Source organism: Thunnus thynnus, chromosome 11, assembly GCF_963924715.1.
Source record: "Thunnus thynnus chromosome 11, fThuThy2.1, whole genome shotgun sequence".
In the NCBI taxonomy this organism is placed as follows: domain Eukaryota; kingdom Metazoa; phylum Chordata; class Actinopteri; order Scombriformes; family Scombridae; genus Thunnus; species Thunnus thynnus.
The window spans coordinates 24167871-24312049 of NC_089527.1; the positions used below are offsets into that span (position 1 = coordinate 24167871).

The 144179-nt window shown below is 41.1% G+C and overlaps 6 protein-coding genes across 21 annotated transcripts in view; 3 read left to right on the top strand and 3 right to left on the bottom strand.

Moving 5' to 3' along the window:
• Positions 1 to 18595: 18595 nt before the first annotated feature.
• Positions 18596 to 67983, bottom strand: LOC137192940 (LIM domain only protein 7-like). Of its 10 annotated transcripts, none has more exons than XM_067604023.1 (32): positions 67711 to 67982; positions 67297 to 67392; positions 59620 to 59690; positions 57034 to 57103; positions 52043 to 52149; positions 44283 to 44313; positions 43008 to 43121; positions 41801 to 42014; positions 40762 to 41011; positions 36195 to 36224; positions 35190 to 35304; positions 34154 to 34296; positions 32884 to 33568; positions 32137 to 32397; positions 31560 to 31674; positions 30310 to 30471; positions 28986 to 29170; positions 28813 to 28876; positions 28437 to 28493; positions 28069 to 28110; positions 26667 to 26692; positions 25987 to 26094; positions 24841 to 24927; positions 23996 to 24330; positions 23735 to 23791; positions 22572 to 22621; positions 22245 to 22400; positions 21580 to 21760; positions 20969 to 21292; positions 20000 to 20108; positions 19413 to 19515; positions 18596 to 19323 (listed from the first exon to the last, which is right to left on the bottom strand). In XM_067604023.1, the coding sequence occupies exons 2-32, from the start codon at positions 67363 to 67365 to the stop codon at positions 19301 to 19303; spliced, it is 4344 nt and encodes a 1447-aa protein (XP_067460124.1). In that variant the 5' UTR covers positions 67366 to 67392; positions 67711 to 67982; the 3' UTR covers positions 18596 to 19300. The 10 variants fall into 10 exon arrangements, with proteins under 10 accessions (XP_067460124.1, XP_067460123.1, XP_067460129.1 ...); XM_067604022.1 differs by having other exon boundaries at positions 67607 to 67982; XM_067604028.1 differs by having other exon boundaries at positions 28986 to 29086; positions 67607 to 67981.
• LOC137192942 (LIM domain only protein 7-like) lies at positions 36915 to 38834 on the bottom strand. Its single transcript, XM_067604033.1, has one exon. The coding sequence runs from the start codon at positions 38494 to 38496 to the stop codon at positions 37582 to 37584; it is 915 nt and encodes a 304-aa protein (XP_067460134.1). The 5' UTR covers positions 38497 to 38834; the 3' UTR covers positions 36915 to 37581.
• Positions 67984 to 69995: 2012 nt separating the features above from the next.
• uchl3 (ubiquitin carboxyl-terminal esterase L3 (ubiquitin thiolesterase)) lies at positions 69996 to 74757 on the bottom strand. The gene is made up of 9 exons (XM_067604034.1): positions 74604 to 74757; positions 74412 to 74423; positions 73314 to 73442; positions 72976 to 73132; positions 71666 to 71751; positions 71353 to 71400; positions 71160 to 71235; positions 70895 to 70953; positions 69996 to 70793 (listed from the first exon to the last, which is right to left on the bottom strand). The coding sequence occupies exons 1-9, from the start codon at positions 74643 to 74645 to the stop codon at positions 70704 to 70706; spliced, it is 699 nt and encodes a 232-aa protein (XP_067460135.1). The 5' UTR covers positions 74646 to 74757; the 3' UTR covers positions 69996 to 70703.
• Positions 74758 to 80163: 5406 nt separating this feature from the next.
• On the top strand, positions 80164 to 83059 carry commd6 (COMM domain containing 6). Of its 2 annotated transcripts, none has more exons than XM_067604042.1 (7): positions 80164 to 80267; positions 81030 to 81088; positions 81537 to 81602; positions 81692 to 81768; positions 81923 to 82091; positions 82169 to 82321; positions 82415 to 83059. In XM_067604042.1, the coding sequence occupies exons 1-7, from the start codon at positions 80240 to 80242 to the stop codon at positions 82463 to 82465; spliced, it is 603 nt and encodes a 200-aa protein (XP_067460143.1). In that variant the 5' UTR covers positions 80164 to 80239; the 3' UTR covers positions 82466 to 83059. The 2 variants fall into 2 exon arrangements, with proteins under 2 accessions (XP_067460143.1, XP_067460142.1); XM_067604041.1 differs by lacking the exon at positions 80164 to 80267 and adding an exon at positions 80404 to 80547.
• An 838-nt stretch (positions 83060 to 83897) lies between these two features.
• Positions 83898 to 114834, top strand: tbc1d4 (TBC1 domain family, member 4). Of its 6 annotated transcripts, none has more exons than XM_067604035.1 (23): positions 83898 to 85007; positions 90482 to 90610; positions 90712 to 90949; positions 91318 to 91562; positions 92674 to 92763; positions 93386 to 93490; positions 93643 to 93775; positions 93909 to 94000; positions 94183 to 94293; positions 95535 to 95657; positions 96218 to 96277; positions 98156 to 98373; positions 98858 to 99010; positions 102499 to 102656; positions 104230 to 104433; positions 106269 to 106430; positions 106609 to 106767; positions 107013 to 107113; positions 107228 to 107371; positions 108846 to 109005; positions 109174 to 109343; positions 110235 to 110411; positions 111172 to 114834. In XM_067604035.1, the coding sequence occupies exons 1-23, from the start codon at positions 84609 to 84611 to the stop codon at positions 111400 to 111402; spliced, it is 3762 nt and encodes a 1253-aa protein (XP_067460136.1). In that variant the 5' UTR covers positions 83898 to 84608; the 3' UTR covers positions 111403 to 114834. The 6 variants fall into 6 exon arrangements, with proteins under 6 accessions (XP_067460136.1, XP_067460137.1, XP_067460138.1 ...); XM_067604036.1 differs by having other exon boundaries at positions 98159 to 98373; XM_067604037.1 differs by lacking the exon at positions 98858 to 99010 and having other exon boundaries at positions 83900 to 85007.
• A 27188-nt stretch (positions 114835 to 142022) lies between these two features.
• The window catches only part of klf12b (Kruppel like factor 12b), a 45519-nt gene continuing 43362 nt past the window's right edge, over positions 142023 to 144179 (top strand). Inside the window, exon 1 of the mRNA XM_067604601.1 lies at positions 142023 to 142178. Coding sequence (XP_067460702.1) covers positions 142085 to 142178 — 94 coding nt within the window. The 5' untranslated portion in view covers positions 142023 to 142084. The remainder of the gene's footprint in view (positions 142179 to 144179) is intronic.

The window sequence follows — 144179 nt, forward strand, 5'->3', positions numbered from 1 at the left end:
AAGACAAGTCATTTAGTAAAAAACTCTGTTGCGCCACATAAAATGACCCATTGCCAAGCCACAACTCCTTAGTTATTGTTGCTATGATAGACTACACGAGAAAAATAAGTAGGCCCTACTTGATTTCAGAAGTTGACAAAATTTTGTTAAAGCAGCCATTTTTAGCCAGCGACCCTTGATTTTACCGGCTGAAATGGCAGATTTTATCAGCTAATGTTGACATCAACTCAGTGAGTTAGCTTAGTTGAAAACTTAGCCATGCTTGCGGTTTCCACCTGCTTTTTTATGCTAAGCTAACTGTCTCCTGGCTGTAGCTCAACAGTTACTGCACAGAAGTGCGAGTGATATCTTCTCGGTTAACTTAAGAAAACATACAAGCATATTTCCCAAAAAGATGACCTATTCCTTTAAGACATGTTTAATAGGAGCTAAAACAAATCTAGAAAACCAAATCAAACAATCATAAAGAGATAAACTCTGATCAGGTAAGGATTTCTGTCAAATCTTCATACCATTCTCTTGTGATGTTCTCTGACTCACACATACTGTTTTACATTCATGGTATTGCAATTTTGTGTGTGTGTGTATCCACGAGTAGTGTGTGCCAGCTCAACCTGCTTTGATGCTGCAGCAGTCTCTGGTCAACCTCCTTTGTTGTTGTTTGTCTGGCACAGGAATGTGTATGATGCTCCTGGAGGAATATGTCCTCAGTCTGTGTCTCGGCACTGTTTAAATGCTGACAACAGCACAACTAAAGGAGACAGTTGGTGATTCAACCCAGAGTTTATGCTAGACTTTTTTTTGACGGCCATTATGGCTGCTAGTATTTCACAATTCCAACCATATAGAGCATCTACCAGACATTTGTTTTAAATAGCCATATAACAGCCTATATTTCAAAAGCAATAAACACAAAACACACACACTATGATCCAACAAATGTATTTTATTAAAAATAGTCAGCAAAATGAACTCTTCATAGACATTGTGAACTGAGCATGTAGGCTACAACAATAAAATAAAACAAATAGCCTCGCTATTGTTAATTTAATGCAGCCATGCGGGCAGCCTGCAGCTGCAGCTCTGCCACCACATCCACCTGTCGTGGTCTCTCCGAGCCCTCCTCTCACTGGGGAAAAGTTAAACCTCCCACTGATCAATTACATGTTATTTAACTGCGGAGCTCCGGGCTGGTCCGTTTGTTTCACTGTGCCAATGTTAGATGTAACATTACCTGAGAGAAAATGGTAAGACTTTTCAGCGTTGTATTAACTGCTGTTGAGCCAAAGTGCAGGGATGTTGGTGAGTGTGCACCGGCTTTTGAATCTCGTGGCCACGCTTAGTCACATGACCAAACACTCAGTGACTCTTTTAATGTCTTAACAGCGGAGACAAAACAAACTTTTGCACAATATAAGTTTATATTTAAGTTGTCTGGGCAACATCCTATAAGTCACACAATATTAGGCTATTTAATATGCTATTAATGAATTTATTTATTTGGCAATTGGCATATTTCCCATGACACATTTTGGCTGTTGATATTTTCATCTGCTGGGCAACTACACATGATACTGGCATAAAGCCTGGCATATGCCAGCTATCATAAACCCTGATTCAACCTAAATCAATATCCACTCGTGAACTTTGCTTTGCAGTTCAGCCCTTACAATTAATGCTTGTTTGAATTGGTGAGGAAGTTAATTGAATTTGCAGGGACCTAATTACCGGCCTCTGTTTCCAAGTGCAGTTCTCTCAGTGTTGCAAGCAATTTTGATCAGACGACCATATTAAAGTCATATTGCTAACTTATAATTATTGAGTTCCTATGTTTCTGAAAATGTTCTCCAGGCATGATCATGTTTTCTTAGCATTGTTGCTATAATTTTTTTGTCCTTTTTAAAAGTGTTAAGGGAATCTTTAAGTCATCTCATCTTTTCAAGTTTCTAATGCAAGGGCTTTTGTATTATGGAAGGGAAAAATTATTTTTCTTCTATTTGAACATATCTCTCAAGGTATCTTTTGGTAGTAACAGGAAATCGTTTCAACTGAAGAAACTCTTGATCCTTCATACATTCAGCTGTGAAATATTGATTAAGAACGGTGGAGTGATAAGTCACAGATATGACTTTGAAATGCAGAGGTGGGTTAAGATTCATTACAGTCACACATCTAGGACCAAATCCTGCTTCAGTGGCATGATTATCAGCAATGTGCAATGATATCTTGTGTTCTGCAGTCGACTTTTTAATTTTATCATGATGGAATATTCATGCTGATTTAAATTACAGGTATAATCAGAGCTGACTGGTACTTGGCTGTCAGATTGGCTCCCTCTCCTGTAATGCCATTAAGCAACAAGAACAATTATATAATTAAATTATGTAATGACCTAACAGTGCCAGCAAACAAGGAAAGCAATTGACGCTCTCATCAGTGACTAACAGCAGTTATAGTAAAGTTTGATAATATACAGCATATTGTTTACTGATTTACATAGCCTGTTTTATTCTCATATTGATGCAGTTTTCCTTGCAGCAAAATATTTTTGAAGATGAAATAAGAAAATCTTTTGTTGGCTGAAAAACATTCCAGCTTCAGGTGCAGCTGAGTAAAAGAGATCTCACTTGTGGGTCAAAGAGGGTTTATTCTGTCCTTTTATTTTATTCCCTCTTTTTCATTCTTAGCAGAGAACAGATGGGTCTGATCTGAGTTCTGATCTCCAAGGGTAGACTAAGCGCAGGACAGCAGGTTTTCCTATCGGCCTCCCACCAGGTTCATACAAGACTAAGTTGAGCAACCAACTTCACTCAGGGTGGGTCTTCTGTCTCATCCTGCACAGTAAGCCAGCTAAGCTCCCCCTACCTTGGCAGCCATTGACCCATGCAAGACATTCTGTTGGCAGGATGACGCCAGATGGGATAGCATATTAGTGGTATTGATTACTGATTAGATTGGAGAAGGTTTGTCAGGAAGAACAGAGGTGGTGTTATGGAAGAATTGCAGGCGATGACAGCTGTGCTCCAGCTGGTAAATAAGCAAATAGCTGCTTTGGCATGGCCTACTATTAAAAAAACCCCAACCCTCTTAAATCAATTAAATCTATATCCATACTGGAGGTCAACAGCTGCCACTCCTCAGTCAGGAAATCAGACTGGCTGGGAGAGATTATTAAAGGGCACAGGAGGATTAATCAGCACAAAAAAGAACGATGTGAGATGAAACAACATACAAAAACAACAATACACTATCCACTGATCCACCTTTAGCGTTCCTTGCTCTGCTATAAATGTTCACACATTTCTGATGGAGAATATTTACTGTTGCTACTTGGCTTAATGGCATAAATGTAAATCTACTGTAAATCTATCTATAAACTGTAAATTACATGACTTGTAGCACTTCGTACAACTTGAAGTGCTTTAAAGGAAAAGTATGGCATCACAGACTGCTTTGCTTTAGAAAGACATTTTTAAGCATTTAACTTCATGTCAAAGCATTCCCTCTTTATTTCTGTCACAGCACAGAGCTGCTCTGATGACATGTCGTTTGCAGCTGGATTCATATTTTCTGTTTTGGGTCCCCTACTACTGACACTCCTAAATTTATTATATTTTTGTCTACTGATTTCTGAAAGCAGGACTTGAAACTGAGCAATGTTTTTACTCTTTGGGAACTTTTTTGTGAACGAAACTTGCCCACAAATGGATGGGAATGTGGAGCCTTAGATGGCAATTTTGGGACCGTGGATTACGCTAACGATCAAATCTCACAAATGCACACCCACTCATGAACAGGTGATCATTTATGAGGTTGAAATGAGCAATTTGTGACAAGTTCAGGCAGTTAAGACAATTTGTTGAATCTGACTTGGAACACCTGTACGAGCAAACTTCACAGAAAGAAGTAAGAATTTTTAGAATAAGAATACGAAAATGTTCTTGCATGAGACCCAACTGGACTCCAACTGGATGTCTTGGATGGTATTTCATTGTCTCACCTTCACCAGTGCAGACCTGCAATGTTTTCAACACATGACTGTTTAAGGTCTGAATCTCTGCTAGGACTAAAGTCAGCAGCCGGTTAGCTTCACTGGAAATAGGGGGAGTCAGCTAGCCTGGCTCTGCCCAAAGGTAAGAAAATCACAGACTAGCACCTGTAAAAGCTCATTTTAAACACAATTATATCTTGTTTGTTTCAATCTGTAGAAAAACTGAAGTGGTTTTACAGGGGGTTTATGTGCTGGACTATGTCTTGGTTGGGTTTCTGACTTCCTGGATTCCTCACTAGTTGCCTGGCAACATCAAGACTTTGTTGTGTTTTTTGGATTAAGCAAACAAGATATAAAGTGTCACTAACATCTTAATTGTTTTGCCTTTGGACAGAGCTGGGCTAGCTGTTCCCCCCGTTCCAATTTTTATGCTAAAATAAGCTAACTGGCTATACTGGCTGTAGCCTTACTGCATTTCGAACGTATAGATACAGTATATGAGTGGAATTGATCTTCTCATCTAACTCTTGGCAATAAAATAAACAAAAAAATTCCCCAAAACATTCATGCTGGCATTTAAAATACAACAGAACCAAGCTTGGTGGAAATATAACACCACGTTACTTCCACCACCAGTGAGATCTGAAAGCCTGAAATAGCCAGTGTGATTCATATGGAGCCATAAAGAGCCAAAGCCCTTAGAAATCAATCAGTGGTTTAGAGGAACATGCTCAGACTAACATCCTCAAGTGGCTTGCATTACAATGAGAAGTGAGTGTTATCAAAAAACTGCCCAGCGTAGAGGTGTTGTTAATTAAGAAACAGGATTATTCCCCAAAATAATTTGAACAGAGCCATGAGAATGTCACACTACAGACTCTAATATCACAAGAAGAGAATTCAGTCATTGCTGGAAGATGTTTTGTTTGTCAGATGTAAGCTGAGGTTGAAATTATGAAGTAGATTGTGGAGAGACTGGGAGGATCTGGCAGAAAAACCTGTTAATATCTTACTAAAAATGGAAAATCAAAGAGGCTTCCTAGACGGAAACATTGCATCTATGGTAACCATGGCAACAATGGGGAGGCTATGAGGACTATAAAGATTTCATATGATGGTATTTAGTTTTGAAACCCCATAGATACATTTAATCATGAGCAGAAAATCAGAACCTTCATAGCACTGAATGTCAAAGAAAACCAATCAAACATTTCATAATGAAGAATGTGGCACATATGAGACAGATCATGCAGTATGTGGGATGTATGACATTTGCGGTTTCAGTATTTGTTGTAAATATATATATGGTATTTGTGTTATAACTGTCATGTATGTGTGCATAATTGTAGATTAGACTAGCTTTAGCTGTCTCTAAATAAGCAGGCATAGGACTTTTTCCTCTGGAGGTTTCTCAATTTTCTTTTTTATAATTAACCATGTAACTGAGTGTCTATTGGGAGTTGAGAGTATTAAATTGACAAATAGTGTGATGAAAAAAATATGTAAAGAAGACAATTATTACAACTATTGACTTATAAATTAATATAAAACAAAGATCAAAGATGCCACATAAATACATCTATATTGATCTCCACTTAAATTCCTATTTGTATAACTGAAAGAGATAAGACACACTGTACATAATGTACATAAATGTGCCATCTTTTCCAAATGGCTGCCACTGGTGCACTATATTCAGTAAAACCTTTAAGGATACAAGTGGAAGAAGTGAAATTTGCACTAGAGGAGCATTTATGTGTTCATTTAAGAACTCTAAAGGATCTAAAGGCTGCTCAGACTGACAGTGGTATTTCCACTTGGTATTTTTTCTCCACACAGTAATTGCACATGTAGGGTGCATGGCCAAGGCATGATCCACCCTGATCAAACCGCTTCATATCTTCTCTTCCTGAGGACATAAAGTATCAGCTCAGGAGAGCATGAAATTGAGTTTAGAGACAAATGGACCTAAGTGGTGTTTTCATGATAACCTACAGCAAACACCCAGGCCATTAGCAAGTTAACAAGCCAAACACTCTAATAAGCTCAGCTTTTCTCTTTGCTTTGTGTACAACTCTGGGGCACTTTCGGGGTTTAATGATGAACAGAGGCAATGGCTGGATTGCAAGCAGACAATAAAGGAGGAGGAGGATCAGCCAGGGGACAACTGGTGGTCTGGGTATATCACTTTGTTTCCCAACCGTGGAATTTGTAGTAAAGTTTATTAGACTCAAGCATACTGAGGGAACCTGGTAGAGAGGTTTGTATATTAATTAATGTCTGCATAGGGCTGAAACGATTCCTGGAGAAACTCGAGTAACTTGATTAATAAAACTCATCACTGCAAATTATCTGCATGGAAGCTTCGTTTAATCCATATAACTTTATACAGTGCACTGTGTTTCGCACAGATGATTATTACTGCAAACTGCCAGCTCTGCAAACCTAACTGACTGCTGCTGACTGATTGCTCGATGGTACCGTGAGTACTCAGTGTAATGTTATATATTGTAGATAATCACTGTTGCTGAAATGTGGATACAGACACTGCTATTTCAGTTTTGATTTCCTGTTTTGATTTGTTTTGTGGGCATCTGCAGTACAACCCAGAGCGGACTTTTGAGTTGTCCTTCTTTTATGTTTGTGAAACTGGATTGAAGTGAACCAGAGATGGTTCAGAAAGGAGACGACGCACTTAGAGTCATTTCCTGTATCTGTGTCATGCGTCCTGAGTCTATTCACTCCAATGGGAGAAGTGTATATGAGCAAAGATTATCAGTCTGTTTCACACCATAGTCACTGAAGTAAATATTGGACCCAATTTTTTTATCTTTTGAACACTCTGACACTAAAATGGCATTTTTCAGACAGACAAATCAGGAGAAAATGAACTTTGTTCGAGGCCTGTCCCTGTCTCAGCAACACACTCTTTCGAGATCTATCAACAGATAACTCTTCTCTCTGTCAGGGCAACCTTCATTTAATTCACGTGAAAATAAACCTGAATGCCACAGTAATCTATGTAGCTCTGTGTTTGTGTTGTTTGCGTACTTTGTTTATCATTTTGTTGTCATGAATTTCCATTTTACCCCTTGTCTTTCATTGTGGGGGGGTTTCTAAATGTTAACTATCCAGGCGCTATTGCTAACGTTAGCTCGGCCATGTATCTGCCTGCTTCCCGCCACATATAATCAACATAATGCAATTTAAATAAAGATTAAACACAACAAGGTTGATTATGTTGTGAATTTGCACCTTTTTTTAAATAGTTAAACTCCACTGGAGGCTGTGCTTGTAGCCTGGGTGCTGGCAGGTTGAATTTGCAGGGCTGAAAAGGTGAAGCTAGCCTGTTAGCATGGATAGAGCATGTTTGCATAAACTGATTTGGGATTGTGGGGAAAACAAAATGGACTCTTTACTGAGTGGATTGAACTCTGAGAATGTGGGACGAGTTACACACGCACACACACTTACACACACACACCAATATTGCTTTCTTTTTTGATTTAATATACCTATTGAAAACTGAATTGAGTCGTGGTCTATTTGTTTGTGCGGTGCTGGTTTTTGGTGACGTATATTTCATTGCTATTTGCTATTTGCTTTATTGTTTTGTATAGTTTGACTGAGCTATTTTCTTTCTATTTTATAATTATTATTTGTCACACGTGACTCTGACTGGCACCCCTCTTCATTTAAAAGTATCAAACCTGCTACAGTGTGACATGAAGAGGACGTGATTTGATGGCATGGATTGCAAAATTGAGGAAGAAAGAGTAAATAGCAAGGGGCGAAGAGAAGATACAGGCCAGAGAAAATGACAGAAAGTGTCCAAAGTTTGGGATCATTTCAAGCCGAAACAAAACAAAAAGTCTGTACAGTGTGTAAAACCAAACTAGCCTACAACCATAGCATGACGTCAATGCTTCAGCATCTCAGCAGAAAGCATCCAGTCCACAGAGCGAACACGACACCAAGTAACGTTAGCATTAGCATAGCATCTGATTACTTGATTAATCGATAGAATAATTGGTAGAATTTTTACTAAAATAACTGATAGCTTCAGCCCTATGTCTGCACTGATGTTTAATCAAGACAGCATGATCTCAGGGACATTAATTCGTCAGAGTATGGTTTACATTTGCACAGACTAATAAATTAGAACAGAGAGCAGAGAAATTACCTTTTCCCCTCTGGTGTAAAGGCTTTTATTTAGCTTTGCTTAAATTGTAATTGCAAGTTTAATGAGACTAAGGTTTTGTATTTGTATTGAATTACCAAGCATATAAGAGGGAAAGTTATTGGAATTTTATTCCCTATCTTCACGTGAATTCGAATGATGAGCATTCATCCAAAACAAACAAATTGCTGAGCAGTGATTTAGGAGCGAGGGCTCTGGAGGAATCCCTAAGGGGTGCCCTGTTCCAGCTCCGGCTCCAGCTTCATTCCCCCCGGGCCTGCAGTCAAGTATGAAGAAGATAGCAGCTGCTGTATTAACATCCTTTGCGCCTGGGACTTTGGGGCAAATGCCTTAGAAATATGAACTCCCCCATTTGCAGCTTTAAACTCCAAATAAAATCACTCAAAGTCTGACAGTAGAGAATCTGAAGAGTATGTTATATTAAATAAAAGAGTTGAGGTTCACGTCAAACCCTATAGGTGTACAGCATGCTGCTATTCACAAGGGGTGCAGCTGAGGTCAGTTCTTTGATATGTCAGACACTGTCTGCACTATTTCATCCAAAGTGTTCTCATCGATGTTCATTTCCATTCTCTGTACACTGAAAGCACAAAACCTTCTCCACAATGCTGCCGTCATGAAAATTAATATTTCGATATATTGACAATAGCTCAGCTCCTCTGTTGTAGCACGAACAAAACAAGAAGCTTACAGTGCAGGAAATGATGGGTTCTGGAAAGCTATTCACCATACTGTAATTACAGCTCTGCAAGGGAGATAATGATGTTGAATGGACCACAAACAAAAGACTGGACTGACAGCTTCATGTTCTAGTGATGCTTTTCAGATAAAATATTGCCCGCTTGCTGCCGTGGCAACAATAAAGTCCCATCTTGACTGGCCTGCCGCCTTTCAGGAGTCTGATCACTCCACAGGCTTGTGTTTCTTCATGGAGACACAAAGTTAGTGTGACAAGAAGTAAATTCAGCAAATCAGTGCAGACCTAGGCACAGGATGGGGAAGAATCTTTGCTTTTATCTATTGAATTCAGTTTTTGTTCAGTATGTTCAAAATTCCTTTCTCTCCTTTTGATTTTGGACAATAACAATAGAATAGAATAGAATAAAAAAGCCTTAATTGTCACTGTATCGTAGATACAATGACAATTAGGAGTGCTACTCTTGGTCTGTATATTAAAAACACAGTACAACATAGTCTCACAACCACACAACACAAGTCCTAAAATAAATATATACAAAATGGTAAAGTGTATCAATGAAAATAGATGTAGTATACACTGGAGTAATATGAAATATTGCACATAAATAGATGTGAATATTGCACAGTGAGTAAATATTGAGTTGTAGCACAAGGACAGTTTTCTTATTGCATGCTGGGTTGATTACTTTTTGATTGACTTTAGAGGGCAGGTGGCCTTCGGAAAGAAACTATTCATTAGTCTAGTGGTCCGTGTTTTGAATGACCTGTAGCACCTGCCAGAGTGCAACGGGTCAAACAGGTGGTGACCAGGGTGTGAACAGTCTTGTACAATGTTTGTGGTTCTGGAAAGGTAGCGTGTGTTGGCGATGTCCTCCAGAGAGCGAAGAGAGCAAATGACACATTGAGTATGGCAACTAATCATCAGTGCAAAAAAACTATAAGCACAAACTTGTCTAGAAAAACACAGCAAATCAGTAAATGCTACTTACTAGAAGTCATTTTTCCATGTTGTTCAAACATATGTTTTGAGAGCATCAATTTGTGTTGTGTCATGTGTTGTGTGTGTGTGCTGAGACTGAGATAAAAAAGCAGCTGCCTTGCATAGTCAAAGTCAAATCCTGACTTACTCTGCATGCTAGTGTAGGAGAGCACACAATTTATATGGTGTCTAAAACCGCACACACACATGGTTGAGACAACTCATCCACAGTATGTCAGGAAGCAGAGTCACCGTCAGGCACATAAAGTGCTGCTTTGTGTAAGTGACGTCTGCAGCTCTGAAAAGATGCACAGGCAAAAATATGCTTCAAACTGATGTGTCATCAGTCTGGTCTTTACACATAATCAAAGAAATGTTCCACACAAACCAGAACCATAAAAAAGAGCAAAAAACTTATTTCCGTCTCTGACATGGAACAACTTGATCATACTGATACAACTGTTATTCTGGTTTAAGAGCTTCTCAGGCCAGAGAAAGGAGAAAAACAATCAGAAATATCTTTTGCTTCAGGAGCAAATAAATCCATTGGACAACATTAACTTTCACTGACCAAAGCTGTCCGGATTCTGAGAGCAGATCTGTGAGAGTTGTTGAAAAAAGGTATCAAATTCACAATCGCAATTGAGACTTTTTCTTCTTAGGTTGAATGGGTGGCCAACTCCTCTCAATATCCTTTTATTATTTCAGTAAGAGACCCTGAGAGGCACATTGGAGTGAAGGTTCTGGTTGGATAAATGCTTGTGTGAATGAGTATGGCTACATGTTAAGGTGTGGTCATAATTTTTATATCTGTATGAAACGAGTTGGGTAATCGACCTTATAAAAACTGACCTACTGCATTATCTGGGCTTTCAAAACCTTGCAACCAAATAGTCTATTACACTGAACTCAACATTTGTCATTACATAATCTGCATAATAGACTGTTCTGCCTAAAGTGGTTGGAGTTCCACAGAAAATATCCTATTTTAGTACAAATAAAAGGAGGGATTAGAACAAAGCAGAGTCCAGAGCCTATTTTTTCACCTCAGATTGTGCATTTAATGTGACTGCCAGTTATCACTAGTTAGTCACAATCTTTTATAGGTTGTAAAGTACATATCCTTACATATGTATGTATAATACCTATATGTATACTCTTCAGCCCATATGGCTGCTCATAGAGAGAGACAGTGAGTAAGTGTGGAACAAAGCTGGGTCCTGGCATTAATACATCCAGTGGTGAATGAGCAGCACTCATGCACAGTCACAGACACTCTCCACATCTTCCTGCGGCACAAAGAGTGAGTGTGACACTATCCTGACAGAAATGAATTTAACAGCGCTCCTTCTTTTTTGTCAATTCTGATCCTCAGCGTACACACCCCGACACACTCACGCAGAAGAACCCACTCTCATTCCTACCTCATTTGCCCTCGCTCGCTGTATGTGACACGGAGGTTTGGTGGATCCTGAAGCTGCATACATAATTTTTCAACTAGAACGTGATCTTGCTATGTAACCGCAGCTCAATAACAACATTAAAATACTATAATTTTCCTTTTCCTGCAATCTAGCTTTAACATACAGACATTAAATTACTCACTAAGGGTTTCATTCCTGGTCATTCATTAGAACAACAATTTGTACTTCTAGCCTTATTAAAGGCTTGGAAAAACAAAACTGCAACATGTGCTTCAGTTGCTCTATTAATTGGAATAAAGCATGAAAAAATACTTAAGGAAATTCTGATACATTTTGATAATCAACACAGATTTATTTCAAGCCCCTACATATCTGTAGTCCATGCAGGTGTTTTCATTTATGTTGCCAGACTGTGAGGAAGCATACAAATTGACTTGATTGACATCTCCCTGATACTCTCCTTAGTACTCATCTGTTGAAGTGGGACAACTTATCCTGTTATCAGTGTTATGGGTCCATCGAGTTTTGTGACGTCACGTAAATCCAAGCATATCCACCCAGCTTCAACCTGATAAGAGGTCTTATCAGTCAGAGTAATATGTGAACACCTGTGAGGTTGTGCAGAGCCTTTAAAGGAATAGTTTGGCATTTTTTGAAATATGCTTATTGCTTTCTTGCTAAGAGTTAGATGATGACACTGAATCGCTAATAGCTGAAAGTTGAAGATAGGTTAAGAAGAAAGGTTAAGGAACATAATAGTTTTGAAATAGCCATATTGTTTGTATTAGAAATTTTTATTTTCTCTAAGTACACAAAAAAGGCAGGTCATATTATGCTACCCCAACCAAAGAACAATTCTGCAGATGTAATGTATAGAGCCATATCTCATTGGCACAGTTTGTCATGTTTTGTATCTCAAGAATCTACCAGGAAAAAAAAGGTTTTAAGAAGAAGCTAAGGAGGTTATTCTTAAAGACAGACCTGCAAAATAAATAAGCAAAATATATATTTTTTTCTTTGCAATGTTTAGATGAACTGAGACTGTTCCTGTTGTTTTGTTTTACCTGTCTACCCATTTAAATTGTTCGAATTTGATGTTTTGTATATGTATGGTCTTGATGTAATTCTATTAGTAATTAGTAATTAGTAATGTAGTGACTATATTGTTTACTGTGTAGTGTAAGTTCAACCATTAATTATATGTATTTTATTTGAATATGGACACCACTCTCATGTTTGTCAGCTTAATATGAAGCTACAGCCAGCAGCCTTTTAGTTACTTTGTAACAAGTTACAGTATTGTGACTACTTTTTCAGTAACGAGTAGTGTAAGAGACTACAATTTGAAATTCAGCAATTACAGTTAGTCATCCCAGTAACACTTTGACAGTTTGGAGGTCGACTTCTTTGCCATCTTACCAGTAGTTTGTGACTCCAGGTAACTCCAAAGTTGTCTCTGCATGTTGTGTCCTCTTGGCTGGTTTGGGCTGAAGTTAAGCTAGCTGTTGATGGTCAGTAAATACCTGCTTGTTGAACCACAACTTATTTTTCTACATGGGTTACACTTAACATGTAACATATGGGTGTAGAGGCTTTGAAGCTCTTTAAAGGACACCTGTGACAGAGCCGGGCTGAGTAATAAAAGTAACAAATGATGTAACTAAATATGTTTGCTGTTGAGTAATTAGTAAAGTAATGTAATTACTTTTTTAATGAGTAATATGGGTAGATGATTACATATTTCAAGTAATGCCTACCATACAGTTAAAGACTTTAAAAAGACTTTTAAAAGACTGAAGTCTGACACCCTCCCACATCTAGTTTTTAGTCACTGACGCAAACACTGGGGATCTTGCAGGGTCACCCTTTGCAAGACTACAACTAGATTCCTTTTGAGGTTACTTTCCCTCCTGCTCCTGGTGGAAATTTACAAGAAAAAAAACAGTTGAACAATGGAGCAAAAACAGAAGCAGCTTTTGGCCACAGTTGCCCTTGTTTATGCAGTGGTTTCTTCTGAAAAACCAGCCAAAAAGAAAATGAGAAGACACCGCAGAATGTGGACACTTCTCCACTCTATCGTCATACAAATGGGAGGACACGTCAAGGAGGCATTCTTGCTCACGCCACAACTCCACCAGTTTTTCCTCCTTTTCCACAGTCCAAGAGAACTGAGACTTGTTCATGTTCTTGCACCTCCCTCAAGTCCCTGCCATGTTTACTATCTACCCAGTTTTCTTCCCGTCTGGTGCTGGAGAGAGTGAACCTATTGGTTGTTGACAAAGTTCACGTCATTGCACTTCACTATTTGCATGAGCCAAGACTAAAAATAATTCCGATAATGTTAAACATGTTTGATTTTATCGGAACGTCAAGATGTGAATGACTTAAGACAGCTCGGACTGAGTTTTATGACCACCTTACACTAAACGATTAAGATAATGGGAGCGTGCCACAACTCTAGCAAAACTCTCATGATTTTATTCTGACATTGGAAATTTGTCTGTGACAGTGAAATTGCTTGAAAAGTTGTTTGGTGTAAGGCCTGCATAACTTACCCAACACTTTAAATTACCACATATCTCGCTTGTTGGTTGTCTGGCAACTGCTTTCATGCAAGAAATAGTCCAGCACATAACCCCCCCCTTTAAATCACAGTGTCTTTACACTTTACACAGATCAAACACAAAGCTTTCTATGACCAAACAAATGAGATGTAACGTGTTAGTTGCTAGAAGGCTGATTTTGTTACCTTTGGAAAGAGACACCCGTTTCCAGTCTTTATGTCAAGCTATGTTAAGTGGCTGCAGCTTCATATCCACTGTACAGATATGAGAGTGGTATTGAGCCTCTCATTTAACTCTTGACAAGAAGAAGAATAAGTGCATTTCCCAAAATGTGGAACTATTGCTTTGATACAGAGGTAATCCAGCATAAAACTGTCAAGACACATAACGACCCTTTGCTGAGCCATAACCCCATAGTTACTATTGATTGTAAGGCTTTCAATGTAGCACTGCATTTATGCAGTTTGCAATGGTAACAGTGTCAGATTTACAACTTGAAATTAATGGTAATTTAAAAAAAAGACTACTTAGAGGTGAGGTTGAATGCACAAAAGAGCTAGTTGGGGTGTAGAGTAGTGATATGGTTTTTGGTTGTGTCACTTGATATGTTTTACACTTGGTGTAAATGTTGTAAACAGCCAAAATGACAAATATACAATGACATAAAGTAGTAAGCAGTAAAAGACATTTCTACATCAGCTCATGGGTGTATGATGGGTGAGCTAGAGGTTGTGGGTGGCAGGTACAAACAGGATGTCCATGCCACCAGTCTGTCTTTGTACGTGCGCAGTGCAAACGTCAAAATGAATCTTCTGACATCAAATGAAGGGCAGATTTGAAAGTGTGTCATCTCCTCTTTTAAGTTTCCTTCTGATAAAATTCTAATTAACTTCCATCCTGGGTGACAAGTGATGACAAGGGGCTGGGAACAGAGACAGGGGTAATGGGAGTAAAAGATGAGGTTGTGCCAGTCTGTGTTGACGATCAGTATGATGTCCCTGTCAGTCTGAGAAAGACAAGTTTTGCAGTTCCCATCTGTGGACTCATACACCTTTCAAAGTCTAGCAGCATACCTGCTGGTGTAAAAAGTAAGTTCTACTTTGTTCAGTATGACTGAATTGGGCTGTAAGTGACATGCAACTAAATGTACCGCATCAGCTTCTGAAACACCTGTCTTGGTGTCGGGATAATGCTGGTACAGATGCAGCTCACTGTGAGGTAGTGTACTGCTTTGATGTTTTGCTCCATATAGAAAACGCGTGTGTGGAGTACAACATTTGGCACGTAGTTAACAATGACAGGACTCTCAACGAATTATTACTCTCCTCTGTTCATCTTCTCCTGATTGAAACACAAGAACACCAGATAAAGAGTGGGGAATGCTTAACTGAGAATCAGTATTCCAGCTCATTCTCAGCTATAGCACTGGGGCAGGATGAATTAATATGAGGACGGAAAACTTGGTCCCCTGTCACCCTAGGCATAATGCAGTCTCAAGCATATCAGGGTGTTCCAGCTGTGACCATGCAGTCTTATCATTTCAAATCCGTGTAACATTTCCTGCTCTCTTTTTCTGTTCCCTGCCAACTGAAAAAGCAAGTCCAATGCATCTCGTTGCCAGTGATATTTTTCCCTCCTCAGCCACTAAGTAGAGGAATGAAAATAAATCGGAGTGCTCTTTAAGGTCATGGAGCGAAATCAGATTTTCTTGTTCCTGATTGTAACATGGCTTCATGGCATCTTGCACACAGAAGAAAGAATATCTTTTTTTATACTTCCTTTCCCAGGGTTCACCCCTGCATTTGGATGAATAATTCTCTTGGTTGTTGGGCTGTCTCCCTGCACAGACACAGTTCTTTTGAAGAGAAAAGAAAGAGAAAAATGTCCTCCTTTGTCAAAAAAGTAACATGATTGGAAGAACATGACAGCGTTGCTCCCGATGAGTCATGTTTAACGATCATTCACAGAAAACTGACCCGATCTTGTGAATGTGTCACATTTACTCGGACTACTTTAAAGCTTCCAGTCATCAAATGAATCCTGTATTATTAAAAACAAAAAAACCCCCAAAACACCTCTGCACTAAGGTTGAATCTCTTTTGAATGAGTTTTACCCTTTTGTGAGTCAGGGATTAGAGTCAGCATTCGTAATGAGGACAAGTAGGGATCTGGGCTGATCATTTCCTCATTGAACAAAAGGTCACAGATCGATATCTCTATAGGCTACAAGTTTGAAAAAATGTTTTCATGTCTGCGGAAGAGAGGTGATTATGTGTTGATAATCAACAGTTGATAGCCACCTGTGCCACCCATGAAAGATAATTTACTGGTAAGTACTGCATGTAACTGAACACTTTTATGTAGCGTTTTCACTACAGGCAGCTCCAGCAGAAATGCTACTACTGAGTCTGATAACGTTGATCATGTTTGTGCCATGCTGTTCTCGCATGCATAAACATGACACCATGAGAGAGAGACATGTTTTTGCAGAAAGTGAACAGGCATCAATTTAAAGATTTACGTGTAGCTCAGAACTAATGAATTTTTAAAAAAAGATTGAACCATGAGAGCCCATAAGGTATGCATATGGATTACCTGCTCAGCAAAAAAATCCATACACCTTTTAATAGCCGCTATGGTACGGCCTTGCAAGATATTGGACATTTGCTATAATTTACATTCACACTACATTCAGCTTCACCCATTAACATTTTTCAAATTATTTCCAATAGCTGCAGATTTTTCATCGACCCAACACAGTCATTGTTTAGCCTGCAGAGCCAAAAGTAATGACAGCTTACATGAATACATTACAAGGTTGTATTTTAACTGTCATGTTATATGTCTCTATATCTATAAAACCATTCACATTTTCAATTATCGTCTAAACTGTATGCTGCCGTGAATGTAAAAGTAGCCTTGCAGATTCATCCTGGTGTGCTGGGAATGTACAGATTTACTTAAAGTCCATTTTCTTTAATCCCTGTAGTTAATTGAATTTAATGACAGAGCTTCAAGCTGTATGCATGCCGCCTGCAAGCCATGGCAACAGGTCTGCTGAGACGCTGTCAGCAATTACATGAGTAATTATAGCATCAGTTCAGGCTGCAGGTGAATAAGTGCCTGGTGGCTTTTCTTAAGTGTGAAAAGCATTCCCTCTAATAGCAGGAGGTGGTGCTTAGATGTCTTTAAAGCAAACGGGGACTAGATGGAGGTCAAGCAAGAGTCAAATATGTGTTCTTTTACTGAGAGATAGAATTTCATTAAGAAGGCAAGGACTGTCCAAGCATGACAGCCAAGCTAGTGATAATGCTCAAAGCCAAAATTTGGTGTCACTTATAATTTATTTACAAACGCATGAAATCTCATATTATGTAAAGCATTATGCTTTTTTTTTTTTACATTTTTATTTCTGTGGCTTAATTCCAAGGACACAGCACCTCCATTTCTCAAAATGTATATAATGTTAAATGACAAGCTCAGTAATGCAAGCAACAGCAGCTATCATTCATCTGCAGCTGGAAGATCATCTCAGTCTATCTTTCTAAAATTTTAGACCACAGTGCCCCCTTCTGGTGAGTCCAAGCTACAGCCTAGGGAAAAAAAAAACAAAATCTTCAAAATAGGACTGGGGTGGAAATGGAGCATTATTATTGGACTCAGTCATGTGTGTTGATTGTAAGGTGAAAAGTTCCCCACACAGGCCTGACTGGAAATCTCCAAAAAAAAAAAAAAAAAAAAAAAAGAGAAATCTTCTCCCAGTGGGAGAGCATTAAAATGAAGCTGACTGTGAACTGTTAGAGTTAGGAATTATTTTTTGATGGAGGGTAGAGCAGGCATATCTAAGCTTTTCCATCTGTGTTCCATCTTTTTACAGACTTCTGCTTCTGAGCAGCCAAGCATACTGTTTCTCCGTAAGCCCCAGCGTACACACACACACACACACAAGCCAATCGAGTCTCCACGTCAAAGCCTTCCACAAAGACTGGTTGCGGCCTTGGCTTTGAAGGAAAAAGATGGGATACTTATCCTGAACGGTTTTATATTTCTCAGCCACTCAACTCTGCTTGGCGCCATTCAGGTCGTGCTTGTTTTCTAAGCATTAGGATTAAAATCTCTCTCCCACGAGAGAGCCAAGAAAAATCTAAAAATGGAATCTAAGAATTTGAGATGTCTGCCTCCAGGGGCTGTTTGTGCTTCACCTCAAGAATACAGAGCCAATTTGTGCTCGGACCGACTTATTTCCATATATTGCTTCAATAGAGCTTATTTCCATTCGTGGAAAATGAGGACAATTTCTTACCTTGCTATTTAAATTCATTTGAGAGCTGCAAAATGAACAGGCAAGAGTGTATGAATATTCAATATATGTTTATGCAGATATCATTTCATGAAACAGGTAGAATGACAGAATATATTAAGAAAATAGCTTATCAAAGTGTAATCAAATGTAATGCATGCGCACTGAATGAAATATGCATGACAAATTGGCTTTGGAGAACACAAAGCAGGCAGGTCCTCTGAACTTTTGCACAAAAGCTCATTGAAATTCCTTTCAGTATGACTGTGGCGCTACAGAGAAATAGAGGGACCGACAGAGAGCGATGAGTATAATGATTCCTGATTACAGAGGCAGGGAATACCTTGCATCATATACTGGAATATCATTGCAAAGACTTATGCAATTTCACTGTAAAAAAAAAAAAAAAAAAAAAAAGTAAACAACAACACACAAGATGAGCATTTAGCCATTTTATTTACAAATGTTACTGTTTGCCTCAATTCCATTCCTTAATGATATATTCTTCACATGGAAACTTGCTTATGTGTACAATCTTCCATCTATAAGCGAAAACTCCAGACAAGTGATATCCAAGCAGACGTTTTTTTTTTTTTAAATACATTTTGAAAGACTACTAATGATCTTAATTTCTTCTCCCTCTTACAAACAAAAAGGCACATAGACATTATAAGAATACCTTGGACAACAAACGTGTTAATATTGCAAGACTTGCAGGAAAAGAAGCATGAATAAGAGGAGATGATCCTAGATACTTCTCCCAGTATCTCTAAAATCTGCCTCAGTGAAGGTCATTGGAAAGATCTGCCTCTGTAATAGTATAGGCAATTTAATGCTTGACTAGTTTCATGGCTAAAATATTGAAATCTCTGGTGCATGCAGAACCCTTACACTGTACAACTGTAATACTTAATATGATATAAACACATTAGAGAAAAACTTCCTTGCAAGCTTACCCTCTCAATCACACACTGTAAAAACAGAAATGATCAGCAAGTCAAACGGTTTTTTAAGAATCATAAATGGAAGTGTGTCCAAAGTTGGGAGTCCCAGCTATTTGCTATGGCTTCAATGTTCACTTCAATGTTCACGGGTTGTTGTCACAAGTAGTCTCTTCATCAATCTGCTGGAGTACAGTCACATCACATGGAGGTTGGCTGGCCAGCTAAAAGAAAACAAACAGTAACATTACATTACAAGAAAGCCAAAAAAAACAACACATCTGCATGCCGATCAGCTGGATCAAGAACTCACTTTTGAATCGCATGTAGCAGGAGTTACAGTAGAGCTGCTTGTGTCGTATTCTGACTTCAGCCCCGGCTTCTGATCCTCCAAGGTCAGACTTGCAGTCAATACACTGAAGGGTTTAAGAAAGGGAAAAGTTAAAGAGCTACTCAGCTGGTGAAAACAAACCCAAAAAGTGCCACAATAGTAGTAATGAGGATAGACAGAACGAAGGCCCTTGACTCTATGTAAAGAAAGAGAAAAATGAAGGGAGGACACAGACAAAGACTGGGTACAGTGGGGAGGATCATTGTTCAGATGCAGGAGACCACACTCAAGTGAAGACTAAAGTTCCAGGATGAATCAGCCAGAATTAAGGATGGTAGAAAGAAACAAAGTAAGGGGTTGATTAGTTTGGCTTGCAGGTTTTGGCACAAATAAAGATCTTGTTGGCATCACAGAAAATCTACTTTGCTGTAAAGGGATCAGGACCTTAAGATCCAATCTTATTTAGTGGGTTAGTGGTAAAAGAAAGAGTCTGGAATGATCTAGTTTAGTTGTTATTGGCCGAGGTGTTCTGCCGTTGTGCTCCGGGCCGACAGGAGCTGAACTCTCACCTTAAAACAGCCCAAATGATAACAGAGCCCAAGGGACTCGATGATCATGGCTGCTCCCTTTCCCAGCGGGGTGTCACAGAATGTACAGATTTTCTTGCCACTCACTGACCTGGATTGCAGAATGCACAGCTGTGATTTGAGAGCCAAGCACACATGCATGACGCATGTATGAATGCAAGCACACGCACACACACACACACACACACACACACACACTCACACAGACACATATTCACACCGGAATACACTAGGGTCAGGCTGATGTGGTTGTTTTTTACTGAAAACATCTGGCCAATATTGGCTTTTTAAAAGTATTTCCCTTGAATATGGGCCAATTATTGGAAATTTGTTTTATTTTTTATAATGATTGGTTGTCTATTGCTGAAATGACAGAAAATCTCTGATGACAATAGCTCCATACAAACATTATGTAAAATTTTTAATAATGTTTTTGCTCATACGTTTGTTGTGTTTTAATTGGTTTTAGTGTAGTTTTTTTTGCCTGATAAGAAAAAAATCTCAAGCAACAATGATTTATAACTTTGAAATTAAAAAAACAAAACAATGAACAACTGTCAGAAAATATGTGTTCCAGGCTGAGCCTTCACAACACATGAACCAAAAAAACACACACAAACTCAAAAAAATACTGTGTTAAGTGTAATTAAACAGGGAATCTGTATGAAAGTAAAACAGTGTGTAAAAGTGTAAAAGTATGAAAAAGTGTAACCTATTTGGCCGGGAATGAAGGGTGAATGGATGGAGCAAGTCACATAAAACACAAATATCATATGCAACAGCATAATAGAGTAACTTCCAAAGAATAACAAGTGAAAGAAACATTACCACTCCCAATCCAGAGTTATAGTTGACCACATCACCACCCTGACAATGATTGTTCCACCCAGTATACCAGTGAGGTGTCAGACGCAGCATGTTTGGCATGTTAAGCAGCGCTGTTAATTTTACCTGGTCTGCTGCTGAGGGCCACCAGCCTCAGATGTAGGCTCTGGAGAGGTGGTGGGTGAAATAGAGGAGGGTGAGAGGGAAGGCGACTGATGGGACCAGGGGGATGAGGGGGTTCCTGCCCTGCCTCGGAGGGAGCCCATGGAGTAGGAAGAGGGCAGAATGGCGGAGCTGGGCCGCCCACCTGACCCGCCACCATAAAAGGAAGTACTGCCGGAGAGGGCAGAGTGAGGCCGAGAGTAGTTTGGGATTTGAGAGTTGCTCCTGGGTGTCCATGATGAGCGCCAGGAGTTGTAGGATGTGTCCAAGTTGTCAAGAGACTCGCCTCTGCAAAGCCAACCCACGCCACACCTATGTTAGCTGGTTAGTTGAGGCATTTAAACTGTCTGGCTACCAGCTGTATCAGTTTTTGTATTAAATATTAATGGTACAACCAAATTTGCCAAGGCAAAGTCAGACTGGTAGCCAGATTAAAGTCACAGGATATTAGTGAGTCTATTAAGCCAACCACCATTGCATTAGTGAACCCTGCACCACCATCACACAACAGAGATGCGAGTCACCCTCTGTGTGACTTTGTCCTTTTGAGTATGTACGTTGGGAAGTACGTGTACCTGCGCATGTATGGCACGTTGGACTCCTTGTTGGTGGCAGGGTTGACGGCGCGCTGGCGGATCCAGCTGCTGTCCGTCAGCAGCGGAGTCTTCTTCTTCATCTCGTTTAGGATCTGCTGCCGCTCCAGCTCGGCCTGCGACACGGGCTGCTGACCCATCTCACCCACTCCACCACTCGGCGCTACACTCAGAGAGGAGAGATAAAAACGAAACATGCTGGGTGAAATGAAAAGTGTCTGGGATGTCATAAATAGATCACGACCGGCAACGGGCAGAGAAACTGGAAAAATGAGATAGAGAGAATGAGACTGTGATGATGTAGAAACAGTGTTTCACAAGTCGGGTTCGATTATGTCTTATTATCAGAAGGGTCTGCTGCAGCCTGTGATAAGAAAATTGTTCTAAACAAAAAGAAAAAGAAAAAGGTTCTTTCAGATGCAACCTGACACAAATCACACTGAAATCAATAAGTTAATAGTTTTTGCTGTATGTAATTTTCTGGTCAGCTGACTGATTGATTTAGCATTTGGCTGGTCAACTGTTAATCAAACAGCTTTAAGTTTTGATTTAATGAAATAATTGACTAATCAGTTGATTAAAGTGCTCATAATGAGCAGATTGACTTCGATTGAACGGAGAGGCGGAGCGTCAGGGGCAGAGCCCACCTCTCTCTGGTTGTCTGTATCTCATGGCATTGAGGATGTTTCTCCTCTCCATCTCCAGCTCTGATGTAGCTCTCTGACTCTGGGCGTGTTTGTCACGGATGCTCCTCTGCTCTTCCAGCAGCCAGTGAGCCATGCCCCCCGACTGCATATACCCACCTACAGTGGGGTAAGGGCCGCATATACGTGCATGCATACATGGGAGTCATTTATTAAAAAACATGATATAATATTTCTGGTTTGACACTTTATCACTATTGCATTCACAAAACAGTCAGCACTATCCTCTGTCTTAATTAAAGCTGACCTTATAATAACACCTAAACTGACCTTTCCTCTGAGGCTCTTCATCCAGCTGGGGAGATGATTTGGACTTTGCCCTGTCAAATGAACAAAACACATGTAAGTGCCTAATTAAAAAACAGACAGTAATCATGCTTGCAGTGTGTAGAATTTAGTGGCATCGAGCGGAACGGACTTGGCAGAAATGGAATATAATATTCATAAGTATGTTTTCATTGTGTGTATAATCCATTAAAAAATAAGAATTGTTGTGTTTTTGTTAGCTTAGAATGAGCCCTTTATATCTAGATAGGGAGCGGGTCTCCTTCCATGGAGCTTGCCATGTTGCACTGCCATGTTTCTACAGTAGCCCTGAACAGACAAACCAAACACTGGCTCTAGAGAGGTCTTTTCGTGTTTTTGTGAAATGCTTCGCACACGCTTGAAAGAGAGGGGTGAGGGGAGGGGTTGAATCTGCAACCTCACCACTAGATGCCACTAAATCCTACACACTGGTCCTTTAAAGTATCTCTTTTCATATATATCTAGATATTTTTTACAACCAAATATTCAAGTGAAAAGCATTTTGATACACCAAATACCGCACAGAGAAACCCTACTTTTTATGGTTATATTAAGAAAGTGCTGACTGCAGACCAGTCACAGGTAATTCCCATCTCAGTTGGAGACCTAACCCACTTGCTGGAGGACTTCCAATTTCATGACTGCTTATATAAAGGGATGTTGTTAGAACGATTCTGCTTAAATGGAGCCAGCAAGCATGTCAGATATACAGCAAAGATGGGCCAATACTGGGAAATGTGTTTAAAAAAATGACAAAAGACATGAAAAACATGATTTCCTGCTTCAAAGATTATCCTTCAGGGACAAAGGGTTCTTGTTTGTGCTAAAAAAACACAACGGGGCCGGTGTTTTGGCAGGGTTATTGTTTGTATTGCTTTGGCAGCTTTGGTCCAATTCTGGTGTTGCAAAGATTATTTATCTTTGCAAAGATTATTTATATTTAGGTGTTTTAAGTGTATTATTACTCATTAAAATAGGTAATGAGGCGAACTTATTGCATAAAAAGTATGTGATTTAGGTTTTATCAGTGCGATTAGCTGATAAGCTCTATGAAGAGAAGCATTTTCTTTGGAGTATGACTGCAGCTGCAGTTTGACAAACACATACACATTCTCTCCTGTACTAACCTGTCTGCAAAGGACAGTGCAGGCTGGACATTGGCAAAGGCATTGGAGCTACCAGCCCTTTAGTGAAGGGTAGTATGCAGAGAGAGAACGTTACAGCACAAAGATGGAGGACAAAGCACATGCAAACATGTTAGTTGGAGTTATGTTAATGCACAGACAGTAAAGCATGTTATGTTTTACACTTGAATGTGTTGTTATCAGCGTGAAGGACAGATGAGGACGTGAGTAAAGTTTTACAGGAGGATCACTGTCTCTACTGACCACTGCTGCCGCTCTCTGCGCTGCTGTTCTGCAGCTTCCTGTCGCCTCCTCTCCTCTTGCCTCTCCTCCTCTCTCCTCCTCTGCCATATCAGCTCTTCCTCCTCCCTCCTCCTCCTCTCCTCCTCCTCCTGCCTTTCTTTCCTCTTCCTCTCCTCCTGGAGATGCTGAAGCTCTCGCTCCTCCTCCTCCCTCCTCCTCTTCTCCTCTGCCTGCCTTTGGCGCTCTTGTTCCTCCTTTCTCTTTTTCTCTTCTTCTTCCCACGGAGGAGGAGTGGGCTGGCTGACGGGAGAGAGGGGCGAGAGTGGGCTGATGCTGTGGCTGTTCACATCCAGGCTCTGTGGTTGCCAGAGACAAGGAAGGTGAGAAAAGGGGAAGTTTTTCTAACACATGATGGCATTAAGTAATCTGACCTCCATTAACTTTGAGAAGGAACTTCAACAACAATGGAGCAACTCCTCTGAGGTTACAAACCAACAAGAGTTTTGAAATTCCACTCAGGGGAGTTTTTGTTGCAAAACTATGAGCTGGAAAGACATTACAGCAAGCTTAGCCTTGTTGTGTGATGTGTGTGTGAATGTTCACATGACCAGACAGACTTCTGCTCTCGCTTTCACTCTGAGTTATGTGAATTGAGCCTGTGTTTTAAAAGCCAGAAATACCAGTGCCTGGCCACATAATCGCTGAATAATTACAGCAATCTCAATCAACAACACTATCAAAGGTTTTTGGATACATTTAAACAATTTAGTGCTATGAGGCAGAACCTATTGTGCCATTTTAATACTCTCCAGCTGATGTTTCAGGTATTAGGCCATTATAAATTCAAAATAAAATACTTTTCTTACTTCTTGTTGGTCTCCACTCTTGGTAATCTCTTGCTGAGCCTTGAGCCACTCCTCCTGCAGTTTCTCCTGGTCGCGCTTGTATTTCTCCTGGATGAAAAGGTAGGTGGAGAGGTCAGAGGTCATCCCATTTAATGCACAGTCACCCCCGTCCCCAAAACCACACGAACAAAAAGGAAAAACAACCCAACAAAAAATCATACACATACATAGCTGTATCATTTTCAGATAATTTCAACTCAAAGCTCGCCTACATGTTATCTAACCATCCTGAAACCTAGAGAAGCTTGCCCTGGGCAGGAAGTCTCCCTGGCACATCATGAAATCAGGCCGTTTATCCAACAGGGAATAAGACTGGAGGAGTAACAAGCCTTCCCGGCTACATCAGCACTGTTCTTTGTACACCTTTGATCTTGATCCAGAAATACACCCTCAGAAAAATGTTTTGACAGAATACTACTACATTTAAGTTGGATACTTGATAGATGCTTTAAATTCCAGCTGTCTGAGCGCTGTCCTACCATAAGTTTTCTGCCAATTAGAGGCAGTCTCTACTGGATGTGAGGACATATTAGTCTATCACTTGAGTGCTCTGTGCTGCCTCTCATTGTCAGATGGGACAAGGAACAGATTTCCAGAAGGGTATTTAAGATCAAATGAATTGTGAGGTTGCTTCACATTTGGTATTTCCAGTTTTATTAATAAACTTCAGACTCTGTTGCCAGTTTGTTAGGTCACCTAGCTAAAACTAATGCAGTCTAATACAACAGCCCTGCAATAAATCGTACCTTTCCAGATGTTAATTTTTTATAATTCTTGTTGAAACTGTTTTAGAGAGCTGAAGTTTGAAGTTCAATCTTGACCTAAAAAACAGCAGTTGACCAACCAATCACCACAAGCTCCATTTAGTAGCTGTTCTGAAGCTTTTGATCATATCCACCATGCGCTTATCATAAATACATCATCATCCACCTTTTTACTCCAATTCAGTGAACACTGGAAAATTGACCTTGAAGGGTGATTTCACCTCATTAATTTCTCAACAGTTCTTTAGACTGTATTCGTTTTAGCTAGGTGTGCCTACTAAACTGGCAACTGAGTGTAAATTGTACCAAAACATTATAACTAAATGAATGCAACTTTATGTACCTGAAGGAGGCGCTCCTGCTCCTTCTGCCATTTCTCTTGTCTTCTGCGCTCCTCCTCTGGGTCCCAAGACCAGCGGCTGGAAGCCGGAGTGATTGAAGGGACAGGTATCTGAAGACAGAGAAGACAGACATGCAAGGTGAATGTACATGCTTGTACGTTCAGTCTTACAAACTGTTAAGGCAACAGCTAAAAACTTGAAGCAACAGCAGTTAGCTGCTGATGAGCAAAAAAACAACAAAAAACAAACAAAAAGCTTTGTTTTTTTAGAAGTAATGTTACTGTTATACTTGTAGGTAGTGACCTCTGTATGACATTCTTACTCACATTTGGTGTTGTCAAGTCACATCAATCTATGCAGCCCAAAATGACAGGTTGAGTGGTTTATACAACAAAACAACACCATTTATCATTAGGTTCTCGAGTATTTTACTTCTCCATTTTCAAAGATACATCAAAATGAAAGCCCCCGCAATTATGTCGAGTAATTGGGTGACTGAAAGGCTTAAGTAGCAGAGTAAACCTGTCTCTAAAGTGAACTACCAAAGAGGCCCGCGTGAGATACTTAATGATTGGTCTGGGCTTTGTAATAACTGTCGTAGCTGCTTTCAAATATGTTGGCATGCTAGAAGAGCAAACACCAAAGAGACAAAAGCTGCCCTTTATGTAATGCTACTACTTACATCTGGTGCTGCAGACTCTGATCCTCCTTGAAAAGAAAGAAAATCATCCAGTCAATACTTCTGGCATGCACAGGCAGAGCAATGGAACATAAATATACAAGTCAACCTTTAGGCCATATACCACAACAACACAAAGCTGACAGGCTTATTAAAGTTTCGACTTGATTTTTAAGTCAAGTACCAATTCATCATTCAACATGACATTTAAAACCACAACAGTAATTGATGTTTTCAACAAAGGTCAAATTTCACCCAATAGGACTTATTGATTCTCTCAATTCAAGATCACCCACTAATAGCCATTTACATTGGATGTCAGCCCAATAGTTCTGAATAGGAAAATCAATAAACAGATTGTGAGGACAGCAAGATCAATCAAACTGAAAAGAAAAAAACACACATCAGCAGCATGCATAAGATGCACACATGTACAGCACAGCCAGTCTGAAAGGCTAACAGACACTTCAACACATGCATGCCAGGAGAGCAACGAGAATGCTTTTAACAGCATGCGCAGCAAAGTGAAAAATGTAACCATGTGTTAAACCCGGACATCAAAAATACCACAAACACAACACAATTGAATGATTTGTATTTGTGGTTGTTATGCTGGTGGAGTATCTGACATGCTGTCCAAGCTTTGGAGCTGAAAATGTTGCTTTTATATACTTTTATTTCATTTTTCTTATTTCATGGGGGGTTTTCCTCACAAAAAGTACAATACGTTGTGAAATTTTGTGATTTTTGTGTTACAATAATAAAAGTAAAAGCATCTGTTTGGTTTGGAGGAAGGTTTGTGAAAAGACAATTCTGCCCTACAAAGTCAAAACGCAGTAGCAACATTTAACACAATTTGGTCAAAACTGAGTTAACACCAGAATATGACTTTCTGACATCTGTTTTACCATATAAAGATTATTATGCTGTAGATACTGTATGTGTAAATTAACTTTAAAAAAAAAAGTAACATTTTCAGGAACTACAAAAACGAGGTAAAAACCAAACCACAATGACTGTGATCCTGCTGTTTACGGATAGTTGGTGGGCAGGCAGTAAAAGTTAGCCTGCCCAACATCTTAGTCATTGAGTTTGTTAAACCACATGAATGAAGCAGTAGCTAAATCAAATCATGATGAGGGGGAAAAAAGTAAGAACAGATAAACTATCCTAGTTAAGACTGTCCAAACAGAGTGCAAGATCTGACTTTTTTTGTTTGTTGGGGAGGTTACAAATTATATAGCTGTTGAACTGTTTCTGCTGTTTGCCTTTGAAAGGCAGAATTCCTTAATGGGCTCCACATTGAACAATAATCTCCCTAGACTCTTGGTTTGAACAGCATGTCAGTTTCCCTAGTTGCACAAGGCAAAGGTGAGGACATCACTGCACACTCAACCCTGTTTACCACAGAGGTAGACCAGCGCACTGACACTGGACCCTGAGCAGCCTGAAGGAGGAAGGGGCACAGCAAAAGGGTTAAGCTCTGGCACCAGACAAGATCATCAAAAAATAAATAAATAAAGGATCAGCCCCAAAACAGAGCCATGGAGGAATCTTATTTCAATCCAGACAGCTCATTATCAATTGATAATAGGTTGCATTTCAATTGAACATGAGGGTGTGACAGACAAAAAAAAAAAAAAAACATGCAAAACTCCCTTGGAAATCTGAGGAATTCAGTAAGACAAAAGCACAGAGAACCCAGCCACCGAATTACACAGACGCCATCATTATTATTGAGAGCCCCACCCTGCTTCGATCAGTGCTTTTTACCTTGTTCAAAAAACTCTGACCTCCGTTTTAAGTTTTTCAAAGATATGGGTTCTGATTCTACATGAGAGATGAGAACAGGATAAAGTGAGGCACAACAGAGGAGAAAAACACGTTTTACCAGGGGAGATACCATCTTATACTTCTAACACATTACCATGAATTTCACATACATTATATGTTGCTTAAGCTCTGTCATAATCAAATGGTGCTGAAGGTGGTTTTGTTACATCATTGTGTTTTAAACACAGTAAATGTCCATTAATATTATTCATGTTGTTTCAGTCAAGAAAATTACACCACCTACTGGTATTAAGTACAGAAATAGTCATCAAGATCAATTTCATAACCTTTATTGATTGTGTACTCTGCTCTTTACCTTTGTTCCTCATGGTCACCGGCTCCTCACGGAAACCGCCATTAACTCCGTTTGAAGCCACATCCTGCAGGGAGACACGGCAGGGTGTGCATTCATTAAAAAGACATCAGGAACAATACAGAAATAAAAATGGATCAAACCTGAATCAACCTGAGTGATTCTGGGATACTTACGACAACTGGGTAGGCCGGGGCCTCTTTGGATGGTGGAACTTCTGTGGATGTGCGTGAGGTGAAATCCAGGCTGGAGTTGACAGCATTTGTGTCAGGGGGACCTAGAAGTATCGGATGATCCATACTGGTCAGATTGATGGTCTTATGGCTTTTAAATGGCAAGGAAGGTTGATCTCTGTCCCAGTCTGCACGCAGACAATGCAATAGCAAAAAATAGGATGTGTGTTTGCACTTAAAACCACTGTGCATGTGTGTATGTAATCATAGTATTGTATATGTGAAACCCAACATTTGACAAAGAATTGCCTATTTACATAGAGAACACTATAAAGCAGGGGACAAGGTTGCTGTTACGGTGTTATTATAGAAAGCAGCAGGGGGTGACAGAGAAACCACCTTCCCTTAGCCATGTAGCCTATTAAAGCTCCCACAAATCCACACAGTGTTTCAACAGGCTCACAACCACAGCTCTTCACTAAACTATTTTAACAAGTACTGCATGTTAGATCAAGTGAGCTACGCTGGGTGGTTTATTATTTTTGTAAGGTGATTCTGACGCCGTTGAAACAAATAAGCCTGTTATACTAACACTGTGAAAACAGCACAGTTGCACTCAGAGGAGCGTAGACCTGAGCTGGGTTAGTTCCTCCACAAGGAAAATACCACATGGATAGAAAGGAATGCTGACGAGACAGAAAAGGACAAAAAAAGGAGAAACTACTAGTAGAAATTACAGGAAAAGGAGGGATGAAAGAATATGCAAAAACAGGAAAAAGAAAAATGCACACAGAAAAAAAGTAGAAATTAAAACCACTGAGGTCAACACAATAACAGTCTCCACTCTTCAGAACAGAAACACAGTTACCGAGCTTTCACCATTTAGCTGTCATCATTCATGGATGATTTCACAATAGTTTACGGATCAATTTAAAGTGTCAGAGCTGTTTAGCAATGCAAGCAGGGTAAGCAGCACTGTCAGTCCAGGAATGCAACCCTTAAAGTGTCTCATTCCTTTTGTATCTCCTGCTCTCACGCAAACAAACACATATATCAGATCATGGTCTCTTTTGGGGACATAACATAGACTTACATTCATTTCCTACCCTAACCATAACAACTACTTACCTAACCCCAACCCTTACACTAACCTTAACCACTGACCCAAAAATCAGCTTTGTCCCAATTAGGGACACGGCTTTTGTCCCCAGTTGGACAAGCCGCCCAATTAACTGGTCCTAAGTCTGAAATTTGTCCCCAAAAGTAGCTTATGACACACACACACACACACACACACACACACACACACGCTGTCCAGATGACTCACTGTTCTTCCCATGACGGCGTATGTCCATGACCAGACTGCCCTCTTGCAGGGCCCCCTCCATGCCAGCCTTCCAGCCTGTGTAGCTCATTTCTGCCACCTGGTGCCCGTTCACCGTCAGCACCTCATCCCCAGCCTGAAGCTGGCACATCTCGGCTGGGCTGCCTGTATGAGGCAAAGGACGGGACATTAGCTGCAGAGAAGGTGTCTGATTCCACCATTACAGTGACTTCTTCCATTAATTGGAACAAAAAAAAACTTGCAATGAAGTGATTGTTTTAAACACTCCTCCAATTTAGCACTGCACTCCTATAAAAAAAGACAGAGATCAAAATCGATGCAGCAGAACCAGGGTTATTGTCTTTTATATTCCATGCATTCTTCTTCCTTATTAAAACCTGGCTCCTTCATTGCCTCAATGCCACTCGACTCAGTCGACCGCACAGTTTTGGGTGTGTTATGCTAGTAGCAGCTAATGTAGCCTCAAGCAGAGATGAGGAGTGGGCTACAGAGGTCTTCAGCCTGATAAACCAACTTCACTCAGCTCCGTCTGGAGCCACAAAAGGCTTTATGCAACTTTTTTTCACATATGCAGTAGTACTCCTTAAGACCTGTAAACAGACTTTGATGTGTAAAATCGATGGAGTTACCCTTTAAATTTTTTGACATGAACATTTCTAGTTTTTTTTTTTTATAAAGGCAGTCTATGTTTTTAATTAGTATCATTTAAAAAGGAACTGTATGCACATGTTTACAATATATTTTGGGTGACAAATACTGCTCATGTCTTGTTTGGTGTGTGTGTGTGTTACAAGTATTACTTATAAGTTATTATAATGCATGGGATACTGTAAAGTGGAGGTAGGGGAATCTCAGTAAAAAGAGAGGTTCAGGCCCAGCAGATCTGACCCAGATAAATGTTGTCCTACATACACAGGTCTGGCACTGCCACTGCAATGGACTGGAAAACCTGCTAACAACTAACCAGCAGTGTCAGACTGTAAAATATTTCATAGCATGTGTGCTGCTTTCTAACACTAAAGTACTGTATCTGTACACACATCAGTCAGCTTTTGACCATTGCCTGTTTGTTCTTTTTCCACTGGGCTTAACATTTGGGAATGTTAGTGTTTAAGGTTGCCAGTTTGGCTAACCTTCACACATTTTCAAATTTAGAGGATGAATAAAGCTCCACCCATACAATCCAAATCCCTTTCCTTGAAGGCATATCTCTGAAATTTCTCTGTTGTTACCTGGATAGATAGATGTGACGCGAACTCCAGTTGAATCCCAGGTCGCCTGAAAGCCAAAGTCTTTGCTGCTGTTGGGCTTCTGGTTTAGGCTGATCCGCATCTCACAGTAGCTCTCCTAGAAACCAAACATCAACACAGGTGAGTAGAGATGAACAACAGCTCCTCACATACACACGACAGAGTTTAATGTACAAATGGTGATGACTTTCCATCGCTCTGGAGAGGAGTCAGTGTGTTAGGTTGTGTCTGTGTGTTGGCAGGATTGCTTTTTGGAAACAAATCCTTGTATTAATCATTTATGGCTGTTGATTAAATGCCAACCTGTTGCTAAACTTCTCATTTTTGCTGTGAAGCAAACTGTTTTTTTTTTTTTTAGCAACTTTTACATAAGAAAAATCATTTATTTTTAAAAGATGCATCAGGGTTCACTGAGCACAAAGCTATAGTAAAAGTAGACTTGATTGTTTGGTCTTGGATAAAATTTGTTTAACAAATGCATGTATTATTTTTCAAAGCCTTCAATGCTGCCAACAGAAAAAGCTGATCTGTTTTTGTCAACAGTAGGTCATTTGAGTACCTGGCTGCTATCTTTGGCTGGAGCGGGACTGACTGGAGCTTCACTCTTGACCTCAGCTGGGACAGGTGACACATGCTGGGTTGAGGTGACACTTTTTGCTGTGGTCTCTTCTTGCTCCTCCTCATCCTCACTGCTGTTGGCTGAGCTGGACTGGGAGTGAGCCTCATCCTCAGAGGTCATGAACTGGTGATAGCGGCTCGGCACAGACGTCTTCTTAGAAACATCGACGCCGCCGTTGACACGCTTGTTAGAGTCATCCATCTATCCGGAAAAGAATGCAGAGAATGAGTCTTAAGATGAACTTTGATATCATTAAGATAATAATCTATTTTAACCTAAAAGACCTTAGAATAGGGAGGTTGAGGTCAATTGATGAATGTGTTGTCAACTTTAAGAATTCACCATCTTCCCTTGACAATCCCTAGATTACTCCCCTGAAATAATTAAACATGATGTACTTTCCCTTTACTACGACTGTAATGAATGTGAAGGAGGCTGAAAATAGTAGCTCTGCTAGATGAGTTAGCGTTATAAAAACACTAGCTTCATCCATTATTCACGCAGTAATCAGATCGGACTCTTGGGAAACTCTGATGTACTCAAAACAAATTCAACTGTACCTGATCAACGAGGCAAGGATTTCTAACTGTCAACAAACACGGTCTCCTCCTGCCCTCTACTGTCCTTCAGCCTCATGCCGTACACAGGTTTAGTTTGTATTTAGATGTAGAACGATCTAGTACTCACTGTAAAGGCCCGGGGAAGTGAGGTGATGCGGGTAGACTGGGTCCCGAAGGGCCTTGGCGTGACAACTGAGGTTAGACGTGCGCTATCCGATCTCTGGTAGCTCCTGGGGAGGGAGGCGGAAACCCGAGACACCCCGGGAGGCTTGGGTTCCATTGAGCTGTGCTGTGGTGGTTGTTTGTACAGGGAACCAAAGGAGGGGGCCTCCGCCTCAGTATGTGTGCCCGACAATGGGCGCCTTGGCTCCGGCACCTTTTGTATGGAGCGAAGAGAGGAGGCTGTGGTTGAGGTCTCCTCTGTCTTGGCTGTGCTGGTGGGTTCTGAGACAGGACTCCTCCGCATAGGAGGTGCAGCTGTTGGAGCCTGCAGGCTGTGGGGAGAGCTGCGGCTGATGGGAGTGATGGTGGTTGTGGTGTCACTCCTGGCAGAACTGTCCACAATGTCAGCTTCCCGTGAGATGGGAGGGGGGCTAGCGGCTCTGCCAGTAGCTGGGGAGGCAGCAGGGGGTTTGTCCTCTTTCAGAGAAGGCTCAGGGCGGTCAGAGAAATAGTGTGGAGTGTCAATAGTGTAGCTCCTGGCAGGAAGGGTTCGGGTACGAGGGGAAATGACAGGTGTCTCAAATACGTCTTCGTCGTTGTAAGAGAGAGACCCAAGACGACTGCCAATGCTGTTCACTCCTTTACTTTCTCTGTAGACAGGACAGAGGAGGAAAAGGGGGATGGGATAAAAAGGTAAATAGGAAAAAAGTGGACAGTGATGGGTAAAATAAAAAACAGCGATGGAAAGGGATGCAATTCAGGAAGATGAAGGGGACAAGTACAAAGAGGTGGTACCGAAGATGAAATGAGGGGGGTGAGAGTGAAAGGGAGGAGAGTAGAAAGAAGAGCACAGGTTGAAAAGAGGAGGGTAGAGAGAGGTGGGACAAAAAGGGGAGGCAGGTTGTAAGCCATGATTAGATTACACTTTCACACTGACTAAAGGCACAATTACAGAGAGTCTCCTCATTTACTCCTGTAATCCTGTAGTCTCTGTGTTTAATACCACAGAACTTCTCATGCATACATTTTGTTTCATTACCTTGTCATGAAAAGCAAAGGATCCCCCTCCGAGGGTAAAAAAATTGTGTAAAAGAGGAACAAATTCAGTGTTTGTTGCTTTTTAGTCAAGTACAAGATTACACATAAAAATAGAAATTGTATGGTACTAAATTTAACAGTCGGTGCCATTTATCTTATCTGAACTTCATCAAGACATCAGGTGTGTTTTCCCTTACCTCTCCTCTTGCATCTCCTTGAAGGTCTTGGACCTTCTGTTGCTGCCGCCGAATGTGATCTGTTCTATCTTCTCCCTTTCCTCTTTCTTCTTCACTATATCAGAGTTGACACTCCTGCGTCGGTTCTTCCACTTGCTCAAGTCCTGCAGTGAAAGCAAGACCAGATCACCTTGTGCATCATTTCATGACAATTCAAGTAAGATCTGGATAAAACTGCTTGGTTGTGTTGCATGGCTAACTGTTCAGTAGACAGGAGTGAAGTTGAGAAGGAGAAAGACAAAAAAAAAGAGAGAAAGGGCTACATTTGAAGGTGTTCTATTTGTGTGCTTTAGGCTCCTCCCGGCTCACCTCCCCCGTGTATTGGGGACTGTATGACCTAAATGCCGCTTTAAGACTCATTATTTTGCCATGACACCAATCAGACTGCAGATAGACATACCACCGTCACAGCCAATAATGTATACTGTATGTGAATACCTGTTTTGTTTATTTTCCTACCCAGGAATGAGCATATATGAGGGATCAACGGTGTTTAAAATTGGAGCATCACTTCCAGAAATAAGTTGCACCAAAGTTAAATTTTATATGAATTCAGTTCAAATATTTTCATCGGGGTCTTAGATATTACATCACAACATATCACAATCATTTTATTATTAGTATTTACAGTATGTGAAACTTCCTGCCACAAACACTCTGATTTGGAAATGAGGACAGTCCATAGCCAGAGGGCAGTGCTGCACCAATCAGTGTCTACGTCCATCTCTGGCTTCTATCTGAACAGCTCTCTTTTCACCCCATGGTCACAGACTGCAACCACACCACCTGCTCTCCTCCTGCCACTCTAATACCTCAGATCCTAAAGATCATATGCTCACCTTTCACCTCAACCTTATCTGTGCTGGGGAGTTATGTTCCCTGTAGAACATAACTACTTTCTGCCATCAGCTTGCCTTGATTCATATAACAAGAATAGTAGGAAACAAACAGATATCCTCCAGCATTCCTGTGCAGCACACATATCAGATATACTCACATCCTGCCATTTATCCTCACTCTCCTTGATCTGCTCACGATACTTCTGCAGCTCTTCGGTGTAAAATTGTCGGACGGCGGTGGGTTCAGCCAGAATATCGTTTGTTGATTTGCTCCTGTGGAGAGAAAGAGTAAACATGAGAAAACCTTAAAAAAAAAAAAGACTAGGGGGCATCATCAAGTTAGAGGTGGAGGGGATGCTCAGTTTGTATGTCCTGGCCGAAGCTTTAGGGTATAAAAAAAAGAAGGCAAAGGTTAAAAAAAAAATTGCACTCCAAGTACGCATGCACTGTTTCTTACCATTGTGTCAAATAAGCTGTAGAAAAAACATCATCCAATGTTCAAATTGTCAAATATATTCAAACTTGTATCACCCATCCATATATTTAGCACTGATGCTGACAATAAAACGGATTAAACACTTAACCTGTGACCGAGTGTTAGTTTGCAAACACAGCACACGAGTCTATCACAAAATAACAAACAAACAAAAAAAAAACTGGGGGGAAATTGAAGCTCAGTGGGTTAGTAACATATATCACAGCCCGCCCTGTCATGCAAAAAGAAAAAGTTATTCAAAGCTCACAGCCTTTGGAAAAATGCACTGTCTTTTTACTTACCTGTAAAGATTTACACACGTCTCATATTGCTATCAGTAGCATGAAGAGTGCTTATTGCTCAGTCATAACTCTCACTGGGACACGCTGCAGTTAAGGTAGATGACCCAGCGTATTGCTATTGTATGAATCTTTTCACTTTGTTATTTTGTCAATAGAGCTTTGTGAAGCAATGAACGCCCCCACCCCCCAACCCCCCCCCCCCCCACCCCTCCCACCCTCACCCTGAACTTGGCCCTGTGCCATACAATACACCATGTTGTGTGTCAGCATTTAGCAGCTAGAGAGTGAGAACAGCAGCACAAAAGCAGGAGGGCAGCGGGGAGCGACTGTAAGAGGCCAGAGCAAACGCAAACGTGCCACATTCCTGGGAGCCCGTATCAACTCACCCGTCGATACTCTCTCGCATTTGGCGCTGTCTAGGAAACCAGAGAGAACCACAGACAACAAAGTCACATTTCTGCAGATTGGCCTTGAATAGTGAGCCTGAGAGTGGTCCTGTTTAAGAGCCTGAGGCTGATTAGCGACTCTGAGACCTGCTCATCTCCAGGTGGTGAACTTCAAATGTATCTAAACCCAGCCAATACATGACTCTGCTGGTTTTTCCCTGTACCCTGAAGAGGATAGAGCTTAGGGTGTGTATACAGAAGGCTTACAGCACAGTATCACCTTTCCTTGCCCTGACAGTTGTCTGGGGAAGTGTGCAGACATGTATCTTTCTCTAAACAATGCTGCCTTTCTGGAGACTCCAGGATGATGTCACTGGCAACATGGCTTTACATATGGAAGTGAAGTAAATCCAGATGGCCTTGACTCAGGTTAAATGGCTGCTTTGTGTGTGCTTGTGTGTGTCTGTTCATGTGTAAACACTGCAGTACAGATTTGTGTTTGGGTTACTATGGAGTCCACACCAGTCGCATCTTCCTTCAGAGCTATGGGGAATTTCTATAGGCTTTCATGTCGTCTCTTTAATTGCACTTCTTGGTACTGTCAGCATGTTATATTTGGTTATTACTCAGGCTCGAACCTTTGCGTGCTCTCATGCTGCTGCACTTTGAGCCTTATATGTCAGTGTGAAGTTCTTTTTACTGAGAAAAACAACATTATACTCGGGTCAGATCCATGTCACTGTAGGTGCAAGGAAAGGTCAACAGTTGGCCAATTCAATGCATTACATCACAAGATAACATAGTCTCTTATTTCCTTTATTAAGCTTGAATATTTTTTTTCCATTCACAGGCAAACTCAGTCTGATGGGAAAATCAAAAAGAAAATGTAAAATGCAGAATTCAAGTCTGTTCAGTTCAGTTCTCATGATGTACCAATAATTCGGTCAGTGATGTAGGAGAATTTATGCTCTTTTGTTCACAAACCACACTTCAAAATACACAACAGCAATAGGTTTAATGTACAATCTGGTTGTTCATTCTAAATTTATATATATACCATATCGCCACTGTACAGAAAACCTAACTAAATGGCCCTATGACTTGATAGGACCTTTCATTTCAGTGAAACAAAAAACATTTAAAACAAGCTGAAGTTCAGAGTTGTTGCTGTAGCAGTGAATGCAGAAGGTTTAAATAAATAAAACTTCCATCTGTGACTGTTGTGGCCATCAGACGAATTCTTCTCACGCTGGGTAAACATGCAGTCTACACCACTTCAACATCAGACAGAATATCTCAAGATGGAAATGGCACAGAAAAAAATGAGAGACAAAAAATGTCTACAGAGTGATGAGAAGCTAACAGACACTGTCACAGCAATCTGTTTCTACAACTTCAGAGCGGCTAGCCTCTCCACCATTAGCCTCTTCTTATATCTTAGCTGACTGGCTTCCCTTATAGCCTGCCATTTCTGCAGGTCACCTTCACTACAGGAAGTTGGCACTGACGGAGTCATCTGATTGGCTGACGGGTCTCTCAGTGACCCCTGGTTATGATCAGAACAAACTCCAAGCTTCCGGACCAGCATGTCATCCGTTTTTGGACGTGTCTCCTTTTCAATCTGATTCTCTTTATTTGCCGCTGCTTCCTGTGTCAGAGGACATGGAGGGCACAGGAGTCTGGCCTTGAGATCAGGAGGCAGAGCCCAGGGCTCTGGGATGGGCATAGGGGCGTAGTTGTCAGGGGCACCTGAGAGGGGCCGTTGTTGCTGAGCCTGCTGGCTTTTCTCCTTACGATAGACCACATCGTCCTGCTCGATATCAGGGAAATCGCTCTCCTCGGTGCTGTCGTGGAGATGTTTCTGGGTGACGATATTGATTTGCGGCTCAGACGTGTAGATACGACGGTTAGGAGACAGGTGAGTCTTCATCATAGCCAGGTCCATGTTGGACTGGAAGGCCAGGGTGCGCCTGGCAAACATGTCATCATTCTCCAGGTCGGGAGAAATGCTTTCATAATCAAAGGTGTCTTGGGGCTCACGGGGGTCTTGGCGCCCAAGGAGGGACCACCTCTCACCTTTGACCAGTTTGGGACCGGAGGCGGGGTCCACTGGGGCAAACACCAGAGGGGGGGTCTCTAACAGAGGGGGCTGTATCTTGGGGAGATGTGGGGGAGTGAGTGGTTGGATATTAGGACTGCAGAGCCGGCAAAAGGAGAGAAAAGGACAGAAAGGTGATAAGTGCATGCATGTGAACTGGGTCAAAGAGAAAGAACAGGAAGGAGAGATACAACAAGCAGCCATATTGGTATTTGATTCAAACAAATACACTGCTATGAAATAAAACCGCACTACATAGCAACTAGTTGCTATAAAAAAATATAGTCTTCACTAGAATAGGCTGCAATAAAAATAAAAATAGAATAATGCTGAGACACAGCCTATTTTCCACTAAGGTCAGTGCAAGCAAACTGCTTTACGAAGCATGTTAGGGCAACTCCAGTAACTTGACAGTGTGTTTATCCTTAGTATAATAGAAAGCATCTCATCAGAAATTCAGCCTCAACAGGAGCCAATTATATTTCTCTAATAAATTTTGGATGTTCTAGAGTATTACTGCATCGTCACAATCATGCAGCTGTATCGACCTTTTTCCCACAACAAGGGTGGTGTGAGCCGAAGCCTCGTGTGTGTGCGAGTGAGAGGGAGAGGGGCCGGAGGGAGAGGGGGCAGAAGAGAGCCAAGGACTGATGTCATAGTCTGAATCATCTGAAGAAGAGCCCGACTTCTTACGGCTACAGCCGAGGACAGCAGGGTGGACGGAGGAAAAGGGGACAGAAGTAGAGAGAGGGTAAAGAGGGGGAATAATAGAAAGCAGTGGTAGGGAAAGAGAAAGAAACGTAAGTGGGAGAAATTGATAGTGTACAGAAAAATGCAGTGAATGATAGAACACCAAATTTTGGATCTTAGGACCTCAAAGGATAAACTGGCATGCATAATATTCAAGTATAGCAAAATCAAGTGTGGCAGGTAGAAAAGAGAGGAAAGATTGTGCAAGAAGCAGGGAATAAATTGAATCTATGTGATTGCTACTCTGTAAAACATAAATGATGTATTCCATCTGGATTTTAATGCCCTTACACACCTGAAGCCTTGCATCCTTTTGTACCATGGTCTCTTCTGAGAGCCCAGTTTGATCTTCTGTATGTGAATGTCTTCTTCGGGCGTCCAGAACTTGGGTAAGAACTTGTTATAAGATTCATTCCCAGCAGGCTGGGGTTTGATGCCCATCTTGCGGGTGTAGAGATCATCTTGGATGGGATCAGCATAGCCCACCTCATCATCATCCTCCTCAGAGTCACCGTATATCTCCCTGAACAGACTGTCGGTGGACACAGCTCGGCGGTGGTCCACCCTCACGGAGCCCTGCTGGGTGGGCTTCATTTCCCCACTGTTGATGCCGCTGCTGCTCAAGAGAGACAGCCAATCACACATGTCAGAAGCATTTTTCAGCAAGTACAGCACACCAGTCACGCAGAAAGGAGCATGTTCCTTGAGCACAGCAGCTCTCAAATGAGATGATGCAAGTATAGGCAAACCAATGCAAGCCAAAAACCAAACCTTAAAGGAGGCAAAAAAATTGATTTGAGGAGTCAGGTTGCCAACTCAAATCACTCCTCCAAACTCATTAAAATCAAAAGGGGCAAATAAAGACGTGCTGCAGCTAAAATACAAAACAATTCAAAGAGAAACCAACAAACTGTAGCAAATGCAAAGACGTCTGAGCACTGTTAGCAGGCAGCACACTACGACCAGAGATGTTGCTCATGGTTACAATTAACCATGCAAACTGAGAATAAGAGAAGCGGTCTAGTTTGCGCTCTCATCAGGCAGGCACATCAAAGTCACACGGTTCACGTTTCATGTTCTCTGACCTGAGGCAGGTCACCTTCTGTTGAGGGGCAACATTGGGGGTCATATTGACCTTAGGCCAGGGACCCCTTTGACCCCCAGCTGCCCTTCCCCCTGCCAGGGGACTGATGGGTATGGCAAAGTTGGTGGGGGGTGCTGGGGAGGGGCTGTGGAAGCGTCTGCTGGCCAGGTCATCCAGAACAAGATCAGGGTCCGGTCGGTCTGCATCCGAGTCACTGCCACTTTCATACTCGTAGGCCCACTGTAGATGAGCCGCAGGCAAGGCATTCTGGGATCCTTGACTGATGCCGTAGCAGTCAGAGGAAGGCCTTGTGTCACTGAGGTCGTCATTCCACAACACAGCAGAATGAAACACAACACCAGTACACACCAGCATCAACCATTCGCAGACATCACAACAGTATCACAAACATCGACAGCAATGGGAGAGGAGAGTGTTAAAAACAGCCACAATGTAGATTTCAGGTGTTTGACGCACAAACCAAGGATTGTAGTGTAAACCCAGCACTTCTGGATCACTTTTTGTAGCATTACTTTTAAGAGAGATGGAATAATGACTTCATTTATTGGGTGAGTTCAGAAACAGCATCTTCAAATAGATCAAAGTGTGTGCTGCTGTGTGTATTCTAACAGTACCTGGTGAGAGTGCCCTCCTCCTCTGTGTACATGGTGTTGGCCCAGCTGCGCCGGTTGTCCTCATTGCGCTCAGCCCGTTTCTTCCTTAGTGGAGCAGGCACATATCCTGAGGGTTTGTCTTTAGTGGGCAGGAACTGGTTAAACTGGGAGCTGACTTTGGGTGTGATGACTACAGACCGGCGGTAACTGAGCGAGTCCTTGTTCTCAGCCATCCTGAAGACAGAGTCTGCCTCAGTGTCACTGCAACAACCTGGAGCATGGAAGATGACAGGACAGGAGAGCAGGGAGGACAAACACATGTAAGACAGGTTATGGGGAATGAAAAAAGTGGGGAAAAGTGAGGGATAGAAGAAGCAAAGGACAGAGGTCCAATAAGGGGAATGAAGGAAGTTGCAAAAAGGCCAAATAAAGAGTGAAGAGGTCCAATGGGGGGGTTGTTATGTGTTCTGGCATGAGTTTGGAGGAGTAAAAGAGGGATGCAGGGGGTGGAGGCCTCCTCATTTACAAGCCGGTGTGGACGGCTGTGGAATGTCTCACTGTTCCTTCTAGGGGTGGGGAGTAGGGGGGAGTACTGACCAACACTTCCCTCTCTCAGAGCATACTACACTTCTGTCATGATACAAGTTTGCAGATGGGCTTTGGTGTTGATACGTCTCTCCCTCCTTTGAGACTTTGGTACGTTTTCACTCAAAATATTCACTTTCAAAAGCAAACCACTAGATGGCAATAGGTATTTGTTTTCACAAATGTGAGTCAATTTTCTGGCTCTGATGCAGCATATCTTCCCTGTTCACAAATATTTGAAGTTCTAGATGGATGAACTTGAACATAAATATTCATGAAACAGTTTGAGAGAGTCTGAACACTATTTCCATGGTTGAGGGGCAATCTCGAATAACACAAAAAACATGAATGAAAAATAAACATATGCTGTGGCCTCTTAAATATCATAAGGACAGCTTTAGCAGGATAAAAAGAAAAAGGAAAGAGGTTTGAGGTTTTGTCAGATGTACAAATGTGTATGATTTTCATCTCCTACCCTCACTGCTGCCTTTAAGAGTGGTGTCAGATGAGATGCTGTGGGGTCGGGAACCCAGTGAGTCCAAACTGTCCAGGGAGTCTTCTCTCCTGTGTCCGCCTCCTCCTCCTCCTCCTCTCAGTTGATTGAGCTCCTCTCGCTCTGAGTACCAGCTATCTCCAAAACCACTGTCTCTGACGTTGCTGCCCTTTTGACTGGACGATTCCTGGAGAGCCTTTCATACACACACACACACACACACAGAGTCAGATAATAGGGTGCCAATTACAATATTTAGCTCCACTGTGTGTGTGGTGCATGAGAGATCTCCCATGTAGAGTGTGAAGTCTGTACTGTCTGGCCTCTCATTCTTGCAGACTCCGTTACTGTAAACACATTCTTCTATACTGTCTATAAGGGGCAACGCATACTACAATTAAAATGAAAAAGCTCATTGTTTCCCATTCACTGCCATCACTGTTAGAACAAACAGCGCCATGATCCATGCAGCCTTGATGATTGTGTTTACTGCATGAAAAGAATGTCATTGCACATAAACACATAAGCAAGCCCCTGAACCGCTTTAAGCAGCATGGTTGCAAGCAAGCAAAAACTTGTCAGCCACTATAAAAGGAAAAGATTTTTAGATCTATAATCCACTGAATCCTACCAGACAATACAAGTCCACAAACTAAACCCAGCCTAACCCTGCGCCAATGAACTTGGATTATCATAGCTAAATGTACAAGGCATGCTGTAACCAACTGCTATTACTGAAAATCCCTGTAGTCAGTTGAATTATAGTGGCCTCGCACACCACTACAACCTATAAATCTGTGTGAAAGCAAAGTGCCAAATTCAACACTGGTCTGAGGAGGGGAAAAAACAGTCTTCTTCAAGGAAAGACGCAGCTATTTCCAAATGTAAACTATGTGAACTGTGTGTCATGTTGTAAACAAGATTAAAATAGCTGAGTCAAGGGATCAGGTCATTTATGACTTAACGTAGCTTTGGTTTTCGTGGGTGGCAGTCTTGAGCCCCCTCAGCCTATTGCAGTAATTTTTCCGCACATAGTCTACATACCAGGGAGGATACAGAAATGTACTGCGCAGCGGGCGTAAAAGAGGATTTCATTCATTCTATTTCTAGTTTCTGAAAGAAAGGTTTCACTTTTGTTTCATGTCATCATAGATAAGAAAATTCCACGTGTATCCTTATAGAGTCTTACCTTGTATAGCGCTGTGCCCAATAATCCCTCGAATGCCTTGAAATTCAAGTAAGGTCCATCATAGAAACGCTCACATTGAGCCCTTCTACCCAGCCAGTAAATGGTGATCAGCACCTTTGGAGAAGTAAACAAACAGCTTATTATACAAATCATACATGGCTATATGTGGAAATTAAACATTATTACCAGACAGGATACATCAGAACGGAGCTACACACTTACCCTTAGTGACTAATGTACAGTGCAGTGCTAAAGCAGGTGATTGTTATGATAGTTGTAGCCCTACTCTGACACGGGGTCATATCACCCGGTGCTATGCTCTTGTTTCCAGGCTCATCCAGAATACTCTGCTGCTGTTTGTGTGTGCACGATTAGGCTGGACAGGTAAATACACTGCACTAAAGCAAACAATCATCACTACATCAGCAAATGCTGGTCCCCTATCACACATGATACGGTTCCACTTGATATGTCAACTCTTTGGTTTTCATCCAAATTAGAAAAAAAGATTATTGTTGTCATATGCAGGAGGAAAAAAAGTGTATAATGATCAAATGTGATGAAGCTGTGATGAGAGATGCACTGTTTCCAGAGATGTTTTCACTTGCATCTGAAAATTAAAATCAAAATCTGTGACTTATAGCAAATATCCCCCCAAAAGAGCCACTTAAATATTTAAATCTCCTAATTTCATACCTCTAGGCTTGAAATATATCTCCAATTTAGTCAGGGATTAATGTTATGGTAAACTAATTCATTTTATCTTATATGTTTTGTCTGTCTTAATGTCTTGGGGCTGTGTTCTTACTTTAACATATTATCCCTTAGATTAACATATTACTCCTTAGATTGTTTTATAGATCTTTAAGTAAATAAAATCTAAAAACAAAACTTAAAAAATGAGTGTGGAAGCATCATGGTGATCTTGGGGACACATCTCTCGCCCTTCATTTCCTGTCACCTCTCTATTGTCTGCCAAGTATAAAGGCTAAAATGTCCCAAAAATGCTTAACACATAATATGAGTGCAAGCAATAAAGCACAATTTTGTTTTACCATCACTTAATTAGTTGTTGTACATTTACAAGTTAACTTAAATGTATTACATAAGATATAATAACAACTGTTTAAGGAACTATTGTGCTATAAATTAAGGGTTTCTATCTCCACTGATACCTGAACAGGACTTTTTCTTTCTTTAAGATGTATTATTGCTGGTTGACAAGCCAGCAAATCAAGTTCCCCAAAGAAACAGATCTTATACTTTTCCACTCACATTTTTCAGCCTCCTATGGGTCTCTTGATGCCTGTGAGGGAGAGAGCAGAAAAGATGTGTGGGTGGGTGTGTGTGAGAGAAAATGACAATAAAAGAACGGAGGGCATGGCTGTTGGGTGTCTGTGTTCGGCAGTGAAAGAGCTGGAAACTGAGAGCACAATCCAGGCTACTGCCAGCCCTTCACTCACCCTCACACAACAACACAAAGGCTGAGGGAAAAACAAACACATGTTTCTGAAAAAAATAAATAGAAGTAATTAATAGCAAGTCATAAATTATTTAGTTTAACAACTGTTACATGTGTGTGCCTCTTTTTACAGTAATTATAATCAGGCAACTGTAAAAATATTTAGGGGCACAAAAGTGGTTCTTGTTTCAAATAACGATAAAACTAATAACTGCTAATTTAACATCTGAACACCAAACAAGGCATCACTGTTAAAGCAACAAAGCTCCAAACAGCTCCCCAGGTTATACTGAGTTTCAGTCATATTTTTGGGGGTTTTGACAGTTAACTTGGCAGAAAGTAAATCACTTTCCAGGGAGAATGTCAGCTCATTCCTGTGAAGCCAAACAAAGCTCACAGTCTCAACTTGTAAGCGAAATACAACCTTTTTGTTATGTATGTTGTGTGCCTATGACTTAAGTTAACTGTAGTGACTATTTACAGAGGCCTATAAACAGTGATGAACAGCTACATTACATAACCATAACAGTGGCAGAGGAAGATATACAGTCTGCTTCACATCTCCTGTGCATGCTATACATTCCTGCTATCATGTGGTAATACAATAGCCCCACATGCCTCTCTACCCATGAGCACATGGGTTTTCTTACATCCCCTTCCCAGCATGCAATGAAACCGGTGCACCTGCTGAGAATGTGATGCACGTACACTGTAGCTGACTGCCTGTTAATAAAACATGCTCAGATTCCTTTAGGTTGCTTGGTTCAGAGGGAAGAAACAAAGACATAATTTCCATTTCTTTAAAAAAAAAAAAAAAATCATGGCCGCTACTTCGATGGGAGAAGTTATATGAAAAAGTTTCCAATACAGCTTTTAAATTATGGCGAGCAGATCGACTCTTTCACCAGTACGCGTCATCTCACACCAGGGGTTTTCAACGTGCTAATTCGCCAACAGTGGAAAAATGAAATGGACATTTAATCAATTTGGCACATTGCAAATTTACGAGCCCAATAAAAGAGGCGGGGGGAAAAAAAAGCTCTCTTTTGTGTGGCTTGGAACACAGTCTCAAAGTCTAAGATTATAGCAGTGGTAGCGTGGTCCAGAATAAAAAGGAGTTACCACCACAAGGCTCCTTGTAATGGTCATTTATAGAAAGTGGTAATAGCTGAACAGAAGAGAAGAGTTAAAAAAAAAAAAAAAGGGGGGGGATATTTTCAGGCCTCCAGAGCCTCAGGACTTTGCTGTAACCTGCTAGAATCAGCTGAGTGTTCATGTGATTGAGCACAATCATCGACAGAACGTCACTGGAGTCTGATACACAAAAGATCTGCGCAGACAGCCTTGGTTAAGAATAGCTTCTGTGAAGTAGTATTATCAGTTAAAACATTGGGGTTTTTGATATTGAATGTGCTGAAGGGATAAGGAAGCCATTTGTGTTTGTGTAGCTTGCACATATGCAAGTAATGAAGGCTGCCTGGATATTCTGAACACCACAATACTCTTAAATTTAACTAGAAATTAGTAGATGTGTCAAATAGCTGTCATCAGAGTAAAATGTAGTCTTTTTGTCTTGTGAAAATATTTTGTTTCCTGCCAGTTTTAAGTTTGTTCCTTATGGGTAAAATGCTTGTTTAGAAAGTGAAACAGGACACTTGAGGGTCCTTCAAACTGCTTAACCATGACAGACAATACAATACAGAGTGCTGTACAGTAGCTCAGCAGAGCTCTGACAGGAAACCCTCCAGCTTGATAAATTAACAGGATGTTCTCATTACTTCCACAAGCCAGTCATTTTTAAGCCATAAGCCTCAACCTCTGCATGCTTACTCTGACTTTCACAACACCAATCTCTTGCTGAGGTCAAGGGGTGACCTCAATCAATCTGCCGCCAGCTAGTGACATCCTTCTTCCTCCAACAGACTATTAGATACTAATCTAAACCATAATATATATAATACAGAGCTAAGTTTCTAATTGATATTCTTCTTCTTGTCTAATTTATATTGTTATATATTACATTCTATCTTGTCAAACTGAGATGGAAATGTATGAGACTTTTGTGCCGAACCTAAAAATAATTTCATTTGACTTGAAGGAGTTGGAGAGTGTGTTCTGCCAATACAAACCAGAGACAAAAAGACACACACACACACACACATAACTGAGGAAACATAAGCCATTATCCAAATGCTAGACAAATAATTTCTTATCATAAGCCAAAGTAAATGATCTTTCCCAGTCAAGTCAATCAGTTCTCTGTGGCCCTCTGGCTACAGCTGTAACCAAGAGAGAATCATACGTTTAAGCAAGATCTATAGCAAGACTAACAAAATCTACAAGTCAATGATGCTGCACACGGACCACATCCTGAGGTCTCAGTTTGTGTGCGGCAAGATCAAGCCAGCTCTGTCTTTAAGACAAAAACATTAAAAAGACAAACAAACCATTGCCCTGAATGAATAGGCATGTATGTATGATGGAAAGCATACCTCTTCAATGAAGATTACTTGCTCTGCTGCAATCAACAACACCACATGTAGCATCCTTCATCTATTCTCTTTCATTTTAGTAAAACACTTTGGACTTTAACACACACCCAGACCTCAGCAGCAGACAGGAGGGGAGTCTGAACAGAGGAGTCAGCTGTGGGTGAGACCGTGTCGGGCATCATTGTGTCATACTTATCAGACACACTGCAGCCTCTGTGAGCGAGGGAACAGGGTGAGGCTGGCATTTCTCTCTCCGCTTAACTACACAGCACAAATATGACCCTTGTGTTGGCCATTTACAGCTAGGGCTGGGTCCACGGTGTAGAAACTTTATTGGCCGTTCACCATCATCACTCGCTCGGTTTCACAATCTGCACACAGTTCACACAGCGCTGCGACAAGAAGTGACGGCGGTGCCACATATTAAATCTTGAAACCAGAGCGTGCCATGCCAGCTCAGTGAACCGCACCCGAAACACTAACACAAAGCCGCACGTCGCTTGTCTTGTTTGCATTTACGTATGAAACATTCAGACTCGTCATGGTGATTTTAAAACCAATAAAAATACACTACACACATGGCATGTGCTACATTGTGACAGAATCATATATTGTATGTTGCTGTTGAATAAATTCTGATAACAAGCTGTGCAGTCTGTCCAAATTTGTCTGGGAAACAACGCATTCCTTCAGGCAGTTCAAACATTTGGTTTGATCCACAGCCAGAGATGCTATTGCATAATCCAAATCATTTAATTACACCACACGGCCACTCCTTTTTATCTATTGCTTCGAAGGGGTCATTCACATTCTTCAAAGGACAATGAATTTTGATGTACACACCTATCCTATGCAGTTTCTTTCCTTTTTTGGTTTGGCGAGCAGTCAACCCTTGTCAATAATTTGCTTAATCCAACAGTGGCAACGAGTGAGACTTTGGACCGCACTCAGCGTGGGGTTTGTTCTGTCAGGAAGCTAACTGGGGGTCACAGAGAGAAGCTGGACTCAGACCTTGTTCTCCAATATCTGTATCAAACTTTTATTGTAGATCTGATATGCTAAACTTCTCTTAAATTCAATATGATATGCAATGGGTATGAGAGAGTATGATGCATCTTACACAGAGAAATAAGCTCAATAAGCGTGAGTGTTCCTCAGAAACTACAGTAAACCAGCACAGTGCATCATGGTGTAATGACTGTAATTTCCACCTTCTAAGCCAGATGTCCTGTTTGAGAGTTAGCTCTGTGACAAATAGCACTTGTTAAAACATTCGTAGAGGTCAAGTGTCAAGTAATCAGCTGACATTTTGAGTGTCATTAGGGAAAATCCGGCTTGTCTTTTCCTTTACAACAGCTCAGACTTTGACTTCATGCTGCTAAATTTCCAAATGTTAGCAAAGGGTCTACAGGAAGTGGCTGAAGTTAAATAGAGCAGTTTTAGTTGCCATGATTCATCTGCAACACTCTAATGCCCTCATTTCCTGGGCAGCTGTTCGAATCTGACAGAGCTGGTCCAAAGTAGTTGGTGAATCATAGTCTCCAATGATGAATCCGATTCGGTCTGGTCAGTATTACACCTCTGGGTGGAGAAATCTTCCAGAATATATCACCTCCTATCAGTCTGTATCTCTGTTACAACAATGTGTCATGATAATTTTGATACTAAATATATTTGTAACTGATAAACATCTTTTATCAGAAAGCAGGTTTCACAACATAAGGCAATAGAGCGACATGCACTCCAGATGGCGTTGAGGCCAATACTACAACGACTGCACAGCTCAAAGGTCAAAACAGAACCAATAATCTTTTATGGCTGTCATGACAACACAGACTAGCATAATATTAAACTGCGTTCTCAGCAGACACAGCCAATATCTGACGCCAACTTCCCGCCTAAAGAAGCACAAATGATCAATTTGTGGAATTTAGCATTTCCAAAGGAGGTGCAGGTCCACAAGACCCCTCAATCACAAGTCAGTGAAAGGTCACTGTTTTCAGTGTAGTAATGTTCAATCAGTTTTTAGGGCTGCAGCTATTTTTAATATCGATTAATTGTTTGATTATTTTCTCCATTAAACGATCCCTCATTTTATCCATGAAAAAACCAGAACACAGTAAAAAAAAAAAAAAAAAAAAAAGCCCACGTTTACATTTTCAAATTGTCTGTTTTATACAACCAACAGTCCAAAAACCAAAAATATTTAGTTTAATATCATAGGAAACTATAAAAACCAGCAAATATTCGAATTTGAGAAGTTGAAGATGTATATAAATGCCTGTGTTTTTAATCTGGATTGGGAGACATTAATATTTTATTAAAGCATAGTCACATACAATTGAAAAACTGCCAAAGGTAAATTTCCTCCTGTGGTGGTGTTAATTTTCTGTCAATTGATAAATCTTTTCAGCTCTATTTGAAATATGAATTAATGAATCACACTTTTGTTTTGTTGCTTTGTGTGTTGCACCTTAGTCATAAGATTAAAACTGAATAAAAATGATACAAATAAAATACATTAAAACATTGAAATATATGAAAGACATTTTAAAAAAAGGGACAAAAACAAATAACAGATTTTGCTAGGAAAACTTGTGAAAATCAGCATAGATCAGCACAAGGATAACAGCCATGTTGCTGTTAAAACAGAGAACAGGGAAGCTGAGCGTAGCACCTGTCAGACTGGGTTTAAGGGAGTGGAGGTTGGACGTACACCAGGGGCAAAGACAGCTGATAGAGACAACTTTCTCTCTCTCTCTCTCTCTGCTGTGCTCTCTGGCTCATTTGCATGTAGGCTTACTGTGAAATAAAACCATTGGTTACTTATCTGTAGCCTTGTTTGGGATGATCTTCTCATGTTACTATCGGTGTACCATCCATTCCACTCTCTCTGTTTGAGCAGCATCATTGTAGCATTTTTTAAATCTCATATAAATTCTTGACAAACAGCCAACAAATGTCATATTTGTAGAGGAAATTCCCTACGCACGATTCATCAAGACTGACTCATGTACAAAACACTGTAGCTAGAACAGCAGGAGCAGCTGCAGGTTCATCAGAAAATGAGAACCTGTCACTGTTTAGCAAGTTAGAGAGGGAGCAAACAAAGACAGTAAAACCACTTAAGTCCCTTCTCTGAATGAAAATATTGTTCTACAAGCCACATATGACATACAGTGACAAAACCACAACCTCAACCGCACTCAAACTTTCACATGCATGCACACATGTACACACACAAACACACACAGGTGTACCCTCATGATCAGATACCGTGGAGAATGCTGTGTAAAGGGACAACACGCTATTAAAAGCTCTTCTCCTGAGTCCTGATACCATTCCAATCTGTCCTGCTTGTAAAAGTGACCCCAAGGTCCTAAAAATAGGATCGTGAGCCCCCCCCCCCCCCATCTCCCTTCCAATCCCCCACACACATGCAGACATGGTGGCAAAGAGCTGAGCTATACCATACTGAACTGAGCACATTCAAAAGCAAAAAATGTTTGGCCAAAGGAAAAACACGAATTCAAAATGCAGTGAATGTTGCATTGCAAATGACATTTTTTACTACACAAAGTCCAGTTGATAATATGAGTTAGTTAGTGTAACTGCATTAACGTGGGTACAATCTGTCTACATTGTGCATCTCATTTTGAAAGTCATTTATCTCCAGTACCATGGGAAATAATTATGTCAGAGGGGAAATAACTGATAATACAAGGGTGATAGGGTCCATAAAGAAATGATGTCTATATTTATGATACTGGATCAAACATTGTGCGATTGATATTGCCGTATCTTAGGACAGCATATCTTCTGCTTTGGGCAGAGGTTGTGTCTTGATAATACACAGGCAGATTTGTTTATTTAGACTTCATATTGCAGTGTATGAACAGTACATCTATCTGTGTGTGTGTCTTTGTGACAACTGTGGTTTCAACATTGTTGTCAGTGTTGAAGGATGACTGACGGAGTCTTGGGTGGATCGTGAGAAAAATGTTCCTAGAGGTTGTGGCAACATGTAAAAGAACATCCAAACGGAGCTTAAATACAAGTGACAACACAAAGTGACAAACACTTGTCAGAATGAACAGGAGCATCGTTGGTTTGCAGCATTTGGAAAAAGCTTAATGACATCACTCTGCATTATTTTGCCACCTAAAGTGATGTCTTTGCTATTGAGTACCTATCTACTTCTAGTTTAACAGTCTGCAGGTTGCCACTGAGGCACTTTTCTTTGTGCTTGCACAGCAGAGTGTGTCACAGTGAACGGGCTGTGCCCTAAGCTGTGCCTTACCTCACTACCTCCTGGAGGCACACCTGTGTAAAAACTGAACAGGTTGTTCAACATACCGCATGGATCTCTGCCCAGCACGCAAATGACACAAGAGTAACTGTCTAAAAATGAAAAATACTAAAAACGCTGTGGCAGTATCTGGAAATTTTAGTCCTGCTCACCAACTTGTGCACAACCTAAGCTGAACTACTTCATATTATCAGAAAAACCCTTCTTTATGTACAACCTGCACCTGACAGTAATCAAGTACTTTTATGACTCTTTATTTTTACTGAAGTCATGCTTTGCTATACTTAAACTAGAAGAAAGTGAATTTTTCATTTCATTTCATTTTCCAATCAGATCAGAAATTCCAGACGTGCTGGCAAGCACATTCTTTGATCTACTGATGCGTGCGGTTTCATCAATAGTACCCTCCATCGTATTTTAAAGAAACACATAATGCAGTGCTTCAACAGGTGCTTACCAACCACAAGAATACATGGACACTGAAAATAGCGCTGACCCTTAACACCTCTGCAGTTAGCTCGAAACATGCCTCACATGAGGGAACATGTGCTCTGAAATACTGTTTAGTGTAATAGTGTTAAGTTACATTTAAAGGTTTACTGTGCATATTAACGGAGTCGTAAATAGAAGCTGAGAATCGATTCCATCATGGAAGAGTCAAACACACAAGCTGGTCTGCGGTTTACAGGAGAACTCTGGGAATGGCAAGGATGGGTATCAAAATGTTCCAGCAGTAATAACATTTTACAGTGCTCATAATATTAGGACTTACTTGACTGTAACTCTTGTGGATAAGTCCTGAAGGTCTCCTGGGTGAAAGAGCTGTGCTTCCTTTAGTCCAAGCTTCCCGCAGGCCTTGAGGAAGACGTTAAGGTTGTCCTGGACAAAGAACAAAACAGGGATGAGGGTTGTCCACCTTCAGAGAGGCAAAGAATAATCACTCAAGAATTCTCTGGCAGGGAACACAGCCTACAACTCATTGCTTCCAAAGTTCATATCACCAGAGAGCAGAGACGGACGGGGAGGAGCATGTGTGTAGCAAATAAGAAGTGACCCAGTGCAGAACACACACAAACACACATGCAGGGGGAAGAGGCTGCGTGACAGGAGCTGACTGACAGCAGCAGAGCTACCTGTGGGCCGGGTTAGGGTGGGGACAAAGCCAAAACCAGGAAGGATGACATCAGAGCTTTGCACAAGTCCCACCCAACCAACCGGCCATGCAAGTGCAAAACTGACACACACACACACACACACAAGCATATTGCGTAGTCCTTCTTCTCACACCCTGAAACTGTCCCCTCCCTCCTCTGCCAAGCCCTTCTCTCGAGAATACCTGTGGAATCTGTGGGGCGGCGGCGTATTTTGGAGACATTTGGTTGCTATGAAACATGAGGTTGGGTGACAGAAACCAACAAATATTTCCCTGAAGCAACTCAAGAGGACATGGGAGTGGAAGGACGGTTTCTCCTCCTATAATCGGTCAATCATTTTATGTTGCATAAAGTTTATGTGTATGCACAGATGTGTGAGTGTAATGCAAGGTAGTGAAAATATATTTCTCTATAAATATACACACATGTCATGCATTTCAAACAAATTTTAACCACGGAAGCGCCATTCCCTTTCTGTGGGTATGACGTTTCCAGTTGTAATCCCAAGTGTCTTGTTTGGAAGTCTGCACTTCCCATTGGGACGGCATTGCTTAAGAGGGTTTCATGTAATGACACATGGTTTCAACATGGGCAGGAATAATTATGGGATTGCTAGTTCTATATTTAAATGGCAAACATGCTTATTAGCAAATGGTGGGAGAGAGAGCTGACCTCTCAGTGCAGGCATCCCTCGCTAACAGCTTTGCTTGTCCCTCAGCAACACTTTGCTGGGTCCTACAGGTCACTATGGGCCCCTACAGGCCAAGGACCCCCCCCCCCCCCCCCATCCCCTTCATATGGAGGCACTGGGGTCACTGGTTATTCATTATAACACAGTAGAGATTTCTCTTCTCTTGCATTGTCGTTATAATAGACATGATAATGTCATTTTCCAGATGTATACAGGATAGGAACACAGGTTTGGAATAGTAAGTTGATCTCACATGTAAGACCTTATTCTCTCTCTCTCATGTAACATTGTTCACATGGGCATTTTTCCATGACACTAAAATTTATGGCGTTGTTTGTTGATGCGTACACACTGTACAGTCAGAGATAACAAAAGAATACATGACACATTGCCTTCCATCTCTCACCTCTGAATGTTGGCTGACAAGAGCACTGACAGTGATAACAGCAATAAAGTACGCTGCATGTTTGATATCATCTCTAGATTCTGTGAGCATACAAGCCATAAAATACAATTAAATGACGGGAACAACAGTCAGGACATTAAGTCAAATGAGCATTAAAACAGGTTTTACTTGCTGTAATCATTCCTCTTGTTCATACTGACTACATACTTTCAACGTTATTGATGGGGGGGACAAATTTCACAGTCCTCATTTGTAAAGATTTAACTGACAGACTGAAGATATTGACTTTATTTGACTAATTTTGCCTAATATTAAGCCTAATATTATCTTCAAATAAACTTTTAAATACATTTTTGCACAGAGGAAGGCTTGTGGATTTTGTCCCCCATCACTTACATTAAAAGCACATTATGAAGTGATCTTTTAATGGCCAGTATGAACAGGAGGAATGGTTATGGCAAGAAACACATTGTGTCAGTCCTCTTTTGGCCTCCTGACTATTGTTTTAAGAAGGATTTGAAAAAATGTGAACTTGTCCTTCATTGCTACAATGTAGATGAAAATCTCACAAAGGATTGTCCACTTTAAATCTTTCCCTTGTGAAGCAAAAACTCACGTTGAGCCACTGTTCTCAATGTAATCAAGGCATATGAGAGAGTGGGTACAAATATAAAAGCAGAATTAATATCACCTAGGTATGGATGTCACTTAACCTCAAAGAGCATAACTGACACACTAAAAGCACCCCGACAGCCAGTCAGTCCCAGAACATGCAGAGAAAATGATGCTGAAGGAATGTTATGCTGACTTGTGCCTGCACATAATCCCGCTAAATATGCTGTATCCATCCAGCAGCCCTTTAATCCTCTCATGCAGACTTGAGGACCCCAATTTAAGCGCTTCACACCAAGAAACGGAAAGATCGGACTCATAAGGTGTCTGATTTGTTATAACAGGACCTTCATCCGTGCTGGTCACACTGTGGTCACTCTTTTTTTTTTTTTTCTTCCACAGCATTATTTGTCTTAGATGGGCACACTCTGCAATTACCCTCAACTGACCTCTGGCAGTACAAAGCTATGGTTAAAATATCAGGCTACACATTTTTGAATCCTGTGACAATAAACCAAGAGGAGATGGAATACTTGAAATGTTGTCTCTCCTGAAACAGGCCCAATAAAAGACCCTCCTGTCCTCACCAGTCAGATCCAGTCATAACATGCACCCATACAAGACAAACAAAATACGGTCAAATGCCTGTCATTGCACAGACGGTTACACAGACATTTAGATAAGTAAAGACACCCTCAGGGCCATTAAAAATGTCTGTTTATCTCCTCCTATTGCTACCTCAATTCAAAAAGGAGTTGGTGTGTACAGGAACATCCAGCACCACGTTAATTACAGTGTATTTACGGTGGAGTCATCCTTAACTCCCTCTGGCCTCAGACCAGTGTGCCCCCGCTCATGAAGCTGGCTGCCCCACCCCACAACCACCAGCACTGGGTAAAAGCAGAACCGGACCCAAACTGGGGTGCCATGACCCAAACCCACAGCTCACTGAGTGCTCAACAACAGTCAGAAAAGTGTGCTGACATGGGAAACATTCCCTTGGACCCAAGTGAAACCAAAGAATAGGCCTGGGTCTGGAGCCAATGTTGCTAAATATTCCGCAAAACCAGATATTTCTGTTCTTTTCCCGTTTCCCTCCGTGGGCTTTTTATTCTGCCAGAGCTAGAGCCTGGTATCAATTTTGAGTGCTGAAAACTCTGATAGCAAAACTAAAACAACAGTTGTGACCATAATGGCAGAGCATTTTCATATTTGTGCGTTAATGAGGCGTGTTTGCAAAGAACCTTTCATTCAACGACGTCGAAAAGTCGTATCTGCATTACAAACAAACGGAAAGAGCACCAACAACATTCCTTTCATTCTCTGGCCATTGTATTTTATTTCCAAATGCCTTTTTGGACCTTAAGCATATTACAAAAACTGAATTCTTCCAGTTTTTTCTTCACTTACAACACTCAGTGGAAATGGATAGCATATATTAAGATAAACCCTATGCGAAAATTTCTCACCATGAGGAAAAAAATGGCTAAACATATACGTTTAATGCTTAAATGAATTGACAACTTCAGGAAACACAGCTAAATTCAAATTTCAAACATTCAATCCCAACACTTAAGGAACAGACGGGTTTCTATTTGTAGAAATGAGCGATGGAGGAATCTTAAGAAGAGTACTTGACTACTTTGAGAGGGAAGCTATTCTCACAGCACAGTGAGACTGAGTAATGTTTGTTTGGAGAGCTCTCCACTTTTCTCCATGTGGTTGGCAGCAACTGATAGCTGCGGGCCAACCAGGAGCTTTCGTATTCGCTGGAGAATTTATGATCAGGTGGTTTCAGGTTTGTGTCCAAGACTCGGAAATACCAGGCCAGCGCTACTGACTGAGGAGATACTTTACCTCGTTACCTCAGCAGGTGCCCAGCCAATTGTATGAGAAACTGCCCAAAACAAAGTGGCAGGCAATCTGATTTACGTCAAAACACAGATATGATGGTACAGTGTTTGGTAGGGCAAATACTATATTTACTGTTAACATCTAGTCTGAGTGCCAGTCTGTTTCTTCTACCGCTAACTTGTCATTGTCTAGCCAAAGTGTGTTACTCTGAGTGTTTCTCTGCCCACTGTCACACACTCAGATTCTCTGGGTTGGGGTTGGGGTTCTCTATAATTCTTCTCGGCAGCTGGACTCAATTACTCCCACAAGAGAGAGCTTTGTGAGGGATGGGTTTAAGGTAGGGTTTTCAACCCTCTACTTCCCGAGCACTTGTATGCAGACACTCCCAAAACATTTATTTCAGCTGAGCCACTGTGGCCCAAGAGACCTCTGCCACAACTGCTGAAATTTAAAGACACTGCCAGGCCTAAAAAGGTGCATTCTCAAGGAGCCACTGAACAAAATATTGAGAAACACTGACTCAATAACAGGTTATTACATAGAGCAATCTCTGACCCCTTCTGACCTCCCATCACTCAATCGAAAAACTAATTACCATACCAGCACAAAGACTTCTTGTCTTGTGTAAAGTTTTTGATTGAACACAGCCTCAAGCATGGCAGACATCATATTTAGGGTGCACTCAAATGCGGCTAGTGGCCTTTCAAGCAGCTCCACGTTCACTGAACTTATTAGCGTGGATGGATATGAGGAGCGACAAGTCACTGAGGCAAACACTTCTCTCTCATTGGAAGCCCTGCCTCAGACCTGTCACCAGCCAGCTCAGATGCTGCACCTCGCTCTGCTTCCTCTAACATCTTATCACGCACTCTCTACGACAGACGTTACCTGAACATGACCAAAAAAGGTAATGACAAAAGAGCGTGTGAAAGAAATTAGGATGAGCTGTTGAGGCTACGTGTGACAAATACATTGAATGTAAAGATGTCTTTTAAAGAAAATGTCCTACAATATGTCTTATATTTAGGCTGAATGAAAAGACTTACCAGTCCAGCAATAGGTGTGGGCAGCCTGTTAACCCTCTTGACAATACCAGGCTTGATCTTGTTGATCAGACTGCGAGGAAAAGAGAAACAGAGAACATCAGGGGAAAGGAGACGGTAAGTGAAAGCCCATGGTCATTGGCTAGACTGGTCTAACTAGCAAGGAAGGAACAAAAAGTGTTGCAAAGTCTTGCTGTTGTGTGTTTACGACTTTGCTTAATGGTGGCCACCTGGCTTCAGTTTAGTAAATGGCCAGTACTGCACCACGATGTAAACACGGCGGGTCCTTTGCTCCTAAAACATACCCTCAACTACTGACACAACCCCATACAAACCTTCAATCACCAAATATGATCCCAGAAAGATAGTAATGGTTTTAGATTGGAGATAATACATTATAATCTAAAGAGTTTTGAAATTATTCTTAAGCCTAAAAGGATTTAAAAAACAAACCATAATAATAAAAATGGTGACAATGTGATAGCAGCACAGTTTATGATGTATAAAAGATGCTCTGGTGATAAAAAATATTCAGCTCTTTTACTTAAAGTCCCCTTCCACTCAAAAATATGTTGTTTTTTTCTATTGGATGTTTGAGCTTCACTGTGAAGAATGATGTATATGCGGAGTTTTACACTTGAAGCCTGTTTACATTCATCTGCTGAAAGGGGAAAGTTTCTCTGTGCTCACCTTAAATCTGAGTTAAAGATGTATACCTGTGAGCATGATTTGTGACATCACAACTATTTTGGAGCCAATTGTGGTCCAGTTTGCAACTTACAAAAGTGTGATATGGAAACTTGAGGCCTCTAGCGCACATACAATGAGAATAGACAGCAAAGTAGGAGACATTTTGCAGAGGTTAAACTTTTGAAATGAACAATAATTGCATACTCATGCATTCTGGATCTTTCAATTGAGGGAGAAGGAGTGCATGTCCTTTTCAGAATTTATTACAAAGTAATTGAACATTTTTTTGTGGAAGGAACACACCAGACACCAATAATTATTCAAAGCAGAGTTTTATATGTCTTAAAACATGTCTGATGGGGATCTTTCAGTAGAAGTAGTGTAAAAATACTTTTTTACAAGTAAAAGTGTATTAAACATTACAGAAGTATTAGCAAAAACATTTACTTAAAGTATCAGCATCCATATCTAGAATGGCTCCTTTCAGAATGTTATATTATTATAAATGGTAGATAATTGGACTGTTATTACTGATACATAAATGTGTAAGCTGCATTTAATGTTGTAGCTGGTCAAAGTGGAGTCAATTTTAACTACCTCATATACTGTTCATTTACAGTATATCACAAAAATGAAACATATTTTCAAGTTGATCATATGTTTTGTATGTAGAATCTAACAAAGTAACAAAATGAGTGCAAATATCTCACCCTTTTCTTGTTTTGAGAAAAACAACAAATTAAAAGCTCAACATGAGACTAAATGACTTGTTAAGGTGGATGCAGTGTATCTTCTGCTCTCTCAGCAGACAGACTTGGGTGGATCAGGAAGTATTAGACCATGCATTGGCTGAAAGCACATGTGAAGGAAGAATGCAAATGGCATTTGGGCTCAAGTTTGTCATGCAGAAGTGAAACAATAGAAAGTTGTTATGATTACATCAGATAACACACTGTACGCTAAGTAGGATACAATAATGTGTGCGACCCACACTAAACATTCCTCTACGAGTGGTTATGATAACCACAACACAATGGGAAGGGAGGCTGAGTTTCAAGGTGAAAGCGATTTAATCTCCGTCTTCCTTTTCCTCATGCTGAGAAAACATGGACAGCCCTCTGAGTGAAAACGTCTCTGTTGTTCTCTGAGAGCGAGCAAATAGTGGAGTCAGGCTCAAATCAGCAACAACGAGGGGCTTCTTTTTTGAACTGATGCCAATAGAGGTTTGGAAGATTCTGCTTGGGCTGCTGGTAATTACAGCTTCCTGCTGATTCGTGCAAATCACATCACTGTGTCTATCAACCAGTTCTGCCCACATACACATGCATGAAGGGACATGATGCTAACCTTCTCACACACACACACACACGCATCCTGATCTCAGAAAAGCCACTATTCCACAACTCTTACTTAGAGCCATTGGTGAATAGATTTCTTCCTCTAACTCATCAAAACCCTTGATGTACCCAAGCTAATGAGAAAGCAGGGTGTCCCGGCTCTCCGATGTGGTTTAAGCTGGAGGCTTTCCATTCACTACACGACTCCTCACAGCTCTCATTTAAGTGAGGATGGCACTCTGCCCATCCACAGATCTTTAACATCTGTCCAACAGGCAGCGCAACTCCTCTTGAAATAGATCACACTTCATATTCTCAAACAAAACCACAGAGGGCAGATCTGATACTGGAAACATCAAATGACTATAATACAACCTCTGTTGTGCTGTCTTAAAACACTGGCTCACTTTATGTGGCAGACAAACAAACAGTGACCCAGCAGGGGGTCTGCCTGGGAAATATCAGTAACACTTACGTTGGAGCGCAGACCTGGAGGAGAGGAGAGGGCTTCCATGTGAATGAGTGGCTTAAGAGAGGTGCCTGAGAAAAGCAGAGTACTTACTCACACAGCAGAACGCCATTCTCCAGCGCTGATCGGAAGTCGTTACTCCCAAATCTTTTCTTGGTTACTGCCTGGAAAAAAAAAAAGAAAAAGGGATACAAAAACAGTGAGCAAAATAGCGAGAGGGGTTGGGTGAGGAGAGGAGGCAGGGGTATGTGCATGTGGGGTGGGGTGGTTGGAGAAGAAAGGTAGGATGTTGAGAACAGTAGGAGAGGAAGTCTGAGGTATTTCCTCCTGAGTTCCTACAGTGTCTCTGGAACAGAGTTGAGCACAGTTCTTCAGGTATTCCACGGGTGCTCTCGATCGGCTCAGTTTTTCTCACTTTAATGCTAAAAAGCTTCTGGTAAACAGGAGAGCTGAGCTAAAACTGTGCTGGAGCCAGGCTGCCCAAGCCGCAAGGCTATGGGAGCATCTGGAGCACTGGAGGAACACAGTGCTGTGTTATAGCCTCATGCCTTTCCCATGATCTCAAACCACTACTGCAGGAACACCAAGACCCATTATGCAGGAAAACATACACACACTTGCACTCATGCATGACGTGCAAGCTTACACACATACACATATACAGTACAAAGAAACACAAACAACAGCACATACCCACTTTAACATGCACAATTTGTACCACTTCATACATCCAATCTCTATTTCCTTTTAAATGTAACACTAGTATATTTTTTATGTTTTCTTGTGAACCTACAAGTTTGTTATGGGATATCAAATTCATGTCCATGGCCACTCCTTAACAGAGCTTCCTGTTCTGTTTTGTTGGAATGTTTCCACCTTGAACTACTTGACCAGTTTGTACCTAAACTATTAAATCCAACACAAATAGTTAAACTAAAAAGCATTGAGAGAGTGTATAATCTCAAGGCAGCATGACTCGCTATATTTGGTTATTTTATTTAAAAAAAAGAAATGTTTTCTGCATCTGGATGTGAAAGAAAATACATAACATTACAATCATGCATAGAAACATATACAAAAATGTTTGCAGGAATTCACGGTTAAATAGCGAAAATGTTAAAAAATGCCCTATCCGTCAATGTTTAGGAGTCTTGAAACATCCTGGATCTGGATCCACACCAAACACTAATCACTTGTTCTTTCGCCCATGGCCTGAGCCTCTAACATATTTCAAATCAGTTTTTGGGATATCCTGCTAAATCATTCCTTAACAGGCAAACAAACAGGGCTGAAAACTGAACCTCCTTGGCAGAGCTTACGTATGATTACAGTGGCAACCACACTGCAATCATATTTTGTGACAGAGTGAGTTCTATTATAGCTGCTGCGGGAGGTGGGGGGTTATTTTATTTTGCTCATTTTATTATAGAGTTTATTTATGGAGCAGACATGTTATGAAATATAAAAAGATTTGACGTAGCTCCACTAAGCTCACATACCGTGTTTGGATTTAGGTTTGGGTGGGAATTGATTGATTTAAATTAAAAACAGAGCAGATGACCACACATTCATTGTAATAATACAGTAAGGTGGGACAGCTGGAATTAACAAAAGCACATATATGCACACACACATTCACACAAAAAGCAAAACAAGTTGAACGGGTAACACCAACCAAGTCAGATGTGCCTTGTGTCAAAGCTTTTGTCCTTTTCCTTTCAGGGAAAAGCACGCAAGATGGGACAATTACTAGCATAGCTAAGTAAAGAGCAGGAGACAGCAGAGCAATTACACAGATTGACTGGAGGACACTACTATTATTTCCCAACAAAGCTGGTTACACCTCAGAACACACCCAGGATAACTTGAGATGCCTTCAAATACCCATCATTCCAAGAGAATTAGACCATATTGTAATTGATGAATATGAGTTTTGTCAAGTTTTGACATGGCTGTAGTGTGGAGTTTTTCTGGATTTGCATAATGTGATCAAGCTATTGTCTGGAAATGTTTGCATAACATATTGCAATCTTGGTCTATTCCTCCACCCTTGAGAAAATGCAATCATAACCAGACACGGAAAATACTAAAATAGGAACTCAGACATGCAAAGCCAAAAATACACAGATGCACACACATATTCACAAATAGTACAAATCCAAGGAGGGTTGAATCGAGGGCAAGTGGACTTGGTTGAAGCTACTTGAAGACATTTCGCCTCTGTTGGATGAGAGGCATAACATCTTCAAGTATCATTAACCAAGTCCAGTTGCCCTCGATTCAACCCTCCATGTATAACCTGGATGACTGAGAATCTTCACAGACGCACACCACAAGCAAACTTTACAGTGCAGTGTATAATCAGTCAGGCGCTGCGGTTGGCATATGAAATCCTGACCCCTGCTGTTCTTTGTAAGTGGGGGCAGCAGCTGGGAATCACACAGGCAAACAAACAATACAGGTGGAAAAGGAACAGCACAACGATTTCGACTCCGTTTTTCAGTGGTGCTTGTAACACTCATGTTCGTTTTCCTCACACGTTCTAATCTAAAGAAGAGCGAATGGGTTAATTAAGATATTATCTCCGAGCTCTAGCGTAGAAATCAGGACCCGTCCTGGCACTGGCACTAAGCTGGCTTTAACAACGTACTTTTCTTCTCTCTATTGTCATGATTAGAGGTATTAACTCCCCTTAGATCCAGCCTACTGTGCCCTCTCTCTGCTGTTGAACCCGCCATGTGGGATAATAACTCTAATCTGCAACAACATACTGCTGCTCTGTTTCAACAGGGAGATTTAAGGCAGGAGCAAGGATTTCAAAAACAGCTTGCCTTCCTGCAAACCCACCCTGGTTCCCCTCAAGAATGTGCAGCTGAATGTGTTGAACGTGAACTCATGATGACTTTCCCCCCATCGGCCCGTGAAAAGACAGAAACGGGGGTTCTTAGAGTTCATCGTTGTGCCCTGATACATGTGTGGAATTAATTCTGTTATTATTATTGCAGGGTGCCAATAATGGTGTCTTGGTAGAACACAAATAATCAGATGAATGGAGGAGCCTCTGTGTCCGTGACCACAGCTATTGTTTATTCATGCAGGGCACTGAGGCAAATCAGTATTCAAGGTTTGTGCGGACGGAGGCCCCCCCCCCACTAATTGTTCCTAAAATTCTTTGTTCATTCTACAGAGGACAGGGGCATGCTGGCCATCAGAGAACAACTGGGACATTATCCAAATATTTCAGGGATCTGCCTCAAGAAAAAATATATCACTGTAGTATCAACACCATCAGCATATCAGAAATACATCAACATCTAACTGCATGTGGTGAATGTCTTCTTCTGTGAGGTCTTGCTTCACGTGAGTACATCTGAACCCAGGCGTCCTAGTTTCTAATTGCTCTCCATCAAAACAGTCAAAAAAAACAGAAAGCTGCTATAGTGAGGTGACTAATGATCAGTTCAGCTATGGCTCCTTGTATGAAAAACAACACAGCAGCACAGGTCACGGAAGGCAATTCATGAGTGTTGGCAGCAAGAACGCCACAAATTAATGGATGGAAGAGTGGGTAAGAAAAACAAAGGTTATAGAAAGATCAGAATATTATATCAGAAAATTTCAATTCTAATCAAATTTATTTAAGGGTTGGTTCACCCAAATGACAAAAAATATATTTAACTCTTAACACTGGTAGATTATGCAGAGTAACAGGAACAGTGTTTCTTTTCTTTCTTTCTTCTTTAATTTTGTGAGCACAACAAACAAAATTCCAGTTACCTAAATTGTGTTGGGGTGGCAGAAGAAATAATGTGAGTGAAAATATCCTTTAAAACATGTCAATCTATGAGTAAATAACATTAAGTATAATCACTCCAAGAGGAGCTGAAACAATTAGTAGATTTATTGATTATCCGATCAACAGAAAATTAATCTGAAACCATTTTGATAATTGATTTTGTGGTTTCTGTTTCTCAAATGAAAGCACTTGCTGATTTTCTCTATTATATATTTATTGTAAATTGAATCTTTAGATTTTGGACTGTTAGTCAGGCATAAACACTATGAAGGTGTCATTATTTTCTTGACATTTTTTGGACATGAATAATCAGCAGATTGATTGATAACGAAAATAATCTTCAGTAACATTAAAGGTGCGGTTTGTAGGATTTAGTGGCATCTAGCAGCATCTACCCTCCCCCTCCACTTCCAAGTGTGTAGGAGAACCCACAGTGGCCTCAAAACTGTGAAAAACGAGAAGGGCCCTCTCTAGAGCCAGTGTTTGGTTTGTCCATTCTAGGCTACTGTAGAAACATGGCAATGCAACATGGTGACCTCTGTGGAAGAGGACCTGCTCCATTCTTAGGTAATGGAAACACAACCATTCTTATTTTCAGGTAATTAAACACTAATTAAAACATACTTATTAATATTATATTCCATTTCCACTAGATGCCACTAAATTCTACACACTGCACCTTTAAATCCAAGCATGTACATCACCAAAAACAGTCATGCTAGATCATCTCCCAAACAATGTAAACCAAAACCATAAGTAAGTTTGAATTTGGTTCAGTGTTACATGACAACAACAACAGCATAAGTAACAAAGAAATCCACAGGATTATATTCCCTTTGATCGGCTGCTTTGTTCCTAAGTATACCAGGAGGACAATATGGACCTTTTTCACCAGACAGGCACAAACACAGGGGAATAAAATCAAAACTAGAGCTGAAATCTTATACAGATTGTGCCCTGTGTTGTCACACGACCTTCAACCAGATCAATGTCTGTAGTGAAACTCTACCTAAAACCTGCTTAAAGAGGTATTCTAAGTATTCTGGTAACACCTTATTGAGTGGAGGCTCTTTGAGAAAGCAAATTCTTGCCCATTGCACTCTAAACAAAAGAAGTGACAAAAAAAAAGGTGTGTTTTTAACACTCGCCCTACAGTATGTCTGTGATGTATTAAAATGACAACCTACAGTCAAAACATCATCAGTGTAACCATAAATAGCACTAAAACACAGATATATCAAAATCTAACCAATAAACCTTTATTAGATCATCTGACTAACTTAGTTATTAGTCATAACAGAGACTACTGTGTGCATAATCTTGACGTGTAAGTTGGATAAAACACTTGCTCTTGATTGTCATAACAGTCACACTTGAAGCCCTCCTATTACTTAACAAGGACCTCTATTATTCTGCTAGGCCTTGTGGTTGTAAGACGCAGCACCCTGTGCTGACAGCCGGCCAGCTCTGGGGGGGCTCATGTTCACAGCCATGGCAGCTAATGCAGGAATGTGTCCATGTGACAGGCTCCAGACCATTTAGTCTAGTTTTTAACAACACCACCAACTTCATGCACACATGCCTCTGTTTAAAGTGCTGTGAAGCCAAGCAGCCTGTTAATCATTCAGTGGCAGAATTCAACAGCCACAAAACTTTCTCTTTGAAGGGAAACAGTTTACCCCCTGCCAGGACATGCCACTACATATTCCAACACCAAACCTTTCATACCTATGCTGTTAATTATAACCTTTACCTATCCAAATTATTCAGCTTGACACTCACCCTCCCTAGTCTTCCTGCCCCTGCCTGAGATCATTCCCCACCACAGTCAACGAGCTAAGCCACTACAATGGGCCAGTGTGCAAGTGTGAGAGACACTGATGTCACATCGAAAGCATTCAGATTCACCCCTCATGAAATTAGAACAATATTTGTTTAGTTACAGCCGTGCACCAGCTCCATGCAACCCCGCTGGGAAGGGAATTTGCGAGACGAGGGAACATAATGTCACCCGCTTGTAAAGAGAAAAGAAAGAATGAGAATCTGGCTGCAGGTTGCGTGGAAACTTCTTAGATCATTTGACATTTTAGAAATGAAACGGCACAGTTATTAAAAGCACTAGTTGATTTGGTTTGTTGGGTCGGTAGCTGTTTTTGCATTTTGATTAATATGCTAGGAAAGGGTGAACATTACAACCATAAAAATAGCTTCTTTTTTTTCCTCAGAAAGAAATCACTCACTGACACTTCTTGTTAGCAATGCGGCTTTCATATTTTCCACAAATTGTCACAAACATCATGTGTGTCATGTGTAACTGTACCAGACAAGTTTTTGATTCATTGCTGATACTTAAAATAACATTTCCAATATTCTATGAATGGGTTAGTGGTGTTACTTTTTATTGCTAGCATCATATACAGTACTAGACAAAATCCCAGGAATTTTATGCATCTGTGCTTGTAGATCAAGTGTATGGCACAATAGTTACGCTGATTCAAAGAAATAATTGTTAATTGCTCTGCCGATTTTTCTCACTACCTGCTTGCATTTGGACCATTACAGTCTAGGCAAGATGTGACAAATTAAGCAGCAAGCAAACAATGATGATGAATCAGAGCAGAGTCATGTACCTGTATTCTGATGAGAAGGTGGAGAAGATAGAAGGGCGTGGATAATGCTCAGAGACGTTTAAAGCCAACTGATTTCTAGTGGCTAAAAGAAAACATTGATTCTATCTCACCAATTACCTGAGACATGATGTCAAGGCTGACAAATGCCTCCATGCATAACTTGGGGGCAATGAGGCAGCTGATCAGCTTTCAGCCATAAACTTAAGCAGCATACAGTATTTCTCAATCAGCAATGTGTTGAACAGTAAAACTCTTAAAGATTTACACATGTATGGGCTGATATTTTGATCAGTTTTATGTAAATTCAGCTTAATCCAATAAGTATAAAGTCTTTAAAGTGAAAAAACTACCAAACAATAATCCCCAAAACAACAACAAAGAAAATCCCACTACATTTCTGAATTGCCACATGATGATCACCAGCAGCTGCCAAGTTTATTTTACCTTTATGTCACTTTGCTTTTTATTTCCAGTGTTGAAGTCCTGTCAGGAAGTGAAAACACTGTGTAACAAATTTCACTTGTGTTTTGTTCGGGGGTAGAAAGTGTTATTTCCTAAATACTTATGCCTAAAAAAGTATAGAAAATGACTATTATTCCCTTCAAAGTTTGCTTTTGTGACCAGGACAGTGATAGTTTGCAACTGACCTATATCCAATAGAAAAATGGGCAAATTTGCACATTTTCTTTCACATAAAGTCAGAAAAAACAACAAATGAAACACCGGATACAATGATGGGAGACTGTATTAGGGGGCTGATTCGTTGAAGTGATTTACAGTATAATCTTAAATCTCAAAAAACTACTCACTCCTAAATCTTTTGTGGTCACTTTTGTATATTTTTTAATATAAATACATGTTAATTTAGATTCATATGTTATTTCTTTCTGACTGAATGAAAATGTGCACATTCACCTTTTTTCCCCTTGGAAATAGGCACATTTCAAAAATATCACTGTCCCAGTCACAAAAGCAAAGTTTGAAGGGAATAATAGCCATTTTCTATACTTTTTAGGCATAAGCAATTAGGAATTAAGGCAAGTCAAGTTTATTTGTATAGCACATTCCAACAACAAGGCAATTCAAAGTGCTTCATATAAAAAAAAAAGGCATCAAGACAGAATGTAAAAGCAACACAAGACAATATAAAAAAAGACATTGAAATACAATTAAAAAGTGTTAAATTGGAAATAAAAACAAAGCTCAAATAGAACAAGACAGACACAACAGGAGAATAAAAGTGGTGCGGTGTAAGATATACACATCACAAACTACCCAGGAGCAAAAATGGTGTTACATAATGAAATGATAGTTGAATAGATAGTAAGTAATGTTGGCACTCACCTCAATCCACCTCTGCGCCTCTGAGTAGGCTTCGTCGCAGCTGACAGAGGACTGCTGACGCCACTCCATCACAAATCATCCACAGCGTGATGTGAGCTGCACCGGCGGGCCGCAATTAACGTCCGGTGACATCAACGTGGGCCGATTCAAACAAGCAAGACACAGTGAACGCACTTAAAACTGGTCAAGCGGACTGTTATAACACTCTTCAATGGTGAAATATGCCTCCTATTGTTTATTTCCACCAGCTCATCACAGAATGAATGCAAGGTGTGACGCATTCCCCTCGCATCATGTTGCTGCTGCTTACCTGTTCTTTCATCCGACACACCTGCGCTTTTTTATCTGTTTGGTATTTTCTCACTTCGCTTGGCTGCTCCAACTACTGTCTTTAAAGTCAGTCTGTGCTCTCACCTCGTCTGCTGCAGGGACTGATGCTCTTCACCAAGTTTAAGGAGGTTGTGGTGGAAGTAGAGGGGGGTTTCCCAAAGTGGGGTCCGGGGACCGTCCACGGGTCTAAGAGCGGCTTTCAAGTGAACACAAGCTCTGTAGAGGATTGTTCAGGTTTTCACTGCTGCCCGTACAGTAATACTGTAATTGTAAACGCATTCATATCCAACAATAAATGTTCAACTAATCTCAGGCTACAGCTCCTCGGTGCCTGCAGACTCATGTTCACCACAGGTCTTGATGGTAAATGTCAGAAAAGTTCGACTCCCTGTAACAATGTTTCAACTTAAAGTTCAACGCTCTTCTTCCCTGCAGCGCCACCCAGCGGCACTTACGGTGCGTTGCAGGGCCTGAAAAACAAAACTGTCCTGTAGTGCAAACAGTGGTGAAAAGTACATTCATCCAAGTAGGCTAAGTACAATTTTTAGATACATATACTTCACTTGAATATTTCCATTTTAAGATACTTCCATTCCACTACTTATCAGAGGGAAATACTGTTGCTCCTCTACATTTTTTTGACAAATGCAGTTACTTTGTAGATTTCGTTTACTTTGTAGACAAAACCTGTGATCATCTTATAGAATATGATTAACTGTTATAGATCTAACTGGCCAAAAAGATATTAAGTGGTCACCATTTGCACCACTTTGACCTGCGGCAATATTAAAATGTTGCCTACATGTTAATGCATGTCATGTAGCTACCATATATAGTAATAATACAGAACCAAAGAGGACATTCTGAATAAGAAGTACTGTTACTTTTGATACTTCAAGTATATTTTGCTGATAATACTTAATGTACATTTACTTAAGTAAAATTTTAAGTGAATTTTTATTTGTAATGGAGTATATTTTATATTCTGGCATTTCTATTTTTGAGTGAACAATCTGAGTACTTTTTTCCACCACTGTCAAAGAGTAGCCTCTCCAGCAGTCTGTCTCTAGTGCAGGATACAAATGGTTGGCTTTGACGTAACTTAGATAAGAAATACCTCTTATGAGCAGTTACTAAACATAATTTTTGTGTCATCCCCCATGAGAGCTTGAAAATGAAAAACAGATGCATAGTCTGTGGGTCCACCAGGCTAAACAGTCCTTTGGGTTAGATCAAATGGTAAAAACTTTTTTTTTTTTTTAATTATGCTTGTTCTGTAGTGTAGCCTAAAGTGTAATTAATTTCCTTTTTAGTCAATACAGTTTGGATACATTAACATATTAATCTACAGCAGCTGGACCTCCTTGAAAAAGGTTTACCACAGTGGAAGTGGTGTAGAAACATGAGGAGGATGAGTCAGTTCTCCTCTCATCGTTTCTTTCTGTTGGGTTTCCTCATCCCAAGAAGTATGGGAAGAAAAAGTTAGAGAGAATACTGGTCTACAGGCTTATTTAGAGCCATTTCACCATGAAAAATAGTATGAGATCATTTCTGTTTTCTTCCACAGTGATGATTCTGAGAGGACCGACACATATAAAAGACGAACCAGTAGTTGTCAGAGTATGAGAATTCTTGTTACTGTAGCAGCTATGCAAATGTTCACAAAGATTAGACTGTTCAATTTGAAGTTGTTTTGCTAGGTGAAGGCAGATGTCATACCTGTTCCAAGTGCAGATTCACAGACATCACAGATTAAGTTTGATGTTCTTTCAACTTGAAGCAGTTATGTTTACAGATATGGGCTTTTTAATCACAATGCAAACTATAGCAGCACAGTAGCCAGGTCAAGTCTGTGATGTTTTGTGTGCTTTTGAGGCTGCCAGCTTTAAGAACTATACATGCAGCCTAAAAAAAACAAGACATGACTGATTACATATACAAGACAGACAAGTCAGGACAAACTTCAGATGCAGTTTGCTTAATATTTAGATGTAGGGCACTACTTTGGTAAATGATTTGACAAATCTTGAGACCTCCTCCAGTGACTCTTTAATTAAATTAACGTTTTAACACTTTGAGAAAGGAGAAAAAGAACACTCCTCATATTGCCTTTTTAAATACTTTTATGTATAAATTGGCATAGTGGCATCATGATGAAAAGGAACTTCACTAAAATTAGGATCATTAGGTTTTGCAACTATGACAACAGGTTCATATTTCCCGTGGAAAGGCCTGTTTGACACTTGGACCTCTTCTGATTTCTAAATAGTATTTCTTTTGCCATAGCTATAAGTCTACACCAGTGTGCCAAAATAATGCATATTTTAAAATAACCAAGTTTGTGTCACATAGAAGATCTACAAGAGAAATGTTTAATAAATTTGCCTTTTATTTGACAGATTTTCTAATTCTTATTACAAAAATGTAGGCACCTTCCACAAGGATATACAGTCTGACTTGCAGTTTTCATTTAGCCTCACTTACAGGAGACATGCTTTATTGATAAGCTTTTCATAACACCATTACTGCATACATCAGCGATAGGCCTGTCTGTTTTCAAAGCTGTGACTGAAATTAAAGCCTTGCAAAACAAGTTTCTTCAGCTGGTTTTGACCATGTGTTTTTACATATGATCAAAACACATCACTACGTAGGTATCATTAGAAACCCACAGTGAGAAGGAAGTCAAGTTCCCTCAGTGACATGAAAAAACGTTTCTTTCTAAACTGAAAGCCAAACACACCGTGTAAACAAATGTTAGTGCAGTGTCAAGGTAGTACAACTGATATCTGTATACAGCTACTGAGATGTTTCAGCAGTGGGAATATTCTGATCTCAACACTAGCTTATTTTAATTGCACAGCAGCACTCCAATTCCCCTAGAGTTTCATCCAACTCATAACAAGTAATTTATAGCAGAAGTGGAACATTAGTTCAGAATAATATCCCTGACATTTTTATTATTTCTCCCCAAATCATTTGCTAAACTGTTTTGAAAAAAAAAAAATTCCAATAAAGTCAGCACTTGAGAATGTTTGGCAGTAATGTGTTCTTTGTTTTCTCTGGTCTGAGCCTCCTCAGTACGAATCTTTGGAGAGAGCGATGATCGTGAAACGGACCTCCTGCGGGTCGCGAGCCATGAAGATCTTACAAACCTCTACCGCATCCTGCAGTGCAATCGAACACAGGAGGAACATTATTAATTGCAGTTGAGCTTTAAAAAGATATTTCTATGATAACATGTCTGTTTTATTCTGTGATGTCTCACCTCGAGGAAGGTGTCTTCTGAGGTTTTTCCGTGGACAATAGGGAAAGGCTTCCGGCCATCTGGAAAGATAAAAGACAATTCATCAGCAGGTTTTAATATTTACCATGCAAGGGTGTCTGCATTCTGCTAAATATAGATATGAAGGAATTACTGTCAACAATGTGACAAATTCATATTTTATATATATATATATAAATATATACACATATATACACACACACACACACACACAACTCATAGCATATTTCAGTAGAGGTTAACTCACCCAGTTCATATAACTGTCCTCCAACATTCACAAAAGCTATAAAATGAAGATTCACTTTCTCGTCTAAGCTTGGGGCCTACGACAGACAAAAAATGTTGAGTTCAACACATGGCATTAAATTGTGCAACTCATGTTGTAATCTCTGTCAGACGCAACTTCAGACAACACAGATGATCAAAAACTCAATACAAACCTCAGTCTGTCCCTCCTGTGCACTGGATTCATGTGTAACACGTATACTCTGAAACAGAAAGTTACATAATGCTTAAAGCTACTAGTAATAAAAACATTTGTAGGATGGTGCTAAAAGTTTACCAGTAAACACAGATGATTTTTTTTCCCCACATGTTGTGATTACTCAACAAGTTAGGTGACATATAAGATACTGACAAAGCTTACGTAACCTTAATTCTTTTTCGTGATAACTCCTCCACTCATGTGACTATCTCTGACCAATTTCATCGTCCCATCCTTGAGTTAATTTTTGCTCTTCAGTGTTTTCCTACCTCGTCTTTTTCCAGGAAGGTGGCCCTCTCCTCTGGGGTCATTTTAGAGCTTTTTTCAATAAACTTCTTCAGAGGAGAATCAGACTCTGAGGAACAAAGCACAAAATATATTACAATGTATATAAAATTGCTAGTAAAAATATGATCAGATGTAAAGCTGGATGATATGTCAAGTACATATTGTGATATGAGACAATGTATTGTAGTTATGGTTAAATTATACAATCTTCTGAACTGTTCTGAGTAAAATGAAGAGTGAATATTTGTAGCTGTAATTCAGTCATATCAACAGTACTCATGGTTATTTCTCAAAATGTAATAAATATTATGGTATACTGTCAATTCACAGTATTTTTAACTCTCACATGACTAGGGATATCCCCTGAAACCCAGTTCTGAATTAGAACTGGTTATAAATGTTAAGCACCCGGGGTATTTTTAAGGTCACTTCTTTTATATGTTTTTGGTGGAACTTGTGGTTGCACTGCAGGCAGCCTCTCCTCTCTGTCCTCTGCTCTGCTTTCAGAGCTGACAGCAGCAGAGAGGTGGATACAGTGAACAAAGTTTTACTCGAGTTGACAACAATGACTCTCGTTACTGTAAGTGCAATAAAAGCTTTGCGAGTAAAAAGTCAATAAGAACTTTATCAAACCACCTGTTCAACAAGCATAAACATGTCTTTCTCTGCTGTCTTTCATCCACCACCAGCATGTTTTTACACAACCACAGCTCGCTGGTTAAGCTAATAGTGAATTGTTATAAACAAGCTAAAACCAAAGCTGTCTGTAGCTGAACTGTTTATCTTAGTTTGTAACGTATATTAAACTAGTCAAATTCTTGGAAACTTAGTTACTCTCCCTCTACCTGCAGGGCGTGCAGGTAGGTCTTCTTTCTAAACTTCAATCAGTATTTTCATATCAGGAATATTATTTATTTTACTGACATTTTAGATGAGTTGCCGGTGAGATATTATTTAAATTTATTTAGCAACTTTGCTGTTGTAAACATTACAGTTGCTGCTCCACAAACAATATTAAGTTATATTTAAAATATAAATCAATCCTAATCCTGTTCTGAATTCTCCTGTTCTTATTCTTTTTTAAAAAATAATAGCCTATATTTTTTAAAAAGCAATTCTTTATTAATGAAAAAGAACCAATAAGAGTATTGATAAAGAACCAAACCAATAAGGAGTATCAATAAAATCCTAATGATAACCATCCTTACACATGACCGACTGCAATCATACAACCGTCTTGAGTTGTCTTCCATGACATACTGTACATGCCGCAAACAGAATAACTACTCACCAAATTCCAGGTGTTTCTGGTTGTTGGCCACTGCATGAATTAATCCTATTGTTCCACAGGCGTTTCCAATAGTTTGCTTAATGAAATAGACATCAGGAGAGACCTCCTGGCGCTGATCCTTCAGTTTCTCTTCCTCCTCTTGCTTAAATGCTTCATACTAAACAGATGTAGGACAAAAAAGATTGACACTGTTACTTATGTCATGGTCACGAGCATGTACAACATGTTAAGACTTTTGATGTTGAAACATGCATAATGTGGAGCCATCCACCATGTTTCATGGATATATGAATACATTTTGCTCCAAAGAAGTTACAAGAAGTAAAGTAAATAAGTACCTTCTCTGTCACAGGGAAGAGGAGAAGCACTGCACACACAGGTCTTGGTACCATGCTGAGAAGCTCTGGATCCAGTCCATACACATCTCCAAATTGCCAGGTAGGCTTCATACCCAGACAATTGACAAACTACACAATAGCAGAGAGTACATTTTCATGCATACAAACACATACAGCTATTGTAACAGCGTGTAACTGCTAGTTCCCAATTACCATCAGAAACAAATGAGTCCTTCCTCACCTCACCTTGCCTGTGACATTAAATATTACAACTGAACAGTAAATGCAATGCTGTTACTCTCCAATACACATTCTGCCACTGAAAAACTTGACTCTTCACTATATATTACTGTAAAACAAATATATATAATACTCATAAAACAAAATGATCTGTAACACTTTATTTCACAGGTCCATAATACCTTGATAATTTAAAAAGGAGTTTCCTTGAAAGATCAAATAAAGATGCAAATGTATTGTATTAATTATTCATTTATAATTGTTATTTCATGTATATATGTGGTACTCCCATGGACTTGTACAATAAAGCATTACTAAATGATCCAGTGTCTCTCCTTCAGGATGACATTAACCAGATACACCGGCCTTGTTTATAGACCGAGACAGTTGGAACATCCAATCTATTAACAATGTTTAGAGCAATGAGTCTGGTAATCTGTGGTTACATTAGGTCACATTAACTTTACTCAGGCGTCTAAGCTTCTACAGTTTGGAGATCTTCATCGCAGATATAGGCTACAGTGTCAGGCTGATGACGGAGGAAATGTCATTACTAGCAGCATGAAACATGTAAAATAAACATGAAATTTTCCTCATTTATTAAGCTTATAAGGCCAAAATAAAGCGACACAAGCTTAACATGCACTTAGACACACTAATACCTCTACCTTCTGTTGTTTGTTAAACTCTTTACCGCCTTGTTTCTTTTAATTATGTCGATCAGCCGGTTGTTTATTATTTGCTAACTTGTCTTCTTTAATGACACAATGGATGTAGCATCGCTGCTGCTGGTTAGGCCTCTGCACGCCGCTTTATCGTTGATTAATGTGTTAAATTCAATCCAAAGGAAATACTCACCTTTGTCATGACCTGAAATGAAAAGACACAGACAAATATATTAGTCAAACAGCTAAAATGTGATGAAAGCAGCCATACCGGCCTCAGCTTTTGTTCTCACTGCTAACCTCTGTTAGCTAGCCCTCACATGTTGTGGAATGAATGACTTCGATAAAAAATGAAATGGTTTGAGAAAACACCAACAATACATACTTCTGGATTCGACTCCAGAGGCAACCAGCGTGGACAGTCCATGTTGAAGTAACGTCAACTGGATATTTTCCTTTCAACCGGGAGCTGAGACTGATTTTCACGAAATCTGTTTGAGGTTTGACAGCTGCGAGTCGCTTCCGCGTATGGAAGGTGAGCTTAACGTTTAAGTAAATATGAGGGGTGTTTGCTTCTTTAAAAACAATAAGTACACCCCACCCAGTACTTAACGTTATTGACAGACACGTTATATATATACTACTTGCTTAAAATAGTATGTTAATACTCTAGATACGTGCGACATGGTTCTTTGTCTGCAAAATGACGTAATTTTTTAAATACAATACACACACCACCAGCCTAACAGTGGACTGTTCCAGGGTCATGGGCGTGTTTCAGAGGGACATCACAGCTATCTTGGTGTCTACAGTGAATTTTGTTGATTGTTAAAATGCCACAATAAAAATGAATAAAACTTAGGATTATGATACTCTGTGATGTCCTCTGTCATACTGGAGTATTGGTTTATTGAGGCTTTTTAATACTGAGCAGGTAGGACCACAGCAAATAGACAGAAATAGCAACAAGCAGTCTACAATTTCATGTCACTGTGCCAGGTTCAGAGGTCATTAAGAATAAAATGCCACAGTGAATTTTGTTAATATTCAGGATTAGAATACTATGTGTGGTGTCCTCTGTCATAATGAAGTATTGCTTTCTTGAATCTTTTTAATACTGAACAGATAGGACCAAAGCAAATAGGCAGGAATAGCAATAAGACTGAAAATCAGTTTTCCATGAGTAAGGGAAATAAGAAATTTTTTTTTTTTAAAATGATTAAAATTCAGGATTGTAAATCAATTAAAGAGCATTGAATTCTAAAGTAAATTGTCAAAACCGTTAATTAATTATATTCTTCTCCCTATTTGTTACGTTTTTTAGTTCATGAATTAGCTTTAAAACAACTGAACAACGTAATTTACAGGCTTTATGCCACTTGTAAGGTAAAAGAAGGGAAAAGAAGCCAGTTTCAGCGTTGTTCATTACTCTTTAATAAAACCAGCGCAGATTTAGTCTCACATTTTTTTTATCCATTTATTTTTTGCGTTTACGTTTTTACATTTTAACAGCTTTTTGTATGCACATTTATATACTGAAGAAATGTATTGTTTGATATGGAAGTTTGGCTTTTTGCAACCTGAAGTTGTCCAAATCACGCAGAACCACACGAGATGTCAAAACGAGAGGTTGTCGGCAAGATGGCAGATCGTATAGAATCAACAGTAAGAATATTTTTCCGAGAAAACCGTTTAAATTGAAGTGTTTAAGTCATTTTTCGTACAGTATTAACACATATCGGTATTCAGGGGTTACAGTTCTCAGGCACCATGTCTGATTTCAGGCAGATATCAGGCATGGCAGTTTTAAATTCATATAATACTTAATTCAATATATTGTACACATTTCCTCTTGGACAACTTTTCAGGCTCACAAATCTTTCCGTGCCTTAAACCCTGGGTATTGTTACCGGATTTGATAATCTATTAAAATTTAACCTAAATTACCTTGTTTAGCGTTGTTATTAAAGTAAGCAATGTTTTTACGTTCTGGTGGGATAATAAGATGCAATTGTACCAACACAACTTTGTTGTATTTGCAGTAACAGTTACCCCTGGTCTGTTGTCATGGAGGCTCCATTTGATTTCACAGTTGTAAGTATAACCTAAACACTCATAGATATGGTTAAAATAAGTGCAATTTGATGTCTGCCCTTCTTTCTCTTTTCCCTTTGGGTATTTTGGGGAGTTTTTCTTGCTGATGTGAGGGTTTAAGTCAGGGGTTGTCGTCCTGTTTTGTTTGTTACTTGTGGGCCTGTTCAGCCCTTTCAGACTGGAAATAGTGAGTTGGGCCTCCAAATAAACTTAACTTGAAACTTGAACTGTAAATTTATTGTACTCTGCTCTCTTCTTCAGCATGACATACCTTGTGGTGGTGCACAATATTGATGGAGAATCTTGAGATTGAAGGGTACCAGTCTCTTTTAAAAATCAAGATAGACATTAGCAGTAATCTGGGACAGCAAGGTAAATTTAAATTTTTTAAATTTACTACTACAGCCATGGTTCGAGGTGTGCCCACTTTACCAAACAGGGAATGCAGGTGTCCAGGGGAAGTCTGGACCCAATTTTCCGCATCCCTAGGAAGAGGAAATATGATGAGGTCACCACGGTAAGAATTATGGCCAAAATCTGATCTAAAGTAATTGTCATTGTTGTGCTTACATATACTAAGCTATTATGTAATATGTGTTTCACTCCCTTGATGTAAAGGACCCTGCCCTCTCAAACCCATGCGAGGCGGAGGAGCCATGCGGAGTCGAGTCCTCTCCAGACAGAATGGTCATTGACATTTTGCAGGCATGTATAGGGATAGGCATATTCTCTTCAGTTTTTAGATGTGAAACACCTCTATGAGCCGTAGGTGAAACTCACTCACTCAAAGGGTCACGGTTAGCTATATGTGTGCTCCATGTAGACATGCCGGTTTGTTACTTCTTACATACTGTATCTTAATCCGAGAAGCAACAATAACTACATATATGCTATCTGCGGGACACAAATGTGAAGGCTACAGAACAAGCAAACAAGGGAGTGGCCCTTCACCTCTGACACTGTGTCCTTGTTTCAAGATATGATGGAGACGTATTATTGAGCCTATTGATTTTGTAGTGACTCATGTCTTATGTTCACAGCTGCCTGAGGAAATTTTGCGCATGATCTTCATCCTTGTGGTGCTACAAGATGGTGATCCTGCAATCCGTACCCTGGCTCTCACGTGCACACGTTTCTGGAGGACAGTGAGAGAGGAGTCCTTTCTGAAGGAAGCACACTTCTGCTGGCTTGACAGTAAGTTGAGCATCTTTCCCTCTGCCCTTCTCCCATCTTTTTAAATGCAAAGCACCTCTGAGCTATAGGTGAAAGGGTTTGTGGGTGGCAACTGGAGGCTTCTGGCTTAAAAAAAAAAATTGTTTTGTTTTAGATGTGTTTACATTAATTTCACATTTCTCTTGCAGTGGTGATGCACTGCTAAATGAATACTAAGGAAACACTGCTACTGCTACTGCTGAAAGAAACCTGAACCTATGTTTCACACATGAACCCTTCTGTTCTTTTGTCATAGGTGTGGTGAACTGGAACGCATTTTCAGAGGAGCATAGAAGGACCTACAGAACTCCGTATCTAATCTCCTGTTGCATTCAGTGCAATTTTCTTTACAAAGACTGTGAAGGCTACAGGGGATGTGGACAGAGAGGAAAACTGCAGGGATTCTACTCTGAAAGTCATCTTGCAGGATACTGCAGCATTGACTGTTTTTATGTAGCTGGAGGCACTTTCTGAATATCCACTTCAACTCTACCTCACTGAAACCAGCTCCTGAGGAAGAATTTCTGGGGAATAATCTGTTTTATTTTCATAAATTGTATCTGTGACACTTTGTTTTACTGGGCTTGTAGTTTCCTATAATTCCCAAGAAAAAAACAGTCATGTAACTGTAACAATTTCATTCTTTCATGTAATGTAAAAAGAACTGGGTGCTGAAGTGCGGCTGCCCACTGCTCCTAGTGTGTGTGTGTGTACAGGATGGGTCAAATGCAGAGAATCAATTTCGTTTCAATGTATGTGAGTACTGAGAAATAAAAATAAAGAAATCTTTATCTTAACTCTACCATCAATGGGTTTATTATTATTGTGCAAGTTCCCAAATATGTCCTGAATATATGAATTACAGGGAAATGTGTATAAAATGATGCACAAGAAATCTGATTTTATATTTGATGTAATGCTACAGCCATAAAACAGTGGCATCTTGGCTTTGACTATTTCACTATACTATAAACATTCACATGTTCATCGAACATCACAAATTGAAATCTAAATTGAATTGTAGGAGCATCAGTGGGTAGATTTTTCCTTGAAGAGGTCTAAGTTGAGTAACCTGGAAATTGTTTGTACCTGATATAGATGACAGCATTATCAGTGTGATGTAGCTTCAGTGAAGTGTTGCAACCAGCAAGACACATAATGTGACTTTTTTTTATACAACAGAATATGCGGCATTTTTATACAGTGTGGAAAAGTTTTGTCAATAAAGCCAGTAACTTCAATGTGTGATTGTGCTTTATAGATGAGAAAGGTACTGTGCTGTCCACAGAGGACATATTTGTCCAGATATTGATGACAGTTGGACATTGAAGTCAAATAATACTAACAACGGTTATTTAGTGCTCTGCGGTGGAGGAACTCCAGGCTCACTGCTCTGCACAGTTTTTCCTTTCTCCTTTTGCACCAGCTGAGAAGAATTTTAGGTGTGCAGACACCTCAACTCACCAATACTCTATGTGGTGAAATGACCCACATAGCAGCACACATCATGCACTCATCACATCTCTTTTAAGGAGCTGTTTAACAATTCAATGAATAATTACCACCACTGCACATAAATAGAGTAAAAAAGTATTATAAAATATATCAATTTAATGTGATAAATTATAATTTGCAAAAATCTTTTTTCCTAATCACAAGTTGTTTTGATCTGTCAATAATTAGTTATACTCTTCATTCTTTATGCAAATTCTGCATTTTAAATGCTCATTGAACATCATATCTTATTCTTCAAACTTAATTTTTCCTTCAAAGTTATTTTTTTCTTCGTAGTAGCTAATTAAAATAGATTTGAACAGATAAAAGAAAACAAGAAGCACACAATGAGAAACAGATGAAAGCCAGAATGACCTTGGAGATCATACACAAATAAGAAAGAAAAGGGAGTAACTTTTAGTGGTCTTACAAGCTGCAGATGGATTCATTTGCCTGGGTCCAGTCAAAGTGTATTGACCACATATCGATATCAAAGGAAATTAAATGGCACATAAGGTTGCAAAGGAGGCCACAAAAAATAATGACATTGATTTGGCAGTTAGTCTCAGCAGGACAGAAATCAAGAGCATTTTTAAGCAGAGATTGAAGGAAAAGTGGCAAAAGCAATGGGAGGAAGAGAGGAAAGGATGATGGTTTTACAGAGTTCAAAGGGAAGTGGGGGAAATGAGGTGTGCAGGAAGGAACAGAAGAGAAGAGACAATAATATCAAGACTTAGATCTGGACACACTGGACTAAACAGTACAGTATTCAAAATAGGTAAACATAATACAGGCAGATGTGAATACTGTGGGTAAGAAGAAACAGGGGAGCATGTTATGCTTATGTTATCTGATTCAAAACCTCATAAAGATAAAAATACATGTTGATCCAATAGATGTTCTACAAAAGAACTCAAGAAATGAGTGTTATAAAATCCTATTTCAGTATCTTAGACTAATTATAACTAATACTAAATAATAACTAATTAGATTGAGAAGATATGAGTTTTTTTATGAATATTGCAAATGCTAGACATGCTGATCCACACTCCAGACCAGTTGGTGGCAGTAATGCACCAATTTGTTGTTTGCCAACCGCCATTAAACACCAAAGAAGAAGAAGAACTGTAATGACGTACAGCCGCCGGTCGGGGGCGCTGTTGTTCTGCTTTAGCTTAGCAGACTTTCACCATCAAACCTGCATCCCGACCGAGGAACAAGATGCCAGCTGAAGCAGAGGAATCTCATGGTGGGGTTTTAACTTGCACTACAGTGCCTCTTTTAAAATGGACTATACTTAGACTACGAAGACCTTGTCTAAGGATAAGTGTGGCTTTTTACAGCACCGCACAATGCTCACTTTCCGGGATATCAATGCGGTAACTTTCTCGTTAGCGTTAGCTTGACACAGCAGCTAGCTAGGACACAATTAGCAGTGGTGGCTAACTTTATGTTGCGGCGGTGTTTAGTTGTCAGAGCCTATACACGCAAGTAATGTATGGCAGCTTGGGTTAGCGAGGTAAAACAAGGTAAAAAGTGACTGGGAGTGTTTCGGCATTTGTGTCATCTGATTTATTCTTATTCCAGACACATGAATGGCTGCCCACTTCTTGGATTGAAATATCAATTATCAGGCTAATCGGGACCCCATATAGAGCAGTCTGCATATCACAGAAGATTTCTGCAAAGATTTTTTTTCGAGTCAGTGAAGATTAATAGCGTGAGACTAATGTTTATTATTATATGTATATCGATATAGTTTGTAATAGTTTTAAGTTTTGAAAATCGATTGTAAATAGATTATAAATTATATGAACTCAAGTTGGGGCTGCTTGCCCAGTGGTATACAGTCTGTAGTGGGAACCATGATTCCCATAGTCAGACTCATATGACATCGTGACAAAGTGAGCATTTTAAGACCTGTAACGTGATCATGTGGTCCAGGGAAGGATTTTTACAGTCTATGTGGGGAACTCTGTGATTCATGGATAGCATCACTTCTGTATTTAAGGTGTCAACAGAGTTGTGGACAACATCTGTAGGCTCTCACCAGATCTGTTTGCTGAATCAGTGAGTATGTTTTTTCTTCGAGATGTGTCTTATTACCACGCATTCCAAAAAAGTCACACTTTTCTTTTTACGAATAGTCAGTTTTGCATCTAGGATTACAGGCTAGCCCTCGATGAAAAGTAAGTAATATAAAAGTGTCTAGTAAAGATGCACCACACAAGTCAAACTTAATGTTGTTGAATCTGATATTTGTCATGTGCACATGGCATGCATGGAACAACTTAAGTAACATGTAAGAACACAATCACAGTACTTTGAAGATTTATTGCATAATCAAGATGTTGTTGGGACGATCAAGAAATGATAGTCCCGGAATGTAAAATGCAAAATCATTATTTTCATTGTAGGGCTTTTAGCAGCTATACTCTGCACAGGGTGCACAGGATGTGGTGCTGTTGCCCCAGAGGCAATACTGTAGTTCTGATAACTAATCTCATAATCTCCACAGTGTCAGCACATTCTGAATTATCTTCAAGGGCAGACTGGAGGAGTAGATTCAGCTAAAATTTCTGATGTGAGTCAATATTTCCTTAGAATTGTTTTAACTTATAGTAACCCATCAAGTTCCTCTTTCGTGACTTGTTTTTATTTTGTCCTGGGTAGAGATTTCAGAGAGCTGGAGTCATACTTGACCATGAAGCACAACAGAACATTATCAGATTTCTCTTGTTAACATTCAGGTATCTTTCATTCTATTATTTTGGTCTCTGAATGTGTTATTTTTTTATACTATTTGATATCTCTTTATTCAGCCTGTCAAAAGGCTAACTCATACATAAAGAAGCACATTGTTGCAGTGTAAAGTGTGATGATAGCAGAGGTTTGTTTCGCCAGGTCAGCTGGGAAGAGCAACCTCTCTGGGGATGATCTTGTGTCGAAGTTGGAAGAAGGCAGTAACAAGTGGCCCAAAGCTTCCCTTCAGGTGGTGCACAGGTTATGGAGTGAACACGGTGCATTAGTCCACGCTCAGCAAGAGACGCAGGACATGCTCAGCATTGGCCAGGTAAATCCAAATAATGCAAATAATTTGTGCATCTCCAAGTACGCTGATGAGACTAAAATTGTCGTTTTGCTGTCTAGTTAGTGGACATACAGTGGAAGCTTGGCCTGGCAGTGAGCTCCGACACCTGTCGGTCTCTCAACTCCCCTTTTGTGTCTCTACTGCTGAAGATTGCGGAGCCCTCTGGACAGATCAGTCAGAGGTCTTTTGAGATGACCATCCCACAGTTTCAGGTCTGCACATGTTATGTTAATGTAGTTTTATTCAGTGCATTAATCATAATTTATTACTCACTGAATTTTGAGGCTATAATTTGTTCTTTGCAGAACTTTCACAAGCAGGTCAAGGAGATGGCAGCTGTTATGGAGACTGTATGATGGTCGCAAGCACTCCTAGGCATGTCTCGCTATTGCACAGAGCCACAAAGGAAGAGCAGCTTGATCCAGCTGTTTTTCTGCTGGCTGTATCAAAACATGGATACAAATGACTCCAGTCGTCAGTTGCTGGTTCTGCACTTCTGTTTTGATCATGAGCTCCTATGTGGTTTACTTTGAGGACCTCCAGCCTTTAACTTTGTACTTTTAAATAGTACAGAAAGAAAATACTTTTTAACAGTGAACACAGCCATTGTTTATGTCGCTGTTATGTAATTTAATCAATGTTAAGAGATTGTGATTAGCTCACTATACAACATCCTTCCTGTGTCGTATCTGTTTGTGGTTATATTTCATATCTATATTGCAGTACAATTTGTTTGCAATGAAAAACATATTACGTTAAAATATCCACATTAACTGCTGTAGACTTCATGCTTCCTTTTAATGTCTCCATCATGAAGATTCAATGCTGTTTGTGTTATGCATACTATATGTTTGTAAGTATGTCTGTGCCTTTCTTTTACTTTTTCTCCATATTTACTTTGATGTTATGCAACAGTGATGCATAAAATAAATATTAAGTGTAAACCTTCATTGCATGGTTATTTAATCCCAACTTCATAGCCCAGAACAAGTTGAAGTAAACACAATTATACACCAAATCAATTTAATCCTGTAAGTTAGTGTCACTGTTTCCATCTAATTACTCTGTAAATGTAGAATCCACACAGAACTGAATCTGACCTACTTTTGTGTAATTTTATAGTCTAACAGCCTCTGAGCACTCTAGAGGGGAGTCCAGAGGGTCCACAGTAAAATGAGATATGCTTTAATTATGCACGATGCTTATTATAACCCAAGATCTCACTGATTGTTTTCACACAGTGATAATTCAATGTGATATGAAAACCCAAAGAACAAAAACAAAATATGTTTTTTTCAAAAGGGGGTCTCTGACCTGAAGTGTGTCTATTTAGTGGTCTATCCTGCAGAATGGAAACATGTCAGGACCCCTTCCAGCAGTGCAGTGAGTGTATCCTGCCTCAGTGAGGAGGTTGTATATGGCACAGTTACTATTTTTGGGATAGGTGGAGTTCTTGGAATTATGGCATTTGGTATGTGGGAACTCCTCTAGTGCACAAAGCGTATCATGTGATTTGAATCATCCAAAGCTATTATTCAGTACAACCTGCTTATACACTAAGAAGTGCTTTTTAAAAAAAAAAAAACTAATCGTAATGATTCATTGTGTTGCCAATTTGGAAAAGCCAGGTCCTCAAGGCTCCTTTTCAGAACCTCCTGGGACACCTGGTGAAGGCACTTCGCAGGTAGGTAGTATGATTTATGTCCGGGGGGGGGGGGGGGGGGGGGGGGGGACTCCTGCCGTAGGGTCTCAAAACACTTTCCACATTGCCATGAAAGAAGCTTTCCAGTTATTATGCTCAGTGGGGAAAGGTGGAGCCTCCTGTCCTGTCACGTTTCTCACAGCGGCTCTGCCCAGCCCACTCCTCCAGCAGCACATGGGATGGTTGGGCTCACAGCCGCTCCGCCTCCAAGACGCTGTGGAAGAAAGGATCAGAGTCGGAGGGAGGCTGCATTAAAAAGCGATAAACAAGCATCAATGTATGTACTCTTTAAATCTTCGAGAATGAAAAATGCGACGGCGGCAGCTATAAGGACGGGATTTTAGGGCTGGGGCTGTATTAATGCGCCGCCCTGTTATACCCTCAAGAAAGCGCGTCAAAAGAAATCTGGGCGACTTGTGTTTACACAGGAGCCATCCAAAGCCACGTTTTAGCAAGCAAGGTTGGTTGGGACAGTACAGTACAGGACTGTTTAGCTTCTGACTCACTGCCCGTGCAAATGAATAGATGTTTTTGAGAGGTTTGGATGGCATGGACTGTCGGAGCTGATCGAGGCGAGTGCATGTTGTGCATGTATATTAATCGCCTTCGTTACACTGTATGAACTTTCACTGGACATGGAAACTGTTGCAAACTAGCCACAACTGCGCCTGGCCTCGGTTGCAGGGAGTGGTGCATCGGCATCATTTTTTTCATCTTTTTTTTTTTTTGGAAAAGTGGTCTTTTATTAGTCTCACATTGCTGCCTGTCAAAGAGCTTGTCGAAAAAGTGTTGTCAACATGGAGTGTCAGTCCGAGAGGGAGAGCAGCCCTCCGAAGTCAGACAGGAGGTTCCCCCTGACTTACGTCGGCTGGTCCTCGCTGGACAGGCGGACCACGCTGCCCATGCTACCGTGGCTGGTGGCTGAGATCCGGAGGAGAGGCGAGAAGGGCGATTGCGGCCCCGCCGTGCAGCCGAGAGAAGTTCAGCTGGTGCTCAACACCCCTTTCGTCAGATGTGTCCCCTCCAGCAGCAACAACTGCTCAGTCTTCATATTCGAGCACAAAGCACAGCTCATCTCTCGCTTCATTCACAACAGCAATGACCTCACCTATTTTGCCTATCTCCTGAGGGGCCAGCCGGACAACCCCGAGTCCGAGATGTCCTGTCACGTCTTTAAGGCACGTGACCCCAACCAGGTAAGACTGTCAAGCATCTAACACATGTGACATGACTCAGGTGCAACAGAGATGCACATCACACAGCTATGTAAAGAACAATAGACTGGGAAAATGCAACCAGTAGGCATCAGTGTAATCCACTCAAAAATATTATTGCAGGAATATTGCTACAGTAAAGGCACTTAATAAAACCTGGAGTGAGCTTGCAATGACCTCATATGCTCAAAAGTCCAGTTAAAACAATACCAGTCTTTCAGTATAATGTTTTCATGTTAAGGGGGTTCAAGTTAAAAGTCTCCAGGGTCCTTAACTATAAATCTATGATGTCATTCTTTACAGTGAGGCCCACACATCTACATTTTTTAATGGACTGACTTTAGCTTTAGGTGTTTTCTGTTCTCTTAGCTCGTCAATGACTGTTTTTGATTGTATTTAAATGTCCTTTTTATGGTGTGTTTCTTTTGCACTTTGTCTCAGTGTTTTTAATATTTTATGTAAAGAACGTTGTTGCTGAAATGTGCCTTTATAAATAGGCTAAACTTGCCTTGCCTAAACACAAAACAAAGAAACGTCCTGCAAACCGTCAGCTGGAATCTCCTTGAGGTGACAACTATGTCATTTAATCTTACAAACAGTAGATTAGTGAATGGTCCAAAACATGTTTGCTTTGGTATTATGTATTTAGGCCACCAGTCGTAGGGGATGATAAACGGAGCACCCTGGATTTTTGGCAAAGTTAATCCATCTCTGTGCTTCCCTCTTTAGGGGATCAGACATCTCTGGTGCCTATGATGTGACAGGCACCAGAGCTCCATTGGCACAATATCGAGTCAGCACATTTACATGCTGATCAGCATGCCACTGTTGAGTAATAACATGAAATGTTGAACACAGACTAAAAAAAAAATCAGGAAGGTGGTAGTCAGTGTTCGAAAATCAATGCGTAGTCATACATTTTGGTCTCAGCTGACATGCAGTGTTGGTCTTTACTGTATGTCTCAGGCACTGTGCTCAAGAGCTCACCCCAGTGGCACTGATATGTGTGTGTGCGTTTGCTTGTGTGTGAGAGTTTGCGGTAGTAAGAGAAAGTGCTTAATCCATATTTTTTGTGTTTATACTGTACATGAATCATGTGACCACAGGACCAAGCTGATTCTTCACATGCTGTAAGGCAAGCTGTAGTCTTTTGCACTTGTTCATGTTATTCCTGTGTCCCTGTTGAACCAGGAAACCCTCACATATATTGTTCACAAATGTGCACGAGTTGTATCATGTTTCCTGTGTTATGTGCGAGGCCCGAGCAAGCTGTTTGTCTGCTGGTGAAAGCTGAGAGTGGAAGAAGCAACAAGTTTTGAGGCAGATGCACTTTCGAGGTGTCTGGCCTCTCTGCTGGGATCTTGGAAGTGTTTGCAGCAGTCCGAGAGGCAGCTTGAACATACCTCACTCAGCGTTATTACGCAACAGAAACTGGTTTGGCAACCAGCAGCTAGCAACATGTGCAAGGTGGACCATGTGGAATGCATGGCTCATTCTACCAGTAGACTTTCTCTGTGTGCAACACCCTGCTGCAGTTAGTGTTAATGATTTGATTATTTGCCAAGTATTTCCTGTTTACAGGCATACAGGGATTTTCTCTCGGCCCCCAAATGAGTTTGAAGATGTGATGAATAGTTTCATGTTTTCAAATCCGTTCTGAGCAGCAGACATGATAGGAGAACATTGTGTAAAGCCTGAGACCTCCGGCATCTATTGATATGATGTGAAAAGTTGAAATGAAATGACGCTCATGGTGTCTTGCGGAGCAGAGAGGGTTAGTCTGCTCACATGCAGCTCATCAACTCAGATAGTCTATGCATAAACATGGAATGTCTCATTGCGTGTGTTCCTTTGTTTGACAGGTCGGGTATGTAAAATCTAGTTAGACTTCCTCAACTTGAAATACAACTTCAGTCCTCATATATATATATTATAAAAGTTTTTGATCCAGCCATGTTTGGTTATATATAAATTGTAGCCAATCTGGCATTTATTGCTTGATTGGTTTTTCCATCGCTTGGTGTATCCTTTAGCAACAGACAGTAGAGCATAGTTTGACAGAATAATATATCAAATCCTGAGCTGCAGTTAACACGAGTTAAACAAACACTGTCATTTAGAGATTAATTATAACCTTTTCACCCAGCTCGGAGTCTGGGACACTTATTTACATCTTCAAGACAGCAGGCACAAATACAACACTGACTCAAGTGCATTGTGCCATTATCAAACTATAGACAATCAGAGCCTGCATAATATAAACCGTAGGCCTGTGTATTTTCCACCTCTGCTCCGAGTTGGAAGTGGACCACAGTGGAATCTCTCGCTGGGTGACCCTCCGCTGTCTAGTGGGTGCTGTTCATCATTCAGTGACTTGTAGGACACACTCATGAGCCAAGTCAGGGCAAGAGTGACATGCTTGTCTTAGCTGTTAAAGTCGAAATCCTAGTTAAGGATGAAAAGTTATTATTTTCTGCTTGTCAGCTTTACACAATGTGTAATTTAAAAACATTTAGTACATCCCGCAGTGTTATGGAGTATTATTAAACAAAAACAGGATATGTTTTCAAGACTCTTCTATTGAAAAGTGTTGATAAGCGTGTTGAGTCACACCTGTGCTAGCATAGGTTTGCCAGGCAGGACAGGTGGCTTCCTACAATAGGCCCTTATATCTGATCAAACAGTATCTGGTACATAGTTGTGCTGTCCTGTCTGGGAAGATTCTGATTTTTGGTTGCGAAAAAAAAGTGTATACAAGCAGGAGAAGGATAAGTGTGTTTAGTCACTTTCTGTCACTGCTGTCCCGCACATTGTTACTTTCAGTTATGGTCCTGCTATGTGTTAAGTTGACATGACTTGTCTTGCTTTGTTTTGAGTTGGGACATGAACTTTGTTAAACTGCGGTCTCTAGTTTGACCTCAGGCAGATGGAAAAGCACTGGGACGACATCATAGCTATAGTGAGGTGCGGCTGCAGACACGGGACAGCAGTAACCTGCTTTAAGGACCAATCCTTTTTAGAAAGTCGTTCCTCTAGTTGAACAAAGACAGACATGTGCACTGAAGCAACAGCGTTTGTCCAAGTTTATACTTGAAGTTATATTAATAAGCCACAGAATTCTACCAGATGTTTACATTTCATAAGACTTTCACTGATTGAGTCTTGCTTTGTACTGGGTTTGCTGTCTTTAATTTATTTTGAGTAACTTTGCAAAAACATCCGTTTATCACTTTTATCTTAAAAACATGCATCATGAATGCATTGAAATAGAGAATTATCTCCCATTCCCTTGTGTGTTTCCATCCTTATCTTGTATTGACACAATGATAACCTGTGCGTCTCTTAAAAGAAGTCTAATTAGGCCTAATCACGGATGCTGTGGGCGAGTGTGTGGGGCCCTCACTGTTTCCCAGTGGTTTGCCTTAATGGTGCTGATAAGGGCAACAGAATTATGCGCCAGCTACTGTTTGATCAGATATAAGGGCCTATTGTAGGAAGGTTTGACATAACATGGGCCAGTGCTCAGGACTCTACCAGCTCAGAGGGGACAATCCTCCTGTTTGTTTTCTCCTAAGCTCTAAATCTGCACTCAGCTGCAGGTGTTTATGTAGACAGGCTTTGGATCACAACCGGTGTCACTGATATTGTCTGATAGAACACAGGCTATGATGGGTGAAGGTCAGATATGAAAACCAGCTTGAAGAAAACTAGAGTGGGTGGACATGTTTGAATAGATTACCAGTGAAAAAAGCACATGGCTTCCCTCTGTTCCCTAACAGCACTGCTTGTCTGTGCCTGTCTCCACTCAAGGAATGAGCACCGTTACTGACTCTGTATTAGGTTGACTACAAATAATTAATCAGATCAAATGGTGCTGTGGCGTCATCTTACTCATGTATAATCCAGCAGCTCATTTAAATGTTAAGACAACACTGTCATTTTTTTTCCTCAGTGACAAAGTGACGCAGGACTATGGCCTAATTGCGTGACAGAGCGGACAGTACAGGCCCTCCGAATTACCTTGACCTCCTAGTGTCCACACTGGCTCCTCCTACGCAGAACTGCTTTTTTTTTTTTTTTTTTGTGAGACCAGTTTGATTTCATGTGCTGTTTGTTTTTTTTTCCACCCCTGGTAAAAGATGGAAACATGTTGTAGCCCTTTGGTTCATGATTCTTTGAAAGTCTTCGAAGATTCTTGGAAAATAAGCCAGCTAACAGTTGGAAAATCAATAATTTCACAGATCAGAGTTTTGAAGACACGGCTGTGTATGTGTGGCCAACCACACACACACCACCTGCCCTCTTCCTCGTCTCAATACAGCTCTCTGTCAACAGCCGCGCACAGCTCAACTCGGGGGGGAAGGCAGGCACTTGGAAAATGGGGCTTTAAAATAGCTCATGTGTTCACGGGCGGCAACATGGCAGACATCAGGCAAAGTATCTGATCTGTGTCTCGTAGATGAAGTAGCTTTTATGAAAAGCTCCCCATTTCTATCCTGTTGTTTTGGTCACGCCTCCTGAAATAAGACCAATGTATTTTTGTTACATAACTTTCCTCTGTCTCCATTAAAAATATATTTGCACAACAGTCACTATGTAACTTTTTTTTTATCAGTTATGATAGGAGATGTGTGCAGTGTGCAAGGCCACTGTTTGTTTAAGCGCTCATTGTTGTCTTAAACGAGGTATTTGGCTGACCTTGGTGGTAGCCCTTGGTTCTGGGCGCTCTTACAGTTTAGAGAACTGGAACTCAGAGGCTGTCAGTCTTGTTGTGTCTGCTAAAAGTATTGATGCTGCAATCGTTCAGTGCCCTCTGAGTTCACAAGTGTCTCAAGACAAGAGGGATGGATTGGCTTCACATTACCAAGTATTGCTCAAGATTGACATTGTCTGTCATGACTTGTACTATTTGTTTAGTTCCCTTGGATGCAAGTTATCAAAACATATTTCCTGCACTGGCTGCTCCTGCAGGTGTTGAACAAGGTGCAGGTGCTGAACACAGTAGAGCAGAAACAAGCTCAGTGACCTTCAAGTCTCTGATTTCTTCCAACACTCTTGTTTTGTCTTCTGTGGGCGTTCCCTGGCCTCCTTCCTTACTTCTGGTCACCATTGTAGTGTTTGTCTGTTGTTTACCAGCCTTTGTTAGCTCAAACTTCAAATTGTACCCTTTTTTTTTAAAGCCTTGAATTCTTTAAAGTTGCAACATGCAGTCGGGTCATGTCAGGTAAACATATTTTTACTCGTTTGTCAATCATACATTTATGTCCATTCTAGGTAATTAGGTTATTGCTATTGATGGTATTATGTCTATCTCAGTTACATTGAGTTATGTTATTCTCATGTTGCTGAAGAGAAAACCTCCTCCTGTTTGTTTCCAGTTCACTTCCCTTTCTCTTTTGTTATGGTTTTCCTTTTTTAGTGTCATATCCCTTTGTTCTACTCTCCTTTCTTTGTAGGTTCCTGAGGTGGTCAGCAGTATTCGCCAGGTGTCCAAATCGGCCCTAAAGGAAGACACCAAGCCCAAACAGGAAACTGATGAAGCCTTCTACAACTCCCAGAAGTTTGAAGTGCTTTATTGTGGCAAGGTAGCAATCTGTGGTTGAGTGTTTTCAGATAGGAAATGTTTTCATTTGACTTGGCTTGTGAAATAATGCCGTTGAATTACAAAAAAAAAAATTTTTTCCAGGTGACAGTCGGGCATAAAAAGGCTCCGTCCACCCTCATCGATGACTGTATCGATAAGTTTCGTCAGCATGAGGTTGAGCGCAAGCGCCTGCGCCTGCTCAACGGCCAGCGAGGGTCCTCAGAGAGCGCCCCTGTGGAGTTCATCATGGGGGGAGAAGGAGATCCACTCTCGTCTGTTCTGAATCAGAGTTTAGAAGACCCGGAAGGCCCTGGAGTGGAGGACGTGACCGGAGGTGGAGGTAGGAGCCTGTTGCAGATAGAAGATTAGGATGAATAGCTTTATTGAAATGATGCACGTGTGCACAGCTACGGTAGGAACAAAGGATCAAAGCTGAACCAGCAAGAGCCTGTAGGCAGTGTTTATAATACATAGTTTAACTTTCATGTTTGCCTTCATATGAATTTTTAAGTGGTCAAGATAAAATGGTTAAACCTGTCTGACTGGTTGTGTGGTGACCTCATGCACCAATAAGAATAACAGCCAGAACTATAAAAGTAAGACCCAGGTTGTAAAAAAAACAAACAAGCAAACAAAAAGAATTCAAGAAGTGCCAGGTACATTGATTTAAAGAAACAGACGAGCGTGTCTTTGCCGTATGTGTTGCAGGTAAAGGCCTCTCCAACAGTGCCAGTCAGAGCAGCCTGAGAGGAGCGTTCCCCGAGTGCATCCTGGAAGATTCTGGATTCGAGGAGCCGCAGGAGTTTCGTACGCGCTGCAGCAGCCTGGCAGGGAGTCTGCAGAGAAAGCCGGGGGAAAATGTCCTCATGGCTCCCACACGCCGCAGACACTCTAGCGCACCGAACAACGTCCAACCATCTGATGCGGACAAGAACCGCACCATGCTCTTCCAGGTAGAGGAAATGGAATTTAAAAAAAAAAAACTGCAGTTCTACTTTTCCATGAAAAGTAAATTTGGACTGTGCTTCTACTGCTGTCTTAGCTTCAGAATGAGTGTAGCGGCTCAGAGGTCTCTTATCTTGGAGTCCAGCTGACTGTGGGCACTGAGTCCGTTAGTAGAACACTGAGGATCTTTATCATAACATTAAAACCTGCAGCTTTGTAGGCACTTAAATGCTTTTCCAAGACCAGGAGATCAGTTGTATTTGAATTACAGTTATTTGCAGCAAACTCACAAAGAATGAGTTCTATGTGTGATCACAGTATGGATGGAGAACACACTATATGCCTTTGTAATTATATGTTATACTCTTTAGATTTACTCCAAAATTAAAGCTGATGTCAGGTTTATGGGCAGAATTCTAAATATACCCCCTTTTGTCAACGAGATGGATGGATGTTTTTTAGTCGCTCAACTGCCGACAAATCATAATTTGGCTTGAACAACTTTCAACAATTTGTCACACGAGAAAACCAAATGCTGGCTTTCTTCAGCGCTGTTTGTCACTGAAAACCTCTCTACATTTAGTCCAACGTCTTTGGTTCTCCCCGCCGCAAATCATTTTTATGTGCATGTCGTAGCTGACAGTTATAATGCGCTAGACTAGCTCAGCCTTGTGTTACTGCTTCAGTTAAAGAGGCTGTAACTCCTAGAATTTGTGACTGCAGCGCTACTCCTGTGAAAACAAAAGGCCGCGGCTTTATGAAAAGCATGCGGGTCTGAACAGTGAGCCAGCTGCCATTCCTCACACACCATGCCCATTTCCTCATGGCGCTAAATTTAACAACTAGAGCACAACGCTCAATACGATACTCAACTTAGCAGTCAATTATGGGAAAAATCGTTTGTGCAGACTTGTTGACCTTGATTTTGAGCCTGTGGTGTTTATGTTTCTCATCGAATGGGCCTCAGAATAGTTAAAGTCCTTGTCATGAGATACTTGACAGTGATATCTTTGTCTTAAGTGATAGCTGTGATCTACATAAAGTAGGAAGATATCATTATTTTGTGTGGTAACACTTTAACATTAATCTGTTTTGACCAAATACGCTTGTGTTTCCCAGGTCGGGCGTTTTGAAATAAACCTCATTAGTCCAGACAGTAAAACAGTGGTGCTGGAGAAGAACTTCAAAGATATCTCATCTTGCTGTCAGGTTGGTTTATTTTTACTTTCTGTATTTTCACTAAAAGTCCCTCTCTCATGTCTCAGCTGCAGTTGTAGCCAGAGAATAAGCTCAGACTGATTTTTGCACCATTATTTCTAGATATCCAATACATTAGTGCCCATTTTTATAGTACAGCAGGCTTTTTTTTGGTTCTGTCCTTAATTCAGAGGCAAATTACATCTTCATCGTTAATGTAGAAATGTGTCTTTTAAACAGACAACCAACATAAAGATAATGTACTGTCTGCTGTGAGCAAAGAGGCCATTTTACTAATCGAAAGAAAAATGGAAATGGAGAATGCAAAGAGCCATTATGATGCTGCAGTTTTATCATTTTCTCTTTCGTAGTCATTTCTCTCATATCATTATATTTATTATCATAATATGTACAGCTTATTTTTGCTTTTTACATATTTTTTAAATTTTCCTGCGTTGTGTTGCTTGTTGACTGTGCTGCTGTACGTGTCTCTGCAAATTGCCCCCCAGGCACAAATAATGTGTTTTGAATGAATTGAATTGAATCATTTATATTGCTGGACTGAATACAAAGACCCAAAGGTATTTGCCTGTACCTGCTGCCATTTATTCCGGTTTCCTTTGTCTGGATTTAGGGTATCAAGCAGACCGACCATTTTGGATTCATCTGTCGGGACCCATCAGAGTCTGGTCCCAGTCAGTATGTGTGCTACGTTTTCCAGTGTGCCAGTGAGTCCCTGGTGAGTCACATAGATGATGTGAAAGACAATTATTTCAGCTTTTGCTCATCACCCAATATGTTTATTTTAATCTCTACAAACCTCTCTGTGTCGTCTGTGTGTGTGTGTGCGCGCACGCCTGTCCTGGCCCCGTGTTTAACTTGATATGTCAGGTGGATGAGGTGATGCTGACCCTGAAGCAGGCCTTCACTACAGCAGCAGCCTTACAAAGCAACAAGACCCAGATCCAGCTGTGTGAAGCTTGCCCCATGCATGACCTGCACAAGCTCTGTGAGCGGATTGAAGGTAAGTCACTTGAACTCATACACACATCTTGCACTTCTCTCTGGCTCGACTCATGAATATATTGATGCACGGGCTGTTTCTCAGAGTTAAAGCAAGATAAAAGCACACTCCTTGTTTCCTCATCTGTTTCTAGGTCTCTACCCACCCAGAGCAAAGCTAGCCATCCAAAAATATCTCTCCCAGCTGACTGACAATGAGCAGGCTGAGATTTTCGAGCGAGTTCAGGTAAGGTTTGGCTCCACTCAGAAAAAGCACGCCTTCCCAACGCCCCCCGGAAAATTAGTGACATGTTAACAGTATTTGGTGATAGATTGCTAGAAACAGTGTATTTTTAGTGATGCTGCATCTGCGTCAAAGCAGTGTGTTTTTTTTTCCATCTTGTGTTCTGAGTCTTTGTGTGTCTGCAGAGGTTGAAGCCAGGATCAGACCAAGAGGAGAATGAGCTGGTGATTCTCCATCTTAGACAGCTGTGTGGAAGCAAACAGAAGTCCCATCTCCACATTGGAGAGACCCCTCAGGTGAATACATAACCTTGTAGATGACGACATTTTAATTGTAACTGCGAAAGTTGTGATACACTCCTATATCACAAAAGCAGAGATGAACCTCACACACATTCGCAGCTGTAGAGTGTTTTTTGAGGTTTTACAGTTAACTTAAAGAACTAAAGACATTTTCAGTAAAGAGAACAGTAAACAGCAGGTATCAGTATGATACAATTGCACTGGATTATATGCTGTGTCATTTCCTGTGAATCCTTCAAATTAGAGAGGGCAATCTAGCATGGGAATGGTGGACTCTGCCACTACCGATAAAACGACTATGTACTAGTGAGATGATTACTGAATGTAAATACATTGAATGGCTACTGCAGAAAAAATGCAGACCATAAAAAATATTGAAAATGGGTTTTAATTTCATGAAAATTATGATTTTAGCTTAATTTAGAAAGGCAATTCAGACCATAAAGATTTCAGAAATGATTAAGTGTAGAATAACACAGAAGTCGATGTGTCTCAGCTCTCTAGACCTCTCCTCCTCCAAGGATTTCTTATTCTAAGGTTTTTGTAAGTTTTTTTTTTTGTTGATAAAGCAGCAGTTTTAAATAGACAAGGTTGTGGAAAAGATTTGAGTTTTAAAAAAATCTGATGACGACATAATTATTAACCCCAAAATAAGACAACAGTCAGGTTGTTTTTTGTCTTGGTGATGCAACTTTTCTGAGCGATGGTAAGGTTGCATAGGATTTACAATGACAACAAATGTGTTTTTAAGAATTTTAATTTCAGCTATCAATAATCTAAGCTCAGCTGCTATCCCAACTGTAAAATTCATCACCTTCTGTGGGGATGAATAATGTTCCAGGAACATACCTAACCTCATGCTGTTAGGAAAGCAAATGGAAAAGTTTAGAAATATGGTTATCGATTGAATTATTGTTACATTCCATAAGTTGCTTGACGGGGAAAAACAACATTTGAAGTATGAATGGGTGAGGAATTATTACTCAAGCATGATGTAGCCTGAGGGATTGTATGTTAAATATTATAATTCAAAAGGCAAGACTTCAAAAACAATTCCAGTATTATTAAAGCTCCAAGCAGCTGTAGACTCGTCTTTGTCATCTTGGACACGTGGTTCGCTACTGTACGGGTGCACAGAGTTCAAACTTACCATGGAAGTCATTGCGGTCACATTTTATCTATTATTTCTGTGATGATTTGTCATCATATGTCTGTTCATTGTTGTCGTCTGACAGAATGCAGCAAACAGCTCGGCAGCAGGAGACGGCGCAGCCACCAGCAGTCGCTTCAAACTTGATATTCTCAAGAATAAAGCTCGCACCTCCCTCACCAGCTCTCTGGAGAACATCTTTGCAAGGGTGGGTCTGAACAGAAAGGTTTTTTTTTTTTCCAATGCATTTTCTTTCCTGCCCCTCCTTTATTTTGGAATTTAATTTCCTGTTATTATTTCTTCACCATTTCAGATTTTTCTCTTTGTCTAAGTTTATCCCCGTTTTTGTCTTGTATTTTTCCACAGCAGACAGAATAAAGCCACTGTGCTATGAAACCTTTATGTGTCTCCCTGCTCTCCCTTTGTATCAGTTGTTGTTTCTGTGTCATTATCATCCAGGGGATTTGGATTGACCCATATCTGCCAGTGAGACAGCAGAATAATTCCTTGGTAGAAGGATCCAGGCAATCTGAGACCTCTGCTGCCATCTGTTATTGTCTCAGAGAATTAGATGAAATATCACATTGTAAATGTTATCAAGTCAGGAAACATGTTTTTAATTGCTTGTCGATGTTTTACTATAATACCAAGTTCTTGTTTTGTCAAAGGCAGTTGTTACAGATTTTAAAACTCATATGTTTTTAAAAAAAAAACCTTTTTTCTATTTCCAGAGCTTGTTTCATATTTTGTAATCACCTCTGTCACCAGGGCGCCAGCCGGATGCGGGGCCGTTTGGGAAGCATGGGAAGCATGAGCAGTTTTGAAAGAGTAAGTGTCCTTGAGGGGGAACATGACAATTCCCAGAACTTCGCTCCGGGGGGCTCTGGGAATTCTCACTTTTTACCCAGTGGCTTTTAAAAGCATGGGATAAACTGGTGTTCACTTTTAGTAGTAAATGTCAGTGTCAGTAGATGCAAGGCTGCCCACTGTGCTCCTCTCACATGGGGACATGTTGCCAAGCTGCATTAATCCCACACAGTTAAACGGTGAAAGCTGCAGTGGTCAAAAACAGTACAGTACAGCAGGGAGTGTGTTTACAGAACTGTCAGTGAACCTTTCGGGGTTGTCGGCTCCGCTGCGTCACTGCTGTGCAGAATGTGGAGTGAGCGTGTGATGGAGTCCTTCTGACACCCCATCAGTCACGATGGAGTTAAAGCAGAGATGTGCAACTCATGATATTATTAAACACACAGAGACATGAAGTAGACCCTCCCATGGCTCGGAATATTTCTAGCAATCACATGACTTTTACTTAGCCTGTTGCGTTGCATTCATGTCATGTCAGATTAATGAAAATATGAATTGCCAAGTGGTAGCTCCAAATAGGATGTGTGAGGATTTTTATAAGCTGCTATGTCTCCTACTTTCATTAAATCCACCAACACTAGCTGTTGCAGATATGAAAAATCAAATCAATTATTCAGAGTCTCAGTGATCTTATAACAAGCAACTCATGTTGTGAATTTTATACTATAAGCAAGTATCATGAATATGTCGTCCTGTTGTTATCATACCCAGAATTAAGAGACATTATTACATGTGAGCATATGTGTATAAGGAGCTCACCTGTGCTCCTTGTTGTTATGTGTTTGAAGGTCAGAGGTATGTTGTTTGCCCTGTGTTTAAGTCATTAAGTAGTCATCTGGGGATTGTGTCAGGATGCCGCCGATGTCCTGGCAAGCAGGAAATCGAAGTCAGGATGTCCAGTTTGTGCTTCTGCTGAGCCAGGCCTCTCCAGGCTTCCTCTTCTTAGTCCTGTCAAGAGAAACAACATACCACACAAGTGTGATCTGAACCACTTAATCTTATCAGCATTTCCTAAAATATACAAATCATAATTAAACCAATTAGCTGGCACCGATGACATGATTTACATGTGTGCAATGTGTTTAGCAGTTCAAGGGATTCATCAAATGAATTGTTTGAGATAGTGATAGTACTTTAGTGTTTTTTTTTCCTCTATGCACATCAGAAAAGGCTGTGCAACCATCGCTGCATTTCCCCTGTCATGTCAGATCTTAGTGAGGGAGGTCTCTAAAAGCATGAAGGGAGGAGATTGGACGGTATTCATGTGTAGTGCGGCCACTGAGGGTCTGCCCACCAATAGTGTGTGATGCCGTAAGTCACAGGACACTGTCCATTAGAATACAATGGATGAGGGAGTTGTACTCTACTGCCAGGCATGAGGCGGCACTGAGTCCAAGAGTGTTGAGTGGAAAGTTGAAGCTGGACTGAGTCCTGCTGTGGGGTAACATTGGCTAGGTGAGTGCAGACCTGTAACGTGAGTAGCTGAGTTGGTGTTTTATTTGGCTTCAGCCTGAGAATAATATCTGGAATATGGAATTACAAGCTGTGTTTGGTTTGACTTCCAAAGACATTTAGTGTGATTATCACACCCTTTGAATTTAGCCTGTGTGGACCCAGGTTATTGACCTGTGTAGCTGTACACAATATTTCATAGGATTTTTTTATTGGATTTATTGTGTTCAGCTTGTCATTAGTCACCACTCTCTCTCTTTGTATTAACCTCCTGTCACTCCAGTTGTAAAATCAGATACATCAGAAAATCCAAACATGCATGAAAATACTTTAAAAATGGACATTACTATAAAAGGAATTATGCACTGACATCTTACTCTTACTCAGCAGGATGAGGAATCTCCTGGTTACTCCCCTCCAAGTTCCCCTCCTGCTTTCAATGATGACGACCCGGAAGCTGGCCTGCAGTTCCGTCGGCGCGCCCACACCTTCAGCCATCCACCTGTGAAGAAACGCATCTCCTTCGAGGGTCAGCCTACCAACCAGGGGAGACACACTCCTCTTCGCAGACAACACTCTGTTAACCCAGAACTGCTGGAGAGCAGGTAAACTCAACACACACTTCAAGTATTACTCACTGAATCTGTGGGTGTAAGGAATGATCAATGCACAATATGGTTTTTTTTTTAGTAAAGTTGCAGTAGAGGATGTTTTGCACAGAGTGAATTGTACTGACATGTTTTTATAAGAGAGAACTTTTGTGTTTTGTTTAGATACGGCTAAAGCTAACATTGCTAAGACAATCATAACCTGTTGCTTTTCGTTTAATCAGTTTCACACTAACTAAATATTTAGTTTGACCTTTTGACATACACACAGACAATGTAGTCTATTTGCAGCACTTTGATCAGTCCTAAATCTCTCCAACCTCCAACCCCTACTATCCTTGAACAATAGCATCACAAGTTTCCTGTCACTGTTTTGATCCCTCATGAGTTCCTTTGTGCTTCAACCATCAGCCCTTTCTTTTGTGTAATGTGTTTGTTATTTTTTTTTTATTTGTGGGCATTTCATGTTTGGCTCGCCAAGTCCCGTGGCTGTCTCGAGAACGCGCAGTGTTTCGGAGAGCGAGTCCTCCTTCAGCCTCCCCTCCTCCTTCTCTACCCCCAGTTTCCTGAAAAGCTTTTACCAGGGCTCACTGGGCTCCCTGAGCTCCCTGGCAGACAATGGGAGCCTTAAGAGGTGAGAGGGGTTGTGCAGTCAAGACCCCCCTGCTTAGACCCGAACATAGCGGCCAGGGACTTGACAGATGGGATGACCGGGGTGGGAGGGAGGAACGTTTTTTTTGCTGGGATGGCAGTAGCCGTATACGTGTTGGCTGTCCAAACCTTTTAACACCCAGCTTTTTCCTGTCTATCCACAGCAACTTTTTATTAGTAAAAATACTTTCCAGCTATTTATTTTTTTCCCCATCGTCTCTGTAGCTGGACCCACCTTCTTCCTGTTTCGCTCAGAAGTAGAAGGGGATACTGATACACCCCTCTCTTGTTGTGTTTGCATGATGGATGGGAAGCTATTTGCATGGCAGAGCTATACTTAACCTGGATTTATAGCCTTTATTAACTGCATGGAACACTTTTGCCAGTGCACTTGATGATGCCCTATTATCACTACTCTAAGCTAGAGAGATGCACTGATATCGGATGTCGGTCCGATACTGACTCAAATAGCTGGATCGAGTATCGGTGACAATGGGCCGATCTGGTATCGGACACCATTATTTTAATAAATAACAATTCAGTAAATTTATATCTATGTATTTATTTGTTAGATTGTGTTTTACAAAGATAGGAAGGCAACATTTAAAGGGGACCTATTATGCTTTTTCTTATTTTCAGTAATATAATGTCACAGTGTCGGAAGTTCATATTAAATGTGGCCAGCTTCAGACTGCTCTGAACGCTCTGTTTCAAATATTTTTTTCTACTTTCAGCCCGAGCCGATGTCGGCTCATGACAGATTTCTTCATGTGGTCATCTGCTCCATGCACAGCGCGCAAGTTTGCTGCACTGCTCCGCTAATATTATGGCATTTTTCCATTGTTTTGGGGGTAAACACGCTGAGCCATGACTCCATCACACAGAACAGCCAAGTAAAATGAGTTGTTTCTCTATTGGGGGTGTGCTGGTAGTCTGCAGCTCTTCATCAAACATCTCATTGTGGCTGTTTCTGCTTGAACTATTACTCTCTTCATTATATCAGGCACTGCTAGGGATTTTTACTATTCGCGCGCGCAGCTATATTCAGGAACCTTTCCGTTTTGCACCTTTTCACTCATGCCGTGGCAATGCTGGAATAGATGGGGCAGGGGACAGTTCAGCAGACAGCGGTAATGCAACACTTATGGATGCCAACCACCATAAAACTCAACAGAAGAAGAAGACGATGGGGGGGGGGCATGTGGGTGTATGCGGCGGAAGAAGTCATTATTGTTTTTTGTTGGCAGGCATGGCGGGCACAAGCTTTTTTTGTCTGGTGCCAATGTTCTTGTATTTAATATTCAACAAGTTCTTGAGACAAATCATTCGTGAAAGCATTGGAAAGGCAACTGTAAACAAGTCAAGAATTCAGATATGTCATCAGCGGAGTCTTGTGATTGGTTCGCCCACTCCTCGTGAAAGTGTCTCTCGTCAAATGGACATAACCCTTTATGTGATTGTCTCTGCAATGTTACTGCTTTCATTCACAACACTGCCGTACTGGCATTTTCCCTGAAATGTTAAAGGTCTTCCGGTGGGAAATTTGCTGCACAGATTTCCCTAAATATTGATCCCTGCTCCTATTCACACATGACCCCTTGCAGGAAATGTTTCTTAACATTTCAGGGAAAGACTGCATGTGTGAAAAGGGTTTAATTAAACACTGGTATCGGATCGGTACTCGGTATTGGCTGATACCCATAGCCCAGGTATCAGTATCGGTATTGGGACTGAAAAAGTCACATCAGTGCATCACTTCTCTAAATACATCACTGAGCTGATTCAACTCAGTGATGTATTTATTTTGAAAGGTTGCTGTTAATGTTCAACTAGCTAATGCAGTTTGATCAACAAAAGAGGACATACCGCCGTGCGCCTGAGAATCTCTTGATTCTCTCTGGCAGCGCTGCATCGACAACACACAGGTGTCCGGATGGCAGAAAGTAAAGGTTAACATCTCCATTATGAATGAGATTCAGAGGAGGAGGCTGTTGTAAAATGTCATTTTCACAAGATGTTTTCTTCTTCTCTGACAGCATTCCAATCATCTAAGTGCTTGCATTGATGATGCAGGAGCAAGAAAAGCTTTTTCAGCACACGTTGCCCCTGATGATGAATAACAGTGGGTTTAAAAGACGACGTGTTGAAAAAGCCTTGACCTGCTGGGCATTTAAATATGAATATGTCAACTTGTTTACAGCTAGGTTTGCATTATCTGTTGCAATGTGAGAGAACTTCAACACGCTGTCTTTTCTGTGACTTTTTATCAATGAGCATAATACTGTAAAATGTAATATGTCAAGTGAAGAGTTTTAATCTGCTTAAGAAGCTATGATAAATGTGCAAAACAGCTGTGAGAAACAAAACCATCATGTCAGTGATTTAGGCACTTGTCTAAATTCAGAGTCACTTCCTGTTTTTCATCGTGCACATGATCAGACAAGAGTGTGCTGACCAAGCTTATTAACTACTGTATCTGTCAAGTGCTCGCCACTATTAACTATAACGAATGTACACTATGTCATTCCACTGGTGCTCATAAACTACAATTCAAAATGTACCAATATAATATAAATCTATGAATAACAGAAAGGGAGAGAGACAAGGAGACAACAGAGAAGAAGAACATGGCTCATGGTTCATCTACTGTAACATTTCAGACGGTTACATTATGATATTATTGTCACATTTATACATCATCAAATCTAGTTGAATGTAACTTCACTAATCACTTAAGTGAAGCAACCAAACCTGCAAAAGAATGTATACTGCTATTGCTATTGTACTAATTAGCTTCAGACTCTCTAATTACATGATGCATCATTATGAATGTAAAAAAAGTGAACAATGGGTCTGATCTTCACTCTCCTTTTTTCACATACTGTACAAATATATTAACACAAATAGCAGGTGCACCTTATTTTACACATATGACCAAACACTGCACTGCGGTTGTTGCAATTGCACCATTAAAATGTAACCATTAGGGCTTGGTTCAGCACCTGACAACTTCATTACATTGTCTGAATTTGATTTTTACCAGCTTTTGGTGGGTTGGAGCTGTGAACATTAACTTTTTCAGCTGCTCCGGCAGCTCTGTAATTACATTTTCATCTCTACTCATTTTTCTCCAGAAAATGAAGAAACACGCACGCGCCGCGGCTGTGTCTGTTTCACATTCTAACTTTGAACTACCTTCTGCTTCATTAACATGGTTATTTAATGGCTGGCACTTTTTTTTTTCATCAGTATGTTTATGATTCATCTTGACCATTTTTCATGAACTCGGAGAGTCTTTTGATGAGAAGCTTGTATAAGGTTTCATCTGTTGTTCCTGAGTGGAGAGGTTTGATGCATGTGTGGAAGTACTGAAGGATATGTGTGTGTGAAAGGGTGCTGAAAGAGTGTTGGTGTAACACGACACCTGACTCGTTTATCGGGTGTCTGTGACGCTGCTGTCTTCTCTCTTAGCAATGGGGAAGGTAGGAAGAGGACCCTGTCTGCCTGCAGCAGTGACTCTGTGAGTGGAGGTCTCCCCCCAACCCCACGCAGGGTCTCCTGGAGACAGAAGATCTTCCTGAGGGTCGCTTCACCCATGAACAAGCCTTCTGCATCCATGCAGCACCCAGGTCTGGTAACACAATCACTCTGGCAGTTCGTGCAAAGCATGACATGATGCACAATGAATAAGCTCTGAATAATCCAAAAGTGCATAGAAAATGAGCACAAGACAGGGGGAGCACTGACACTCTGAAACTCCATATTTTCAAACTGCGCGCATACATGGGACGTGCAGTAATTTCGAAAGGAATGAGAAATCTTCATGCTTGTCAGATAAACACTGATAAAGGAGCTTGTGAAAGTGATCCTCTTACATGTTCCCATGGCCAGTTTTCTTGCCTTTTGCACAGTCTTTCTGTTTTTTGTAGTCGAGAGATCTTAAAAAATGTAGCAAGCAAATTATTCCTGGATCTAGAGCGTAACTAATATCTTGGCCACATCTCAGATTTTAATCAGTCTTGCTTTTTATTATTTTGTTTTTGTAACTTTTTCTCTTTAAAAGAGTGGCACAGCTAATTAATGCAGAATGTAAATGGTGAGAAATCTGGTGGCAATACTATTGCCTAACTTTATTTTTGCAAAGCACACATTTTCATACACCAATCCCAAATACAGTTTTTACATTTTAAATTATTTTACTTAACAGTAGCCCACAATGACATGTCTTTTTTATCCCTCATCAAAAACCTGCCTTATTGGCCTATAAAGCTGTTGTGGCTACTTTATTAGAAAACAGGTTAGCTATTTAGACATTCAGCAGACATGGAGCCACATTAACATTTATTTAAAGACATGTCTCTGGTGACATGATGAATGTAAGCTCAATATTGCCTCTCCTGATATATCTGGCTCTTTAGCTGCTAGATGGTCAACTTTCTTCTAGAGCCCAACCGATATATTGGTCAGCCGATGTCATAGGCCGATATTGGCCTATCACAGATATATCAGTTATCGGATATATTTTTTGAAAAATTAAAAAGTTATATAGGCAATATTTTATGTATATTTGATCCTTTCTCTCAATTCAAGTTTAATATATATGTACATATGTTTTTTGTTCTACATATATCTTTCATATCTTTGTCACAAGTGTTTGATAACCACATTTGAGGGATCATTGCAAAAAATGTGTGTTTATGTATATATCGTGTATATACATGCATATACAAGATTATTGGCCGATATATTGATATCAGAATTTTTTTACTCCTGAATATCGGTATTGGTATCGGCATCCGTTCCAAAAATCCAGTATCGGTCAGGCCCTACTTTCTTCACTAGTTAGTTGCTAACTTTGTCTGCAGTTTGGTGCTGAGCAAGTCACATTACAGTGGGTTTATCACAGCTTTGTTGCTGAAGACAATTGTCTCTTGGTGTTGGAAAGCAGGTTAATGAGAGAAGTGAGAGTGTACCAAAACAGTAAATATGCCGTAGAGCCAAATTAATGAGCTAAAAGAGGCTACAGGCTCTGTTCATGACTGTACAGCTGCACAGTCGAGTGATAATTGTCGGTTCATCACTATGAGCAACTCCTTTCACATTATACACTTAATCATTAGAGTCACTGTTACTATGAAAAGTAGTGATAAGTGGAGCTTTAATTGTATAAGTAAAAAAAAGTGCTTTCTATGAATGTTTTAGACCACTCTGATGCCAGGGAGCTGTTGCCTCTCTCTCCTCGTGCAAGTGTGGATGTGTTGGGGAACCTGCTGCCCCAGACAGGCGAACAACCGTCTGGGGAGAGGCCCAAGAGGACGGGGACTGACTATCGAGCTCTTTGGAAAACTGCCATCCACCAGCAGATCATCCTGCTGCGCATGGAAAAGGAGAACCAGAGACTGGAGGGTGAGTTGCAGTTACTACTGGCCATGTGAACTATGATAATTGCTCCAGAACAAATCCCTCCTTTGGTCACATGAATTAGTAATTTGAAGAACAAGATGTCCATGCTCTTGTTGCAGCTAGATCACTCAGTGACATTCAATGTTAAGTGTATTTGTTTCTCTGCAGACACTGGTGATATTTATAAGTTGTCATGAGGCTCTTCTCCTCAAAAACTGCTCACACTGGGTCTTATTGTTAAGGTTTATCTGCCGTTGAAGATATTTATTACAGCGGTAGTTTCTTTTTTTCTCAAGTATCATGAAAAGTTTCACTCTCTGCCCCATGCTCTAACATTTATATTCTTGTTCCTGACTGAGGCTTTGTCAGCGTGCGCAGTGTTAGAAGCCAAAAGAGTTGATGACTCCTTAAGCTGTCGTTTCTGTTTATTTTGAGAAGTCAAATGTTGCCGTCTTGGTTTGAGATTCTGGTGCACAGCTATATTTAGAGCAGAGTGTTTTGGGTGTTGCAAGTATACACACAGATCAACACACACACAAACACACTCAAACAGACACTGAGTAGGTTAAAGTGCATAGAACTAATCTTTTTCATGGAAAACCCATCAATAACAGCTATGTAAGGTCAGAGTTCAGTAAAATAACCGGACATAGCTTTTGGAAACATCGCCCTCTAATGGTCAGGGTTATAAAGGGTGCATCCTTTCCTCTCCTCCCTCACTACCACTTGTCTCCTAACAGGAAGTTAACTGATGAGGAATATAGTGGAGAAGAGGAAATTGAAGCCATGCCAGACAGTTAATGAGCTACTTTATTATCAAAAGTGGATAACAGCACGAAGTAAAACCGCACCCTATAGATTATAAATTCTTAATCCTATAATGTGTATCATTTGTATGCATGCACAGCTCAAAACACAGACATCAACATAATTTTACATGCACTGACCTCCTGCTGTTAAAGTTGTTGTTAAGTTGTGTGAACTGTTATGATCTGAAAACTCTCCCATCATTCAATTATACGATACGGTTACAGTACAGATCATTCCCCTAACCCTGCAATCATTTAAAAAACAGTAAGCATGACAGTGTCAGCATTAATGTCTATCTCACAGGGAAAAGGAGGAGATAGTGTAGAAAACTAGGAGACTTTTTTTCATTTGGGGGAGCCTCTGGATACACTTGCTATGTGTAGCTTTTATATTCAGACCACCAACACATCTCTTTCCCTTTGTTTGTTATTATGACGCCAATGCTGGTCTGAGGACCTAACTGTGAATAACTATTTTCAATAGAAGGTAAGCAAAACAAAAGGAGCACCTGGGCTAAAGGAAGGTGTTTTGCATGATTTGGGGTGTTGGTTTATGTTCATTCAATTCAGCTTCTTTTTGTTTGCATGTTCGGGGGTGATCATACTTTATGGTGTTTTGTGTTTCTTTTGTCCTGTGTACCTCTCCCCGCTGTCTTGATTTAGCCTCTCCAGGCCCTCCAGCATAATGGATCTTTGGTGTTAATGTGGTTATTGTGGCTTGTGTTTATGTGGTAGGCTTTCAATGGTAACTGGTGACAAAAAGGCATAAGGGACAATATTCACACTTGCTTTCAAATCTGACATCTTTTGATCAGCTATATTCTGTTTTACAACAGTGAAAACAGAAGGGCTTTTGTGTTCTTTCTAAGTACATCTCTCTTGTGCTTGCCTCAGGTCTTGATTTTCTGGTGCATCAGAGAATCATAAATAACATGTAAAAATGATACCACGATATGTGCATATGAAAAGGTGCGCTTTAAGATTCAATGTGTTCTCTAATCTCTTTTTATTCTGTTGTTTGTGTTGCAGCGAGCCGAGATGAGCTGCACATCCGCAAGATGAAGCTGAACTACCAGGAAGTGGGCCAGTGCTCCAAAGATGCACAGGCATTGTGGGAGAGAAAACTGACAGCTCCAGGCAGAACGACAGTCCCACAAGACCAGGAGGAGATGTACCGTGCACTCTGCCAAGGTGAGAGAGAGTATGTGTGTGTGTGTGTGTGTTTTTTATGTGTAAGAAAGTGAGAGAAAGCTGTAGAGAATACATCCTCATCTATGTCTGTAGCTATGATTTTTCATGCAGCTGTACATGTGTGTGTGTGTGTGTGGGGTTTTGAACGAGCTCTTCTTCTCTTGCTTTTTGCGTGCAGGTGTTTCCAAAAGCAGGCGTGGGGAGGTCTGGTTGCTACTTTCCCATCAGCACCGGCTGTGTCACAGACTGCCCCAACGTCAACAAGCCCCGGACACCCCCTACCAAGATCTGCTGAAGCAGCTCACCGCACAGCAGCATGCCATTCTGGTGGATCTAGGTGGGCACATTATCATACAAGTCATGGAGAGCAAACAAATTTGACTGTTTTATTTTCTGTATTAGTTAATGAGAATAATGCACGTTATGGGATTTTTTTTAGAGGATTTTGGACATTCCTTTTTTTCAAAAAAAATCTCAGCTTCTCTACACAGCAGCTCATCAACATCAACTTTTTCTAGTTATGTTGAAAGTTCACAGAAACTGAACATTTAGTAAACATTCAGATGTTAATCTCCTCCTCAGGCCGGACCTTCCCCACCCACGAGTACTTCTCAGCCCAGCTGGGTGCTGGGCAGCTTTCCCTCTACAACCTCCTGAAAGCCTACTCTCTGCTGGATACAGAGGTACACAGGACAGACACATTTCCTTTCTCCATAATGCACATCTGTAAGGCCATAGTGATGGTGATTATCAGATTTGCGTTACATAATGTGTGCACTCTTGTTTTGTACACGCAGGTCGGCTACTGCCAGGGTATCAGCTTTGTGGCTGGTGTGCTGCTGCTCCACATGAGCGAAGAACAGGCCTTTGACATGCTGAAGTTCTTCATGTACGACCTCGGTATCAGACGCCAGTACAGACCTGACATGGTCTCTCTGCAGGTCAGTACAAGAATGTGTCGAGGGACCACTACAACATGTAATCACAATGTGAGGGACCTCATTTCTGTGTATATAAAGAATAAATCCCCTAAATTTCTCTTCTGCAAGATAATTTGAGGCTCAACATCAGACACGATTACTTGTTGTGCAAACATTCAGTTTTAAAAAGGTCAAATTAGAGCTCCATTCAATTACAGGTTATGGCAGACTGATATCACTTTACATGTGATACTGCAAGAAAGAAAATGCCCCGAACATTAAAGGTACCCTGTGGAGTTTCTGACCTTTCTTTTGTTTGTTTTTTTACGAATGGGTCCCCTTTTGTTTGTCTTGTGCACTCAATCGAGGACGCACACACACAAAGGCAGGGAAGAAGAAGACTGCAAGCTAGTAAACATAGATGGAAGATTACAAGATTTACAATACTCATAAAAACGGATTTGTAAATGTTTTATGAAGAAAGAATCGCTTTCAACACTTTTGTTAGACCTGAAGGATACACACAATGCATTGTGGTGAGTAAAACTCTATGTAAACATGACTTTTGTTTGTTTACAAGACATCTGCAGCCCCCCTTTAAAACCTTTATTCAACAGGATTGCCTCATTTTTTAAAAATTGCCATCAGAATAATTTGAGGGGGCTATTATTACATAAATATTCTACAAACAGTAGCTTTAAATTTAAATACTATCATTAAAGTTTTTAGCCTACTGTATCAGAAATACTGTAAGTAACAGCCACCACTCTGGACACATATATTCAGCATGGCCTTGTGTGAGTTATTGGTTAGCGACAGCAAACAGTAGTCAAGTGTCTCCACCTCTTATTCAAACCACACCTGCATGCTCATTCTGTTAGCCTCAGTTAAACATCAGCTGACTCATTGGGGTTAAAGCATCAGCTGGTGTGGCAATGTTTAATCTACAGCAGGTAACAATTTAGCCAAGCAGTAGCCCGCTGAGTTTCTCTACACTGCAGTTCTTTTTTTAAGAAGTTTGCAGAGACAGGAGGAATTTGTGCTGTTCTCTCTGTGCAGTGTTTCAGTACGAGGAGGTAAAGGTATTACTTTTTTTCTTTGTAACTGTCAGGAAATTGTAATACTGATAACAGCCAATTTTAGCTCGAGCTAACTTCTGCTTCTCTTTTCAGTCTGCTGTGCATTTCACTCTAGCACTTGTCAGATCACTGTAATATATTGTTAAGAGCTGTTAGAGTTAGCATAGCTTATCAAATACTTGGACTTGATGCATGTCAGAGCAAGACTCTAAGATACCACTGATAGTACTTAAGTAACTGGCTGCTTGGGCAAAGGATCATTTGCCAACTATAATAGTCACACTGTTTTGGGACAAATCAAGATATACCAGTTTTCTCTTCTACAGCTCATGTTTTGACCTGTGTGTGTATATCTGTGTGTGTGTGTGTGTGTGTGTGTGTGTGTATTCTTGTACATACTGTCTGTGTGATCCCAGGTTCAGATGTACCAGCTCTCTAGACTGTTACACGACTACAACCGAGAGTTGTACAATCACTTCGAGGAACACGAGATCTGTCCGAGCCTCTACGCCGCGCCGTGGTTCCTCACTCTCTTCGCCTCTCAGTTCCCCCTCGGCTTTGTGTCTCGCATCTTTGGTATATTTTTAGAATGATGGCCAAATACTTATCTGCACAATTGCTATTTTAAAAAGAGAATGACTTTAGAATAGTCTCCTAATCACCACAGCTTAAAAGTAAAGTGTGTAAAGCGTTTGTGTTCTTATTGCTGTGTCTGTGTTTTTGTTTTGTTTTTTCTTTTGCCAGACTTTCTATTTGTCCAGGGGACTGAAGTAATCTTTAAAGTGGCCCTCTGTCTGCTGAGCAGCCATGAGGGAGAGATAGTAGAGTGTGACACCTTTGAGAGCATTGTGGACTATCTGAAAACTACACTTCCCACCCTCAGTCAGACACAAATGGAGCAGACCATTGCAAAGGTACAGAGTGGAAAATTGCATGAAAAACACTTCCAGGTCTCCAGATAATCAAACACAATGAAGCATGTAAACGTAATTCTTAATGTTGACTTAACCCAGATTTTGCAGTAGCGGTTAGCTGAAAGCTTCTCGATGTTTGTAATGTTGAAAAATGTGTCGATAGGTATCACATTGTTAAAGGTCTAGTATTACTTATTTACCATAATGTAAGACAAGCCATATGTTCTTCTTGTAAGACTAAACCTACTTGGTCAAAGCTCTCCAGTGGCTGTCAGTTTCTCCACATTGGCCTGATCCAGAAAGGAGAGCAGATCAAGACCACATATAAACAAAAATAAAACTGTTATTTTCTTTAACAACTTAAATAATACTGAAATAATGGCATTTTGATTTCATGTGTATTTATAAAGAGGGATATTTGCTTTCCTTGTGTGCAATCTATAACAGAATACCTTGCACTTACAGTACCCTGTGTTACTGTATGTCCTGCTGAAAGAGCTGTTGCAATATGTGTTTAACCACAATCATAACATTTTTCTAGTGGTGTCTGTCTGCGGCTCCCCCAAAGCCCAGTCAGTTCCAATGAAGATGTGAATCTCTTATCACCAATAAATGCTTTCACTTCTAAAAAAAGGTTACATAATTTCCCTGAACACACTAATACTGGAGTTTTTTGGGGACTTTTTAAGTAGAAAATGTGGTATGCTAGTGAGTATTTATGGCAGCAGAAGAGTGTATGACAATAATAAAGACATATGACATCACCAGACTTCTCCTATAAACTCTTCTATAATTTTGCGGGACCTTACCGTTAGCTGTTGTAACATACATATCAATATACTTTAATAACTTGATGGCATATGTCTCACTATGTATTCTGTGGGTTGCCAGGTAATGGAGATGGACATCTCCAAGCAGCTGGATGAATACGACGTGGAGTACCGTGTCCTGCAGGATGAGATGTTAGATGCCGGGCCGCTGCCTGATGACTCTGACCGGCTGGATAAACTAGAGAAGACAAATGCACAGTTGAAGAAACAGAACATGGATCTGCTGGAAAAACTTCAGGTAAAGGATCACACTTAGAGTTTGATCTGCAACAAGACCACTTTTTTTTTCATTTATAACCTTTCATTTACATCAGTGGGAATGATTCTAGGAAACGAGCAAGTCATTAGTATGTAATTGGCGTAAATGTTCATCATTTTAATTGTGTGGTACCTTTAGCGATTTCTAATGAAGGGGCATGTATCATTGTGGGAAGTATTTAAGTTATTACTCAGTTTATAATTCCCTCTTTTGACAGAGTAAAGGCTCTGTCGTATTGTTGTGTGACACCCAGAAGTTGCCATTGATAATGTGTCAGACTACCTGTAGATGGCACTAAAACATAACTTTAAAAAACAATGGCAACGATAGAGAAACAAAGGGATTGAAAGGCTGTATGTTCCCCACATTCTTGTAATTTTGCTCAGTACTATGAGAATATACATACAGCAAGACTGGTAAAGTCTCACTTGGTGGTCTTTACATTAATGAATGTCAAAGAGGAATTGAGCTGCTCTTGTCTCTGATGTGACAAAGAAAATTTTGAGGACTTCTGCTTTTGGATAATGTTTGCCACAACATTTAACAAGTGATTTACACAAGGCACAGGTTCTGTATGAACTACAGTCACATTTGATTGCATTGGATTTAGTGCAAGGATCTTAGCACAAAGTCGGACAGGTGTTGACTTATAGTGGAGTGCTTTTTGTTTGCCCTCTGTCAAAATGTCTCTTTGTACCATAGCCTGTTTATACTGAAGTAAGATGTCTGTGTCCTCCAGGCTGCACGGCAGAAGATTCAGACGCTGGAGACAAGCGTGGAGAACTTCCTTTCTCGGGAGAGCAAAATGAAGCACATGATTCGCTCTCTGGAGCAGGAGAGGGCAGCTTACCAGAAGACCATTGAACGCATGCGCTCGTGCCTTCCCCCTGACGCCCTGACAGATGTGGAGATGACCCAGATCAAAACAGGACCCAACGGGAAAGCCAAAACTGCAGCCAAGAAGCCCTGATGGCAACCAAGGGGGCTGGCTGCTCTGGGCAGACGCACAGGCAGAGACTGAAGTGAGCAAATGCGGTCTGCTTTAGTGAGAGGCTGCTATTGTTGTACTGCTACACAAGAGTGGCAGGGTTTTGTAAATGTGCGATGTCTGGACTTGCAGACTGTATGGGAAAATATCTACGTGATGTTTGTCAGCAGATGATAGAGTGGTGGGAGGATGGTTTCTGTTATATTAGCACCAGACATCAAAGCCACTGCTTTGTCTCATCTGTTTCACTGCCAGTTTGAAGGTGAGATCAAGATGCACAACATCCTTCCCTTTTCAGCTCTTTTAGTAATCACAGGGGAATTATTAAAGTGACACTAGTGAAATGTGCCACTTTAAATGTTTTTGAGCACTGCCTTGATGTATTTACAACCTCTCTCAGTAGCAACACAATAGCAGTGAACAGAAGATGCCAGTTTGCAAACAATCCTTTGGACCTCAGGGTCAACTTATAGCCATTACCAGTGTGTATAATTCTTGAGTTGATACCTTTTATTGTTTTTGAATCGTGTCTGTGATGAAAACTTGGCCTCAGGCTAATCACGTCGCTTTGTAATTTCCTTTTATTCACTTGAAAATTTTGTGAATGTAATTTCCCTCCAAAGATCATTGTGATAGCATTCTGTTTTTCAGAACAGAGATGTCTGCAAGGTTAGACTTTAAATTTCAGCAGACATACGGTATAGTACCTTGTTGAACATCTCTCAGCACCGCACCACTGCCTTCATGTGAGAGATCTTTAGCACTTGCACTCACTGCTGCTTTTAAGGAGGAAGTGTTTCTTCCAGAGCTCAGGCAGGATGTGAGGTCGTCTGTCTTTTGAGTTTCCTGTGTGACTGACCGCGGTGTCGCCTCATTTTAGCACCACGTTCAGACACTAAGGCAAAGCTCATGCTCCCCAGGAGGCAACAAAAAAACAGATAAAGGTGGAGCAGCGATCTGAATGTACTGTATATCACATGCTTCTGTTTTTTTATTTTTTATTTTTTTGTCAACCCAATCTGTAATGCTGAGGTTTGACAAAACTTGCATTTTCTCCTCCTGTAGTTCCTGAATGTGGGGCTACAAGCAGCTAGGGTTGTATGGCTCCAGATTTCATGACAACATACACATGACATATCTGCAGTTGCATTGCTGTTGGTCACATGGCCAATTTTTCTGTTTGCAGTGAACCGTGAGTGTTTCAGTGAGTAGACTGCAAAAGGAAATGCTGTAAGAACTTAAAGACACATCAGTTTCATTTTGAGTGGGGATAAATCTGTCTTGATTTGTGGTAATAAATGTACAGTGCATTCAGAAAGTATTCACATTTTGTTATGTTGCAGCTTCATACTAAAACCATTTCAGTTATTTTTTCCTCTCATCTACACTCAATACCCTCTAATAAGAAAGCAAAAACATGATTTTAGATTTTTTTTTTTTGCAAATTTATTAAAAAGGAAACACTGAAATATCACATTGACATAAGTATTCAGACCCTTTACTCAGTACTTAGTTAAAGTACCTTTTGGCAGCAATTACATCCTTGAGTCTTCTTGGGTATGACACCACAAGCTCCGCCAGTCCCTGCTGCTGAAAACCCCCCCCCACAGCATGATGCTGCCACCACCATGCTTCACCATTGGGATGGTGATAAGCGGTGCCTGGTTTCCTCCAGACATGATGCCTAGAATTGAGGCCATACAGTTTAATCTTGGTTTCATCAGACCAGAGAATCTTGTTTCTAAGAATCTGAGAGTCCGTCAGGTGCTTTTTTGCAAACTTCAAGTGCAAACTTTCCTGTGTCTTTCACTGAGGAGAGATTTCCATCTGGCTATTTTGCCATAAAGCCCAGATTGGTGGAGTATTGCAGTGATGGTTGTCCTTGAAGTTTCTCCCATCTCCACACAGGATCACTGGAGCTCAGCCAGAGTGACCATTAGGTTTTTTGTCACCTCTCTTACCAAGGCCCTTCTCCCACGGCTGGGCGGCCAGCTCCAAGAAGAGTCCTGGTTGTTTCAAACTTCTTCTATTTAAGAATAATGGAGGCCACTGCACTCTTTGGAACCTTCAATGCAGAAGAATTTTTTTTGTAGCCTTCCCCAGATCTGTGCCTTGACACAATCTTGTCTCTGAGCTCTGCAGGCAGTTCCTTCACATTGGTCTTTGCTCTGATATACGTTGCCAGCTGTGAGACCTTATATAGACAGGTGCATGTCTTTTACAAATCATGTCCAATCAATTGAATTTACCACAAGTGGACTCCAATCAAAGTGTAGAAACATCTCAAAGATGATCAATGATTCTGCATGCACTGAATACTTTCTGAATGCACTATATGTACACACACAAACACGAGTTGTGCAGTCAACTGGATGACTGTATGTGCAGACAGTTCAAATGAGTTCAAAGAGTGTCCCTTGTTCTCTCAGTTTTGTTTAAATCCCACCTCTATGTCTGACTCACCAATTCCAGTTCTGATTGAAGGCAAAACAGTCCTGGTCTCTGCTTTCACAAAACCCTCATATTAACCAAGGTGATGTCTATCATGAAAAAAGTACTTACTAACTGTGTCTGTCAGTCTTCCTGTCCTTGGTGACAGGTTGTGGTGACACATTCGTTTCTGTTTCAGTGTAAAGTTTTTATTCTTGAACTTCAGTCCAAGCAGACATATCCTTTGATAACCAAAGCAAGATGTTTCTGTGTATTTGCATATACCCAGTGCACTTGCCTACTTTTGCTAAGTTACAGCAGCTAATTCACATTACGTTTGATAGTTTGATAAATCCAGCCTGGTGTTCCCTGTCAGGGTGAAATGTTCTTGAAGGGATGGAGGTGACGTAAAAGTTTGCACCAAACCTCTCTCAATAGTTTGACAAGTAAAACACGTCAACTCATTTTAAAATCTGTCATCAAAGGAAACGTTTGCCTGTATTTTGCTTATTTACAGTGTTGTGCATCATAGAAATTGACCATTGAACCAAAGATGTGGTTGGTTTTCAAAAATGAATGAATGAAACATGAATGAAGAATGTTCGATAACTTGTCACTACACCAAGGTTTGCACTAAGACAACAACTTGAAAGGATACCAAATATTGGCTGTAAAAACACAAAAAAAATCATCATCCTCATCTTATTAATTTGTGCCAAATGTTTAAGATGGCCTTTATTCTCCATTAATCGGAGATATAAGACCATTTTGTCAATATCTAATGTGAACCACATCCTGGTGGTGAGCAGAGGGTGTTTATTTTACATCGGGTGCTGTCAGTGCTGACTACTAAATAATTCTTGAATCACTGTGTTTTAAGGAAATACATTTAAAAGACTTTTTCTGTCAACATGAGGGCTACACAGAGCAAAGAAACTGTCACAAATTCTTCAATAAACCTCACTTTGCCTTGTTTTCTGTCCACTCATGTCTGAATGTCTTTCCTGCCCAGTAAGATCTCATAAAGAAATCATGTTCCTTTACTGTTCTATAATTTAGCACTCCAAGTGTAGGACATGGCCTCAAGGTGGAATGGTCTCTGTGTGTAGATGTATTATTGCATAAAAGGCCAAGGTAGGCTTCGACAGTTTCGACAGAGTCTATTTAAAGGCCTTTCAAGAGTTGTACTTTTGTTAACGCCTGGGGCAAAGAGATATACGGGTCTCCAGTGGGAAAAAAAATATGTGAAATTCTCTTTGCAAAGTATCTGAAACATTCAATCTAGAGTACATCCCTGAATTTGCAAAAATGTAGTGAATGGAGTAGATATTGAGCTGTTTTTTTTTTTTTTTTTTTACTTCTGATGCAGGAAATACAAGAAAAGTGCAGTTCTGATTCATTGAATAAAATCAAGATGTCACTGTTGTATACTGCTAAGGGTTTGATGAGAACACTTTGATACAGATGCCTCCTTAGCCTTTTGTTGAATCCTGTCTGTGGATATGAATCATGCCGAGGATCCAGCAAGAGCTCCATCAGCCAAGGAGGGGCTTTGAAAGATAGCAGCCATAAGACCAGTCATTGTTTTCCTGGGAGGGTCTTACCCAGAAAGGACTGTTGAGTGCGGTTCTGATCAGCCTCTGCCAAGCCTGGAGCTCATCACACATAAGACACACAAATGACCGCCAACCAGGAGCCCTATCACACGCTAAACAAAAGGGGCCACATTCCTTGCGTATTCCCACACCAGAACACATCCTGCAGCAGCGGGAAGAGTGGGACACTGGGAGTCCACTGGGGATTGGCTGAGAACGACACTTCCTCTGCCGAGGGTCTTATCAGCTTTGTTTGTGTTTTTTTCCCTCTCTCCGTCTTCACTATCTTCATCCTTCAATCATCTCCACCTCCCACTCTGTTTCCCGCTCTCCTCATCCTCCCATCGGAATTGTGAGGCTTGATCTTAAGTGTTGGTACAATATTTACTGTATTGGGAAGCGTACAGAAGAAAATGCAGCAATGTAGATGTTCAGACAGGTATTTCAGGGAATGACTCAAACTCAAAGAACCACTGGTGTTTGACACAGGACTGTTGTTGTCAGGCAGCCCACTATCAGGTATTTGCATATATGCTCGTATTTGTCTTAAGGGCATTAGACCAGCAGAAAAGGAAGAGTGAGTTGACAGTGTGAGCTAGTTGCAATGAAGGAGTGAAGGGGAAGAAGAGAGTAGAGGAGGAGGAGGAGGTTAGAAAGGGTCCTCCTGCCTTATATGGGAATTCATACTGCTCCGCTTGTGGCGCAGTCTAAAAACTGGAGTCATTTCAATAGTACACAGTACAAAGTATTACAGGTCACAGAATATCTATGCAGCAGCAGCTCAACTTTTACTTTGCAGTATGGTTATCTGCAATTCGAATCAATAATAGGGTTCGCAGGCAAGAAAAATATATTACACAACTGCAGAAATAAACTGCAGCCATAAATTGGCTCATATAAGAAGCACTGGGTTTGTAGTTGCAGAAAGAGATAGGGAATTTCTGGATTTGGGAGGATGGAGATAACGGTGGAAGTGGGGAAAGGCTTTAAGGGTGGTGAGGGAAACAGCTGGAGGGGTGGGAGAGAGACTCAGGTGGGCTCAGTCTAGTCCAGGGAGAGAAGTTGGCTCCCCTGAGGCCAGGAACACACACACACACAGACACAGACACACACAGACACATTTCACCACGTCTCATAGTTTAGCTGCGCCTTGATTCCTCTCCCCATCTTTCCCCCCTATCCCCCTTCTTTGGAGATAGGCGGGCTGTTCCAGCTCTTTCAAAGCTCCCTCTTTGTCTCTTCCGTCTCTTAAGCTATGAAATAAACTCCTCAGTACAACAGCCTTGGATTTCAATCAGCTATCCACACGGTGCAGGCTCACACAGTCGTGCACCTAGACACACAGAACCACCACTGACATGTTTTAGTTAGCGCAGTGACAGATTTGCTTCCTGCGAGTGCTTTTCTCTCTCTGTACCTGTCATGGATGTATCTGCCAGAGGGGCTAATGGTACAAGGCCAGAGCCAACAACGACAGAAGGAAAAGGGAATAGGGCAGTAATGAAGCCACAGAAGAAACACAGAACTAAACACACACACACACACACACACACACACACATACTATTTGACTAGTCCGGTCCATTGCTTTGGTTCTTTCCATCGAGAGCAGGTAAATCCACAAACACCGCCTGGAGAATCTTGTGATTAATGACACGCCTGTCATGTCGAAAATTCCTCTTCATCTTTTTCCTGACGAAAACCACTCTTCCTCTTCTCACCTTCCCCCCCAGAGGTCTGGCAGACACACTACCCAAAATCCCCTGGGGCCAGCTGCAGCACATGCTGGGGAGTATCGCGCCGGTTCACCTGATCCAGTGCTTCATTCATCTGTGGAGCCTCTGGAGGCCTGAAAAACACATGCAGCATCCTCAGACACACGCACACACAAGGAACACAAATATACATGTATGTACACACACATGCACTTATTCCCTGTTGGCTGTATGCGCTGTGGCTGACATCTTGGATAGAGCTGGTGCACACATACTGACACATTTAAAAACAAGGTTAAAAAGAGGTGAGGCTCACACACTGTAAGTAACGAGTCTGAGAATCTTATTGGGGCCATTTTCCACCTGGAGATCTTAGACAAATGTGACTGAAATCCCAGGTGATTGGAATGATCAGAGCAGAGAGTTTGCGCTTGAGCCCTTTCTAATCACATTATCCACTGGCTCTGCTTGGCCCACATCACCTCAGCAATGATTAAGACAAACACAGGCAAGAGAAAGAGATGGTGAGAGACACAATGAGAGTGATGGCAGGCCAGAAGAGAGGGGGTGGTCAGACAGACAAGTAGTGAGTCAGACAAGCAGATATCCTCCTACAAGTACATCCATCAAATACAAGTGCAAATAATATGTAAAGATCATGTCCAGTCCAGAGAGTCGTTTAGCTGACTTTATCTGTTTGTGTGTTCAGGGTTAAGCCCTGTAAGACTTTGGGTATATGAGATCAGCGATAAGGGACTCACTGGGTGTGAGGTGAGGTTAGAGAAGTACTTCTTACGTCATCCAATGCGTGTACGTACATCCTTTTCAGAGGCCACAAGGGCACACACACAAAGACGAGGTGGTGGGCAGAGCCTGCATATATGTGTGACTCAGTGTGCTCTGGACACACACTGACGTCAGCCTCTGGAAACTCGATGAAACAAAGTGATTTGTCCAAGCAGAGGCCACAACTAGAGGTTTAAGTGTTCATAACTACTACCTTCTTTCTTAACCATAGTGTCCCTGAGCATTGCTGGGGTTTGTTCAAGAAACTCTACAAGCTTGAGGCAGAGATGATCGGTGATTCACAGTTCTCCTCTCCCTTGTTTACTTGCAAAGCCACCCAGCTGTTCCTGTGAGCACAGACCAACACACTGGGTTTTATTATGCTGATCTGACATTGCTGAAGTTGGGAGGGGAGACAGCTGTACTTGTGTGGCCCTGGGTGCACCCGTCATTAGTGCCAGCCTGACTCCACTCTTCCTCCATCCCTCCCTTGTTCCAGATCTCCCTCCCTCACTCACTCCCTCCCTCCCTCCCTCCCTCCCTCCCTCTCTCCTCCATTGTTTCCAAAACAACACCACACCCTTTTATAATATGTGCTGACCTAATTTTTGCCAGTCCTCCCACCTGTCCATCCATCTAAGCAAGACACTGCACCCTCGCACATCTTCACCTCCTCTTTATCTGCTACCAAAATAACAAAAACAACCCGTATTGTGTTGGCAGAAAGGCTGAGTGCTGTGTGCTTGCCTCTCAAGTTTTTCTTGAATAGATAATTTCCAAATTGATTCAAGCTGGGCTCACATCTAAATGGCCTGTATGGGCTCTAATGTGAACAGGAGATAATCAACACCCTGCACTTCTGAGATCTGTTTGTCAGAATTTTTCTCTCTCCCTATACCTCCTCATCGCCTTCCTTCATTTCTCTCACAGGATCTCATCATCTGCTTCTTCTCACATAACCCATTTCTATCCGTTTTCTCCTCCACCTCTCTATTTCCATTTCCTGTGATACTATCTGTGATACTTAGAGGTTGATTTCCCACTGTGCATCATTAACCTTTTCTCTGTCCTCTTGGTTAAACCCAGCAAGTACATTCTGCTGTTTGAGACTGAGGAGGCTTGGGGAGCACGCTGCGCTCGCTCAAGTGAGATGGGGGTTTCAGCAGCGATCATAACTACATCATTATTAGCCTCTGAATTGATACTGTAACGGAACTCCTCTTATCATATACCAATATTTCTTCCCATCTTCCTGTGTGTTACATAAATTCTCTCATACTATTACTTTAACGTCTGTGCACAGAAGAGATACTGTAGAGGTGAAAATGACTCTACAGGATACCCATGTCACCTCCCTGTATCTGCGACATGACACCAGTGTTAGACAAGAACGCACATGCCATATTGTCACTGTTCATGCATTCTTCAGTCAGATAACATGACCCACTACAGCGCTTTGTCATTGATAAGATGCCTCTGGGGTAGAGAAAGATCATCTTTGTGCATAAAATAAAGAGTCTGTCGACTTCCTCTTAAAGTGTGCCTAATCACAATGAGTGAGGTGTAATTAATGTTTCACTGGTGTGCTGTGTATGTGCAGTCGAAGATCGTGGGTGAGAGGATGTAGTGTGCGGCCTCTCTAACAAGCTCCCACTCACCCCAGTGGAGGCAGGCAGGGAAGGCTGGAGTGACTGCGAGGCTGTTAGAGCAAGTGGGTTGCGTTGGACGTGTCCATGTCTGTGTGTGTGTGTGTGTGTGTGTGAATCTACGCGTGTGTGTGCTTGTAAGTGAGTGTGTGTTAGTGTGTGAAAAGTGTGCATGTGTGTCCTTTTGTGTGTGCTGTACTGGGATGTGGAAATTGAATGGAGCCTTTCAGTTCTACTGCTCGTCTCCCCGGGGGTGAGAGACTGGTTGCCATGGTTATCCTGGAATCCTGCCGCTAATGGGTGGGAGTTTGTGTAGCTCTGGCAACCTGGCCTGTCTAGGGTGGAATACGTGTGTGTTTGTGTGTGCGGTGTGCGCGTGTGTGTGTGTGTGTACAAGGGGGGTGTGGTTGGGTGGAGGCAACATTTTAGGACACAGGAGGTCATATATGTGAGAATACAAGCTTCCATTCCTGCACGCTCCTGCATGTGCAAACACAGACTTACCTCATATTTTACTTCACACTATACAGTAGATATTCTGCACTCAAAAACGCTGGAGGTTTGATCTGCATACAAATTAAACCTACACATCCACTGACAGATATCAATAGCACAGTACTTGCTTGATGTCATAGTTTAAAGCCATGCACCATTGCAAAAAGCTTTCATTTACTCAGCCTACAAAGTCAAATTACAAGCATGGTGGATATCATAATCATGTGGTGATGAAATAATCTGCTACTTTTACAGCATTATTGCAAGTATAAACCATAATGCAGTGAAATAGTTAAGCCCTGCTCTCCCATCATCCCCATCACCATCCTTTTACCCTCAGGCTAGTGGGACTCTTAACTGGGCACAGAGACCCCACTGAACAGGAACACAGTGGATAGTGGATAATGAAAACCGTAGATTAGTGTAGGGAGAGACACATTCTCTCTCAGTCTTTCCTTTGCCGTACTTTGTCACAGAATTTTAGATAAGATTATAAATGCTTGTCCACAAAGGAGTTCCACCTCACAAATATGTGTGCACATCTAACAGCACATGCTAATTGGGATGTATTATTCAAATTGCATTATGAATTTGACACAGAGCACTTCATGGATAGCAGAGAGGCAAGGCTTGTTGTGCAGAGAATATACGCCCGTGATATGCAATGTGACCAGATAATCCTGGTTTTCCTATTCCCAGTGTTCTGGTAGAAGGGATCAGTCCCTGATAGTCACACAGATGTCTTGGCTCCTGTTCCTCTTGGAAGACTGATCCATATGCTGCATGAACCCCTGTGGATTTAAAGGAACTTGGCGTAGGAATTTACTCTCCTCCATTCCAGTCATTATGTATGGCCAATTCACTGTAGCCTGGAAACGTTAAGGAAAATGTTTCTCTTGTACAGCATCCAAAATGCATAAAAATAGAAAATAAAAGCAAAGGCAATATTGTGATTATGATCATGCATGATACTTTCAGTGTGTGTGTTCTGGATGAGAGACCAGGGGCTAGGGATGAAATCATCTGTCAGGAAACTTGCTGCTGACAAGATTGGTGTGGTTTGATCCATTCTGTATTGAGCCCCGGCCTGAAAAGCACGCAGATCTCCTCAAATCACTGTGACCAGAGGCTGAAGAATGTGGGCCGGACTTGTGGTCAAACCCACCAAGTCATGGGGGGTAGAAGGACTGTGTAGATCCACCCTTTGCTCCTTAGCCCAGTTTTATGCCAAACAGTTATATAATTCAATAAACACTCCAACTCTGTTGCTGAAGTGCAGCCACAGGCCCCCAGACAACCACATGATCAGCACTTTCAGTTGTATTACTACCAACTAATTATAGAGCTATTGGGAAAAAAAATTAAGTAAATATGACATATTTTGGCTGATGTGTTTTTATATTGCAGCTACAGAGTATAGAATTGAAGGTATATTTCCTTTGTGAAACATGAACAAATATCTTTCAGCCTTTCTTCCCTTTTCACCTTTAGATGACCAGTGAACATGCTAAAACTGCCTCTGTGTATGTCCTGTTCAGTGAATATCTTATCATCTTATGTAATGCATTCCTTCCCACTGTGCTGCTATTTCAGCAAGCTAAGGAGTAGTGACAGTACAACCCATAGATTTCCAGTTCTACAGAATACAACCACATCCATATCTTAACTTTCCTTCATGAAAATTTCTGAAACCTTCTAAGCAGGTCGCTTTTTGTGAGTTTCCTCTAATCCTTTATTTTGCTTGTTCCTCTCCCGTCCCCTCCCCAACCCTTAGCCTTTTTTCAGATTTCCACTCTCTAGCCCAGACAGCCTTAGCCTTGACTCGGGGCCACCCCATGCTCTCACTGTCCAACTATTTAACTAACCGCAGTGAAACAGCTTTAATTTCAGCTTACTGCCCAGTCTGGCTGAATGCAGCATCGCTTGGGGGTCTTTCTGGAAAGCCGTGGTATGGGGCCCAACAGGCCAGGCAGGCAGACAAGGGAGAACAACAGCCCTCCGCAGTTAGAGCTCAGAGACCCCAAAGACACATACGTCAGCCAGAGCAGCCTCCCTCAGGAGTCATTCAGTAAGTTATGGCTCTTTTTAAATGCTTCTCTGCACCTCTGTTCGATTCATGGAGGTGAGCGTTATTGGACAGCCCGTAGTCAACGGCTGGATAAAAAAACCCATTAAAGACTTGACATCTTTTGAGTGTATTACCTGCTGTGTTTTTTTCACATAACAGTTTTTGGTTGCTTTGTCCTGTGGTGTTGCAGCCAGCTAAAATTACTTAACTGGCTTAAAAGCTATACCAATCATTTTAATGTTTATGATGCTAATTTTCACACAACAGATTTTATTGCATGGACATGGGGATGTAACGACACATTTGGCCACAGCTGCACAACATTAGGGCATGTGATACAAGAGTCAGACAGGTTTTAAACAAATTCAAGTTTAACCCAATAATCTAAACCACTTATCTGGAAGCGAAAATGAAAGTGAATGCGCAGAAAATGTCTGTTGTAAACTTCAGCTGCATCGTGAAGCTGTGTTGTCGCACAACTTGAAAGTACAGGGTCAAAGATTAACCCGAAGTAGGATTGCAAGTTCAGTTAAAAACTTGAACATTCATTGTTGTTTTTCACCTCAAATTAAAGCGTCACTTATTACCAAGCTGAAAGGCAATGTTTCACTACCCTGTCTTGAAATTTTGAAGTTGCATTTCTGATGACTTTGTGGTTGGGTGTGGTCAGAAGTGTGCTCTGTTGCACTTGTAACAGTTATAACATGCCTAACAGTGACAGCACAGTGTACCGACACACTGTGGAGTACACTTCTACGTCACTGCAGGGGGGTGAAGTTAAACCACTAGAGGTCACCAAAAACAAGATTCACAGGTGGTGTTGGTTGCTCTTTACATGTGACTTTGTGGACCCTTTAAAGTGTTTCCTGTGCAATCAAATGTCTGGCGTAGTTGCCGTGCCGCCACAGATTCTCAGTCAAATTGTTAAAATAAAATGTTACCGTATCATCACCTGTCAGACACCTAGCCAAAACTAGAAAAATAAGACCCAGGTTGTAAAATATTCCATATTCTATATTTCAAGTTGTGAACAAAGTATAATCTAAAACAAAAAGTGAAGAGTCCATGTTCCAGTAAAGGTGTATGTGTGTGTGTATATATATTTTTGCTGACACAGTAGACTGGATTAGTCTGGATGAAGGGGAATATATTTATGGTTTTTGAGGAGTGAGGGCCCACACTAGCCACCCTAGGGTCTTGTTATCCTCTCCTATGCCTGTGCTCTTGGGGCAACTTTAATGAATACTCCTCTTCCAGCCCTCTTCTGGCTCCAGTCAGGCTATCTACAGGGCTATCCCCCTCCTCGCTGACTGCGCCTGCCTGTGTGCGGCAGGTCCTTCTACAGCATGAAGGAAGGTTAAGATGGAGACAGCAAGGAGGCTAGGTGATCGAACTGAATAATTGATGTGCGGAGTTCACTTGGGAACACCTCAAGAGTTTGTCTGAACACACACACTGACCACCATATGTACACCTGCTCCTGTACAGATTTGAAGGAGAAAATGCTAAGATGGTGTATGGGTTAAAATTTTACGCAGCAGGAATTTGCCAGAATTATTGTACTATTTCCTAACTTATATAAAAACTGAAACATGGAGGTTTACTTGTCAGTCAAAAAAAGTCACTGATTACTAAATATCAAATCAACACCAGCATCAGAAGAGAATATAAAAGAATGTAAACAACATGTGAAGGAGTGAAATCATTCCCATTGCTTGGACTGATAAGAGACAGCAAGTGTCTCAAATGTGTACTACTGACAGAGCCAAGCAACAAGTGCTGGGGCACCTCCTATTACCTCACGGGTAATGGGAGTTGACAGAGTAAAACAGCCAAGAAACATGAGGCAGTCCCTTGAAGTGAAGAAAAGTTTCAACAGAATATCTCCCCATAACGATAAAAAAAAAGTCTCACAAATGTTCTCAATAAAAGTTCTGTACACTGAAGTTGAACTGAGTCAGGGAAACATGCTTCATTTATGAAGTCAAGTGAGAGGTGAAGCAGCAGCTGTTGGTAAATGTGATGTTAGCGGAGTCTTTTATTGGTCCGTTTCTTATCTGCGAGACTAATGAGAACATGGACTCACTGATAGTGATACATGTATCCCAGAGCAGGAATAGTGCATATTAAGCAATGGTAGCATTAGGTATTACTGATGGATATTATGTAGAAGAAAAGGAACCACATTTGAGTTATGATAGACTATAATTCCTGTTGCACGGTCTGTAACAGTCTCAGAAGCACAAGTGAGTTTTTTTCTTGTATTTTTAGGGCAAGGGTAACAGCACAGTGTGTCTACATGCACTGTACAGTATGTGTGAGTGTGTGTGTGTGTGTGTGTAAATGTAGAGGAAGGCTCAAAAAACTAACACTTCTGGAATGCCCCCCGCAGAGTGAAGACTTCAGGGTTGGATGTGTGTTTATGGGAGTGTTTTGGCAGGAAGAGGCAGGGACCCGGTCCAGAATAACGGAACAACAGTGGAATGTGGTACAGCGGGGAATATCCTGAGTCAAACACAAGGCATTCCTGGGGTCTGAGGAGGAGCACTTTGTGGCAAGGCTTTTAAAAAAATAATTTTTTATATTCATATTGATGACACTCAACGCACCGTTCTCTTGTGCAGCTGACAACGCAACATGGATGCCTGCAATCGCTTTTTCATTTTACTCTTTTCATTTCACACCACAGCTAAATTAGAAGACCATGTCCCATGGAATATCTTTCAAACCTGTGACTCATTCACTGAAAATCTCTATTCAAATGTGAGAGCCTCAACTGTGGCGGTGTTGAAGTCACAGTGAATATGAAGTGTTAGTATTTCTCTCCAGGCTGTGCAGTAGGCCGGATGCCACGCACCTTCGCCCACATGCCTCCCACGACCCAGCGCCCGTATATAGAGGGCAGAATCTGAGCCCAAGCTGCAAGCAGGCAGATAAAGACAATCTCATTGATGTAGGAGCAGCTCGCTGGTAAAAAAGAGACATCTCTGACACAACCCTGCCTGCATTACCCTTGCTACTGAATTAGATTAACTACCGCAAAAATATTGTGCTTGGGCTTGAAGGCGTCAGAGTCAGCTTTTACATATATATCAAACAGTTATGGTGGATCTGTATATATGAATATATGTGCACATGGCCATAAACCTGGTGGCTGTGGGGAAATACCTTTAACTGAAACATTGAAACAAGCACCTCAAACCATCAATTCCTTCAGGAACTGTGTCTATGCTTGTAATGACATAAATATGCACTGTGAATGGCATGTTCCACCCAGAATCCGGTCTACATACTACACATTTTAAAACTATATGGTATTTCTTATGTGACAACATGAGAATTTACAAAGAAAGTTCAAATGTAAACATGAACATTTCGTTAGAGAATTGAAACATCATTACACCCTACCTGATTAGCGTAGTCACATTTTTTGCTATCATCTCTGTAATCCACACAATGAGCCTGAAAACTCCACACCAAAAGACATAAGACAAACGTCACCATATTCCTGTGATTTTCTCTTACACTAAACCTGCTGCCATACATATTCCACCTGTCTTGTTTGCCTTTTTTTATGATTATGAACATGATTTTGAATGGTGCACAGTGTGATGAGCAATGGTTGAGTATGAGCAAGGATTGGGCTGGCTCATCTTGCTCAGTCTGGCTTTTTTTCCCCCCCAGCTCATATGCTTTCTCTCTTTTACTCTTTCTCCCGCTCTCACTCCTGGTCTGTTTCCTCTCACTCTCTTTGTCTTTGCTGTTTTCTCTTGCTCTGTCTCTGCCAGACCTCTACTTTACACTCCCCCTCCTCCCTCGCCTCCCACCCTGAAACCAACTCCTTGGCAACCAGTTGCAGCGTCTCCCAGAAAGGTAGACAGCCTCTCTGTGGTGCCACAGCAACCCAATGCAACATCAGACAGTGAGGCATGCTACATTATTAACCAGAAACAGCCAAGAGGGGCTGTCGAGGACAGGATCATGGACAGAAGGGAGAGATGTGCAGTAAGGGAAAGAGAACCAGGGGGGTTGTAGTCCAAAACTGGTGGGGTGTTGCAGTATAACTTTCACAGGGGAAAAAGCACTTCCAATCTTGACTGGACATTCATGATCTTACACATAAGCACAGAGAAACACATATGCACACAGTGCGAGCAGTGTGAGCATGTAAGACAGTCACACACACACACACACACACACACACACACACACACACACACACACACAGAAACATTTTGGAGCGGTTACATTCAGCCAAATCCACAGGGGGATCAATAAGGAACATCTGGGTCTGGGGTGGACAGGGCGGCTTTTGTTTGCAGGCAGTACATTGGCCTGACACCTCACCCAGATTCTCTCTGGGTTTCTACATGGGGGGAGGGAGGGAGGGAGGGAAGGAGGGAGGGAGGAATAAGAGCTGGGGGGTGGTAGGGAAGTGATAGGTGTTTGCTTTTCTGCAGGCAAGATTTGTCTGTTCCAAGGCCAAGGATATATTACCAATAGCGCTCATACCAAAGTATTTGTGAGAAAATGTATTTTATTTTTAGATAGAAATAACCTGCTATATTTTTGTGTAATGTTTTGTTATTCTCTATTTTCAAATAATAATAATATAATGTTGCAAGGATTCAATTCTAAACACCTGTCTGGCTGGGTTGGCGATCTGTCAAACAATCATTTAATCAACATGTGAAATCATTTTAGGTATGTGATTTCAGATGTCAAGTTGTCTAATTGATGTCTGTCACACTGGATTGCATAATGGGAGGTCAACATGCAAATTGCACAGTGCAGCTGGCATTTTCAAGCACTGTATTTCAGACACTGTATTTCCTATCATAGTTTCTCTTTATTATTAGTTTGCAATAATTGTGCATCTTCATAACATTAAAAAAGCAAGAGTCTTTGGCCACGCTAGCGGATCTGTGAGGCTGTACTAAAATGCTAAAATGCACACAATGACAATGTTAACATGCTGATGTTTAGTAGGTAAAATGTTTGCCTTTTTCACCTTTTTAGTTTAGCATGTTAGCATGCTGAGCTTATTTGACCTGATCTGATTTGACGTGAGGATGGCGATGGTGCAAAGTCAAGAGATCACCGATGTGACGACCCCTCTACTCTGCTTGGCTTGCTTGTCTTTTCTCCACCCCTTTCAGGAAGTAGCCAGCAGAATGGAGGCCGTCAGTGGGAAGAGGTTCACCTGGGATGCAGGTTTGGAAAGCCTTTAAAGCTTTTAAGTCTGCTTCCCTCTCTCTCAGCTCCCACATGGTCTGTTGTGTTTGTTTGTTTTGTCATTTCTTTCAGGATCTAACATCTTCATGCATACTCACACTCACCCATGCACCCATGTGCATAACTGATTTCACACATTTTTTCACACCTCATTGACTTGTTTTTAATATTTTCATTTAATGAATTATTTAATTCTTGGCTTTCAACCTTTTTTGTGCTCTCCCTCTGTCTGTGTCTGAACCATGAGCTAGCTCATGACCTCAAATGTGGCTAAAAACATTTCAGTGATATACAGTGAATGAAAAATATCAAAAATATTTCCAAGCCAAGTTAAAAAGTGACAAAGCTGGGGTGTTGGAATGAGTGCTGATTACCACCATGGCTGGAATAACCCACTTGGGGGCCCTGGGGCAAAATTGGGCTGTGGGTCCCTATTTGCCTCACACTGTACATTGTATCTTGTTTAAATGTATCTTGTTGCCTTTAACCACCCTTTAAGCACCCATTTGGTACAGCATAAACTGCAGACTACTCAGAAAGCAAGCTTCAGTATTATTTTACCCAGAACTCCAGTTCTGGAACAGGACCCTGCCCCAGGTGAACTGTGGCTGCATGGGTATAGATTTCAGTATGGATAATAGGGACATGTCCCTACCAATATCAAGGTGTTGCTGAATTGTCCCTACCAATATTTTTGCTACTGGTATTTCTAGTTTAAACATTTCAAACGTCACAGAATTGAAAACATCGTCACTGGACAAAACTAACATTAGTCTGTTGATATTATATTTAATTTCAGGTGTGAGGTGTTAGCTAATCTGTGATTGAAAATTTTTCCACAGTGGCACAAAAAAATAGTGTCCATGGCATTTATAACTGCCACTGCACACTTTCTGCTAACAATCTCACAATGCATGTCACACTTTGTAGATGCAAAAATGACTGTACTGTGACTACATATGTGTCATTGATGACTTAGGAATCAGTGTCCAAACTCTCAATTTGCTGCCCAAGAGTGCACTATTGGGTGTATATTATAGAGACCGTGGTGGATGAGTGAACTCTGGAGGGATTTCAGACAAACCTTGTGCACAATATAAACTGATATGATAAATGTATTAAAACTACATTTTGTACTACATTTACTTAAAGATACAGAAGCAGCCACAAGTTAATTTATAATTTATTTTTATTATATACTTTAGTGCTACATACACTTACTGAACACTTAATTAGGAACACCTGTGCAATCTAATGCAATCCAATACAACAGTTCTGACATAAGTTCTGCTTTTACAAAACTTTTGTCCAACTTGAGGTTGCAAAATATCAGGAACACCCACTACAACTTCAATAATAAACATAAAGTAGAATTATCACTTTATGACAATGTCAACAAAAACTGAAAATGTATAAGTAAGTAAATGTATAATAATTGCACAGGTGTTCCTAATAAAGTGCTTGCTGAGTGTATATTCCCAGACAAATGTGCAATTAGTCAAATTTCTACAAACTAATCGACAGACTGGGGGAAGTTGGGGATCTTCAGTGTCCATAAGACAACAAGAGAAGCTCCACCTGTAGATATTCAAAATTAAAAGTAAATTCATCACAATAAAGGGTATAATGTTTGACTGATGAGTGAGACACTGTCGGAGCATAACAACTATTTTAACTGTGGCTGGATAACAGACGATTGAACTGTTAGGAACAAAGAGGCTGTGAACAACACAGATGGTAAACTTTGTGAAACCATTCACACGCTTCATTGTTGAACACACATCACAAATAGTTAATGCATGTTGAAGTGCATCTGTCAGTAAAGGTCTGAACATGATTAAAAGGAATACTGAAACGATTACTCCGCTGCTTGTATCGTGGGAAGCTTCTCGTAGTATCCTTGACTGTGCTGCAACAAAAGAGAAACATCATCTATTCTTCATCAGGTAGTTGAGTCTCTGGCAGCCCACCCCACTGCATGTTCCAGGAGAGATGAATGTACTCTCCTCTGTCTGCTCCGCACTTTAAACAGGGAGAAATACACAAATGTTGAAATGGAGAGACAGAGAGAGCACAAATAAAAGCTGGGGAGGACTGAAATGGAAAAAAAAAAAACGTAGAGGAGATGAGAGAGGCTGAAGTGGAGAGAGAAAGGGGGGGAACTAAAAAACAAAGTGAGAGTTGGAGGCTGGTTTACATACACAGAGAGAGAGAGAGAGAGAGAGAAGGGGAGAGAGAGGAGGAGAGAGGAGAGGTAATGAGGCCAGTGACTGGCTTTACACCTCGTCTCTGTGGAAACTAATTGGGAGAGAGCTGGAGGGCACTAATTTGAGCACTCTGCTGGGTAAATGTAGTGCAACGAACTATGAAGGGTAAATCAATGTACTACCTCTCCCTACGCCTCGCTTTCCCTCTTTCTACACCTCTTCCCTCCCCACCCCTCCATTATTGTTTCCTAATAAAAATTCCATTGACTTCAACTATGCTTGTGGGCATAAAGGTATCGACCTGGGTAGATATAATACGTGCTGATAAGGTACAGCTCACCGCAGAGGAGTTCAGCTAGTTAGCTAGAAAGAAAAAAAAAACACAACTGAATCATCAGACCCAAGATCTCTGTTCAGTTAGACTGGTACCATGAGGTGCCGGCATGTGGCATTGTTCCTGAGAGCTCAGCTTTACAGTACATACTGTAGTGAAAGCAGGGTTGTGTGATCAGCCAATACATTCCCCACTGGTTTGGAGATACATTTTCTTTGTGTATCAGAGGGGATGCAATGATCAAAACGCAGCAATGCACAGAAAGTATTATATACAGCATGTGTGTGTGTTCTCTTCCAGGGTGGTATGCTGTCTGGTGGGAGAGAAGGAAACAGAATGTATAGTTACCCCCTGTAGAGAACCCAAGGGTGGCTGAACAAGGAGCCAGAATTTGGGAGGTCTTAAGGGGAATTAACCTCACCCTCAGGCTTGGGGATATAGTGGGCTTTTCAGCCTCACATAAGAGAGGAGCCCGGCTCGCATCGACATACACAGAGAAATTCAACAATGCTGAGAGGAAAAAAAAAGGAAACAAAGACTGAGCTATGTGCTTAAATAGAAAGAGGAGTTTCAGCACTTTATTATTCATCAGATACAGAAGTTCTAATTTGAAGTGCTCGCATATCCTTTATGTATGTCAATTGTTGTTTCTTTATTTGTCAATTGTTGGAAATTTGAAATTAAAAGGACAAAGAAGTTGCTGCCTTTGAGCGAAAATGTGCGACTACAGTGTAGTGAGTGATTATGTGTGTTTGTCTAACTCCACCTTTCATTGTGGTACTTGGAGGATGCTGATCTGCTCTGTTCAGCGCCATCTGCCCCCCTCTCTGGGCGACTGTGCCTTGCAGCTTGGCCCCCTGGGAAATAGCTGTGGATAAGTTATTCAATTAGAGGGGCATTATTGGCCCGCTCTCTCAGAGGACAGAACTGATGATGCTGTGATTATACTGCTCTGCATTCCTTTATGGCTCTCAGACCTCTGTGTGTGTGTGTGTGTGTGTGTGTGCATGAGCGCTTGTGTGTGCATTCTTATACTTAGACATATACACACTTTGTGGCACAGCGGGTGTGTTTCTGAGTGTATGTGTGCAACTGCAAATCAACAAATAATGTTTGTGGGGTGAATGGATATGGAGAGGCGGGTGGGGGTTGAAAATAGTGGTCTATCAGAGATGCTTGGGTGATTTCAAATGAGCCCACCTAAGTTTGAATTGAAACACAAACACACACACACACACACACACACACGCACACACACACACACACACACACACTCACACAAACACATACAGGCTGACCATGGAGAGGATGGAGGCGTGCCCCTTCTGAGTGACTAATCAGTGTGAGCTTTTTTAATCATCCTTTATCACAGAAAATATCTGAGTTACAGTAGATGAGTTAACACATTGTACCTGGAGTTGTCATCCTGATATCTTGATAACAGTGAGCGATCATTTGACCACAAGTTTTCAGATTCATACTGGAGTCAGATGATTTCTTTTGTCACTAGAATTATGGTCGAAAAAAGAAACAGCATGGCTTGAGACAAAGAAATGGTAGGAGAGACATCTCAGCAGGCCAACACAGGGGCCCACACACCCAAATCCAAACACATCCCCTCTCTGCGGACCAGTGAGGTGGTCTTTAAAGTGCTGCCATGATGGGTCTGCCCTATCTGCCCAGTGCAGACCCACAGATGCCCTCCCGGGGGACAGGCTAGAGGGGAGCAGGGCAGCGGGCCTGGAGCCTCATCTGCTCTGCCCAGAATACAAATAGGTCAGTGTGTGGTGGGAGAGGAGGGGCACAGGGAGGGACACACACACACACACACACACTGACCATGAACAAGAAGGGGTCCTGCCAGCTGAATTCCTCCATTGGCCATGATGGGAAGGGCCATCTGGTATCAATGTGGGGAAGTCAAGCAAGCTTGTGAGTGTGCACACATTCACACCCACACATACACACACACACACACACACACACACACAGCAGACATGATTTTGTTTTATCCTGAAGAGATTCAGGGCAGCACCTGAACATCGTGTCAGCGACCTCTCATTCAGTGTCTTCAATACAATCCTCGCCTCCCAGTTGCGAGACACATTGCCACCTTTCACACTATTCAACTTGGACAGATATGCTACGCATTCAGCTGTCTGTTGCTTGACTAATGCTAACATCATGTCCACTGCATGAAAACATCCTTGTAATGACGCAATGCGTTTACTCCTGCATTTTTGCTTGTCCTTGTTAATCATTCATGAACAATCTTCTTATTGAAACCATAAAACAAACTGCGTGTGAATGTTAAAGAGAAAGCATTTGATGAAAGTTTTTTTTTAGTTTTACATATTGTAAAGGACCAAGCTAAACTGTAATTTAAGCCCACTCACAACCAATGCAATTATGTTTAAAGTTAGATTCTTGTTATTAGAATTCCAGTACATATGTAGATGTATTACAGCTTTTTCACCAAAAAAGCCTTTTTTTCAGACAGAAACCTGGAACTAGTTACCTTTACAACGACTCCTAACCCCCCATAGATTGGAATTCCAAGTACCCCTGGACAACATTTAGTCCCTGTTTTGACCCTGCTCTTGTAACTACAGTTTGATTAAATTTTTTGCAGAACTGTGCTCAATCTTTCAGATTTCTCCTGTTTTGGAAATTCCTGAAAGTAAGAAAAACTTTAGCCAGGGTAAAAATAGACATTGTTTCGCTGTGATGTAATCCTGTGGCCGTATTCTAAAGTTTTCTTTTTACTGCTGGTACAGGCTCAACATATCACTGAAATGGGAAACTCATTTATTTTGGCTTAATATCAAAACCCTGGCCTGATGAGGGAAGGCTTGCACGGAGTAAATCAAGTAGAAAATAAGCAGGGTTGAATTATTTTTAAAAGCCAGCGTGCTATTAAGCCAGAGCGGGCCTGTGGCAGCAGCTCATGAAAAGAAAACATTTCAGGGTTTTCCATCATATAATTTCTTGTTCTTAATATCATCACCTCGTGATACCTAAACAGAAGGACAGCGCTTTACATCAGTCTGCTGCAGAAATGTGCGAAAACATGTGCGCCATAAAAAGTGTGCGAGACCCCTGCTGTAGGCAGTATATCTGCCAGCCGCAACGTATGAGAGTTGACGAGATCTGGACAAGCACTACTTTTCATGTACTTTGTGCTGATGTTTCAGACACTAAACTACAACTTACAGAGATGGATCTGCAAAATGAACCTTCAAAATCACATTAACAGTAAGCTTGGAACAAGGAAATGATTTGTCTGCCAGACATTCACATCCTCTTATACGGAGATGCTGCAATTGAAATTATTACGACTTGAGCCTTCCCTCCTGCACTTGCATTAGCGAGATAAGTTCTGCTCCATGGCTTGCAAATATCTCAAGCATCCTTGTCTCCACCCACCACAGTCTTATGTCTGGACAAAAAAATCATTTGTTGTGCAGCAATCTGTGTCTTTTTGATTAACACCCCCATTCTAGTTCCTTGGCGTGCCCCCGCCTCACCTCTCTTTCTTCCTCCTCTTCCCTCTCTACGCATATCCATCTCTATGATTATTTAAGCGGGTGCCAGAAAAACACTGTGACCCGTCTAATTTGGGCTGTGTGAGAGAGGAGAGAGGAGAGAGGGGCCCTGCGATTCTCCACACTCCCTTTTACCGAGCAGGGAAGTGGCGGGTGAGAGAGAAGCTGTTGCCATGGCTACCTGCTGGCAGCTTCTGTCCTTGTGTTTGGAGAGCACTGGCTGTTCCCTCTCTACCCAACGCCTGGGAGGGAGGAGAGGGGAGGGAGAAGGAGGTGAGGGAGGAAGGAGGTGAAGGAGGGAGAGTCTGGGAGGGGTCGAGCTGCCAAAGGGGAACAACACGAAGTCTCTCCGCCACAAAACCAAAGGGTGACTGGCTGGGAAGAGAGCAACAAAAGAGCAACAGTGACGGCTCTGGTGGCTGATCAGCCCCTGCTCCACACACACACACACACACACACACACACACACACATATGCCAGTGTTGATGACAGGCTTGACAGCTGCGGCGGGATGTGGAGGAGTGGCAGTGGATAATTGCTTCAATGCTGCCATACAATTCAGGTGTCTCCATTGCTATGTGAGGAGGCTGATCTCTCAGCCACGACTCATTGTATCATCTGGATGAAATCAGAGCAATGTAGAGCTCAATCAAACCAAAAGATCAATATTCTCATCATCTTCACTGGCTTGGTTTAAGTTGCTGGGATTGATACCACCATGGTATTTCTTGAAGCACTTTCCATACATACATAAGTGAGTCATGTATGCCATGTGTAGGCTTGTGTCGTAGGCTCCACCTTGGGTCAAGCCACCCAGTAAGATGATCTAGGTAATGGATACGGAGCTAGCAGTTGTTACTTTTCTAGCTACTCTCTCATTTTCTTAAGCTCAGAAGCTTTAGTTACTTTGTCAACTAGTCCAAACTATTTCGATCTTTTCTTTTGTCTCATCTTATTTGCAGAGTAAAAAATGTGAGACGCTCCCCTCCTTGAATGTCTCCCTGCGTCCATCAGTGCTTGCTTGTTCGCGACTCTGTGTGTGTATCTCTGTATCAGTGTTAAAGTTCATCCTAGGAGTGTGTGTGCAAGAGAGAGAGAGAGAGAGAGAGAGAGAAAGCTTTGCGGTTGCTATTAGACACGTCGTGCTGAGGCCCCGGTGGTCATGCTGAAGCGTCTCCCTCCCCGCCCCCGCCCCCCCTGGCAGGAGGCTGACCTTGGCAGGGCCTGACAGAGAGCTGGCCTGGAGGGGGATCCATGGAGCTCCACGCCAGCCCACTGAGCCAACCCACTCAGTCTGTGCAGGTGTACTGACGCCTGGACAAACACACACACAAACGCACGCACACACACACATGCATATCCACTGGACCAGTGGAGGCCCCCTGAGCAAGCAGATGTCCTAACGCTCCATTTCTCCGTGTTACCTTTCTTCTGGATTTTTTTCTCTTGCTGGTTCTCTTATTTTGCTTGTATCTCGTTTTCATTTGTAATTATCTTACTGTATTCTTGACCTCTACTGTACTTGCACCCATCTCCCCACTTATAGCGATGGTACATAAAGATCGTAGAAATGGGGCTCAATCATGTTTGCTAAATGTGACACTCTAATAGTATCTTTTATTTATAAAGACGAGATAATTTCAGCTATTTCTGTCTGTTTGGTGAACAGGGGTGGATTAAGTGATTTGAGGGCCCTAGGCAAACTCAGTCATGGGGCCTCCTTCGTGTCTTATTTTCACTTCTCTTGTTGAGAATGTTGGTATTGGTGGTGGTAGACAAAGTGCTCAAAACTTTAAACTATTAATACCACGCTAACAATACTCTGTTAAAAGTAGAAGTCCTACATTCAAGATTTTACTTTAAGTGCAGAAGTATTATTAGCACAATGTACATACATTTACTTAATGTCTGTTCAAGGAGGGCTAATTTCAGCTGCTTTATATATTGCTGGACAGTTTAATCTTTAATAATGCATCATATCTTATTTGTTGATTTTATATTTTGCGTGTACAATTTTAATCTGTAGAGTAACCAGTAACAAGCTGTCAGTAACAAGATGTAGTAGAATGACAAGTACAGTGTTTCCCTCTGAAATAGAAGGAACCGAATCCCTCCCAGTAGAAGTGGAGAAATGGAAATATCAAAGTAAAGTACATATACCTCATAACTGCAAGCATAACACTTGAGTAAATTTACTCAAGTGAGGTACTTTTAATTTGAAATTTTTTTTCATTTTATGCTACAATAAAGTTACACTCCACTACATTTGCAGATTAAGATTTTTGATACAAAGTGATAAAATATGATGTATCATTATAAATTAAACTATCCAGCAGCATATAAGTTAAAATCATGTTAAAATTAACATTCAAATGTTTCTTATAAGGCAATATGTCTGTAATAATAATGTAACATAATATAACACAGAGTAATACTTTGAATGCAGGACTTTGGCTTGTAATGGAGTATTTCTATATTGCAGTATTACGTTGCAGTGTTGTTGCACTCCTCTGTCCTGAAAGCAGTTTTCTTTTCTTAAAGGCTACTATTTGATTCTCCTTCTTCCTTGCATGCAGTTTTTTCTTATATTATCATCATTGTCTTTGTCTGTTTTCATGAGGGTTTGGGGGGGAAGAGGGTCAGTGCTCCCATCATCTAGCAAGTGAGTCGATGCGACAGAAACGTGTTAGTAACTGTGGTCCTGCTAGTTGTTTCAGGGGGAGCAACGGAAAAGCAGATCACCTTCAGGAGTTTTACTCTTCCTCTTTGTTTTTTCTTTTGAAATCGTGACAAACTGTGATAACTCTGTTCCACTGTGTGATGTTGTGCTGAATTGCACATTACCTCCGTAAGTTTCTGCCTCCTTAGCAACATGTGAGTTGAGTTGTGCACAGGTTGCAGATCCTAATCCGGGGGGGCTTAGGGGCCCTTATGTACGTAATTTTGGGTATAACGAGCAGTAATGAGTAAAGAGTATTAGTTTGGGGCCCCAGGCAGTTGCCTACCTTACCTAATGGTGAAGTCCGCCCCTGTTGGTGAACCAGCCAGTGTCACAGACCATACGGTGCAGAATGCCTGGAATCTATTGGTTGATGATAGATGCACATGAATAAATATAAGTGTATGTACGAATCAATAATTTACTCCTTATAGGTCTCTTCACCAGTGTTCATAATGATAATAACCATGTGGCAGATAGCACGTATAACTTAAGAGAGGCCAATACATCCGGGAGCTTGGATACATCTGACATGGAGGTCCCAGTGGATTTATAAACTTAGTGCAGTACAGTACATTCTTACATGTGCAGCATCCATTTCCAGGTCCAAACTCTCAGCTGGCATTATTCACTGTGGAAATTGGGCAATCTGTTGAAACAAATCATCAGACTTACATTAAATTACTTCAAAGTCACTGAGGCATTGCATCATATAAGAAGTGGCCCCTCTGAATCAGCTGCAGCACCGGAAAAAACACAAGTAAGGCAGTCCTTCATGTTTAGATAATTAAACAGATATGAGTTAAGGCAACAGTCCTCAACCAGCTGATTGTGTATTGTCTTTCTTTCACTCCCTGATGAAGTTGATGAAGTGTTCTAAAAAGTCTTAAGTCTCCCTCCAGTCAAAAATGTGTTTTGCTTCTAGTTTCTTCAGTTGGATGTTTCAGTTTCTCTGTGCAGAATGATGTATGTGCAGAGTTTGACACTAGAAGACAGTTTCATATTTTTGCTAAAAGTGGAAAGTCTCTCTGAGTTCACCCGAATTCTCAGATGAAGACACGTTCATATGAGGTGATTTTATGACATCACAATTAGTTTGGAAACCAACTGTGATCAAATATGAAAGTTCAGCAAGTGTGATTAGGAAAGCATCCAGTGCACTCTACTGATGGACTTTTCACAGACATCTCATGTAAAGCAGTTAAACTTTGACGAAAAATGAAAAATATTTGCATATTCATAGATTCTGGATTTTATGATGAAGGAGAAGGAGTAGATGTACTTTGATCAATTTTCAAGTAGTTTATTTTTGTGTAGAAACCATATCAGACACAAATTATTATTCCAAGCAGATAATTTGTATGTCTTGAAAAATGTCTGCAGAGGATCTCTAAAGATGAAGACGATGATTTTTTATTTTTGCAACATCAATATTAATTCAATATGAACTGACCATACAATCAAGGATTTTTTTCCTTTTAAAACTGCAAAAGTTGCCTTAAGCGATTCTGGTATATTTTTAATATTCCCTCAACAATGACCATTTACCACTAAATGGTTTTCTCCACTGTTTTCTGCCTTACACACGAAAAACAACATTCTTACATATGCTAATTATATACATTAGGCTGCTGAGCATCCCTGACTATATAGCATGTATCTTTTTTGATTGACGGCTTAATGTGTCTGTTCTGAGCGACACATAATGATGTGCTGCAGGGAAAAAAGCAACAGTATTCGCTGTTATTTCTGTTTTTAGCGAGGCAGCAGCAAACTTTACACCTTGTTGAGAAAAGTAATTACAGGAGAATTGTGATTGTATGCAGCTGTGAGATGCAGCATTTACTCAGGTTTTCTCAAAATTGAATTAACGCTGAGATACACAACGGTTCCGCAGATTTCAGCAAAACCAAGTAAATACACAAATGTATACAGTTCTACAAAATACCAGAGTGGAGCCTCACATCAAAAATATTGTGCAACGTACAGTGTTAGTACCCTCCTTTGGCAAATCTGTGTTATTTTTCACACAAAGAAAAAGAGTAATAACATGCATCATTCCTCAAATTTTGTCAGAATCTTTGAAGACATCATGCATGACAGGCGGGCAGACAGACGAACAGGCTGAGCCCAGTCCATTGTACTCCTCAGATTTCATTTTGTAGGACAAAAAAATGTGACTTGTGAGGCTGAGAGCAAGCTCCTCTCATTTTGCTTATGTTGCCCAATTGTGTTGGGCATTCATAGAGGGAACAGTGTGGGACTGCCGGGGATAGAGGAGAGAGGCTCAAGAGGTGAGCACTTTATTGCCTAGAAACCAGCGCTGTCTAACATTATGAATATACTGTGTATTCTAATCTATCCAATTTTCAAGGTTTCAAGTTGATTCTTCACTCTCACTTTTCTCTTGCCACTTCACTTTTTGAATTGTAGTTTTGTTTCCACATCCTCTCAATTGTATAACTCTTATTACTATTCTATTTAAAGCCAATATGAAATGTTTAAAAATGGGCCACAGATTCACTTGCACAGTGTGTCCTCTCACTCAAAAGGGAAGGACAGGAAGGAGAGGACACATATATGCTTTTCATGGATAATTCTTGATTATAGTCATATTTTCTAGCTGAAGCCGCAGTCCTCCGTTTCCCACCACCCCTCTGTTCCCACTCCCTCCCTCCTGACTGTGCAGTAACAGGTTGTGTTTAGCTTCTCTGCTCCCTACTTCCTCGTCTGGCATGTCTGTTCTTTCAGTCCAGAGTCTAAAGTTCAGCCAGAGACAACAGGAGGGGAGCATCACGTCGCTCACTCTCAGCATTTCACAACACTTTCTTTTTTTTTCTTCTTTTTTTGCTAAGTCAAATACAGGCTTCCTGTATGCTGTAAAGAATGCTTGCCCCCTCAGCGTAGACATTTTGTAGTGTGACTAAATGATGAATGATCTTACAATAATTTGATGAGATTGGGTTAGATGATGCAAGGGAGAAGTGTGTAATGATAATGCTAGTCTTGATGTCTTACAGCTTATTATGGCGCTCTGCAAATGATCCCCCCAGACACCCACGCTGCCTTTGAACCGCTCCCACCCCAGGGTGACGCATTAGCAACCTGTCTGGGGTTGACGTAGCCTTGGTAGAGGCCCCTGCATCTCAGGTGCTTAATAAGCCCTACTGGGGCACCGGGAAGAAGCTGGGAGCCCCAACTTGAGCACCCTACCCCCTTCAGATACCTCCCTTTGCATACCCAATCCATCCCTCCTGTGACCCCTCCCCCAAGTCCCTCAGACCATCTCCCATCATCCTCTCTCATACGTCCTCCTCTTCAGCGCATCTCTGTAGCTTCCTCCCCACGTTTCCGTCCACACTCCTCCCTCCTCCACCTCCCTCGCATTGCCTGTTTGTGCTCCACGCTGCCTTGCCTTCCTTCAACACATGCCAGGACTCCTGGGGCAACAGTTACACAGCCCAGGATGTCATTTGAAAAAGCTCCTCAGGACGTCATTATAAGGATCATCACTGGGCCTTACGGCTGATGTTGCATTAGTGTTCCATCACACACACAGCCTTCAAAATGCCTATTAACTAGCCAGCACAATCATCAGGCAAATCAGATTTTTTCTCTGAGATTGGTGTGTCATATTGATCTGAAATTGACGATTCTCATGTATCGGTGCTTTCAAGACCATAAGATGTAATTTGGACTGCAATTATACAGCATCGGGCAGATTCACTGAATGCATGAAACAACAGGTAATGGGATAGTTATGCTGAGAAGAGACTGACAGTGGAGGAAGGTTGACAGTAACCAAAACGTGTTGCATTAGCTTCAATTGCCACAAGTTGCACAGGCTTGATATTCTCACATTGCTTCATTTGTCACTTCCTGTTGGTCAGCAGTATGTCACATAATGTATTCCAATTCTGTGAGTATGTCTTTTCCACCACATTTGTGGTTTCTTTATTTTTGTTCCTCTTACATCTGCTCATTTATAATGAAACCAGTTTGAGTGTGGATTGGGTAATGACCATTCCAGTATTCTACCTGAATTTAACGAAACAAGATGCCGTGAGCATTTAGCTGTGTGTTCAATAGCAGTTCAATTTTGCTCAAGTTCAGCTCTATTTGTGGTATTTTAGGTGGCTGTGCTTATGGATATTGTAGTGGGTGTCATGGAAACCAGACAATTTTTTTTTTGCAGGTTTACTGACGATAGAAGTTGTGGCCTTTTTTTCACCCCTGTGCAATAAAAATATGGGTGAAATGGATTATTATACTGGCATCAGATTTAATATAGTTTTTAAATTGTATTCAAAAGTTTAATCTTAAGAGAATGATATTTAAAATAATTTAACATTACAAGACCATCCATCCATCCATCCAAAAGTCCCTCTTCCTCTATTGGACACCTCCTATCCAGGCAGCCACAAAATACATTTTTTAATTCACCCCTATACAATCACCCAGCCATCCCTCTATCCAGCCTATCCAACTCTATTAATCTAGTCTTTCTTTCTCTCCATCCCTTTCATGCCATCCTCTCGTCTCCATCCAACCATTTTATCCTCCATTCATGGCAAACAGAAGACATACAGTATCTGAAGTGAAACAGAATGAATATTAAGTGGGTAGCAGTTGGACCAGCCTCACTGTACTACTGTAAATAGTTATATATTTCCTCTCTGCCTCTCTCTCCCTCTTCATCATCTCTGGCCCTGTCAATCACCGTTCTCCAGCTCCGTGATAAGTCTGCACCGTGTAAAGTGGTATGAGCTTCATCAGCCATGCAGATGAGTCCTGTTTCCTTTACCTTAATTAGAGCTCCCGGGGGACTGACTGTGGGCACTGAGCAGCATCAGCATCAGCCTCTCATACCACAGAGATGCCTTTCATCCAGTCGGAAAACGCCAGGAGGAGAACTGTACAGTGGTTCAGGGACTGAACAGAATGGAATTTAAAAGCAGCAGCATTATGAGGAAATATTCCTGCATGTTGGTCAAGGTTGGTGACTCAAACACCAAGTGGCAATTTCAGGAGCAGAAACGAAAAGCCAACAGGAAGAAAGGAAATAGCTGCACTATTATTCATGCAAAGTGATTAGTCAATCAAAAGAAAATGTATTTAAACCAATTTTGATAAGCAATTAATCTTTAATGTCATATTTAAACCAACTTTTGGGTCTATTTTCCGGAATCATATCAAGAAAATAATAAAAATATGAAATTGAATTGGTTTATCAAGATGGTGATGACAACTGATTAAACACTAGATAATAATAACATAAACTGGTAAATCGATTAATCGTACGGTCTATGCAATTTATAATACACGCACGCACGTAAGCACGCACGCACGTTACACACACATACACACACGCACACATCATATATGGATCATGAAAGGACTAGATGAAAAATATCCATCTTCCATATAGATTAATACACTTGTAATTTATATTGTCAAAAATACTGATTAAGCCTTAAAATGCCCATATTTCATCATGAAAAAAAATAACATAAAATATCTTATTAAAATGAATTTAACATTTTTATTAAGTGTAATATTTACAGTAGCTCTGTCAGTCTTAAACATTTGACATTTATATGCCGTACAGTGAAAAACACTGAAGAGGAAATAATGATCAAATGATTAGTTCATAAGTAATAATTACACGAGTAAACAACTACCTTGTAAATCTGACACCGTTAAAATAATGATGTTTTCATTTCTTCACGTTCACCTTCCTTCCGTCCCCTTTAAACGGGGAGGTGCTCCGGTGCTCACCCCCAGCCCGGGGCTCTCCGCCGCTCTGCGGGAGGGGTAGAGAGGGAGTTCGGGCTGGCTGAGAGCGGACTCGTCGGAAACCTCCCCGGAGGGGCCCCGTGTAATTCGATGCATGCTGTTAAAGCTTAGACTATATTGTCTTCCCTTTGCTTATGAAGCCTCCACCCACCGGCCCACCCTACATTTAGCGGATCATGTGACTCGGGGTAAGTCATTTGCAAGTACAACAGTTCTCTGTGCGCTCCCATTCATTTCCTGAGAACTGCCTGAGCAGAGCAGCTGAGAGGCAGAAGGGGAGGGAGCTGCTCACTCACATACACTCACACTCACACACACACACACACACACACACACACATTATCACACACACACACACATACACACATACACACGTACATACAAGCAGAGTGAGAGGAGAGGAGAGGAGAGGGAGAGGAGGAGAGGAGACAGAGAGGACTGTAGAAAGGAAAACAGTCTCCTAGTCTCCACGGCTCTGCAGCTTCTGACAAGGTCTGTGCATTTTTCTCGTCCTGTTCCTCTGCTGGCTGCTGCTGTGTGCTTCATTTGTCACGTTGCTGGGCTTTGTGCTTGTGTTCACTTGCATCTCGTTCAGCTGTCATTGCTCTGTCAAAGCAGATGACAACTCAGATCACCTCTGGCATTGTGTTTGGTGTCTGTCAGTGGGGGAAAACAAGAGACCCTGCATGCTGCTGACTGGACAAGTAACACATATTTCCAATGTAAATTCATAAGCTGTCATGACAACAGTAAAAAAAAAAAAGTGATTATACACTGACTGAGTTTGGGCACGGGCAGCATCCTGACTTTACTGTGCCGGTGATTCCTCACATTTGCTCGTTTCTTATTTCTCACTTATTTACCCTGAAAACAACTTCAAAACATATCAGCTTATCGGTGTTGAACTGCTGTAGAGAAACTAACTGAATGTCTTGGTGGGGAATATGAGAGTGTGAACTGAGACAGCAGCCGCACTCTCTCTCTCTCTCTCGGCGCTTCTTGCTGGTAAAAAGTTTGCTGCTTGTCAGAGTTTTGTGCATGTCTTAAGAGAGTTCAGTGTGTGTGTGTGTGTGTGCATTTGTGTGAAGCATTGTGTGTGTGACAGGCTTGTTTGCCCACTGTAGCAGCTTAGAGACAGAGAGACGAGGCTGTTAGCAACGGGTTAAACATTAGGAGGCTCGGGTAGCGGAGGAAGGACACTGGGGGGGGGAGGTGTTTGTGTGTGTGTCTGTGTGTGTGTGTCTGTGTGTGTGGGAGTGTTGCAGGGGTGGTGTCTTGGATGTCATCGGCAGCGCTCTCACTTCCAGGGTAATAGTCATTGGTATTGATGGGTAGCTGTCAGAGAGGCAGAGAGCCACCAGGCTGGGGAGAGTGGCCGGGGGCTGGCCCTTGGCTGTTATTTTCAATTACAAGGGACCGGGGCAGAGCTGACAGCAAAGGCATTTGTACATCCAGTGAGGAGGAGGAGGAGGAGGAGGAGGAGGAGGAGGGTGTGTGTGGGGGGGTGGAGGCGAGAGGAGGGGTGGGAGGGGAGCTAGAGAGCAGGAGGGAGGGAGAAAGGTGGGAGGGGGGATGAGACTCTGGCCTCTGCTCCTGGGTTTGATGTGGAAACTGAGCACTGACCTCTGTGACTTTACCCCCGCGTTGTGGAGGGGCCCTGCCTGGCCTGTAACTGTGTGACAGCCGTAGGGTGTGTGTGTGTGGGTGTGTGTTTTAGTGAGAATTTCATCCATTTAAAAAAAAAGAAGGGAGTTGGGTTATGTGTGTGTGTGTGAGTGTGTTTGTGTGTGTTGATGAGACCCCCTGCAGCTCATGGATGTTCAGCGAGTGAGACTAGTGCCCATTTAAACTCTCACTTCAGTCCATTTACAAAGGGGCCTTCTCCCTGTGCATGAATAGGCAGGCTGATATTACCACACATGTAGAGTAGACGCTGAACACTGTGCACGAGCAAGTGGCACAGGAACAGATCTGAAGTGTAATCATATTGGTGCTCTGAAACAGGCAACATACAAATATTTCCTGATTTTGGTGACCAAATCAGAATCAATGAAAGTGGTGTGATTGCCTGAAAATAATATCATAATTCTGTAATGTTATTTGCTGCAACGTTGGACCACATGTCCAAAGGCGTCATAGTCTACATAAGACAGTGTAGCTGCTATATGTATAAACAAATCTTCAATACT

Bases quoted from the DNA above. Each gene is read 5' to 3' on its own strand.
- LOC137192942 (XM_067604033.1), bottom strand. From the start codon at position 38,496: ATGGCTGCTTGTTGTATCTCTCCTTCCTGTTCTTTCTCTTTGACCCAG.
- LOC137192940 (XM_067604023.1), bottom strand. From the start codon at position 67,365: ATGGAGTGGCGTCAGCAGTCCTCTGTCAGCTGCGACGAAGCCTACTCA. The intron at 29,171-30,309 runs GTGAGTCATCTG...GTCTGCGTGCAG, and splicing joins ACGCCGTCATGGGAAGAACA to ACTGGGACAGAGATCAACCT. The intron at 19,516-19,999 runs GTGAGAGTTCAG...TAAACCCTTCAG, and splicing joins ATCATTTGGGCTGTTTTAAG to TGTATTGACTGCAAGTCTGA.
- uchl3 (XM_067604034.1), bottom strand. From the start codon at position 74,645: ATGGACTGTCCACGCTGGTTGCCTCTGGAGTCGAATCCAGAA. The intron at 71,236-71,352 runs GTTTGTATTGAG...TGTCTGTCGTAG, and splicing joins CACAGGAGGGACAGACTGAG to GCCCCAAGCTTAGACGAGAA. The intron at 70,954-71,159 runs GTGAGTTAACCT...TTATCTTTCCAG, and splicing joins AGGACAGTTATATGAACTGG to ATGGCCGGAAGCCTTTCCCT.
- commd6 (XM_067604041.1), top strand. From the start codon at position 80,517: ATGGCAGCTTGGGTTAGCGAGGTAAAACAAG. The intron at 80,548-81,029 runs GTAAAAAGTGAC...TCTGTATTTAAG, and splicing joins GGTTAGCGAGGTAAAACAAG to GTGTCAACAGAGTTGTGGAC. The intron at 81,089-81,536 runs GTGAGTATGTTT...TAATCTCCACAG, and splicing joins CAGATCTGTTTGCTGAATCA to TGTCAGCACATTCTGAATTA.
- tbc1d4 (XM_067604035.1), top strand. From the start codon at position 84,609: ATGGAGTGTCAGTCCGAGAGGGAGAGCAGCCCTCCGAAGTCAGACAGG. The intron at 92,764-93,385 runs GTTGGTTTATTT...GTCTGGATTTAG, and splicing joins ATATCTCATCTTGCTGTCAG to GGTATCAAGCAGACCGACCA. The intron at 104,434-106,268 runs GTGAGTTGCAGT...TTTGTGTTGCAG, and splicing joins GGAGAACCAGAGACTGGAGG to CGAGCCGAGATGAGCTGCAC.